At 37.7% G+C, this 144,179-nt stretch overlaps 1 protein-coding gene across 1 annotated transcript; it reads right to left on the reverse strand.

Annotated features, from left to right (window-relative positions):
- Positions 1 to 11,028: 11,028 nt before the first annotated feature.
- BEGAIN (brain enriched guanylate kinase associated) lies at positions 11,029 to 115,426 on the reverse strand. Its single transcript, XM_042813613.1, has 8 exons — positions 115,413 to 115,426; positions 78,662 to 78,751; positions 65,727 to 65,888; positions 61,038 to 61,104; positions 19,985 to 20,092; positions 15,562 to 15,645; positions 12,522 to 12,569; positions 11,029 to 12,402 (listed from the first exon to the last, which is right to left on the reverse strand). Exons 1-8 carry the CDS (start codon positions 115,424 to 115,426, stop codon positions 11,029 to 11,031), a joined length of 1,947 nt encoding a protein of 648 aa, XP_042669547.1.
- Positions 115,427 to 144,179: the final 28,753 nt, after the last annotated feature.

Genomic DNA, 144,179 nt, shown 5'->3' on the forward strand with positions numbered 1-144,179 from the left:
GTTAAACATTTAGCACATGCTCATGTGCACTTGCAGAGCTCAGTCTTGGTGGCAGTGGTAATCCCCACTGGTAATGCAGTGTGAGGGCTCCAAGGTGAGTACAGTCTGTGAGGTATTTACTAGCAGCATCTCTTCAGAGAGGCTGAGAGGCTGATCTTGGCACATCCAAGCCTGTGACAAAACTGTCCTTTGGCAAAAATGCTGGGGAACAGGAAAATGCAATGTTTGAGGAAGTACAGCAAGCTGCTATGGACTTCTGTCTTTTAGTAATATTTTCAGGATAGTATTTGTACTCGTCAGTGCAATACATAAAAAATTTAGAGCAAACAGGTTGCCTGGCACCCTTATTATGAAGAGAAAAATAATCAGTAGACTCCAGGAGGCCAAAAAATGTATCTCTAGCTTTTATAATACAGCTGATCTATTTCTCAGGTTTCACATCAAATTCTCTTGCTAGGGGGCTGAGACTCATCTGGATTATTAATATGAAGTTTCTAATAGTAAGAGAATTGTCATAATGAGTAATAACACATGTAAGTTAGCATGCATTATGGTAGAAAATATCTTCCTCATAATCAGGATGTAGATATACATGCAAATATAAATGATCAGCCCAGCAAAAATCTCTGCTAGTTTTCTAGGCAAACAATGTATTACAGCAGTCAAATGGAAATTCATTTGTTAAATAGAATTCAGAGCAGGTTGCTGTAGCTTCTGGAGGCTTATGCTGACAAGAATCAAGATGGGTAGTTCATCTTCAGTTTGTATTCTTATTTGTCTAAGTTCCTGAATAATTCTAATATGATTCAGATGTGTAAAGCAATTAAATGTGATGCTCCACAGTCAGTGCGGTCTGTGAATCACCAGTAGGTTTAAAGTGAGCCTCAAAGCCTTTATAAGATATGAGATGTCCCTAGGATGGCTAGAGGCATGAAATGAATGTACTATAAATAAACTATGCCAAAACTTTCACTAGTGCACAGAGAGGAGAAGAAATGCTGATGAATGTCAAAACGATAACATTTGAATGTAGTGGGAAAGTCCTGCCTTACTGTTGTAGGGCTGGAGCAGAGGAAAATCGATTAACTCATCCAGCACAAGAGAGAAAGAGAGAAACGTGATTCTGACAGCACCATTAATTAGGAAAAATGTAGAGAGGTAATTGAAGTTATGCTATGTGCCTTTTCACCTTTGTTCTATGTTTCCAAGTAGCTGCAGCCTCCATGTCCACTCCACAAGTGTGGAGCTACGACAGAAGAAGGCTCAGCAATTTTTGCAGGGTTTCCCTATGAGCTTGTGGAGAAATTCAGAACTGAATATTTCTAGTAATTCAGATCTGATCATCTCTCCTCCTTTTGGGTCTCTATTGTCTGGACAACAGGCAGCAAGTTCAGCAGTAAATCTAACCATAGTGTACAGCCTGAGGATGTGGCTCCCCAGGTTTGGCTGCTGTTTTCTTCCTTGTCTTTTGGATGTATCTCACTGTTGTGTTGTTTGTTATTATACAGTGATTAGGATTGTATACTCCAAGATATTGAATGTAAACATCCATTTTTCTCTCTTGTGCTCCTGCTATATTTTTTTACATATTTTCTTCAAGGAGCACTTTTTGCGATATGCAAAGCTGGGCAGCTCCTTGCAGTATGAAACATCAAAATGTGCCCAGACAGCCTACAGTGACTTTAAAACTGATAATAAAAACAATTGTTGTTGTATGGAGTATGAAAGTACTGCAGTATCTGTGTGGCAACTGAGAGCCTTAAGGGAATTATCCTAGATTTGTACAGTATAAATGCCATCAAAATGGAACAGCCGACAGCCTCAGATGTGCTACTGGGAAAGAGACTTTTCTTGTTGCTGTCTGCCAGCAGTGCTGCACTCTTGGGGCTGCCTCAAGACCCTCACAAATTGGCCATCTGCAGAACAAAGTGCTTTGCCACTGCTCTGCAATAAGTGGGGTGTCTCTGGAACGTCCTTCTCAGATGATGAATGTTTCCTTCTGGCCTTGGTAATAGCTGCACCACTCCAACAAACTGCACAGCCCTACCTCCTTGAAGCCTCCCTCTTTTTATTTTTTTTTTCTAGGACAATCCATTTTTTGTAAAGACTGTGAAGTGATACTCAATGTTAAAAGATTCTAAGCAATCCATTAGTATTGATGTTTAGCTCCTTTGGATGGCACTAACGGAAGAAGGTACAGATGTGTCAAGGTTGTTTGTGACAGGAGAGGTGTTTTTTTTTTTTTTTAATAGATCTCTTGTGTGGATTGATAAACAACTTTGGCTTACCAGCAAGTATGTATAAGCTGGAGAATGCTAAGAAACATGATGCGTACAGTACAGTACCTGTAGAAACTTGAGGTGGGACCCAGCAACTCTCTAGTAATTTCTGACTCATAGAATCATTAAGGTTGGATAAGATCGTTAAGATAATCTAGTTCAGTAGTATATGCTGACACATTTGCTCCACTAATGCATTGTTTCAGTGTGTGGGAGTTTTCTAGGAGAAACAAGCAGGAAGAGAAAGGAATGGCCAACGGCAATGCGTTTTCTACAGACACTGGAGAGCTGTCCAAATGCAATGCCATGCCCTCTGGCTCTGGGAGCTCTGGCTGAAAGTCTGCCATACTCACTCTTGATCTTGGCAGAGATAACGCGAACTGTCTGAACTTTGACCAATATGTGAGGTATGCATGGGCCTGGGGCAAGGTACCATAGCCTAAGGACTGGCCTATGAATAGAGCATTTCAGATTTCATATCCAAAAGGATAAAAAGCTAAGGGTAAGAAAACATTGGATAAAGTGTGCAGGTAAAGCAGTATGCATAGCCTATGCAATTACAGTCAACAGACTATGTGTCAAGTACTGTATAACCAAATAATAAGAGACAATCCACCCTTCATAGGCTTACAATATAAAAAGAATAACTTTTTCTAACTAAATAACTTTGAATAAATGATGCACAAGAGTTGGACAATAACTTTTTTGGTAGGGATTGAGAATTGTGTATTTTAATGAATTTGAAGTTAGGTTGTTTGAGTGGGAGCAATGTTTTCTCTCTGAACAAAACAGAAATGTAGAGCTCAAAACAGAATTGGCTTAGAAGTGAGAGACAAGTGGAATTATGAGGAGCTCAAGCAAGAAATCATGTTTAATTGGTGCTATCTGGAGTGCCAAAAAGTGCATTTCATCTTCATCATCAATAGGTTTTGAAAGAAAAATAAAAGACCGTCTAAATCTATTTCAAATAGAATATGTGTTCAGCTTGCTTGAAAAGTGTGACTTCACTGGATTTGCTGTGTTTCCCCATCTTGGCTTCCTGGGCTCTGAGATCTCAGTAATGAGGTGTTTACTAATGCTTTTTTCATTCAGATCTTTTCTTCTTGAGTAACAAGTGCACTTCTGTTGAACTAATTTAGTCTCTGGATTGTTTATCCGCACCAACACAAGTCAAATTGTTGTAGGCAGTCCTGGCAGTTCTAGCAAAAAAACCCTCCCATATCACTATATGACACATTATCTTTCCTTTAAAGGGAGAGGGGCAAAAAAAACAAAAATGAGAATGAAAGAAAATAGTCTGCAACTTTTTTCTTTGGGATTTTTTCATAATATACCCTAAGGACTGTGGGAGCGTCTTATATGTTGTGAATGGTAAGTCTGACAGCATTTTTTTGATGTTCAGATTCAGTTCTGCATTTAACTTCTTGCAGTTTTAGGTCTCATCTTCCTCACCTTCAGACTACTGTGGATTCTGAAAGCACAGCTAAGTGAATTTGTATCAGAAAACTATGGTTCAGTTCTTGTGCTAAGTACAGGGTGGAGAAATTAAACTTTCATTTGTTATTTCCCAAGTTATAACATAAATACCATAAATTAGACCAAGATCCTTACTGTCATCTAATATTAAATAGCTCCTGCCTACTTGTTCCCATCTCACCGGGTCAGTGGCAAAGTAAGGTCCTCATAGTGAGGGGCCACTTGCTGTCTGGTTGTCCAGTGCATGGCTTCCTCATTGTGCTGTGATACACAGCTGGTGCCCAGACTGAGAGGCTTTCTACTTTAGGAGCTGAATTAAGTGAGGGCTTCAGTGGGAACCTGCTGAAATTCATAACACATGTGCTGAAAATACTTTTATTCCTCCTAATCTGGTTTAGAATGTCACATATATAGAACTGGAATGGGAAAGGATGCTGACTGGGTTTGATATTACAACTTTAATTAATCTGAGACTTGCTGCTGTTTCACTTCTAAATCACAGAGCTGTCATTGCTCAGCTTTGTATAGTAAATATTGTGTGGCTCTGCAGCTCATGTGTGTATCTGCTCTGATTCATAAATTACAAAGGAAAAGTCTAGATGGGTGGATAAATTTAAATACGAATTCATTAGAGCTGACTTCAAAAATAAGAATTTCTCTGAAGAATCTTAGAATATTAGTGCATATCTGTCTGTGCTGAGCATGCTGCTGAGAAGGTATTTAACTCCCATCAGGGATCTTTTCCAGCAATTGCATTTTGTATCTATGCAGTTTTGCCCTTTTCAGATAAAGACATTCTCTGTACTCTGGGTTGTAATAATTGTCTGCAGGAATGCTCTCTCCTCTTGGAGGCCAGAGGGACATTGTCACTCCCCACAGAAGTAGGAAGGGGGGTCCATATGCATTGTGGAGCAGCTCGTATCTGGCAGAACGTAGAGTGCACTTCTCTGCAAGGTTGGTGATGCAGAAACTCATGGAAGAGAAATCTCAGGATGCTCCAAACAGCAACTTTCCAAAGCCTGTATGGCAGTACAACATTAAGCCCTTCATGGTGATGACTGATGCCTTAAACACCAAGCTGATGCTCAAGCAGATCTGGTGCGATAAAATTTCAGCTGCTTGTGCAGTTAAAACTCAACATCTTTGTATTTCCAATGGTAAAGTCTGGCATGAAAATGATTAGTAGCTATCCACTAGGGACAGCATACTTACACTTAACTAGTTTGTGAAGGATTATAGGATATGGCTCATATTTAGGCAAATTCTCATGGCAAATAATGGGTCTACAGATAATGAAATATCCTCTCAAGAAGGGCAAGATTGATCCTCGGTTGAAGGGCAGCCACTGCACAGTTATCAAATCTTTAGTTACATGAAAAATTAAGTTATTCTTTTTAGCTTCAGCTGGACCAAAAACTGTAACTAAGAACAGCTTTTCCAATGTAGTCATGGAAAATACAAAGAGAAAACAACAGTAGAGGAATGAGTGACGTTATTAAGAATGATGAAATTGGTAACGTTGCTTAATAACAATGAGACTTTTAAAAAAAGTTATGGAAGAAAAACTGAGACAACAATGAATTTCTCCTGATAACATTGATATAACACCATGTAAACAGGATCATGCCAAGATTTAATCTAAGCAGATCATCCTGCCTAGCTCATGGTCACCAGGAGTTAGTGCTTATGTTGAAAACTGGTAGATCCTGGGCACATTTGAAAGTACCTTAGCTCTTTCCTAAAAATTGACTTAGAATTTTAAGGCTGAAAATTAAACTGTGATAGGTGACTATCACAGCTATTCAAGCTACGGCAGGGGAGATTCAGGCTGGACATGAGGAAGTATTACTTTTCAGATAGGGTGGTCAGGCACTGGAATGGACTGCCAAGGGAGGTGGTGGAGTCACCGAGCCTGGGGGTGTTCAAGGAAAGGCTGGATGTTGTGTTGAGAGACATGGTTTAGTGGGAGCTATTGTGAATAGGTGAACAGTTGGACTGGATGATCTTTTAGGTCTTTTCCAACCTTGGTGATTCTATGATTCTATGACTCACAGGCACAGAAAATTTGGTGCTAAGGCACTTCAGATCTGTTGACTGTAAGAGGGATACTGGAGTCTGACAAACCTGCAATTGAAACCATATAAAGCTTGAAAACACACAAATTGAAGTGAGTATTGCTGAAAATAGTTTCTCAATCCTGCCAGGATTGAGAAGAATGAAAGAAGGAGAATAAAAACAGATTCCACTCGACTCAAGTCTATCATAAGAAAACCCAATGCTCTTTAGGATCATCCAGCATGCTTCTGTGCAAGTGCTGAAAAACTACCTTAGTCACAAAAGGGAAGTATAGGAGAAATACTTTCTTTTCAATGCACTCATTTTCAGGAAACAAGGTTCTACTCTAGAAACATGGCCAGACTCACTCTTCATCAAAATGCAAACTTGCATTTTGGCCACGTGAAAAATAAATTTTATTTTAGTGAGAAAATTTCTGTCCAACTACCTGTTGTTATTGAGAATATCAGCTCTGGGAAAAAAGATCCAGTCACTCTGATCTGCATATTTCTCTTCTTTCTTTCTTTGTTCACTGGGTTTGAATCCAATGTTTGACCCAGCTCAGTGTTCATATTAAAACACTCCAGTTGTAGAAAACTGAAAAGGATGCTTCTTGAAAAGAATTTAAATGAAGTAGAGATCTGAATGTCTTCCAAAGAAAAATGACTGGACTACACCTACACAATTTAAGCAGTATTTAAGGAGAGATATCATAACGGTCTGTAAGAATTACAAGGTTGTAAATGTGAGTGGGGAAGAATAATTCTATAAGAAAGTCCAAAGGATGTAAATTAGTACGTTAAAATTAAAGAAGAAGAAATCAATTTTAGCAGCTGTATAATCATGTCCCGTGACAGATTTTTAGTGGAAATTCTTTTTAATTAAAAGTGCTGGAAAGGGCAAAGATTAACATGATGCATTTTCTAGTTTGGGAGTAGAATTTAGAAACTGTTGAATTGAAAACTACGTATTTTGGGGTTTGCCATGATTTAAACATTAAAAATGCAGCTATTTATAGGGTTCTAAAAAGTTTAAAAGGAAGAGATATTTGTGATTCACATTTATTGAGAATTTGATTCATTTTAACCTTAATTTGGAGTGAGAAAAATATTCTCACATCTTAAAAAATGCATTTGCGCCTTTTAATTTCATAGCACTTATATAACATTGTTTCCTAGTGAACTGTACCCTATTTCCCTCTTTTGAATTCTTATCTGTTTTTGTGATGTGATTTGCTATTCCTCACTCTGATCTTTCAACCTCAGTTGTGTTTCTGTGAGCAGTGTCCTGTGTCGTGTACTCTTTGGTATTGCATTGCTTTCATTAAAATGATGTTTCATATCTTCTGCTTCACTGCACTTTTGAGTAGTTGCCACTTATTTTCCTCACCTTCTCTGCTTTTACTCATGGCAAATGTAATAATCGAACAAAGCAAAAATCCTGTTCTGGATAACTACAAGCCCCGCATATAGAATTTGAATGCTTTGTCATCACTGTTAAAAGTGAGGTTTTGATGTAACATGGAGATACTTTAGCAGTTTTATAATGCTTGAGAGAAAATCAGACTTTCATATCCTTTGGACAAGCTATTTTGAGGTAAATTATCATCCACAGGAATCGGGGATTTTTCTTTTCTTTAAATGAAGATCAGTTGTTTTGTTTTTCTGGAGTTACAGTCAGAGCAGTATTGAGTTCATCAGACTAGACTTGCTTAAATGAGAAATGGAAGTAAGGTGTTCTGAGAACAATGTTTTGGATGTTGCTTTTCATCATAAAAGTCCTATAGAATGTAAGTTCTTTGAAAACACTGCTTTAATCATGTACTTTCTTCCAAGTGGAATGGACAAGTCCTTCTGAACAAGACATTATTGATTTGCTCTCCTATCTCTTCTGTTCTTAACCAGAGTTAGGCTCCTAAATCTTCAGTGATTTTTAAATCCATGCTTGAGATTTTGCCTGGTGCTAGAAGAGCCATTCTAAAGCCACAGGGAACCATGTGAGGGAAGAACTTCGTTTGGAGAGAACACATACAGAAATCCAAGTAGCCAGTCTTAAATATCTCTGACTATATATTCCTGTAATCGGCTCCATGACAGGATTTTTGAATGACTCGCTCTCAATGTAAAAACTGAAAGTAGGCATAGAATTAAAGCATTCCATACAGGAAATTGAAATTGCTTGTGGAATGCTTTGTACCTTCCTAGCCTCCCACCTCTGGTCTCTGTAGTTGTCTCAAGAAATCAAAGCAGAATGTACCAAAATAAAGACAGAATCCTTTAATATAATCTTTGAAAATTTCTTGGGTAGAGGAAAAAAAACCCAACAACACAAAATTAACCATTTTCAAACCAGTAAATCTGAGAAAAATTATTTCATTTTTTATTTTTTTTTCTTGTGTTCATTAAAAATATGCAAACTGACTGTCAGTTGTTCTGATTTAAAGGAGTTTTTAAAATAATCAGTGCCTTAAAGTTGGGTAACTAGCTATTTTGATCCCTTCGATTGAAATTCATTCCAGGGTTGCAGATTGTTCTGTACTGTAAAAATGTTAAAGGGTTTTAGGCTATTTTATAAGAAAAACTCTGTACTAATTGGCTGAAAAGTCTGCTTTGAATTTGCATATTAATCCACATAATCTGAGAAAGAGAATGAAGTGAAGCGTAGAAACAGGCTTTGAAACTGCAACAGAAGAAAAGATAACAGCATATTAAATAATCAGATCTGTAATACCTAGAAAAAGTTTTGTACATTTAACAAAATAGCAGTTTAATATCAGATGATTAATTATATTGTAGAAAGGATCAGTCTGATAGTGTGATTCTGTTCATAAATATCAGGAGTTATTTTTCCATAGCTTATATATTTTTAAGGTGAGATAAAAGTTAATTTTCACCCTTGCTTACAGATCCTTATATTCATTGACCAAAGAAATGAATATCTTGCCTTAGACTGCCTAAACTTTAGGAACCTGAGTGAGTCAACATTGAGTGTTTTGAAGGGGAGGTAGCAGATTCTCTGGATCTTCATTTTCTATTTAGTGCAGGTCAGATTCTACTGTAGAAATAGTTGGTATTTGGGAAATAATATGGTGCTCTATATATTTTTCCCTATTGATTTCAGTGGCTTTATGTGTGGTGCAACCTGCCCCAAAAGCTGTGTGAGAGCATAAAAGAGCAAGGTGCATAATAGCTTTCTTACAGAAATAAGCCTGACTTCAACCTTGTGTTGTGGCTTACCTGTGTGATATTATTAACTACCATTGTTCTCCTCAGCAGTGGTACAGGTCTCTGAGGAACTGTGAGAACTTAGTGCCTGATCTTCCAAATAGCACAGAACGTACTTGCCTGTATAAATAGTGGTCACGTTTTTATGTTACTCATGAAGAACGTGAGTAACTGTATGTGAAACAGTGGGAAATATTGATGCCAAATGAATTGAAACTCCGTCTTCGTGAGTTAAGACATTTATGTAAAAGTGAGCAGTTTTAGTGTCCTGGTTCATAGTAACTTGACAAGTGGCTATATTCAGAGAATTGGCAGAGAACAGAGGTTTTTTTTTTTCCTAATATATAATGAATGATAACATCATTTTAGCTTTATAGGTACTAGATTTTCAGATTTCCACAGTGATTTTACTGATTTACTACCACATATTGCACTATGTAAGATCCTTCTCCACACCAGTACCTGTCAGAGTCAATATTTCAAGTACAGGATACATGTTTAATGAATATGACTTATAGGAATGATTTAGCATTTACTGCTGTATTCTGCCTCTTACCAGGCAGCTGCACTGAAGCCATAAAAGAAGTCCACAGGATTTTTCCTTCCATCTTTCTGTTTTTCTTTCCTCTTTTTTTTCTCTCCCTTCTGTGACTGCTCAAGTTGTACGCTCCCTAGTGATGGAATGATGAGGAACAGGAAACTGTGGAGGGAACACAAAAACTACAGGTAGAAGTATGGCTTCTCAGTGTTGAGGTTGAAATTGCTGTGGGCTGCAGAAGGTCAGACTTTACTTAAATCTTAGAAAAATGTCTGTGTTTGAAATATGCATGAAAAAGGACAGTTGTGGAAAATAACAGTTCTAAAGACCTGAAGAGTTGTGCCAACTACATACATAATAGAGAAGGAGGTTTAGTCACAACTTTTGTCACAACTTTTACACAGTTTTCAAGTTTTTTTATGAAGTTCTTATATGGAGAGCCTTTCCCAGTGAATTTAAAGCTATTGACAACTGGTTTGTTTTCTTTGTTTACCTTCCAAGGCTGATGAGAAGCAGTCCTTACAATTCCAGGAGCCAAAGGCTGAGAACCATTGCTCTGTGGTTTAGACAGATCCTTTGGAGAGCAACGTAAGTAGGAGCTTTTTTCATCAACGTTTACTGGACTGTTAATATCCAGAACACACTGTTGTCCAGGGTATGTTTTAACAAAGGATAAAGAACCCAACAAAATATCTCCACTGGTGTCTTTTATTAAGTAATGCAAAATACAGTATTAATTATGACACTGCATGCATTTTAGACAATATAAATGCAAGCCTACAGAAAACGTGACAAAGAAACCCTCAATTACTTTTGAGGTAGTATACAAGGAAAAATAGGAAAGCAGAAACACAGTGGATTAAAAGAACAAAATATTGGTATCACTTTGTGCATACATTAGTCACTCATAAATACATTTGTATGAAATAATTCAAGATACAATTCCATTCTTTTTAAAAAATATACTTTTTCAAATTCACCATTCTTTTCAGTTTTGCTTTTTTTTTTTTTTTTCAAATGAAGTTTTTGGTATTTTTTAAGGTGGATTGATTTTTTTTTTTTTTTTTTTTTTTTTTTTTTTCACTTCCGTCATCATGATTTTACCCTTTTCCTCCAGGAGTTTAGGCACAGATGGCCTCATGCACAAAAATAAATAAGAAACTTGCTTGAAGGGAAAAGAATTCTGCTCAAATATCTTAGGATAGTCTAATAAATACCATTTTGTTTATAAAAATATTTCAGGTTTATAAAAGAGGGGAGGGAACGGTCTCCCATGTGGAAAGGATGTTAAGTGAAAAGTGCTGTATAACATTTTTGGAGAGATTTCATTTCAAACATATAGTACCATTATGAATATATATTTTATAATCCATTTCTTAAACCTTACGCTCACAAGAAGTATCAAACGTGGTTTGCTTTCCTTTGCTTGTGGTCTTATTGCAGTTCTGGAAGATGCCTAATTCAGAAGGGTTCCATATAGTTGTGCTTTTGTAAGGCTGTCCTTCCGGCTCAAACCAGTACTCCCAGTCCGCTGAAACTGCTGCTGTTTGCTGTGAATACTTGAATGGCTTCCTTGCTCCATGGAAGACTGGTGGATTTCTGAAGCCTCTATCGAACTGTGATTGAGGGACTCTGCAGAGCTGTTGGGGCTCACGTCCACATATTCTCTTTTCAACACAGGGCTATTTTCGATGTTTTTGCTACTGCATAACTGGACAGTGATCCTTTCATTTTTTTGGTCTCTTAATTCTTTTGTTTTGTAAGTGGGCAGCTTGTCCTGTTTACAGCTAGTGCTGATGTCAATGTTCAGGCCACTGTCTGTTCTCAGGAAGCAAGAATCCACAAGTCTGCTTTGGCAGATATCATCTCCCTCTGAGCAGCTATCTGCTTTGTAACTAGCATAGATGGGACTTGTTCGACTGTCTCCTGTTTTCATAGGGCTGCTGTAATACTGCTCTGAAAAGCTGCAGGGTGATAGCCTGCCAGTGTTCCTGTAAGAGTATGCACCAATGTCCTCCACACTCAACTGCCTCCATCGCCCAGGTAAGTCTTCTTCTGAAAGGTTGGTGCTTCTGCACTCATTCCTCATTTTTTGATTTGCTAAAGCCTGCTGTGGTGTTATGGCTGAGAAATGAAAAGGTTCGTTTGCATAAGGAGGCAGAGTCCGAGTAAACGTGGGGGAGTTCTCATTGTCATCAGCAAGCTCCATGTGCTGTGCAGGTTTTGACTTGGCAAACCTTGGGCTTCCCTGATGCTCGTAACCTGCAGGTGACTTTCTTTCGAACAGTTCATCTCGGTTGCTCATGTAGATTGCTTGCTGGGAGGCTGTCATAGTGTTGGCTTGGGCGTTCTCCTTCTCTTCAGATGTGACGCTGAAGCTAGAATAGGAGCTGGAGGTTGGCAAAGAGGTAATGTACTCTGGGAAGGCTTCGTGAGAGAAGCTGGAATGGAAGCCATCTTCTTCAACAGTACTGTCTGTAGAGTTCTGGGACCGCAGGAACCCCACGTCTTTCACTTGTGTGTCCACACTCGGTCTCCTCTCCCTTCTCCTCTCCTCGGGGCAGTACAGAGCGGTGTCGCTGCAGTAGATGTCTGACTTGTACTGAGGCCTCTGCCCGAGTTTTCCAGCAGAGTCCTGAAAATTGAGATCCCTTGTAGAGGGGCTTGACAAGTGTGAAGACAAGCTGTTTGGATCTGGTTTCTCCAGTACTTTGGCGATGACACAGGTGGGTATGGTATCAGCGTAAGATGTGCGGCACAAGGGGACAGAAAGGCTGCACCCATGTTTTTCCAGATGGATGCTGACTCTTTCCTGAAAGTCAGATGGCAACTGTAACATAAAGAGATAGCAGAGGGGATAGGAGAAAAGGATGCATATCAGTACTGGTATCTGTTTGGGTTTATGCAGCATTGACATATGAGTGCAGTTTATGATATTATGTAGCTCACCAGATATGGTTCTTTGACTAATGTGAAGGCCACAGTCTCTGTGCATTTCTGAAAACAAATGTAATCAGATGAATTTCATTTATTTACTTAGCATTTAGAAGTGTTTATCTGCTTCTCTTATGAAACTGAGATGATTCCTTCCAAATTAATTCTAGCTGGATCAAAACAATCTAAACAACATAGTAAACAACCACCTTAAAAAGGCACGTAGGGAATTAGAGCCTACAGCAACACTTTCCAGACAGTCTGTCAATGTGTGTGATTTGAATATGGGGTGTGGAGGTCTCTGCTGAGATGAGGAAAGAAGAAGAGATTATATATATTGTGTTCTTATGGCCTTCTTCGCACTCCTCTTGCCTCCAGCCCACTGCCAAATTGGCTCCTGCACTTCGTATCACATTTTATAAGTGACGTTATTTGAAGAGATGGGAAAGTTGGTTTCACTGAAAGCAATGGTACTTCTTGCTATGACAAGAGTGTTTCTGTGCTGGGAAAAGAAGCGAATGAACAGCTACCTTGTCCCAGCAATCGGACCACTACTTGTCAGATCGACAAACCTTATAAACCTCCTCTGCCAGAGCTGCTGTTGGCTTCTTTTTGGGTTTCTTACTACACCAGCTAAAATAAGAGCTATGACCCAAAGATGCATTATGACTCCTTTGGCGAATGACTCAAAATTATTCAACAAATCTCCTGTGCATCAAAGACTGACCATTTCTGGAGAAATGTTCTGGGACAGAACACTTTGTAGGGTGTATCTCAAAAAACCCAGCAGGTAAATCCTACACAGCCAAGCATTGTACAGGCTGTGTACAATAATAATGTAATATTTAAATTATAAATATTTAAATGTAATACAGGCATATATATATATGTAATACAGGCATAACATATATATATTTGGCCTTGCTCATTTAAAATCTGCACCGCTGATCCTTCATAAAGAGGGCTGCACAACAGCTGACACAGTTCTTCTTGCTGAATGTCCATGGAGCTCATGTTTGAGCTAAGTTTGTATCTGGGTTAGTAACTTTTTGGGTTAGCTACTTCGATATCTATATTGGTTTATGCCACTTAAGAAAATAGCCCCTGAATTGTTGATTGGAATCTCCTCAGATCTAACTTTTTCTTTTATGTAGAAATCAAGTTTCTCTTTACCAAATAACCAGTGGTTACACTTTTAGCCACAACTTTCAAACACACTCCTTAACTTTGTTTCTTTAGAGGAGACAGCCCTAAAAATATTGAGATGGTTGCCCTCTGCGCCTCTCTTTAGGCAAGAAGAATTCAAGTTGTCTACCGCTTCTAGTGATCTTACATGGTATATAAGGTATGGGGTTTCTATTTTAACTAAATGCTTGAAGATATTTTAATGCCCCAAATTCAGTGTATTCGGAATATGATATATTGTGAAATGACATTCTTGTTACTGCGGAGTAGGATGAGTGTTTTTTTCTATGATATATTGGATTAATCATTATGTTGATAATTAGCTCATACATCTTCCACTGGAAATAAAGAGTATAAGATTGCCAATCTGCTGGCAAACAGAAATATTAGTCATAGTAAGTACAGATGCAAAAAAATTGAATAAACAGTAAATAAATAAGGCTGCTGTAAATAGCCATGAAAGCGAGGAGAAGAAATATAGTTCATTTAATGTGAAATTGCTGTATATGGCAGCTAATATTTAGTTTCCTTTAACACAACTATTGGGTCTATTGTGTATACATTATTTATACTTGGAAAATTATTAAAATAAATAATATTTTTCTTAATGTAGTGGAATCTAGAAATACAAAAACTATATTGCTGTCATTAATATTTTGTTCAGTAGTTCAGGGTTCCTGGTAACATGCAACACGTTTTGTGGCAATATTTGTGCTTGTGAGGAATTTATTGACTGTGACAATGTTTACACTCAGTATATTGATAAATACTCTGAGTTGAGAGTGAAGACTGCCCATTTCATTAAGTGTATAATAGTCTGTGAAACTGTGGGGAGATTCCAGTTTGTGATGGCTCTCTGTGACAGAGCTGCTAAATACCTTTGTGATCCTAATTCTTACTAACAGGTAGGAGGCTTTTGGTATGAGTAATGTAATGATGACTCCTAGATATGAAATGTTAAATGAAGTCAGCCATTAGGAAAAAGAATGGGATCGGAATATTGGTAAATTTGGAAGTTTTGCTTCAGATAGAGGACATCTTTGTCCATGTGATGAAAGAATGTTGATCAGTCCTTGTCAGATTTGTCTAGTTATTCAGTCTAGTGGCTTAGAAATGGCTGACATTTGGTTTTGCATTATTCTGTCACAGAATTGCACAAAAGGGGCCATTCTTGGGGATGAGTTACCTGATGAGAGTGATCAAGGGAAGGTTTTTCCTCTGTGACCTTCAACAAACCAATATACATGAGGAAGGTGTTATTGCTTTGAGGAGGATCCTGCATCTCCAAAGACTGCCTTGTTGATTGACACATTTGCCTCCCCTTTAAGGAGTCTCTTTCTCATGTCAGTTTCCTTGGAAGTCAAGAATATTAATTAAAGTTTATACCTTGGAATTCAATTAGCAGTGCTATGGTTGCTTTAGAAAAGATGTTTGCCAGTCTGTTTTAAGATTCAGGTTTAGAATTAACTGGACTGGAAAATAACTTGACGAAGAAAATTGATTGTATCCTACTATGTCCCCACTCCTTCCACAAACCCCAATATTTTGCAGCCTAGATTTCTCACCACTTTGGTTTTGTGAAGGCCTTTACTATTTAACACGTTCAGCAGAGAAGCATTGTATTGGATAGCAGAGAATATCTTCAAGTTCCATTACTGACTGATTTTGTCAGCACCTCCCCAGCTACACAGAATAGCAGCAGGTGCACAAAACCCCCAGGGCTGCTTAAAGGGTGAAAAAAAAAAAAAAAAAAAAAAAAAAAGAAATAAATCAAAGCCTAAGGGGCAAACAAATTCTGGAAGTGATAAAACAGCCAGTTTTCCATACAATATTTATTTCTTCAAATATTCATCAGGTTTAGTCACATTACCTCAGAAAGTTTATGTGCCCTCTCGTAATTCTTGCTGCACTGGAGCAATTGAGCAGCTAAATTGCAGTCCTTCCTATAGAGCTCCTGGAGAAACACACACACACACACAAAATAGGAAAAAAAAAAAAAAAAAAATGCCCTTTTTTTTTTTTTTTTTTTTTTTTTTTTTCAAGTTTGCAAACTTGTGGCTTTCACCCATGCCTGATAAATGTTTCAGAGTAGGACTCTGGGGAAGTTTGGAGCATACTTCAACTTCTAAACACATTAAGACTCTGTATTTCTTGTGTGATGTTGAGAAGTTTGTTCCTTTGCTCTGTTTCTTGTGTGATGTTGAGAAGTTTGTTCCTTTGCTCTGTGAGGGTTGATAAATTACCAAAAATTAAACACTGTAGCTATGCAGCAGCTATCAGCATTTCAGAAGATGAATACTTACTATTAGGATCTTGGCTTTGTACTTTTAACATGCATGGAACTATGAGGGTGAAAATAAACATAATATTTTAAGCAGAAAGAAAATTGAAGAGCAGATGACTTTTACTGAGTGTTATGCAGATCAGCACTGAGATACTACTTTAGAAAAACTGCTGAAAAAGTCTTAAGAGACTGTGGGAGAAATTCATATTCATACATATTGCTTTTTGGTTTTTTTTGTTTTAAATATCCTTTGTCTCCTCATGAAATTTTCTTGCTGGTTCTTGGCTCTCCACTTATCTTCTAGAATATGACTTAAATTTCACTACAAACATACTGTGCTACAGAACATCATTTTTTTTTATCGGATCAGAAACTATCGTGAGAATTTCAGAAAGAGAAAAAGCAAATTTAAACATGATGCTTGAACTAATTTGTATTGAATGGTTCCCACAGCGTGTTTAATGGGAAAATGGGAGGGCTGGGCTTGGGTGAACCTAATGAGGTTCAACACGGCAAAGTGCAAGGTTTTGCATTTGGGCCGGAAGAACCCCAGGCACCCGTACAGGCTGGGAGGAGTGGTCCTTGAGAGCAGCTCAGCAGAGAAGGACCTGGGGGTCCTGATGGACGAGAGACTGAACATGAGCCAGCAGTGCGCTCTGGCAGCTCGAAAGGCAAATGGGATCCTGGGCTCCATCAGGAGAGGGGTGGTCAGCAGGGAGAGGGAGGTGATTGTCCCTCTCTACTCGGCTCTTGTGAGGCCCCATCTGGAGTACTGTGTCCAGGTGTGGAGCCCTCAGTACGAGAAAGACATAGAGATTTTGGAAAGGGTCCAGAGGAGGGCGACTAAGATGATCAGGGGGCTGGAGCACCTCCCCTATGAGGACAGGTTGAGGGAGTTGGGCTTGTTCAGCCTGGAGAAGAGAAGGCTACGTGGTGACCTCATTGCAGCCTATCAATACCTGAAGGGAACCTACACCCACGAGGGGAGTAAACTCTTCAAAAGGGCTGACAACAGCAGGACTAGGGGAAATGGATCCAAGTTGAGGGAGGGAAGATTTAGGTTGGATGTTAGGGGGAAGTTCTTTACAAGGAGAGTGGTTAGGCCCTGGAATGGGCTGCCCAGGGAGGTTGTGGATGCCCCGTCCTTGGATGTGTTTAAGGCCAGGTTGGACGGGGTCCTGGGCAACCTGATCTGAATGTGTATGTTTGGTGGCCCTGCTAGGTAGGGGGGGTTGGAACTACATGATCCTTGAGGTCCCTTCCAACCCGGGTGATTCTGTGATTCTGTAAGAGATGTGCCCTCAGCTCATTTTTCATGTTAATTTAGTTTAAGACATATGATTGTAACTGTATCCTTCAACCATTATCTTTGGGTCCTTGTAGGTAAGAATTAAATGTTGCTTTGGCTCAAGGTGCCATTAAAAAGTAAGCTGACTTCCAAATCGACTTCATGTGTGGCAATTAGACAAACGAAAAAACATTGACCACTTCGGCCACTATTATTAATCTGTGAAAACAAGAACAGATTTGTAAGGAAAAAATGTTGAATATTGAAATTATTTGAGTTTCTTCTGCTGCTAATCTTATATCGACACACGCAGAGTTTTACCGTTCCACTTGTTTCTGTAAAAACTGATAGGTTTCTGTTAAAAGGAAAAGTGGAAATTCCCTCTGTTTAAAGGTATTCTGTAATAAGGTGTTCAACAAGGTGTTGCTGGGAGTCCATGAGGCGTGTGGCCAGTAAAAGTACTTTATCTGTGATCATTAGTTGATTTATACCTTTTTCTTTAAGGGTCCTTAGATACTTTTATATAGGTGTCTGTGCATCTGTGTCTGTGTGAGCTTTGTACATGATGTTTTCTGCCTTAAATTTACAAAGGAGATAGATTTCATTTATGTAAGTCTTACATTTCATGTTGGTACACGCTATCTTTATTCCTGAAAACAGATGCAAATACTAGGAATCCAAGAATTTAATTTGGAAGCAAAATCTGTTGCATGTGTGCTTGGTTCTGATGTGTTACAGGCACATTAAGCACATACAGTTTTGCTGTACAATGTATAGCATAGACAAGTCCTCCACACGATAATGAAGTCATTCCAGAATTGAATCCTTTCTTTGAAAGCAGTGAGGCTCTGTTTCTGTGAAGTGGTTGCCATGGAGTACGAAAAGCATTTCTGATTCTACTTTTAGCTACTTCAAAAATTACTACAAAAAATTTCTTACTAGTTGGATGTGCCACATCCAACTAGTTCTCCGTATTGTGTTCTCAGTATGCAGTGACATGCTGTGTGGCTGGAGTGACTTTATGCCTATTTACCTAGGTGGTGATGAGCCACATCTATGGCATCTAGAACAGTAATCAACACTAAATTCCAAAAGCTTTTTCATGATCCAAAATATATTTTTTCATCAAAAAGTGTAATTTTACATGTCCATCAAAGGGACAGGGGGAAGTACGGTTGGAGGAAGCTGGAGGAGGAAGAAATATTGGCAAGAAAAATGCATGTTCTCCTCAGAATGGAGTATTCACTTTGTCACAGTCTATTCTTGCATGATTTTAAATGACTGTTTTGTAGTTCTTTATTTTGAACACTGGAATTTTACTTTCACTAATGATGCTGCATATCGAAGGGCAGAATTTTTTGCTGTGAATTGAGATGAATTGTGAAGAAGTAGTACTGTTTTTTTTATGTTCCTGGGCTGTAAAATAATAATCACTGTGTTTCACAATAATTCTGAGGAAGAGTACACTCTATTCTGGATCAGTCTGAGCTACCTTTTAAAAACTATCAATATTGAAAATTCTTCAAATGTAGACATAAGTCTGACTTCATGAAGTAATAGTAAATGCATTAATAGATATTGGGAAAGCTTCCCTGTTTCTTTCCATTTTTCTTTCCATTCTTTCCATCTTTCCATTTTTTTTTTCTTTCCATTTCCAAATTTGAAATAACTCTACTGATTTCAGCTGGAATTAGCCCAGACTTAAATTCGTGCTTCTTGAACCTAAAGTTAGCCCATTGCATTTATCAGGTTCACTTAGCTATATATATTAGAGTTATGAAGCAAAGGCTGTTTCAACACAGTTTCTGTAAAAGGAGATCAGATTGTGAACTCTGTTTCCACCTGGAAAGTGGTTAATGGATTTATCATAATTCACATCAACAATTAATGGGATCAGATGCCTTCTGCTATGATTAGGAGTTTCATACGAAATATGGGAAGAGAGTATGTAGTATGTTGAAGAATGAGCAATAACAAAAACATCTTCTGTAGGTGATTTTTCTGTTTTTTTTTTTTTTTTTTTTTTTTACTGAGTGTCTAAGAATGACAAAATAATGAACTAAATGTTTCTTTACTGACTTTGTTAGGTTTGGTCATGGAAGGATTTTAATGAGTTTTGTTGCCAATTGCAGAGCACATGCATGATTCCTGTAATGTTTACTGAGATGCAAGATGATAATCACAAAGTATTTAATTTCACACAGAGAAAGGGAAAGTGTGAACCATAGCTGGGGAAAACCTGACTATCTGAGTAACCAGGCTGCATCAGTCCTACCTATGAATTGTAGAGCTCTCTTATTCTGGGCATTCCATGTCAATGAGCAAAGACTAAAAGATCACAGAATCTGTGGGAAATGGAGGATTCTATCCTGTGCCTACAGGCTTTGTGAAGAATCTGTGATGAAGACACGTCCACACTTCATGTCTGAAGATGCTTCTACCAGTCTGCTATATTGGAATCTATGGTAAACTAATTTATTCTTGGAATAAATTTCTCATCAGTTTTAGGATAGACAAGGGAAAAATAATCAGTGAAGTTTCTGTAACCAGAGAACAGTCACAATTACAAAATGGCAGGAGCATCAGATAAGGATTTTAACTACAGAGGTGGCAGTTACATTTAATCTAAGCAATAAGAAATTCCTATAATTGCATAGGAAGTGTGTAGCGTAATTTATTAGTGAGCATAGTCTCAATATATATTCATAATTAAATACTTACATTGTCTTCTGACAACTTATCTATTGTCACCTTGGCCTCAATTAAGTGATTATTAAGTGCAATTATTTCATGGCTCAAAGCCCGCTTTTCTTCTTCGTAATGTTGACCCTGTGTAGAAAATGGAGTAGTCAGTATTTTTTCCACTGTTAAAATATTTCAAACACTCAAATCTTGATCTCATTCTCAAACTTAAGGAAAAGTGCAACACATCAGTACATCTTTATTTCTACTTTTTTGCTATGTTCTGTTAATCTCACACTAAGCAGAGCCATGGAACGCTTTAGCTAGCCTATGAAAAAGGATTCAGTTGAGATTCAGCCATTCCTCATTCACTACACTCCAGTTTCTTACCTCAAAGGGGCTTGGGCTGCTCTTGGCTTTTGCTTCAAGAATGTTTAAGTTATGCCATTAGCTCCCATACTCAGTGACATGGAAGAAAAGTATTTAAAAAGGAAAGTAGCTGTGTCTGAGCCAATTCTTTTTTCTCTTGACTATCCTGACTGTTTTAGAAGTCCTGTGTGTTCATTTCTTGAGGTGAATGTTTGACTGATTCCAGGGTTAGAGCATGTGCTAGCGGAAGGTGACCCACTGTGGGATAATAAGAATCTGATTCAAACTTTTTGCTGCTCACCAATTTAATCTTGTTACCAGTAGAATCTAACCTTTCATTATAAATGCAAAGAATTTGGCCCTCCCCTTCTGTCCCATCTTTGTATTGCTGTATTTATTATGCCACCTCATACCTAAAAAATATTTTATATATATTTCATATAGAAAATATAAAAATATTTTGTAATGATCATTTATTTATTGGCTATTAGGCTATTAGACTTACATTACTTTTAAAATGTATGGTAACTTCTGTGTGTCCTGCCTGGGATCAAGGCAACTGCGGTGCAAGACCACAATAAAAGGTTTGCCAGTTTTCTAGAGGATTGTTTTAGAAAGGAGCAGTACGATGAGAACAGAAATTAGGTAAACTTCAATGTACATCTGTTTCGTTCTAGGAAATCACTCCAGTGACAAATTTGCAGTCACAATTTCCATTCTCAAATCGTTGGAGTAACTTATGAAAGCTTTTCTCCAGCAGGCTGATTATATTAGCTACTGAAATTTCCAAAATGCAATATTGCCAGGGTCACATGAAGGTCTTCTATCAGTGCATGCTCTGTCTTGTCAGACAGTTGACAGCAAAAGGAGTTTGTGCCTCGAAGTCACCAAATGAATATCAAAGTTAATTATCTAGATGCAAAGCACCAAGATACATTAAAGAAGAGTGATTAAATTAGAAGTGGCAACTCATCTTAAGCTGCTGTTTAAAGAAAAATGTGTTCTAAAATGGTCTAAGTCAGCCCATAGCTTGCTATAAACAGTGGAGATATGACTGATGTGTTGTTGTGAAGGTCTGGCCTAACTTATTTTAATATCATTTTTAATGTCACCCTATTTTAATGCTTCCATTTTCTAGGGACAATCTGCGCCTGGAGGCTGATTCAGGCTCAAATCTCTCCTGTTGCCAAGCTCTCTGACCACCTCACCAGTGCTCCTGCAGGTTGTCTGGGGACTGTCACTGAAAACTAAAGCATAGCTTGGAGAACTCGCAGGAGCTCCAGCCTCACTGGTTTGAACAAGGTGCATGATGTTTTAGATGCTAATTTTTTAATTAGGCAGATAGATGTGGTTTTACATGAAGCCCTAACTATCACTGGCTTTAATGAGAACTAAATAGCTAGGCACTTTGTAAACCTCCTAGACATCTGTGCACCTCTAAAACTTTGAGAGTGACTGGAGATTACAGTTACAAATGTATTTAGCTGTGTTATGAGGTAGATAAGAGCTATACTGGCACCTCCAGGTACCTAAATACTTTGGAAAAAGATGTCTGTTCTGTTTTCTGAGTTGTTTCATGCTTTTAAGGGATCCAGGTCCACTGAGTATGGAGTTAATCTTCCAAATAACTCTTTGTATTGAAGATTTTATCAATCCTTGAATTAAAAGTTGTTGTCAGTGCCAGGGCAGATGGTCTGTAGGGCCTCCTTTTGCTCTAGGTCTGATTTCAATGAGTGTTGCTCTTATCTAACCAAACCAAACTTTACTTGGCTTAATATACTTTACTATTCAGGCAAGATTGTCTATTTGAGGATTTAAAGGCTCCAGTACAGACAGAAATCATAAAAAGGCAGCAGATTCAGGCTTTGGAAACAGTGTTTTTTCACTGCACTACATAATACTGAATTGACTGAATTATGGTTTCATTTTATTTCAGTTTCTGAAGCTTTCGGGCTAACTTCTTCCAGAATTTATACCTGACTGAATATCATTTAAAAAAAAAAAAGTGTATGTATACATGTATATGTATGTGTGTGTGTGTGTGTGTGTGTGTGTATATATATATATATATACATATATTTGTTGAATTCATCTCTGTTCAAATGTATATTCTCTGTGTCAGGAGATAGACACCAAATCACAGCTAGCTCAGTAGTGCTGTGGAGGAGGGGGATGAGAAAGAATGGCTGCTCCAGTGCTCTCCACCAGTGTATGTTAGCAACTTTCTCTTAAAAGTGCTGTTGACATAAGCAAGGAGTACACCATACTGCAGCAAAATGAGGTAGCTTAATGATGAACAGAACCCTGAAAGGCTTTGGCACATTGACCACATACTTTGTGTCCTGGTGTCCCCAACTTTGAAAGTTCAGGGCTTCATCCAGTGTGGTTACAGTGGTGCACCTGAGACAGCAATGACACAGAGGCTTAACCCTGAGATCACCAACCTGAGATTCCCCAAACACAGTGCAGCTGGCAGATATGGCATGGTAGTGTTGGATCACTGCATTGAAAGAGCTACTGGGAGCTGCAACTTAGAGCTTTTCATTTACAGCCTGGCAGTCATTTTTCCAGCAATGTGGATAAGTGATGGAGTGGGATGGAAGGAGGATGGGAATCATGATATCAATGCTATGATTATGTGTTACAAATGGAGATGCTTATTTTACTTATAACCACATTCTGCAGACCTTTGTGCCTGGCAGCTGTTAGATGCTTGCTGTTGGATGCTAGCTGTTAGATGCTGCGGTGCTGGTGACCTCTCCTCTCTGTTTTGGCACTGCTCTCTATTCTGCAGGTGCTAGGAACCTGCCTCCTAAAACTCAGGAACAGATCAAGTTAATGGGGTTATCGAGATGCCAATAGCTTGCAGCTGGGCTGAGGACTCCTGAAGTGTGATCCAAAATGCTTTGGGTCTTTGTTCAGAAATTTTTGTTGAGTCAGCTCGGTGCATCTTGCCCTGGCCTTCTCCCCAGCACAGAGCCAGCGTAAGAGAATACAGTGCACAGTGACTAACACCAGAACTGCAATCATGCGCCTACGTCTGAGTCAGACCAAATTTATACTGCTGGGTGGCTCCAGCAGTGCACAGCTCTGATATTGATGTCGGGGAATCAAAAGCTCATGGCTTTTGCTCCTAACCTGTGTTTAGCATGAGCTTTGCTGCCTCCTGCTCAGATCCTTCTTGAGGTACTTGCTTTTTCCAAAAGGATCAAATGATATAACTATAAACTGTTCTGAGGTGGAAGGGGCACATAAGGATCATTGAGTCCAACCCCTGGCTCCACGCAGCACCATCCCAAATCCAAACCATATGTCTGAGTGCACTGTCAGAATGCTTCTTAAACTCCAGCTGCTCGGTGCCATGCCCACTACCCTGAGCAGACTGTTCCCTGTCCACCATCTTCTGAGGCAGAGCTTTTCCCCAATCCCCACCTGACATAACCACCAGTGAGGCCACACAGCACTGAGCAGAGTGGGACAACCCCTCCTCTCACCCAGTGGCAGCACTGAGGGTATGGTTGGCCCTTTGGGCTGCCAGGGGGCACACTGCTGGCTCAGATAAAACTTGCTATCAGCCAGAAACCCAGATCCCTTTCTGCAGAGCTGCCCTTCAACCCCTTGTTATTCAGTCTGCGTGGATAGCTAGGGTTGTCCAAGGGGTAGAATCTGGCACTTGCTCTTGTTAAATTTCATGTGATTGTTAATTGCCCATCCCACAATTTACAAAGATCTCCCAAAACTTTGTTTTTCCTTTAGTTTGTATATATCAGAGTTGAAATACCCCTCATATAAACAGTGATCCGGAAAAATGTAAGGTGTGACTTTAAAAACCCTTACTGTCTGGTCTCTGTATCTGTTATCAATGGTGTAAGTGGGGTGAAAGGAGTTTTGATAGGACAAAAGAACATGAAATACTTAATAGATAATCATATTCTGGACAAATTGAAGGATTTCCCTGTGGCTTTTTTTTTTTTTTTTTTTTTTTGGTGTGTGTGTGTGTGTGTATTACCAGATCTGGAAAGCAAAAGCTCCAGCTGCAGTCCTTTAGCACAAATGGATAAGATGCAATAAAACTGGTTGTCTCATTGGTAGTGTTTTAGTATCCCTTCAGTGCTTTCCTGTATTTCAGTGGCAGAATGTTTTGCAGTATAGTGATGTCAGCCTCTTGACTAGGGCCAGGATATTTGCTGTCTCCTTTGCTGTTCCTTTGGGAGCTTTGGTATGTGTACAGACCTTTAGAAATCAGTCTCAGTTTTGCAAATGAGCAGTACTGCTCTATGGACATGTCAGCCTTTTCAAACATGGCAAAGTAAATCTGTTCTTGGTGTTCCTGTAAAGAACATTTCATTGGATAGCATTTCAGTGCTATCCTGAGAATAAGTAGTCAAAGCAGTGATCAAATAAGAAGGCTGGCCAGCAGCATTCCTTCAGAAATGCCTCTTAATAAGTAACACCTGAATGACAGAGGCAGAGACATGTTCTGTTACAAATACCACTAAAGTGGCACAGTTATCCTATCCCTAGGGTCTTGCCATTGAAGGATGGATGTTTCCTGCAAGGTTTTTATGTGGAATACAGGCAGAACTTTTTTCTCTCCCTTTCACTCTCCCCTTCCATTCTTTTCCCTTATACATTGGAAATTTCCCACCTTCTTAGACCAGAGTAACATTGTTTTCTCGGTGTTTTTTCACCAAGCACCAGTCATGATCTTTTTGATACAAAAATTTTATTTTATAACCACACTCTATAATCCCATTGGAATCATTCTATAAAAACAAAACACCCACAAAACATAAAACAACACCAACAGTGACAAAAAAACAACCAGCAGCTTGTGAGGCATAGAACTGTTAGGAGAGGCTGATACCCCAGAGGACTGTTTTGCCATCCAGTTGGGAAAAATGGGCTCATGAAGTCCAACAAAGCAAAGTATATGAGGGAGGAACAATAATAGGTATCAGGACATGGTGGAGGGGATCCCAGCTGGAAGCAGCTCTGCAGAAAGGACCTGGGTTTCTTGTAGGCATCAAGCTGAACATGGATCCACAATGTGCCCTTGCTGCAAAAAACGGCTAGTGTTATCCTGGGTTGTGAGCAAATCAAAAAGGTGATCCTTCCCTCTGCTCAGCACAGATCATGCCAGCTGTGTCCAGTTATGGGTCCTCAGTCCAGGAGAGCCCTGGCGCCCCTGGAGGGAACCTAGCTAAGGGCTACAAAGATGATTAAGGACCTGGAGTACCTCATATGTGAGGAAAGGCTGAGTGCTGGGCCTGTTCAACCTGCAGATGCCTCAGGAGGGAATTCATCTTTATGCATAAATATACAAGGAGATCCAAGCTCTTTTCAGCTGTGCCCAGAAATAGGACGAGATGCAATAGGGACAAATTGAAACATTGGAGTTTCTATCTGAAACATCAGGAAGCACTTATTTATTTTACTGTAAATAATGTACTTACTTACTGACAGTGCTGGCACAGGCTGCCTGGAGAGAAAGAAGAATCTCCCCCTTGGAGACCTCCAAAAACCACCAGGTATTCCTGGGCACCCTGCTGTGGGTATCCCTGCTTGAGAAGGGGCTGGAGAAGATGGACCAAGAGGTCCTTTCTGATCTTGGCCATTCTGTGATTTCTGTGAGATTTGTGAGAAATTATGGCCACCATGCCTCATATGACTGACGTGATAGAAAAAAGAATTTGCTCTTTTAAGATATTTGATATTTTCATATTCTGTTATTAGTAAATTATGACATCTGCCATAGAAGCAAATGCTTTTATTATGCAAAGAGGATTTAATATGCAGTTAATACATCCCTAGGTCCTAATAAAATAGCGAATATGTATGTGTTGAATATGTCAAGATTTCAAAGAGACCTCAGGTTAGTCTTGGTGCATATGAACGCATGTCTTCTGGAGTCAGTGCAGCAGCATCTAATAATCACTAATAATTACACTAATAATGAGGGATGTGAAATGAGAATGTGTTATTTGTCACAAAGAAAGGGCACTCAGATGCTCTGTGCATTCTCAGTGATTATTCAGTGGCAGTATTTCAGTAATGAGGGAGGATGAATTTGATTTATAGAATCTGCCAGTGCATCTCTTATGTTGTGGTGAGACAGAAAAGCACTCATCCCATTGAGAACTGCAGGCTGGAAGAGCACGCAGTAGTCTGTCCCACCAGAGGTGGAAGCTTTTCATAGCTGCAGAGGGTGCTTAGTGTGCTTAGCTCAAGCTTATCTGAATTCTTCCTCCCATCCAGGTTTATCATAGTTCCTGTTAGTCAAGGCACAACTTTAAAATTAAGTGTATGAAACAAGGGACCTCTTAGCCTGCTGGCAGAATCTAAAATGGAAACTGGGATGTTGGTGTGGTGATTACTTCAGAGGCACATCCAAGAAAGTAAGTGAAACAAGAATGAGGAATAATCATGAAAAAACCTTTTTTTTTTTTTTTTCTTATTCTTACTCTTAAAGTTAACATCTGTTCTATTTACAAAGTTTCTCCATAGACCATATGCATAACATATGTTTTATCAATTGACTCATAAAAAAGCAAAATATGGCTTAGATTTGCAGACATGATTGGATATTCTCTGCAGCAATTCATGTTCTTAAGCTTTGCTGCATGCTAGTTTCTGCTCTGCAGATCTTCTTGTTATGACAGATAACGGGTTTGTGTGTGTGTGCATTTATGAATGCTTTGGAGCTGTGTGGTTTTACATATGAGCTCAGAGCCTAGCTACAGATATCGCTACTCACACTCACTTGCACTCATGGGCAGAAACTGTAATAAAAGTCCTGAGCTGACAACACAAGAACAAGAAATAAGAATGGTCACAGAGTTTTCAATAAACGAGGAAACTGTGCTAGCTGAAGCCAGTTATGACAAGAACCTTGGGGAATGGATTTCAATACTGAATATTGTTGGAACAGGCTTCATAGGGAGGTGGTGAAATCACCATCCCTGGAGGCTTTCAAGAAAAGGATAACCATGGCACTGGGAGACATGTTATTGGGTGCGGTGGGGATGGGTTGAAAGTTGGACTAGATGACCTCAGAGGTCTTTTCCAATCTTAATGATTCTATGACTTTTTTATAGCTCATTTGATGCCTCTCTCTGGCATTTTCCATTTTACTTTTTTGCATAACAATCTTGTTTTAACACAAAAATAAGTATCCAAAAGAGTTGTTCACCTATAGACTCACTGAAACCAAAGTTTAAGAATGTACATTGTTACAAACTACTAGAGAAAAAGATTCAAATGTTTTGCTAATTTATTATGTAGTTTTTGCCAAGTTACAACCGAAGTGACAGGAGACTGTCGGGACTTAAGCAGTCTGTGGCAGCATCCAGACTACACTTCAGAATGTGACTCCGCCTCATCTTTGCTTCCCACCACAGTAATCCCCAGGACATTCATTCTTGTCTTAAATCCTCTTCAGACTGGCTTTTAGGAATGCTGTTATATTATGGTAAAGAGTAATGACTAATTCATTATATTTATTCTATGGTATAGTAGATAATTATTGAAAGTGATTTTCTGTATTTATGCTGCCAAGGGCACAGGCAAGGTTGTATTCTTCAGAGATGAATTGATAGATATTAAGGATTTTAATATTCTCACTTTCCTGGGGAGGTCAGAGAAAGTATGTTGATGATGAATCCTGTCCCTGAGGCCTTACCTATTGCAAAAAATCAATGTCATGCTGGAGTTCTTCCGCTCAGAGAAGATAGTGGCAACAAGATCATTCCAACGCAACAGGCCCTTCTTATGATGAACACATAGTAAAAAGGAAGCAACAACTGCACAAGGCCAGGTTTTCCTCAGAAAAGGTCTAGATTTTCTGCTATCATAGTTTAGCTTTTTATTTTATTGTTATTTTGTAATTTTATCTAGCAGATTATAAAAATAATTATATAATTATTGTATAATCAGTTTCAGCTGAGCTATTAGTGATAAAAATAAAATAACATCTTGCAAAGAAAAAAAAAATATTACGTGAACTGATATAAAATGAGGAGTACCATTACTTCAGACTGTGCTTGGTAAAGTTCACCTTTGTCACTCTACTGACTGACTGTTTAGCACTCAAATTTCTAGCCACACAAATTCATCTGTGGCAACGGAGGAATTGCTGGAAACAGGTTGCTGCTTGGGCTCTACTTAAATGGACCAGAAAGAAAAAAATGCATTAATTTCTCCAAGTAAAGAAGTAAAATGGCCTAGGAAAGCAAATGGGGAATTCTGGATTTGGAATCTTGTATTCATTTGTATTTGTTGCTAATAATTTTAGTATGCAAATACATTCCAGTTGGAATTAACTACCTAAGCAGCGACAATTTCCCAGCCAAATAAAAGTAAGGTTAGACTATTAATGATACTTTGCTCTTCCATACTTTGTTCTGCTCTAGGAATTTTTAAATTCAAATTTCCTGTCACCTTTTGATATTTTTTTTCTGATTAATTAGATAGCTAAAAGAAAAATGAATGTAATTACAGTGTTAAAATAACTGTTTAGCTAAATGCTCTCTTTTGGGAATTAACATATTTCCCTGTCACAAAAGCTTGCTCTGACTGATTGCACTACTCTAGCAAGATTGAATTTTCTTCTGTAGTTTTCTACTAGAGTTCAGTTGCTCAAGACCTATTCTTGTGTGGAGCCAGGTGTTAGACTCAATGATCTTTATGGGTCTCTTCCAACTTGATTTTTCTATGATTCTATGAGGCTTGTGCAGACTCAGCTTTGCACTCAAGCACTACTATTTGATAGCTGGCTGGCACAGATCAGGGTGTTGTGGGCTGCTCTGCCTTCCCTGCAGTGCTTGTCCTCTCTGAGCAGACTTCAGGGTAATCAGGATATTGGTCTTACTCCTGCTGTTAGCATCTAGGCTTCTGGCTTCTTTCTCTTGAATATCCCAGTTCACATTTAGAGCTCTTGTTCTTATTGAAATGGAAAATTGATTTGTTAAGCTGGGCAAAAAATTGTGAGTACAGTACAGGGAAAAACCATAATGTACTTGAGTATTTTCTGTGTGAATCAGCTCATCCATTTTTATTAAAAATATCTTTGCTATTTACTATGCAAAATATCACATTGGATAAAGCAATTTAATTATTTTTTTCCCAATCAATCTCAGCTCCTTAATAACACTGTGAGAAAATCCCCGTAATCTCTTTTCAAGGCAGAGCAAGGGAAATTGAAGTAAGATGCTCTGTTCAAATATCCAACCTCACACCCTGCTAAACTGTGCCTTTTTGGCACAAGTCCAATTCAAGCTGCCAAAACCAAGCGTAATGACTATATTAAATAACTAGTTTGAAAAAAGTCAGTCTGAAAGAGAAAAAAGTCATTATGTAACTCTAGCAAAGACAGAATTTTGCTTCCAACCCGGCTAATGTGTTATTCAAGTCTCATCTGCTTCCTGATGCAGCCTTCTGCACAAACCACCGCAGTTTTGGTGGTGGTTTTTGTAGCGCTTTTTGAAATGAGTTTATTGTTGGCTTTTCAGAATTGCTGATAAACCTTGCAGGCTTGTGCAGGAGCAGCAGGCTGAAGCTTGCTGCATGGTGTGGCCACACAAGGTTTTGCTGGTTATAGTCACGTTTGGTCATCACAGCAGGGCTGCTGTTTTTGCTGCTGAGTGTTTCAGGAACAAGCTGTACTTATATAAAGAGAGGCTGCAGACTGGATCACTCAGATCACTCAGTATACAGATTAAGCTTTACCATTGAGGAAGTGCAACATTTCCTCCCCGTGTAAGCGCTGGGATTAAATCCAAAGAAAATAAAATAAGGATACATCTTTATGAAAGGATCTGCTCCTACAAGCAGACAGGAAACTCACTACTCTATGTGTTTTGCATTGCTAGTCAGGGTGGTCCTTCAAACAATTGTCTTCAGAGATTGTATAGATGAGAAAAGCTCTACTTTTCAGTCAAAAGAAATGTCACATCTTTTTTTCATGTCGTGAGTGGATTTCCACATGGCTCTAATGTCTGACTTGAACTGGCTTTACTGTTCTCTCTGCTAGTTCAGAGCTATGCTAGAATTTCATAGAATTTCATAAGGAGGCTAGAATTGCCTCCTTAACTATTTTGCATTATACTGTAACTCCACAGTCCTCACTGATAAAATCCTTCTTTATCAGATCTATCCAGCTGTGCTGAGAAAACTTTATTTCCATACTACAAGACAGACTGATGAAAAAGAAGCACTTAAAACAGTGAAAAAAGACAACCTTTGTTTCAGAAGAGAGGTTATAAGCATTATTTGCCATTAAGAAAAGAGTACATGGAGAGTTAGTATCTTCAGTATTTCCATGTGGCATCCAGAAATTTAGCTCACAGTCTGAGTATTTTCCTGTATTATCTCAAGATTAAGCTTTCTTTCACTATAGTGCTTTGCAAAAATTTGAACACCGTGATTTTTCAATAGCATTTATCATAGCTATTCACATGGTTCCTAATAATATTAAGCCTCTAAGGTATTATTTTCACAGCAGCTAACAAATAATAGTTTACTCTTCAGGAGCGGCTAAGGCAGGCCTTCCCTTATTTGTAAGTCCAAGCACAAGCTAGTCACCTGCCTGGCTTCCATCAGTGAGCTCAGAGATTTCTTCAAAGCATGAGTGAGTTCCTCATTGTATACTGATTATTTTGAGGATGGCCAGAGAATTGCTCTCCGAAGGTGCCTGTTTCTGGCTGTTGGAGTTTGCTGAGGGTAAAAATGATTCAGATGTTTACTTGCTAAATAGACATCCAATTTAAAGACACATGAAACTAGCCATACAAATCCCATTTAGCAGAGATGAGAGTTGGATCCAAATTTCCCAATAGTTCATGACTGGAGCAATTCTCTGGATCTGTAACTGCCCCAGGGAAGAGCCATGTGAAGGGATTATGTGCCTAGCATGAATTGAGCTGAGACATAAAACTGATGGGACCTGTTGCCATATAAGTTTTGATGAGAAAACCTCTACAAATTAAGCACGTGCTACTTCCAGGGAAAACAGCAGATCTGTGCCCCTTGTGCAGATGCCTGTCTCCCTCCCATTAGAAGAGGTCTCGTTCCCAAGTGTTCCCGTTATTGTTGTTTTGTCTGATTAAAATCGGTCTGATACTTAGTATTTCCTTCTTGTGAAGACAGTGATACAAATCAGTGTTTCTTTATCACGCTAAACAAGTGGGCTCCTCCAGTATCTTGCTGAACAAGCCTCTTTGCTTCTCAGTCTTAAGCTGTCAGTCAACTTGAATGACTTTCAACACCCTATAAAAGATTTATATATCTGAAATTCATTCAGTGAAGCTGGATTTCCCCTTGTCTGATGTGGAAAAACCATCATTCTACTCAGTGCACTATTTCTGTGATGATGCAAATGCTATGTTTGTCACCTTTGTCATGGCATGCTGCTGGAAGCTGGTGTTGAAGTTTTTAACCAGTCTGACTTACAGTCACTGTCTTTTCCTGTTACTGCTTTCCATAGTGAGGCTCTTCCTTCCACCTTCCCTCTTGTTTGGATATGAACATCTCCAAAGAATGTACACTTCTTGCTTTTAATGGGAAATATATTTTGACTGAATAGATACAACTTATGAATGGTACCAGTTATTCTGAATGATCTACTTATCGCTATTTAACAATGTTGCAAATCTTTCTTAATTCATTTTACCAACAATAATTACATGTTTATTTTTAGGACTCAGCTGGAACATTGATTAATCCTAAGAACTGTACTGAGCTGTCCTGATGACTCTGAACATACTTATTTTTATAACAAAAATACCCTGGTGCCTGCTAATTCTTTGAGGTGGCTTCCAATCATTTTGCAGCTGACCTACTGACTGTTTTTGATATCGCATCATGCAGTATCAATATTGCACACTGCATGTGCATCATTTTTTAATGAGAATCATATAAGTGGTACTTGCACTTTCTTACTGAAGTCTGAATATATCTATATAACTGACTTTGCTAAAGAAAGTATGCTGTTTTTTTTAAACATTTTTTTTTTCCATAAAAACATGCTAGATTCCATTATGTATATTCCTGTGATTTAATTTTCCAGTAGCTGAAACTCGTAAATAATCACTTTCTGCTTTGTATGATCTCCATTTACCCTATTCTACCCTTGGCATGGCTCAGCCAATGGTTTTAGGACTCTTATGTGGAAGATAGCTGCTGAATTTTTAAAAAGTGCATTTTTGTGAGAATACTCCCTAAGACACATGGCTGACCATTGTAGTTTCCATTGGGTTTGGAAGTTAGATGGCAATCAACTTAAAGTAAAAATTCTTCTGAATCAGAGACAGAAACTCTGCCTGTAATGAGCTTTTAGTCTCACCTTAATAAACCAGATATCTTTTTTAAACTGTGATGTTTGTCTGGTAAGCTTCTATATGAAAGATATCGACAGCTTTTAACTCATTATTTTACTTTCACACACATCTCTCTAGAAAAAATAAAGGAAGAAAAAGCAATCAACTCTTCAATTGATCCTTGATGGCTCCTGAGATTATCTGTTCCATAACTTTCCCTGGCATCAAGGTGAGATTGACGGGTCTGTAGCTACCAGGATCATCTTTCTGTCCCTTTTTGAAATGTCCTCTGTTTCTCCTATGGCTTTCCTTCCTGTTTCTTTCACCTTCCATTTCATGTGTTGGTCATAATTATTTCTAGAGTCATAATTTTAAAACTGGGAAAACTTTTCATCTAATTAATCTAGCTTTGTCCTTAACTCATGGTTTGTAACTATTGGCTTTTTTTTTCTTTATAATTTTCACGTTGTTCTATTTGAAGGACGGACACATCATCTACACAAGTGATATACTGCATATACTACTTCAGTATTGACATCTAATTTACATGTCAACAGATAAAAGTTAAAAGTAGAGATAAAATTTCTTTTTCAGCTACCAAGATCTCTTCACTGAGAGAAATGTACTAATGTAGAAGGTGAATGAAGAACTCTGCTGCTTCTCACCAGTGATAGTCAACTTGTATCAATGTTTTAGACAAAATTGTCAGAAAAGCTCTTCTGTCTTATTTTTTAGCTTTAGGTTTGAATCTCAACAAACATCCTGCTCCACCCTGCCACTGCAAAATAAAAGGGTGAACACTGTCCTGTGCATGAATGTATCTGAAGTAAACAAGAAGCCAACCTCCAGGTAAGTGGATAGCTAGGCAGAAAAGCTGGGCTCTACACTAGCCCCAAGGTTCAGCAGAAGTCATAGGAGTGACTCAAAGGTGAGGAGGTCAAGTTCTGGACCAAAGCCTGTGTAAATCCCCTTCTCTAACCTGCTATGATAGGGAAACTCTTGTTGAGCCCCAGAGTCCAGCTCCAGAAAAAGGCTCGAGGTGTTCAGCAAAACTACAGTGTGGTTCTGTCTCAGTTTACTTGCTCTAGCTGTAAGAAAAAAAGCAACTTAATATAGGCTTTTGAAATATTTTGAGGTATAATTTAATACTGGTAAATAGGAGAAAAATTTTCATTGCAGACAGTGGAATACCTATTTAAACTTCCTGACAGTCTCTGTTGCTTGTGGTGATAAAGCTGGGCACTATGGGGAGGTACAGGAATGTTTCCTACCATCCCAACATGTTCTCAAAGTTCATTACTTTCCAGCAGACTTAACACAGGAGATGGATTCTAAGCAATGTCTTAGTTGCCATTTGATAGCTAACCAAAATGCAAATTAAGAGATGGCATGAGGTGCCATGTCAGATTTTATGCCCTTTAGATCTATTGTGTTAAAATCCAAGCATACATAAATAATTTAGCCGACCTAGTCAAAGCAATATGTTTTTTCAGTAGGTTTTACATACCAGCAAGAAGACCACTGTGATTCACCCAGCTGATCCACCTAACTCATGCTATAAGCATTGCAATCAGTAATTCCTGTGTTTAAAGAATGGTTATTACTTCTATTGCTGACTGCCCAAGGATGTTACAGAAAATCTCTTCAAGCTCTAAAGGGCAATGTGAGCCTGCCTGTTTTTTCTTGGGAAAGTGACAAGGGTCAGTTCACAACAGTTGTGGTGAGAAGAAAGGCTATCAGTGAGTGGACCTAATGTCAGGTCACTGGCATGAGGATGAAAGGACACATGAGAAATGGAAATGACAAATGGAAGTCAAATGGTGAGATGTTTAAACTGTACAACATGTTAATTGTCACTATTTATCACTGTCGAGTGACTACAGACCCGTTAGAAGTTTAAAACTGAAAGCCTTAATGTGTTCTTTATAGGAACAAAAGCTCCTGAAATATGCAGCAGGCTAAAATGTTCCTACGACAGGTGACTCAGCTTCTCTATGCATAATTTAGAGTCCTGTGACATCAGTCTGCTGCTGTGTAACTGCAATTTATGTTGCCCTTTTTCACTAGGATTTCTTACAAACTCCTACTTCTAACTGTAATCACTGAAAACAGTTCTACTAATGGACTTCTGCAGAATGCATTCATCTTCGTTTAAGTTTGTGGCTGTCTCCAGCAGTATTTTAAATGTACAACTCAGTTGATGATGATGTTTCTAATCTTGGAGAACGGAAGTAGGAATTGTATTTGCATTTCTAATCTGAGAAAAGACATTTCAAGAGTATGTAATCTCTATTCCAAGAGATTGTCTGGAAGCTGTGGAGCAGCATCAGAACAGGAGATTCTGTTCTGTTCAACTGTTCTGTGAATAGGAAGGAGACGAAAGCAGCGCATTGCAAGTGGTTAAGCTAACTTCAGAGTCCCATACCCTGGTCCCAATTGCAATTTTAATGATAATGTGAAACAAATGCAGAAAAAGAACTAAGTTAAGGCTTTTCTTCAGGCTTCAATTAGAAAACCAGTGACCAAAAAAAATAGGTGTCACCCAGCTCCCCCATAAGAAAGATGTGTATTTCTTTCATTGCTATTGTAGTGTCGCTTAAGTATAGTGGCTCAAATATTTAATAATATAAACAGATTCTGTCTCTGGTTAATTCTCCATTATTTATGTATTGCCAAAATATTTTTCTCAAATCAGTAGTATAAAAATTATCTCCTGTATTTCAAAGGGCAGTGGACAAAACTGGGTTTTAAAATACAATTGTCTTTCTAAGTTTAAAACTGACAAACATGAGTTCCCAACATGAATGAGATGCACAACATTTCTTTTAAAAGAGGATTAAAATCCAATAATCTCTTGGAAAATATTCTGGCATCAAACCAGTGGAGACGAGAGAACCATTGTATTATCACACCTCGTGAGGATAAACAGGAAATTCCAACCAGAAAGTTAAGTCTGTGTATGTTTGTGCTAAACAGTAAAATCCAACCAGCCCCAAACTTTCTGTAACAGTGATTTTAACTTCCGCTTCTAAAATTACTGTCCAATTCTCCTGCAAGGGGCAAAAAAAAGATTAGTTGTTTCTAGAGGGATTGCAGTGGCTGCCGCCTCCCGACTGCTGGCATGTACTGCTGGATAGAAGTCAGAATGTAAAACTGAATTCAAACAGAATATTTATTTTTTTTCAGCCACTTAACTACATGCAGCAGAACTATCAGGTCTGATTCTAAAAGATACTCTAAGTTACTCTGTATATTAGCCTTGTGCAGGATTCTGCACTTTTTTTTAGCACTCTTGACTAGCAAAAGCAAAGCCTATTCCCTCAGGTTGAGTGCAATGTATCAATTTTAGTGATAAAATCTAAAAAAGAAATGATCTGAATTTTGGAGAGCTGCTCATTGCAGCGCCTACCTATACAGTGCCTACCGAGGTCGGGATAAGGGAAATGTATTTTGCTCTTCAGGAAAAATTAAAAGTAATGTCAATTACGACAGTAAAAGTGGAAGTCAAAATACAGGTGCATATGGTGTTAGGCAGATAAAAGCACTGCAAGGATGATTGCTCACTGAAAGTATTAGAAATGTATCACTGAGGTGTTACTGCATTCCCTAATGCTGCAGTAGCACCTTTAAGACTTATTCACAGAGCAGGACCACATATTGGAAAAAAAAAATAAAAAAAATAATAAAAAAAAAAATTGAATGGATCCCAACATCAGAGGGATCACTGTGGTCCTCAGTGCCTTAAGTATATCTGCACTAAATCCTATATTCTTGTAGGAGATTGCCCGGTTTTGTTACAGAGCACGTCTGGAATTGTGCTGCTACATTCTTCATCACCTCTTTGGATTTATTCTTAAAGAGGACTGTTACCAAAGACTCAATTCTCAGACCACTTCTGCTGGTGGGATGTTTGGCAGGTTTCTCATATGTTGTTATATATATTCACCTACTATGAACAATACTGAAAGTGAATGAAAAAAAGGCAGAGGGATAATTTGAAGCTTGGTTGATGACTGGGGGCTGGTGCCTTGGACTGGAATACTATCATGGAGATGCTGATGTTAACCTAAAAATATGGTTATGTGGTGATATTCAGAAAAGGAGAAATTCCCATTCATGCTTTGTTTTATGCTCTGATTTTTTGGTATATATATTTTTTGCCTTTATCCAGGTATAATGATTCTGTATCAAAACTGAATATGTTGATAACTCCTAATGTGCTCTCTCAGCCTTTGCCATTGCTTTGCTTTCCACCACCTGCCCTGCTTTTAGTGAGCAACCAGCCTGTGATGCTTCTACCTTAGCCAGACTGAGCCTGGCTATATGGTGAGGAAAAAAAAGAAAAAAAATCTTAGTCTACTGAAGGGTGAGCACACACAGGAGAGTGTATCCAAAGAGACAACAGCCCTGTGGCTGTAGGCCACTTCTGAACATTTGGCTTTTCCCTCTGCAAGACATGAAGATCTTTGAAAACCTGGCACAATGCATTGAATACACAATGCTGAGCAAAGGCTCAGCTCACAAAGAGAAGTTCCTGAGGCCAGAGGTGCGTTGATCAAGAAAGGACCCTGTGAGTTAATAAGCCCCACTCCTTGCTACTTCAGGCACCAGTCCTGCAAGTCCTAATGGAAAACTGAGCATGCTTCAGCATAAACACAAATGAGCACTGGAGTTGCCCCTAATAAAAGTTGATCTAGACCTCTGGAGGTTTGCAAGCTTTGTCTAATATTTAAGATAAATTTATTAATGGCTAACCATTTGTCATTGCAACAGTACTGTCTTCTAGTTTAGATAGCTTTTAGCCTCTGCTGTTATATCATGGTGAGTTTATAGAAAGCAATCAGAATCTCCACAACCTTAAGCTCTCTCAGGCTAAGTAAGCCAGCAACTTTTAATCTCATTTTGGAAGATAAATTCTTAATTTCTTTGATTATTGTTGTACTATTACAGACTGAATTAATCTTCCTTGCATCTGGGTACCCAGAACCACATATTGTGTTCCAGATGGCCTCATCATGGTCTTGCTCCCTAAAAATGCCTCATGAGAGACATCTCAACCCAAATGGCTTTTCCAGCAATCGTTAACTAATCAACCCAGAATTTTCTCCCTTTATGCAGCACACACTGGGTGATCCCTAACTCATAACAGATTTTTGTCATTAGCCTGAGGGTAATACAGGTTTGTGCTGCCCGTGGGCATGTACATATCTGAGCACAGTGTCAGAGCACAGGGCCCTTGCTATTTGTTTGGATTGTGTAACACAGCTAGTCTTTCCAGGACACTGCCTCGTGTTTTTTACTGATGCTGGAAGTGCCCATCTTTCCATGTTGACTACAAAAGAACAGAAATATTATGTTCTTACATTGGTTTGCTTGGTTAGGTGAGATGTGTCTGGCCAAAGGGACACTTTACATCTTGTTTCTATGACTTGGGAGCATCCATTCTCCCCCATGCTACCCAATTCACATCACAATAGCATGATTGCTAGAACTGTTCTGGAACAAGTGGTTGCTGATCATAGAGAGAATTTATATAGTTTATTCTCTGACCATTAAACCACATCCTTGAAATGAAATTACAAGGTGTGTAGCAGAACTTGATGGAGTGACGGCATTAGTGGACAAAGGGAAGGCAACCAATGTCATTTACCTGGACTTGAGCAAGGCCTTTGACATGGTCCTTCATGACATCCTTATCTCCAAATTGGAGGAATGTGGATTTGATGGGTGGACCACTTGATTGGATAAGAAATTGTTGAAAGACCACAGACAGAGGGTGGTGATTAATGATTCTATTTGGAGTACTGCATCCAGGTTTATGTCCCCTCAGTACAAGAAAGACAGAGAGCTGTTGGAGAGGGTCCAGAGGAGAGCCACAAAGATGATCAGGGGACTGGAGCACTTTCCCTACAAAGACAGGCCGAGGGAGCTGGGCTTGTTCAGCCTGGAGAAAAGAAGGCTGTGGGGTGACTTCATTGCAGCCTTTCAGTACCTAAAGGGAGCCTATAAACAAGAGGGGAGTCAACATTTTGAAAGGGTAGATAAAAGCAGGACAAGGAATAATGATTTTAAGTTGAGGGAGCGAAGATTTGGGTTGGATGTCAGGGGAAAGTTCTTCACAGAGAGAGTGGTGAGGTGCTGGAACAGGCTGCCCAGAGAGGCTGTGGATGCCCCGTCCCTGGAGGTATTCAAGGACAGGTTGGATGGGGCCCTGGGCAGCGTGGTCTAGTATTAAATGGTCTAGCATGTGGCAGGGGGGTTGGAGATGCATGATCCTTGAGGTCCCTTCCAACCCTGGCCATTCTGTGATTCTGTGTTTCTGTGAACTTAGAAAATGCAGAGATTCGCTTATTAGATTTACAGCATTATCCACAGCAAATGACTATTTTCTACTTTTTCCTACCGATTCTTACCTAGTTAAATCCATACTCCAGCAAGTCTTGAGCTAAAAATACTCTTGTACAGAGAAGTTCTGGTGTCCTGGTGACATACAGCCCATTCTGGCTGCTGGGTTTCAAGTACTGTTTCAGAATAGGACACAGGCTAAGGATTTTTGTTGGCAACATATTTGCCTGAAAGTTTAATTGTTGTGTTATATCTATTCTCTCTCTCCTCTCCCTTTTTCTTTCCCCTCTCCTTTCCCTTCTCCTCTCCTCTGATGTTAAAGTTAGCACCTTGGAGATCTGTATTTAATCACCCTCCCAAACTTCAGTGAAATGTGTTTGATTTCTTTTATTTATGCCTTGGGATATTTGGCTGAAGGTAATTTTAGCTGCTTGAACAGTACTAAAGGAGGGCTGAGATATTAACTAGCCTTGCAGGACCTAATTAATAGGTCATAAACATGTCACAGAAGCAAATGTTTACTCTTAATTTTCAAAAGAAGGTAAATTAGGAGAATTTCTTACATCCTCATAGGAGGAAAACAATCTACTGCAACACCAGTTCCACGTACCTCTTAATTAGGTTATTTAATCACAATGCTTTTGATCTGAACATTATTGTTCTGTATTACAGTCTAGAGGGATGGATCAGTGTGAGATTCAGCTTCTCGGAGATAACGAGCAACATTACACTGCAAAGCAGGATGACCTCTTAAAATACCTGGAAAATTCTCTTAAGAGTTGCCTTAGGACTTGGGGATTAATCTTGGCTATATATTTCAGCTCCACTTCAATTCTTTAACTGTTTGTACACTGGAAAAGGAAATAATAAGCATTTCTGGGCATTCTGAAAGGCTTTTAGTTCTTTTGCAGACATCTGTGCATTTCAAGCACATTGAAACTTGTGTAGAATACAAGCTAGTGATTTAAATAGACTTGTGGGAATAGTGCTGGGAAAGGCTGAACAAATAAAATGGAACTAGTTCATTCATCATTTTAATGGCATTTAGGTTGCCTCATAAAGGAAGTGGCAGCTTTTATTGCTCTTACAAGGACTTATGCCACTATTAAAGAGCAACATTTCAGCTGCTTCTGCTCTGAACTGCAGAGTGTGACAAACCCCAGTGGACTCAATTCTATTTACTACTTAGTACCTTAATACTAACTAATAAAGCAAAATGAAAGGAAGATGTTTGGAAACAAAAATTGCAATATTTAAAATCTAACGGCTGGGAGAAGAGTAATACCTTAAATAAACATGTTTTCTTTGGCATGTTGAGCTCCTAAATACATCTACATTCAAATCTGTTGACTTTTATGACTACATGTTGCATTTAAACACCAAACTGTGATAGGATCAAAGCTTCATCAAAACATGGCTTTAGATCTAAAAAAATCTTGCTAGATATGCTCCTAATTCTTCTTAAGCCTGCCACTGTTTTTCACCAAATCTTTTTTTGCAACCAAAGTTTTTAAATAAAAGTATAGCAGCACAGGCAAGCCATTTAGGCAATGGTTTTAGATGGAAAGAGAGTGAAGATTTAGATCAGACATAAAGAAGAAATGCCTTACTATGAGGGTGGAGAAACACAGGATCAGGCTGCCCAGAGAAGTTATGGAAGACCAGGTTGTATAGGGCTTAGAGCAATCTGGGCCAGTGGAAGGTGTATCTACCCATAGTTTGAACTGGAGAGTCTTTAAGTTTCCTTCCAGCTTAAAACATTCTATGATTCTAAAAATGAAGGATGTGGGAGAGAAGTTAAATCCTTGTTTGTACCCAAAAATGTAATTTCGTGTTACCCCCAGAAAGAGGCAGTATGGGTAGCCTGTGTATGCTTCTGATTTATAAAATGGGATCCCTGGATTGCTGATGTGTTCTATAGTGTCGTTTTACTCTGAATCTCTGCTGTGCCTCCTGGGAATGGTTGTTCATTCAGAACAGATGGTGCAGAGAAGTCGTCAAGACAAGGACCCAAAAGACAAATCCCTGTGACACTTTGGTGCCATTTCTGAGACAGAGAGTTCACTGAGTTTGTGGTTACAGCACAGAAGCTTTTCCATTCTTTCCAAGATTAAAAGATGAAGTTTGTCCTTAAAAATTTATCTGGGAAGAAAAATAATCCAATATTATAATTTTAGTCTTCAAAAATCAGACTAGGTAATTTTGCAATGACAGTTAGAACAAAACCTTTCTACCAGTCTCATAAAAGCCTGAAAGACTCCCCTTCTTTTTTTCTACTATACTATAATTATCTATTCCTGCAGAGAGCATTCTTAGCCTCTGTCCTGGACTTTCTTAAATCGTAGACTAGCTCTGATCAATTTTGTATTTTGTGCTTTTGTATTTCCCTCTGCAAATTATTGGGAATAGATGCTGAGTGCTGAACCACTGTGGTTATAATTTTGGATAGCAGTTTACTCGTAGGTTAGAAAAGGATGGAGCAGGAAAAACAATTGAGAAGTGAATATAAAAAAAAATCCTTGTAAGGCATAAAACCATGAATGAATGAAAGTTGTTCCTCTCTCGGATTTATTTTGTTTTCAGGATTCACTCTGACCTATAGCTTGTGTCAGCTTATGCTTTCCAAAATGAGACCAATACTGAGACTTGCTGCCCATAGCTTTTGAGATATCTTGTGATTCTTCTCTCTGCCATTTCCTCTACTAAATGAAGAGTCCTATCTGTGTGTTTGCACTTTACGTGAGATGTACTCCACATTTACTCTCATCATTTCCATTTGCTGTACTTATTTCTGTCTCTCCTGTATCATTTTTGAAATGGAGAAACCTAAGATGCTTACAATAGTGAGCTTACAGAATCACCATTGGCTTGTACTATTGCATAACGATGTTCCTATTTTGTTCTTTAATCCTTCATAATATATAAAATAGTCTTAAGCTGGCATTTTCTTTGGAGTATCTGTTATAACTCAGAACACTGAGAGGTGATAGCTAGTTCTGAATTTCTTGGTGAGTGTAGAGCTGGATTCTAAAATGCTATTGGTCACTCTCCTTTAAAATCCTATGGTGGACTGCCACAATATCCTCAGCCCCATGTTCCTGAGCTTCTTACTGATATCAGTGAATGCTCTCATCACATTGCTCCTCTGCTTTTTACAGGTCATTTTTAAATGTACACATGTCTGAGAACATTTTTTGTCATTCACAAATGGGCCATTTGTACTTACTTTTCCTTCCTCACCTTTTAATAACTCTCAGTAATGGTAAAATAGGAATTTGTAATCAGTGTAGTCTTTTATAACGTAATTCAAGTTTAACACCTCAACTCCTCTGCACATCTTCTACACAAAAATTATGTTTTTGGTTCATCAAGGTTTTAACAAGAGCACATTAAATGCCTTTATTCTGGTTACGAGTAAGCATTAGCAGGGATATATCTTGACTTCTACGTAACCTATTTCTAGGCGCAGGCACTTGGAAATAATGAGTATGAAGATTTGTATCTCAAGTTTGCTGGATTGCTTAGACATATAATTCAATTCCTCTTACTGTACAAAACAAGTGTTTCTTTTTGTTTGTTTGTTTAGGTGAAGTTTTTTCTTTAGCTGTAAACAACATCTTGGAAAACAAAGCCCATGACACTGGTCCTGGATCCATCATCTGCTTGACATCCCATTCTTATCAAGGATGGTAATGGTCAACTTGAAGGCTTTAGTTTTCATGTTTTACTTATTGTTTGGTTGGAGAAGAAGTAGGAAAAATTGGCTTTAGTAATAGACAGTTCATGTCTGCTAAAGAAAACTAACACATCTATAGGCTCACTTCCTTCTGTTGTTCGTGCTGACTGCTTCATTCAAACTTGGTTTGCAGGGAAAGCTTATCTCTGGGTTCTAGCTATGAGCGGGAAAGTAAATAAACCTAAACAATTACAGCAATGTGCGCACAGATGCAAATATCCTGTAGAAAGCCCTATTTGCTCTTGACTTCTAAAGCCACTTTAATCATCATCGTGGAGCTTAAGTTATACATGAGGATTTTGTGTGGTGCATATCTCACAAAGACTGTTCTAGTACTTCAGTTACACAGCAGAAATCATCAGTCCTGAAGACATATCTATCAGACACCAAAATAACTCTAAGCATCTACTCAGTCCTTGATGAGCCACTTAAGTAGTGAGTGGACATGCTGTAGAGTCTCCAAGGTCATTCCAAGATTCATAGTACTGCTCAGGAGTACTGTAAAAAATAAAGAAATTCTGATCTGCATAATTCCACAGACAATAGATAAATGCAGCAGTGTGAAGTATTTGGAATCAAAGACCTTTGAAAAACATCAGCAGTAACCTGCTAATCATCTTCTCATCTAATGAAGTGTGAACCCCCATGGAAATCAGTGTACTACTGAGATTGTTTTTACCATAACTTAATATTTTTTATAATTCTATTTTCTTCGATATTAGAATCTCCTTTCATTTGGTTTCCCTACTGCCAAGATAAAATTAAGCAGTTAAAACTGTATTGAAAAGATTTTCTAAAAAAACCACCCTTATATTCATGTTGGTGAAATTCACAATAACTGCTTATTTCTTTCTCTTGTTGTGAATCCTGAAATACCAAAGCACGAAGTGAGTGATTTATCTATTTAGGTTTATATTAGTGGTGGCCTGAGGGGATAATTTCAGGCAGAAATTCTACAATGTTTTTTGCAGCAAAGCTTCTGCTTTAGGGGCAGAAAAATCGCAAGATGGTTCAACTGATGCTTCTATTCTCTGGTAGACTACAACAAAAGAGCAATTTCAGCCCATTTGTTAAGAAAAACTTCAAGTATAAGCAAATATTTGAGCAATGTGTACTTTATTTTTGGATGAAGGATATGAAAAACTGACTGAACCATAGATTTCAGGGTTTGAAGATAATGTTGTCAGCTAAAATGATCTCATCTTTAAAATAATTGATTTAATTCATCTTGAACTAAGACAAATAATATTTCTTGGCTGAAGAACATATGTAATATATGCACATTTCCTTGTACCTCCTATCAAAGTAAGCCTTGTTTTTCTCTGCTTTTTTTTTTCCTTTTTCCGTTTCTCTCTTTCTTTCTCTTTCTTTTTCTTTCTCTTTCCTTTCTCTTTCTCTCTTTTTTTTTTTCTTTTTCTTTCTTCACCACCTGGAAATCTGATTCTTTTATCACCACTCCTTGTCAGTCATCAGAATTTGCCCCATCTTCTCCAACTCCCATCAATTTTATTCTCCTGTGCATATTAACTCCACATCTTTTTTCTTGTGCTATCTTTTCCTAGGCTGACTGGATGCTACACAGAGAAGAGGAAAGAACACCATTAAAAACAAAATCTTCAGAAATAAGAGAGAAAAGCCACTATCAAAATCTGTTTTTTTAATTCACTTTTTCCCACTGGGAATTGAAGGTGTGTCCCATCTCTGGGTGACAGAACTTGTCAAAGCGTGTCACTGAGGTAGGTCAAATTAAATGTTCCAGCAGTAGTATGAATTCCTATCAAAGAGAAGTGCTGGAGGAGCAATCTGAAAGAGGTTATTGACATTCTGAAGCTGTTTGAGAGTCAGAAATGGAGTGTAGTCTGTCTCTGATTAAGGGATGATTTGGCAAAGAGCATTAGGATTTGGGAAGACTAGATAAAAGAGTAGAAATAGCCAGGAAGTTTTCCAGGAAGTGTCCACACAAGGATCTTGGGCCTTCTTTTCTGGACTTTCTGGAAGGAGAATCTTTTTACTGAAAGCACTCTTTTTACTGAATATTTTGCTCCGAAGACTACTGAATAAATGATATATATATATATAAGAGTTTAATGGATACTGGGAAAGGTGGAAAAAGACTGGGAGGAATGAGTCTGTTGGCAGTAGGAAAGCTACTCATGGGAACTGGTGAGTGAGGGTGTGATTATTCTGATCCAGTTAAGAACTTTGATGTTTAATATCCACACTGTGAAATATCAAGAAGTGTTTAGAAAACTAGCATCTCCTGAAGACAAATCCCTTTTCTGCAATGAAATCTGTAGCCCTTATTTATAGGGAAAGTGCTGCTGAAGTCACACGTGCAGAAGTCTCAGATTGAATTTAAGTGAAATAATGTTAAAACCCCCATGAAGTGCAAATTAATTGGAAAGAGCTTAATTGGGATCACCAGTTTATTGGGATATCTCCCAGGGAGCAGATTTAGTCTAATGAGAATGGATGGCAGTATCTGCTGATTAACTGGGAGTGTGTTATCATATGTTGAACTTAATGAGGAGGGCTCCACCAAGTTTCAGAGTGTGTTCAAGGCTTTTTCCCTACCTCGAAATAGTAAAGTTTGATATGTATTTCTGTTTTCAGAGATTTTATTTAGTAATGGGTCTCATCCAGCCTGTTTTGTATATAAATTCTTCCTTCCACTAGTATGTTCTCCTACTGTGATGTAATGAGGGATATTTATATTTCTGAAAAGTCAGACCATCTGTCTTCCTGCAATAAATACATTTAGAGGTAACTATAAGGTAACTAAGCATAAAGAAGAAAGGCAATTCTGCTGTCAATGGGCAGACCAGACAAGGCAGGATTGAAAGATACTTGTAATATTTTAACAGGTATACTCCTAGACTTCCTGCTCTCTGCCTTGTTTGAGTGCTAAAAATGATTCCTACCCTTATCTTCAGGGGATTTACTATTATCTTAAGCAAGTATGCTTAGCTGAAACACCAGTTAGATTATATATGAAATTTTGCCTCCAAAGGTCCTTCAAGGGCCATGTCTAAGAATCGTCTCCAGTCTCTTTGTTTATAGGGGCTTTTCAGGACATTTTCCTGTAAAAAATTATGTTTCTCTACAATTTCTGGCACACATAGTAATATATTTCATAATTTCCTACATAATGAATGCTGTGATAAATTATGTCTCCGTATCTAGTGATATAAGATTTGGTCATCCTTAATTGCTTGTAAAATTTTTTTTTAGATTAAGAGCTTTTACTCTGAGTTTAAAAACTCTCTTCTGTACAATAATGTCCTGCTGAGAAGGTTTTGATTTAAGACCTCCCTCTGTTTTATCCTAGTTCATATTTAAATACTTATCCTGCTGAATTTTAAATCTTTGTAATGTACCCAGGGAATCAGGAGACAAAATATGTAGTTCAACAGTAATAAGAATGATTGATTCAGGTTGTACTAAAGTTGCCAGACTTGCTAATCTGTATATTTTCAATATAACTGTTTTCTATAAAATTGTCAATTAACCTGTTACAGTAATAAATAATTTTGGCTGCCACAGCCCATCTGTGCACAAGTCAGCTCTACAGTTACTAAACACAAAGTAGAGGATAGCAAGAAAAAGCTTTTTGCCTTCCCCCAGCACCTTTCACTTACTGCTGGTGTTTGATTGTATTTTATGAGTTCTAGCAGAAAACCCACAGAAACAGGTTAATCTCCAGAGTCCTATCTTACTATAAAGACAAAAGTTATAACACGGTTGTGCATAAGAGTTTAGCTATTCAATTTTACAGATGTAAGGTTATGCTTAAAAGCAGCTATTTCATTTAAACTATGAAGAACACAATAATAGTTTTAAACCTGAACTTTATCACTCTACAGGTAAATAATTACTTGATAATAGGTTGATAATGTAAGGGTACAAACAGAAAGTTTTAAGGAAATCGTTTAGAGGACAGACTTAAGAATCTTGGTTGGTCTCTCCTAATCATGTGAGCAAATTTTGACTTAGTGAGCATGAACTTCCTATCCTGAAGTACTGGAAATCTCTGCAGAAATACTTTTGGCATCTGCTGTTGATGTAGAAGGAAGGGAGATGTAGTCTGAGTAGGATGGGAAAAGATGTGTGGATATTCTGCAACCACATCACACAGTTTGGGACTCCAGAAAAAAAAAAAACCAATGAGCAGGATTATTGAACACAATGCTGAGCAGGCATTTGGCAGAATTTGGCAGAAGGAGGAGGATTGCAAGCAAAAAATGGGAGCAAGTAGAGAGGTTTAGAATATTTGTAAAAGAAGCACTGTAGAGATGACCTTCCTCTAGGACTTCCTCCAACAGCAGAAACCTTACGAGGAAATAATATAAGCCCTTAGAGCATCAGATTTTTGTTTACAACTCCCCTGTTACAGGGACGCTCTTCAGGTTGTGCAAATCCTTTGTTCATTCTAAATCTAATCTGTCTTTTATAATGAATTAAAACTTTTATGGCCCTTAGGCCTGTGTAAAAGGAACTGTTTTGTTTTAAAAACTACTGTTGAAATTAAAAAGTAAAACCAGAAAAGAGCAATATATGAGATTTTGTAATCTGCTATGGATGTGTTTTAAGTTTTTTGAAAATCCAGTAAGTTGACAGTGAGGTTCACTAACATCTTCATTAACAGTCTTGATGAGGGGATTGAGTGTACCCTCAGTAAATTTGCAGATGACACCAAGTTGGGATGAAGTGTTGATCTGCCAGAGGGGAGAAGGGCACTACAGGTGGGCCTCGATAGGCTGGATCGATGGGACAAGTGTGAGTTTCAGTAAGTGTCAGTTTCAAGTGTCAGGTCCTGCATTTTGGTCACAACAACCCCAGGTAACCCTATGGGCTTGGGGAGGAGTGGCTGGAAATCTGCTTGATGGAAAGGGACCTTGGTGTACTGGTGGACAGACAGCCGAATATGAGCCAGCAGTGTGCCCAGATGGCCAAGAAGGCCAATGGCATTCTGGCTTGTGTCAGGATTGGAGTGGTGAGCAGAACTAGAGAAGTAATCCTGCCCCTGTACTCAGCATTGGTGAGGCCTCACCTCAAGTACTGTGTTCAGTTTTGGTCACCTCAGTACAGAAAGGACATTGAGGTGCTGGAGCAGGTCCAAAGAACTGCAACAAGGCTTGTATAGGGCTTGGAGAATATGGCCTATGAGGAGAGACTGAAGGAACTGGGGATGTTCAGTCTGGGGAAAAAGGAGGCTGAGGGGAGACGTTACTGCTCTCTTCCAATATCTGAAAGGTGTTACAGTGAGAGTGGGGTTGGTCTCTTCTCACTGGTGACAGGTGACAGGAAATGGCCTCAAGTTACACCAAGGTAATTTTAGGTTGGATATCAGGAAACACTTCTTTATAGAGAAAGGGTTGTTAAGCAATGGAATAGCCTCCCCAGGGAGGTGGTTGAGTCATCAATCCTGATGCTCAGGGACATGATTTAGCAAAGAGCTATTAGAGTTAGGATCTGGTTAGGTTGTGGTTGGACTCAGTGATCTTTAAGGTCTTTTCCAAAATGAGTGATTCTATGATTTGTAGAAAAAAAAAGGAATCCTGAAGACCTCAATTTAATTATTATTATTATTTTTAATATACAATGATATATGTTTTATTCCAATCTGGTGATTCTTGGTGATCCTCAGATTTCTTACTAATATATTTTAAAACCTCAAAATTTTATTTGCTGTGGTTGTCTTTAACGTGAAAATATGATTATGAAAAGTTGTTAAAACTATCCATTTTCAGAATAGGTGTTTAATATTGTCCTTGGTTACTTAGAAAATACATAGTACTTCATTGTCTCGTGTGTTCTCCTGAACACACAAACACACACAAGTCATTGTGTTTTCCTTCATAACTGTACTAAAGCCAAGGCCATGCCTAGCAGATAAAATACCAAACCCATTTTGGTATTTCTTCTAGTTACATGCACTTCAGATGCATCATTGTATGTAAGAAGTTACAAAATCTTCTTCTGTATCTTTTTGCTTTGTTTATCTATTCCCTGTATTTCAGGACTTGTAATTGGTATTGACTGCCATGAGTTCGACAGAGCACTTGCTACTTGTACAATTTCCTTTTTACTTAGCAATTCTTTCTTCAAGGCTTTTAATCATAACTTTCTTTTCTTTCATTCCTAAGAGTTAGATCTGCTTTTTAGCAAAATAACATGAATGATGATTAGCAAATGTTTAAAATATTTTCAGTCAGTTAGTTTGGCTCAAAGTAATTATCAGTTTTGTGAGATTCACTCTTTTTTTTTCTTTTCTTTTCTTTTTGCGTTGAATACATACACTGTTAGTTTGGATTTTATTTTGAATAGAAATATCAAATGCAATAGATTTGATCTCTTACATTTAAGCACCAATTCTCTTCAGTTCAAAGATAATTCTTTCTGTTAATCATAATACAAGCAAAGGGAGAATTATGTTTAATGTAGAAATCATGTTTTCATAACTGGGAGATTTTCATTATAAATTTTTTCAATGTGTTCCAAAGAACTCTATACTGACTGTAAATGACTGTCAGCATAGGTTGTTAAAGCTAAAGATGACAGCATTATTTCTTCTTGTGTGCTACCAGTAGCAATGTTTAGAGATGCTGCTCATCTCCTCCTCTGTTGCAGTGTGGTTGTCTGTAGGAACACAGACATAGATGTGCTCTGCCGCTACCTCATATGAATAATTCAAAAATTATTTCTATAATCTATTTATTTTCAAGTCTAATTATATTTGAGGTGCTAGGCACAGTATAGCATGCCAGCACCAGACTCTGGAGTCCATTGATCTCTCTTAAACAAGCTTATTTAAGCATTTCAGTCACACAAATCTTTTATGTGAGCTTCAGTCATACTGTCTGATACTAATGCACATGCATCCCATGAAATCTCCCAAATTTCTGGGTTACCCCTGGATTGCTACCACTGGCATATGGGCAAATCCAGACCATCTTTTCATACCTCTTGACAACTTGAAAAGTTTTATCTTTGATATCTTCATTTCAACAATGAATGTGAATATTTCTACCTTTCAATTCTTTTTTTGTTTTGTTGTTATTTAAGTTGATGCCCAGCTGATATAACTGTCCACTTCCATATACGGTCCCTTCCTATTTGCTTTGGCAGATACAGCCAAACCAGGCAGCTTGTCTTTCTAATAAGAACTAGATCAATACTACTAGAAGCCCAGTTCTCCTATGTGTCCAGCCATGTGCCTAGTTTTCAACTATCTTCCCTGTCATCCTGCTTTCCATCCTGCTTTATTTGTAGGAGAAACACACATCTGACCAGGAATTACATGGATTTCTCATATCTTTCAGCTGTCTACTGGGTACTCTTGAAAACAAAAATCTAGTTGGCTTTAGTCTCTGTGAAGAAATTGATAGTAAACGGCCTCATTCTGATTCCTGGGGCCTTTAAAATTGTGTTACATCAGTGTAAAAAAGAGAATTTGTATATAAAACATCTGAAGAAGTGGGTAGAATCCGTGCTCCATCAGCACTATTTCCAAGAAGGCTTCTGGCCTGTAATTCCTCTTCCTTGTGGAATATGTCACTCTTTATTTTTCACTTCTGGTTATTTACCAGAAGACAAATTCCTGGAAGCTGAGCAATGGAAAATTGGGCAAGACCATACAGTGAGGGTTTATCAAAATCACATTGCAGCAGATCAAGCCAATTTTGTGAGTTACCATGAAGGAAAATGAGTCTTGTTCAAATAAATTTTCATCCCCTGATGTTATATTTACTGAGCTCCTGCATCGCTGTAACTGGGAACACTGAGAAATATTAATGTAAACAGTATGAAAATTCTCAACAGAGCACAGTAGGTACTGGGGAGGCTTGACATGGTAATCTTAGTGCAGGCTGACATGGTCATATTTTGGACTCCACATTTTCTTAGCAGGATGTTTTGGAAGATCAGACAACACCATATACCTCACTGAGACACCTCTCAGCATCTTGAGTTGGGCATTGGTGACTCTCTATTAGTAGAAATAAAATCGATCTTTGCTTGATGCTCAGATGTCTCTGATGACCTTTAATTTTTTTTTTCCTGGCACCTTACATAGAAATTAAAGGTTTTAATATATGAATGCACTATATTCTTTAATAATTGTTCGTATTTTCAGTAGAAACCTGAAGGAAAAGATTGCTAAAATACTTACATATGAAGGAAACTTTGAAAGAAAATTTAAAGTGTCAGTTACATAAACTTGACAAACTGTTTTGGTCAGTGTATGGAAACTCGAAAGACCACATTTTGTGATGGAATTGAATTGGTTACTTTGACATCACCCAAGACTGTTACAAATTCCATTGAACTTACTACAGCTGGTGCACAAAATCCATTCAGTAAATTTTACTTGAAATCAAGCATTGAGTGACTTGGGCTAATTTTATTAGAGGTTGTAATTGTATCCTCTTTCTAGTAGTTGGGTAACTGTAAAAGAACTACTTGTTAATTTAAAGCTCAAGCATCTGACTGATGGGTGCATGCTAATGAATTTTAGATTTAATAATCACATCTTCTTTAATTGAATTGTATTTGCCCAGACAGAGCATATAATTAAATCAAGTATTTTCTAATTCTTCTCATGCCAGATTACAGCATGGTGCATTGGGGAAAAATAGTCAAAAGTATGACTTTAGTTCATTTACGCCCATTGAAAACATCTTCATCGTGAATGTTTGGAATATTAATCATTTCCCAAAATAAGAGGATGTATTTTTCCATATATATCTCTTACAATGATTAATAAGGGTAAAGAGGCAGCAAGGCTGAAAAGTATGGCTAGGACAGAAATAGTTTTAAGAAAATTCATCAGATTTATACAGAAGACAGTGAAAATTCATAATGTGTGACCACCAAGATATTTCTGATTCTCAGATGCCTTTATGGAGAAGGAGAGAGTCCCATTGTTTAGGGATGTTCACTTGTTTTTACCTGTTTGATAATGCAGAATTAAACTAGGCTCTCAGACAGAAGACACATGAAACAAAGCCAAGAAATAGTTACGAGCTGACAGAAAAGAACAATGAGGACATACTTATTTGGAAACTTTGATGTGCTTGTGTATACTGTGTTGTGTGTTCCCAGGATGCAAATTGAAGACTGAGGAGATTTCAAGACATAAAGTAAAAAAGAATCCTGACTTAAATAAGGGGGGAAAAGGTCTTTTAAGTTGGAAAGGGATTTCAGGAGTACAAACAAAGGGAAAGAACAAGCAAGTAAGGAATTTGTAAGAAAAGAGACCACAGTGAAATTTTTACAATCTACTTTGCCCCTTTATGAGAATTGCTGCCTGAGGAGGAGGGCAGAATTTAGGCATGATGTTTAGTCTTCAAGCTTATTTTTTTCTGATTGCTTTGGTGGATTAAAAATACAGCAGTAGAATTTATAGTGGGATGTTCAAGTTTGTCAGTTTCTTTATTTCATGATAAATAAAAAAAAAAATAGATAGGTGTTCCCAATGCATCTTCCGTGTCCATAACGATTTAAATAGTTCATTCTGCAAAATAGAGCTATGAAATGAAGCAGCATGTTTTTTTCTCTGATAAAGAATGTAATCTTGTAAGTCTAAATTACTGATCTGCCTTAATTTGGCCATCAGAGTTAAATTATAGAATTTATGTTTTTTTAATAAACATCACTGGATGCTGATTAAAAAATGACCTGGGGCAGAATCTGATTTCTCTTTCTGATTTCCAAAGAGAATATTGTTATCAAAGACTATTTTGTAGGGCTATAGCAGTCTGAGGTTCTAGATCTCATGATGTATGATGTTTCACTTGAAGAATGATTTGCTCTTAATATTACATTCAACTTTGTTCTAGGGAAGATCTTATAAAGATTTGTTTCCTTGACTACCCCATGTCACAGTCTTGAAATGTAATTCCATGAAAGAAAAGAACATAACTATCACTAGTGTATAATTAATAATGTATCACAGAAATAAATATGGCTAGAGTAATGCTGTCAAGTGCTGCATCTGAAACAAAGGCATTTTCATTGCAAGTTTTTTTTAGAAAATACGTGAGATGAGTATTTATCTTCCCACTCTAAAAAAGTCTAGCACTAGTCTGGAAAATTTCTTCGTGGGGTAAGTATGTCTTGACAGAAGTCAATAGTAATATAGCCATTCTGAACAGGGGACACTAGTTCATACCAGTTATCATTAATGGCTGTATAGATTTGTTCCCTCTTGGAAATATGATTGACCTGTACCACATAGGAACTGCTTGTATCTATACCTCCAGCTAGAGGTCATCATGTATTTGGTCTCGAGACTTTCACCTCAATGCATGTCCTATGTCTCACTTGAGCTCATGGTAAAGACACTTGTTTCTTATACAGGTCATTTGGAATGGAAATATGAACAGAAAAGCCATTATAAACAAGGATACTTTGTTTATCTGAATTAAATGAATGTAAACAAACCTTGTCTGGGTAAGGAATCCCATCATTCTCTGCTTGGGTTCTGCTTAGATATACTAAAATATGGATCTATGCTGCACTTGCTGATTGCTTCCCCAGTCATGAACCAGTGGGCTGGCTGCTCAGTGGCGCCTGTTTTACAATTACTCTGCAAGGTAAGAGTCTCTGCACAAGGGGCTGAAGTTAAGAGCATCATATCTGTACCCTGTAGCCCTGCCATTCCACCGCACCTTTTTCATTTGGTTAGGACATTGTTCCAGACACTAGACTGTGGTAAAAGGATCCTTTCCTGTTCATAGCTGTTGGGTCAGGTCAGCTCAGGGTCAGCTGGTTATAATCAAACACAATCAACTCATTGCCTGACCCTGCTGATAATGTAGGCAACTTGTTGGAAGAGGGAGGTGAGGTCTTACTTGCTATTATCTTCCCCAGCACTGCAGTTATGCTTGAAAAGATATACCCATCTGTTTATGGTGTAAGCCTTTCTAAGCTGACTACTCTGGGCTCTTTCTGCTTTTTCTGCTAGCAATTCAGATGGAGCTGACAAAATGTGCTTATAGTCTCTCTGTGTGTCTCTCACATTTCATATCAGTGGCAAGTCTTGTTAGGATGGAGTCCTGCTGGATAATAAAATGCTAGATAAATTACAGTTGGAAGGACAAGAGATGGCATGATGAAGCAAATGTAGTAGTACCTTACAATGCCGTGTTAGTGAAAGTAGATTGAAAGAAGAGATGTGTGTTTCTGTAGAAAAACAAAGCTTATATCTCTACTGAGCAAAGAGGACTCAGCTAGAGACAGAGCCATGTGTGGTAAGAAAATGTATGGAAGATCCCATAGTGTTGATGATCCTACGTGCTCAAAGCACAGTTCTGTGAGCATGAGGGATCCAAACAGAACAAGACAAGGTATAAATCAGACTCCCTCCCTCTTTCTTTTAATTTTCTCTTGAAAAATGTCATTATCTTCTTATCTGAGTTAATGTAACATTCCCTCCAGTACATTCAAGGTTCTTGAATTCTGTTGCTGCTGTACTATTTCCAAAAGGTAATTTACTTTATTTAGAAATAAACTAGATTATGAAAGCAGATGACAGAAACCTCCTATGCCGATCTGGTCTAAATGGGACAATACTTTTCTTAAGTAAGTATCTCAATTTGTTGTTGTTGGGTTTTTCTTTGTGTTTTTTTTTTTTTTTTTTTTTTTTTTTTTTTTTTTTTTTAAATACCCTGCCAAATCTTTTAATTTCTTACTTAATTTCTTTTTAAGTTCTTATTGGGATATAAGTCACTGGTATAAGAAATGAGGGTGAGGAGAACCTAAGACATGTTTTGATTTTTGTTGTAGACGTTGGATTTGTATAGAGAAGATCTGAGAATTTTTTGGAAATTAGCTCTTTGCTGAATAATTTTCCTTGCTGATGACTTTGGCCAAGGCTTTTCAATCTTCTGTGCTTTGTCTTCCGCATTCATTATTGCTCTCATGAAAGGCTTTGAGATGTGGAGTGCCTGGCATACAAAATATTTTCAGGCTTATTTGTTCTCTTTCCTTTTCCTTGTGTTGAATTGGCAGATAATTGTGTATATGGAAGGATGAGATGCAGAGCTCCACAGCACAATCATCATTCAACAGAGAAGACACTGGAGATAAGGAGTGTCTTTGTCACTGTACGCCTTCCCAAGGTTGCTGGTACTTGTAGAGGAAGCTCTTCCAAGAGGGAAAAACAGAGCAGAGGAATAACTCTATGGCTCTGGAAAAGTCTTCACTAACTAGGATGAAGCTGGACTGCTTCATAGGAAGTGAATCTCCTTTCAAAGAGGGAAGAAGAAAGGACCAAAGAAGAAAGCACTGCTTTGCTTTTGTGAGGCAGTTTTGTGCCCTCCAGCTTATGCAGGGCTACCAATCTGATGTATCTACTTAGTCTGAGCCTGTGTTACAGGCTGTGCTATGGAAGTTAAACTGTGGTATTCGAGAAGGTTAGTTTTATATCCTCTTTGGCAACACATTTTCTTATCTTGGAAATTAGTATTAAAAAAATCAGTTAGAGGTGGAAAAGATCTTTAATATAAAATGCCTGTAAACATAAAAATATGATACCTAAAAGCCTCTTAGAAATGCATTTTTAACCACTATTTTTATAATTATATGTTTCTGTGCCATGCATGGTCATTTCCTTCCTTAGAAATGTTTTGCAGTTGCTTTAGTCAAGGAGGCATACAGTTTCTCTGGATTTTGCCTCAGATAACCAACTAATATAAATTTATCTTGAACTTCACAGCTGTCTTCACTGAATGTGGGCAAATGAGCCTGCCAGGTTGAGCTGACTCTAAACTTTTTTTGTCTTTGGGATGCAAATTATTTTAAGTATAATTAGGTCATCTCTAGTTTTCATCTTTCAGTTTTGATTTGAACCATTTTGGAAGGTAACCAATAGCTTTCATGGGACTCTCAGATGCAGGCTAGTGGTGATCTTAAATTCTGAGGCTGAACTCACTTTGGTACTCAGGTGATTTTAATGCCTAACTGGATTTGTTCATCAAAATCCTTACACCATTCCATATTCTCTACCTTTGTTGTCTGGAAATCCAGAAATATATTTCCTTTAAAATGATAATCCCGTAACACAAATCTTCTGAGCACATCTGAAAATTGCTCAGCTCTTATTTAATTCCTCTTTGGATTTCTACAGCTAGAGATGCTTGGGTATATTACGGCCAACAGACTGAAAGTCCCTAGGTATTCAAGAGTAGGATAAATAATTACTTATAAAATAGAGCGCAAAGTATTTGCTGAACACCTCTAAATCATACGTAGAGGACGAAACCAGATAAAAATTAGTGCAGTGCTCAGATAATACAGCATTTCAGACCTGATAGTCCTAACACAAATCCCCCTGTACTGATAGTTTATATAATAATTTCTTCCAACTCTATGGCTGATTCACACCTCCCAGCTTGCCTTAATGTAAATTAAAAATCAGGCATTAATGTGTTGCAACAGCTTTCATCTTGACAGATATGATAAAATACATAATCACTGTGTATGGAGGGAGAATATTGCTTTGCATGGGGAGGGACTGATGTCCTGGTGGCTGAGGGTGGTGGAGATGGAGTCCAGCAGTTCCTATGGAGCTAAACATAGGAGTCTGATCATGTTCCTGATGTCTGACAGCACAGAGTATTGCCTACAGTGCTGAGAGGTCCTGAACCAGCACTGAGAGGGAAATAACCAATGTTTTTCTTTCCTTAAAAACATCAACCTAATCCAACAGACTGGGGGAGAACCTGCTGATATTCTTTGAAGCAGAATGTTAAGGTTTTGGTTTGGTGGCAGTCTTCTGACAGATGGACTGGCAGACCAAGGAGTACTGGGTGTGATGGTTTACAGAGCACATACACTGATTTATCAGCTAGCTCCCAGGTCACCAGAGGGCTTTGCCCCTTCCCACAGGACTGCCACCCTCACTATCCGTCTCTAATGCTATCTGTGTTTATTTCGCTATCCATCTCTAATGCTATCTGTGTTTATCTGTAGGAGATACAAATGGCATGATTTTGAGATGAAACAGGAGCTTAAATTTTGCCTTCTTAAAGGACTTTACATGTGTAAGAGATTATTCTTTTTCATCATTGCCTTAAAGCTTGCTGGGGACACAAATGAACAAGTCCAAGCAAGTCCTGGGCAAGGGTTGAGAAATCCTTTGTCTGGAGAACACTAATGGACAAGTCCTGGGCAAGGGTTGTGAAATCCTTTGTCTGAGGGACACAGATGGACAAGGCCAGGGGCAAGAGAAGCTGCAGATTAATGGCCAGGAAGCAGTCTTTTGTGTGGGTTTATCTTGAGGAAGATGGCCATCTCAGGAGGTGCTGCACATGACTCTTACCTAAGCACCCAGGAATGCCATGAAGGCAGAAGGATAAAAAAAGGGACCTACAACCATGAAGTTAGGTTTTCTGGTAACAGGTTCCTCATGAAGAAGAAGAGGTTTCTGACATGAGAAGCCTCACAACCTGCCTCTCTCCCTCCTGAACTTGCTCTGCGCTCTACCTGGATGCTGAAGAAGAACAAAGGTGTCTGCCATCAGATTCCTCACTATGGAATTCCTGCATGTTGACAAACTCTCCTGTGTTTGCTACCTGAGTCCTGCTGCTTCCTCCTGGATTGGGTCTGTGAAACTTCTTCCTGCTACCTGCTTGCTGCCCAAGGCTGGCCATGCTGCTGCTGCTCTCCTTCTGCTGCTTTTGCTTCGGACCTTTGAAACGTCATGCAGCAGGACCGCTGCTGGATCACGGTGGTGACTATCCCCACTTTATGTGATTCTTGCTTATTTCCTATCTTTCCTATCGCCCTCCTTCCCTTCCTGGTCACCCTAATCTGTAGTAGTAGTTGTCCTTCCCTTCCCCGTCTCCCTGATCAGGATTTGTAACAAACTGGTCGGACCAACATTTGAACCGTTGTTTCTTAATCTCACGCCAGGTATGAATATATTAAAAGAACCTCCTCTCCCTCCTATAAATTGGAGCGAGACAGCATGAGAAGTTGCTTATATCACAGATGATGCCAAGCTTACTTTCTACTTACAGAATAGATACTTCAGACTCTTTCTGGGGAATAAGGTATGAAATCAGATTTTATGGTACATTCAAAATGCAGGAGTGAAATGGGTACAATTTTCATTATAATTTAGATTTATTAAGAACTATTACTGGGTATCTGTCAATTCTTCCCAAATGTAGATACTATTAATAATTTGTTTTATGTCTTTAAAGGAAAATGCAGAACTAACTGCAACAGAAAGCCTTAAAGCTTCAGAAACTTTTTAAAGTAAGTGAGGATCATATGCAAAATATCATTGAATTAAGTTGATGAAAAGGTTATATTAACACATGGTTGAGAAGACTTTTATAATCAACTTGCATCTGCAGTTTGTGTGACTAGCAGGACTGTGGCCAAGAATCTGCAGGAAACTCAGACCAGTCAGTGCAAGTGAAGTATGCTGGTAACAGGAATTAGATATGAAAATACATTCTTTGATTCAACAGCCCCAAGATAGACTCATAGTAAAAAATTTAATGACTTTGCTTAGTACTTTCCTGCAGCTTAATGGAAAAAAAATAGTTATGAGGCTTAATTATTTAAGAAGACAGTTTGCATATTCCCTTGATTCACCGGTGCTTAAAGGAGCAAACAAATCTTCTTCATTTGAAGACCATGGTAATGGAAGGAACAGAAATTTATTTAAGTAATAACAGCAGGATCTTAGCTCTGTGCTGCATCTGCTGGAACAGTGTCATGTACTTAAATTTGACCTCTTTAATATACAAAACTCTCCACTGATTTCAGGTTTCAGCCCTTAGCCATCACAGACACTCTGGTTTATATTTTCATTTGGAGTTCTGATGTAACAGAGGATTCAATTGGATGTCATTTTTTGTGATCAGGACTTTCAAACAGTTTTAAATATTTTATAGCCTAGCACTCAAAAGGAAGCAGAGCCTAAGAGAAAAATAACTGCTACTTCAGCTTCTTTCCTGTGCCTGCTAATGAATTAATGATTGTTTTTTACATCCTTTCAGAAGACTTTAACATTCAGGATACTCAAACATCAACAGAAGAAGGAGGCCAGAGTGAAGTCCCAGAATAGTCATGATGAGCTGGGACATCTTAGTGGAAAAAGAAGAGATATAGGTAGCCTGTAAAGGCAGGGAGAAAGGTTCTTCTGGAGGCAGCCCAGATCACCACAGGAAGGGAGAATACAAAATTTCTCCCCTTAATACTTTTGGACACATTAAATGGTCAGAATTTGCGTACAAATTTCTGTATGTATGTGTGCATATATGCACATGTATGTCAGAATAGAAAAAAAGGGAAGGAGAGAGGGAGAAGGTAAACACAGCTTATATATTTGGTAAAGGTAGAGAAATCAAAGGCTTTTGATTTTATAATGGCAACCTGAATAAATTAAACTGGAAAATAAACACAGCTGTTTCTCCTAAAGAGGAAAGGGAGGGAAAGGTGTCCAAGAGCACAGCCCACCATGACCTGTTGACTAAGCAGACCAGCTGTTATTTAATTCAGCTTTCTTTGAAGTATTAAGTGTTTTGAGATGTTCTGAAAATCAGATGATTTGGTACTTTTTTTTTTCCCCAATATGTCACTATTTTCCTCTTTTTTTTTTTTTTAATGGAATTTCTATCAGATTTTTTTTGTTTGGTTGGTTTTGATTCACGTCTCCAGTTTCAGTGTTTCAGAAGGCAAATCAGTCTGGATTTAAGTGGTGTGCAAAGCCTGGCTGATCTTCTTCGAGTCTCTGAAGCTTCCTTCAATGACTGTCAAATTAGTGGGATAAAAAGAGGTACAGTGCACCATGGATGGAATCTTCCTTCTTTCTGAGATATGCTCTGAAATCTTTGCTTTATGTTTTAAGAGGATGCATCAGTTTAAAAATTCTTTGCTTTGATCTGAAATACTTGCTGAAAAAGCAAGGGTTTTCTGGAGTCCTTCCTTTTATATATATTTTTTGAATATCTTTTACCATTCAGAATGCCTGAAAGTTATTTCTGTTTTGTAGCATGTAATAAATATTAGGTTAAAGATGAAGATAAAATCCTGAAGTGATTTAGATAAAAGGAAAAAGAATGTAATAAAGGAAAAATGGAGAAAAAGCCACCATGAGATCAAATGCATTTTATGATTGTGTATAAACAAATATCAGCTCTAACTCAGCTGTAACTTTGCCCTGTTTCCAGCCAGTTAAAAATGCATCAATACTTCATTCATTGTCATCTATTTTAATGGAGATAAGAACAAAATCATTTTCAGAAATTTGTCTCTGATTTCTTTGTAAAGGATGATGTCACTCGAGTATGCTGCCAAAGTCCCTACCTATTTTCAAAGAAAAATAAATCCTTCCCTTCACTCTAACCAGTCCATTCATAGAAATGTTATCTATGAGACCTTGCAAGATATTGGCTTATCCTGGCTTCCTTATAGCGATATGTCAGGCCTCTGCCTGGACATCTGTCTGCTGTGTACGCTGTGCTTGCTTGGGACTTGCTAGGTGTAGGGCCAGGCAGGGAAAAGAGCAAGGACTGACCAATCACACTGATCTGGGAGAGAAGGAAGGGCAGGCTGTGCACAAGATCTTGGCCTGAAGATCTTTTGAAGATCAAAACAGTTGTGTGGTTTTTCTTTTTCTATTTTTTTCTCTTGAAACATTACCATTAGATTTCTCTCTGGCTTTTCTCCTAGCAGCGAGGATGATGACCCAGTGGCATTAGCAATGAGCCAGCATGCTCAGGACGTTGCCATTTCTTTCAAACATTTTCAAACCTTTTTGAATGAGTGGTGCTGTAATTTTTGTCCTAGATGGAGACCGTAAGTGGTGCAGTGATTTCCTTACTCAGTAATTGACCTGTGACACTGACTTCGACATTGTGATTGCAGATGCATGCAGATCATAAATTTATATGCTGATATTTATAGTGTAGGCAGCGTACAAAAATCAGGCTGTTCAAGCTCTATTAAATTAACTAATAAAAGTTAAGTGAAAGTATCTAAAAAGCTTGAAAAAACCTTAGGTTACTCTATTTAAATTGGTTAATTAATGAAAATGTAAATATTTAAAACCCATGAAGTTATTAACTAAATTAGTGAGAATTATCTTAAAGTTACAATTTACTCAATCAGATCATCAGCCAATGCAATCTCTATTTAAATTAATGGAGATACACCATTTTACACAGCTTGGGCTTTAGATCATGACAATGATAAACCCGTAGATCTTTTTCAAGCATACTACACTTGGAGCAAATATGTTTGTCATAGGATTTAAGAACCATAAAAGCACATTTAATATTAAAAAAAAAAAAAATCACTTATAACTTACCATTCTGTAAAGTTTATCTTCCAGATCCTGATTAATTCTTTGTAAGGCTAGGTAATTGTTTTGTATCCTAAAACAAAGATGATATCATGTAATTGAATGTATTTTTTTTGTGTTATTTTTACCTGAAATTTTCACATCAGTACAAAACCTTGGCTTGCACTACTTGAAATCTATTTGCTTACCACTCCTGTTGCCAGTCAGTGGTTTCCTTTGAAATGCAATTACCACCTACTTCCTAAGCAAACTTCTATGTCATATTTGTTTACTATATTTAGCAGCAAATTCTGTCAGGAAGTAAAAATGTGTTTGCTGTTCTGTGCTTATGTGCAGACATGCTTCACAGCATGAGAACTTGCACAAAGGGATTGTAGCTGTGCATCAGGCTCACAAATTATATGTCAGGGAGGAGGCTTGAGCTTTCTGCTTAGACACTACAGGAAGAGATTTAGCAGACTCTCCTAATGTGGAGAATTGCAGCAGAAACCCAATGACTGCAGTAGAAAAAATGACTTAGAAGGGAATATTCCCCTTTTGACAGAAGTTCAAAGGAATTGCACATCCTTGAACCTCAGCAACACATTCTCTTTCTTCAGCAAATAAATCTAGATATCTCACACTGAAAATGTGGGTGTTTATTTTTATTAGAATTCAGGAATGGGTTCAAAAGTATCTGCATAAATTTATGAAGGAAGGAATAGTGCAAAACAAAATATTTTTTCAGTGCTTTTCTAGCTCGATTTCTCTGTACCTGAGTCTTTTCTGCAGTACAGAGCTACGTGGAGTGCATCTTACAAGGTTTGAAGATTTCTTTCCCCTGTATTTAAAAACATGAACAAAACTAACAGCAATTGCAGCCAGATAACCTATATATCCATCTTATTACAATGGCAATGCACCAGTGGTTTTAGTCCTAAGATTCTACAGACAATATTTTTCTCTCACTACAGATCACTGGAAGATCAGTTATCGCTAATATAATGGCTTTCAAATGGCAGTGTTTCCATGCAGTAGACAGTAGTTGGTTTTTGCAGTAACAATATGCTTCTCGGCTTGTATCAAGTCTTTATCACATTTTCCTGTGTTATATGTTTATCAGAAAATATTCCACAGACAGTTTTTGCATTGAAAAAACTGACCACCTCCCAGCAAATAAAATCCAAACAATAAATCTAAACAAAAAATAAACAGTACATAGCAAGCTGAGCTTCAAAGAGCATTTCTGTTGAGAAAGGTATGCAAAGATAGTAAAAATAAGCATAAATGTGCACACAAATATAAGCACGTATCCAAATAAAACCCAAATTTAAATCCACTGCTCCAAAAGAAGTGGCAGAAAATGTGGATTGAATGGGGAGAAACAGACTTAGCAACAAATAAAAGAAAGTGTTAAAGGGATACAAGACAAACACGGCAATTACTGTGAAATAAAAAAGAAGGAAAAATTATTCAAATTCAAAATGATCAGAGGAGTAAATGGTAACTTAACTCTGTGTAGAAAAAAAATATACACATAATCTGAGTCTTGTGCAGTAAGAAATATTTTTGTCATAAATTTGGATTCTCTAAATAAATGAATCAAAGAGCAGGTCATCTTCATTAGTCTCTGAAACCAGTTTAAGGAGAAAATCTTTCCATGTGAATTGATAAAAAATTATTATCGTTTTGATGGCTTTTGATGGCTTTTTGTTGTTAAATTAATAGGGTTATATGATACCCACATACATACATGTGTATGCAATAAATGCATGTTTAGATTCCTCAGTAAATTGGACTCTTATGAAAAGTATTCTGACCACACTGAATGCCAAGTATCAGAACTCTAACCAAGCAGACAATACATTTTTCTCAAAGACTGCAAAGAGAAAGCCTGCAAAATCTCTATTTCAAAGCCCTCACATGGCTCTGAAATATCTGATGTAAAACACAGGCTTGGGTTAGCCTTCTGCAAAGAAGAGAATTTCACCCTGAGTTCAGCTTAGCTTTGAAAGATGACTTAAAATAGTAACCTTGTTCAAAAATCTTTTTCTGTTAACACGAGTTACACTGGTTTTCTTACAGAAACAAAATACTTTTCCTCTGTTTATTCTAAAGCTAACACAGCTACCAAGTTTCTGATCTGAAAACCCCTTTAGCCCATGATGTGTCTAGCTTTTGGTGAAACAATTAAGTGCGGGGGCTAATCTTAGCACTAAAAATATGCTTGTATGGATTCATTCCTTGTGTTTTAAGATATCTCTGCTCTCTGAAAAATGCCAGGAAGACCTTGAGCAGCTGGTTCCCAGGGTGCAGTCTCAAGCAGGAAAACCAGTGTGACCTTAGGAGAAACTTTTGAGTTTCCATATTAATATTTGAATATTCTGAAAATGTAATCTTTAAAAAGCCATGCTGTTCACTCTAGATAGGGGAATCACTGTGAGGAATGTGAAATTCCCAACATCTTTTCAGTCACTTTTCGAAGCCCTACTTTACGGTTAATATTTTGAAACACTCTCAGCATTGCTTCCAGTGGGTCAAAAAAGAAAGATGGAGGTCAAAAGCCTTGAATGCAGTGTCACATAGATGACTTTCTTGCTTAGGTTAAACAGTTAATTCTGGACAAATTAAGAGGTCAAAAGCTTTCAAAAGGAGCAGAAAAAGATGGCTGTTCAGATTCTCAGAAAAAATTCTGTGCACAATGCTAATGGAATTTTAATAACAGAAATGATCTCTAGTATGCAAGTGGGATCATTGTACACGTGGCTTATTTGTTATAGGGGCTGAATTTTTCTCCCCATGTTGTGAATAAAGAAAGAAACATATTATTGAAACTAATTCTGATTCCTTGTTTTTCTCATGCTGGTTTTCTGATACTGGTGACATACTGCTGACATGCTTTTGGATTTCCAACAGTTTCCTTTTCCAGGCTGGGAAATCTATTTGTTTAACTTGTGGTATGCCTCGCTATTCTCAGTAGTAACATCTTTAAAGCTTGTAAAATATTTTGGGTCTCCAATGTCTCTACCTGCCTGAAACATAATTTTTCAATATAAATTTTCTTCATAATATAATACAATGCTCAGAGTACAGGAAAGTCAGTTCTACTAATCTGGTGTTTAGGTACTATTTCTAGACTTTGCCATGAGCAAAATGAAGAATGACTGGCCTGAATTTTGAAGAGTACTTAAACTGTCAGTGTCTGGTGATGTTGACATAGGTTATTTTTTTACTTAAGGAAAACTGTATATTGTCCCTTTCTTTTAACAAAAGTGGGATGGCCAGTCCTTCAGATAAGGATCATTCAAGAATTATGACAGCTGTGTCTAAAACAATATTTTGGGAAAAAACGTTGCCAATGTTCCCTGCCCTTAGAGCTGTAATATAGCAGAACAAAACTACATCAAGTGTAATGTAATTTTCAGTACACATTATCTTAATGAAATGATGGAAAATAAATACCAATGGCAGAAAAACAATATGGAAAGCCTCTGCAGAGCTCTTGATAGATAAGTATAGATTTTGCAGTCATGACTCCTATAATCCATCTGCTCATTTTGGTCTTGTTTTAAGAAGCCTCGGAGATAGGAAAGAACCTAAGTTATAAGAACACACTAGTTGTTTCTTAATTTAAGATCTTACAGCCTAATTATTTTTTTTAATTTACATAGAATTATTTGGTTGACTCAGGTTTTCTTTCTTTTTTTTTTTTTTAATTTATTTTATTTTGTTTTTCTGGCTTTGTTGTACTTCAGTTTTTGCCTTCTGCAAAGAATGATTTCTTTGGGTGTAGCCCTGGAACAGTTTGTTCTGAATTTTTTTTTTTGACTCATCCAGTGAATTAAATCAAATAGTTCAATTATCTGTGTACTTTTCAGCAAAGTCTTCACAAAAAATGCAGATACATTCCTACATAAATGGATAATAGTAGGTTCCAAATTGTTGTAAGCAAATGGAAAAAATTAATACTGAGAATCACTGCTAAGTTTAGTGCCAGATTACAGACCATTTTCATCATTACCAAAAATGTCAGGAGTGCATGCTTATGATAATTTGTCATTAACATTAACTGGGCCCTTGATTTGCAATAGCACTGTACCACAGCTTCAGTAATTTTAAGTAATAGATTTTTGGTATCAGTCATTCTATCTGGGGCTGGAAACTGAATGATGTAATGTATCATGACATAAAATGTCATAATATTGTTTATATTGATCTTAGTTTCAGCTTTGAGACAAATACTCTTTTCTTGTATCAGTACAGTGGAGAGTAACAACTGAAAATTTGCAGACAAATTGATTAATCATAGAATCATACGAAGGAGAATTAAAAATAGAATTAAAATGTTTTCTGTATATATATATATATATGAGATGTGTATGTATTTATGATACTTTCATATGTATAATTTAACTAAGTACTAACCAACACATGATTACACATAAACAATATCATATACCTACCTATATACATGTTTCTATTTGCGTGTTTACTTTCAATACAAAATATGTTGTGTATGATAAATACAGTTTCATATGCAGTATGTAATACATATTCATATATGTGAAATACGTATATTCAGCATGAACATAGAATGTTTAATCAATAAATAATAAATATTTGAGATATGTATTTATATTTTTACTTACATATGTCTTTAATACAGCCTTTTGTAAATTCCTCAAATCTGCTCAATTCAAAAAGTTAGTTACTAACCTTCTCAGTTTTTCAGTTACTTTCTCAAGTTCCTCCTGAGCACGTCTCAATTCTATTTCAAGATACTGACGTGTAGAATCAAATTCCGTTTCAAGCATTTCCAGTTTATGGGTAGTGTATGATAGACGTTTTCGTAATTCCCCCTTCTGTTCTTGCAAAGTACTAGAAAAGCAAAAGATCACAGCTGTAGAATTTAGCTGCTCCTGAAAAGCTTTTCATGATGCATTCTCTGACCAATTCTCTACGGTATTTAATGGCACGGAGCCAGTGAATTGTGCTTAATAATTTGTTTACTGCACTTTGAAAATCTTCTGATTTAGACAGCTGACTGTCTTCCCATCTGTCCTAGTGCATTCACTGTTAATATCTCATTAGCCACAATGGAACATTTTGTGGAAGAACCCTCATTAAAAACAAAACGCAGTCTAGCGTTTGGTTTAACACAGGAACTTTCATTTAGAGTTACCCTAAAATATAGTGACTGAAGTAGCAGATATTTATAGAGCAATGAATGTATATAAACTATGCAAAACTGTTTCCTTGCCAATAGCCAAGGTTATAACATTTTCTAGAGAAATAAGTCTTTGTCTCCTTTCATTCAGTTTGCTCCTTAGTCCCACAGAGCTGCTAATGATTCTATACTTAGAGTTTCGTCATGAGAATTGAAGTCTTAATAATCAATTATTACTATGTTTCTCCATTTTCCTACCTACTGGGGAATAAATCCATGCTATTTACAAGTGTGACCCCGAATTTTTCACAGTACCTTCACTAAGAAAGAATGTATGTCCTGCTTGTAAGCTAGATGCTTTTACACTCCTTGAGAAAGCAGTGAATTTTTTCAGAGAGGTTTTTCACTTTTCGTTTTATTTCAGAGACAATTTAAGATAGTCTAGGTCCAGGAGATAAAAGCACCACTTTTACTGTGAAGGTCAAAATGCCATCTTCCCAAACCATGCACCTGAATTTGCAGTGATGACCCTGGTGATATTTTCCCCATCTGTGTGTTTTCAAGAGAGCCAGTCCTCTCTTGCTTCCTTATCTGCATGATGGAGCTCTTTCGTCCTAGTCTACTTGGTGGTAAGTTCCTCAATCTTCTAACACATTTTCCAAGTGAATAGGAAGCTGGGGCTCCAGCTGGAACTGGTATCTCTAGAGGTGACTGCACCTCGTTTCAAATTACTGCTATCTCTGCTAATATTGAGCTGATCTCTCAGCTTTGGGTGGGAGCTCTGAGGCACCACAGAGCTGTAGTCTTCCACCACCTAGAGACAAGAGGGCTAACAAATGATGTGTTCTGAATTGCCTTAGTTTTTCTAAACATAAGATAAAAAATAATTTTTCATAAAAGAATGGCAAATCTTGATGCCCTCTGATGTCAAATCTGTACTGCCATCAGCATAGGTGTACTAGTATTTTGGATCTTTAATAAGAAAAAGGTGATGGGAATAGCAAGCGATTCCTCAAGGAAAATTTATCTGAGCTGGCTTCAGTGGGATGATCTTCTCCTTTACCAACTACTATAGGATCTTCAGTAAGTTAATGCAAAAGCTTTACAACTGATGCTTACTTGATCCATGCAACCTATGCTTAGGAAACAGCCTAGTGTTTTGCCTGCATAGTGCTCTATTTCAATTACAGGTGTTGTGTGGTTACAGTCATTTTTGGATTACCACTTGTGGTTATTTTTTTTTTTAATAATATATTCTAATTCAGACATTTAATGTAGCTTTTCAGTCATTTAGTTTTTATATTTCACTTGGTGAATATATCTGCCTTGTTATCTGGGAAATAAGAATCTGCACCCATGTTGCTCATATCTGTACATCTTCATTCATGAGGTTGCCACATCACATCACTTTTCACTTGCTCTTGTTCTGACTTATTGTTCTTTATATTTTTCTGCTCATTTCAAAAGAGAAGTCAGTTTTCCTTCCTGTAACTTGGCAACTTGGATTTTCTATGAAGTGTGAATTAAGGTATGAACTTATGGTTGGGTCTCCCTCCCTCCTTGGTGATATTCAAAAGCTACTTGGTCAGGGTCGTGGGCATCCTTCTCTGGGTGTACCTTCTTGTGAAGAGGTTGGGCCAGACAGATTCTGAGGTTCCTTCCCACCTCCATCATTCCAGGATTTTATGAAAACTAGAGTGGAAGAGATTTAATCTTAAATCATCTGTCAAAATCTAAGGTTTGTACAAAAACAGGAGCTTTTCCGGCTATGGTTTTGAATGTTCAGGGTGCTGCTTTATGTCAGGCAAATTCAGTTAATGCAACTTTGGTGAGGTCAGGTGTAGGTACAACCTGATCCTGCTATAGAAGGAAGTTTTTCCACAGGAAGAGTTTGACCTTTGGGTTTATTGAAGGTGTAAAGAGAATGCCTGGAGTATTTAAGTCAGTGACAATCAAGTACATTCTAATGAACTAAGAAAACAGTCTACATAGATGCACTCTTCACATAATGCATTCATATACTACTGAAACATATAGCCACTTGTATGGAATAAAATAAAGAAATAGGGATAGAATAAAAAAAGAAAGAAAACCCTCAAACTGGGAAAGTTATTAAATATTTATTTCCTTTTTAGCCTTACTGAATTAAGCAAGTTCTGAAAAGATATTTAACTTGCTATAGGCAGGGACACCTCCCTCTAGACCAGGTTGCTCAGAGTCCCATCCAGCCTGGCTTTGAATATTTCTAGGGAGGGGGCATCCACAACCTTACTGGGCAACCTGCTCCAGTGTCTCACCACACTCACAGTAAAGAATTTCTTCCTAATATCTAGTCTAAATCTGCCCTCTTCCAGTTAGAAGCCATTTCCCCTCATCCTGTTGCTATATGCCCTTATAAAAAAATTGCTGAGTACTGAGTATTGTAGAAAGAGGAAGAACATACAATGTTACAAATTTAATATATCTAATAACAGAACTAGAGTCAGAGTCTCAATTTTTATTTTATAAAAATCAAAACTATTTTATGCTGGTTTTTTTCTTCCCCTTCCCCCCCCAGTTTGTTATGAAATATGCTTTCTCTGAAAAAAAAGAGAAAGCATGTTCCCTTTACTCCCACTGTTAGCTTCAAGTTTTATCAGTTTATGCAGTGCCTGAATCACATTTCTTTGTGCTGTGTTACTTGCTTTCTTATTCTAAAAGACTGGGCTTTTCACAATCAATACTTTTGTTGTGTACCAGTGTAAACTTTTGTAGTGGTAATTTAGACATATTTGAAAAAAGGAAAAAATTAAGAAGTCAAAATGCGGTTGAATAAGTTAATCACTTTTCCTGTTTCTCCAAGACAACATAATCCACAAACTAGCCATGTTGTTTTGATTCTCTTTGTCATATAAGAGTTCATTAGAAAAGTTCACTGCACAATTTTTTTGATGCTGGTAAATCAATATATCTCAATTAGTCATTATCTTCTGTGGTTAGTCAACTCTTTTTTAATTATAGATATAATGAAGAATGCATATATTTTCAGGAAATATATTCAGAAAACGGATTTTAAATAAATATTCGGATATATGTTCCTCAGTTAAAAAGTAAGAAAATAATTCAATCAGAAATAATACAACCAGGAGAAGAGAGAATTAATTTTCAAAGAATAAACTGGGAATAGAGTGGTGCTATGCCTTAGGGAACTCTGATTGTATATTCCATGGATTTACTGAAACACAGGCAGCTGGGGAAGTAAGGAATTACAGGACAGGCCCCAGATTCCTGCACAGTAGGACCGTTTGTATGAATGGTTCCCTTTCTTCTACTGATCTCTAAAGCTCTGCTCCTGTTTCAACAAGTAGTTTACAAGTCATTGCCTATTTTACTTCATTAAAGTATTTCTCTGAATACAAGGACAGTTAGTACAATATTAAATACTGTACTTGAATGGTCAATGTAAATCTCTCAAGGGGGGGCTACTTAAAAGGTGATTAAAAATGTGTCTTCAGTCTTCCCAAATAAATACTTTCAACAATTATCTATGCTTATTCTCATTAAAAAAATTATAAAATAGAAAAGAGAACATATTGGCAAACAGGTTCTTGTCCAGAAACATCGTAAAATAGCCAGTAATTGCCAGGTTTGAGTTCTGCAATTGTTGCCTGAAAGGGAATTTGAAGCCTTCTTCCCTTGAGCAGAACTCTTACAGGTAGACGCTGTTGAATTTGATTGCTGGATCTTGTCCTCAGCTGCAGTGTAGGGGAAATCTAATCATATGGGAGGTAGTGCTACTCAGACTACATTTAGTGAAAAGAAGTCTGTTCTATACAAGATAGACTGGAAGGCTACACATGCAAATCCAAGTACTACCGAAATACAAGTACTTTCCTGGTGTGAAGAATTACCATCCCTATGTGATCAAGAGAAAAACAAAAAATGTTCTTGCATCCCTAATGTTACCTCTCACCTTCCTTATTTTTTTTTTTTTTGTGCACACAAGGTGATGAGTGGTCAAAATAATTTTTTTTTTCCTAGAAGTGCCCCCCCAAGCCCTTGCTTCAAGCTGAGTACTGGAACAACTGCACAGCCCAATGGTGACAGAAAACATGCCTATCTCAGCTTCAGCTGGTTGGTATTCATCTGCAGTGCTGTCCAGATGAGCTGTATTTATTTCACTGGAGCATTTCAGTCCAAGAAAAGATGCCATGTGGTGGTAGCTCTATTCTGAGAAAGGTGTAGTTGGAAAAAACAGATTTTCATTGTACCTGTGTGATCTCCTGCCAGCTCATCTGCCTGGCAGATGGCCCAATGGCAAAGGAGTGCTGATGTGTAAAGTTGGAGCTGCTCAGCTGTGTGGAGGCCAGAGGATTTCTTGAGATTTTTACCCTCAGGCAGACCACAAAGATAATGATCCCTGGGCTTTTTCTCCCTGAGAGCTGATGTTTGTGGGCCTGCCCCATAGTTAGAGTATTCTGGAAATCCCAATTTCCCACCTGAAAAGTCAATATACATTGGCAGCACTTTCATGCTTCTTGCCATCTCAGGGCTTTGCCTTGCAGGTGGTTCTGCAATGTTGTTTTAAACTGGTGCAAAAACATAGTTTCAAATAGGAAATTCTCCCTGAGTTAATGGATGACATTAATGACACAGCTCTAGTAGCAGCTAAAACAAAATTTGCTTAACATTATTAGGACAGAAATAAACGGTGAAATAATGCAAAATGTGAACAAAATGGTGGCCTATGCAAAATATACTGAAAAACAAGGAATCTGAGTTCCTACCCTCTGGGTTTTGAGGCTCTGAGTATTGTACATTACCTTGAACACGTGGCTGATATTATATTGGACAAGTGAGTTAAGGCAGTACAGGCCTGACGCAAATGTTAATGCGTCTGTTCAGCTGTGGCTCCCATTTTGAGTTTGCAGAACTGGATAGACAATATCAGGATGAGAGTAAGATGACCTATTTTAGAAGCCTTCTTTTAAAGGAGGTGACGTAAATCTGGAAGTACCCATTCCTTTCCATTAATTACAAGGGGAATCTAGTCAAGTAGCTCAGACGTAAATAACCACATCTTGTCAGATAACTCCCCCTCTTCCTGACTCAGTTCTCTGTGTATGAAGTGAGGTAATAATATTTCCTTTCTTATCTATTCAGATTGCATGGAGGCCCACAAAAGAAGGCGACTAAACACTTTAAAAGTGTTTATCACATCTATTTTATGTCAGTGATGTGTCACATTCTAAAAAAGGACTACATAGGATTGGAAATTTATGAGCACTGACAGAAATTTTAAAAATATGTTCTGGAAAAGGACTGAAAAAAGCATCTTTTCTTTCTTTCTCCTTTTTATTTTATAAAATTTTATTTTATTTAGAGAACATCAAAATTGATCAGTTCTATCTAGGTGCTTGCTCTGAAAGGATCTATATAATAGAAGAGATAAGGTACTGGGAAGAGCCCAAGGGCCATCTGTGAGCCCAGATTTGCTGTGCTGATTTATACAACTCAAGATACCTAAAAGCAGTGATGTGGGCAGCCAGAAGGCCTTGGCTCAAGTTTGTGCACTCACTCTTGTGGAAATGCTTTCTCAATAGCATGAGACTTCAGGGGAATTATGAGAAGGGATGTCCTCTTTGGCTCAAGGAGAGCCAAAAGCCACATTCCCGTTTTCATTTCTGATCTTTGAATAGAGTTTATATGCAAGTCTGATGCGAATCTAAATATCTTGGAGACATTCAAGGTCAGGCTCTGAGCGCCTGGTGGAGCTGTAGGTGTCCCTAGTCACGGCAGGGGAGTTGGGCTACATTACTCTTGAAGGTCTCCTCCGACTAAAACAATTCTATGGTTCTATCAGTAGAGAGATGAAGGCAGTTAGCTGGGCAGGACTCTGGTGGATTCTTCCCAGTAAGTGGCTAGTGAGGAGCAAGCTGGTGGCAGAGAGCTCTGGAGATTTGCACAGGTAGCAGAGATGTCAGTGGATCCTCCATGCCACTCAATTCCTACTGACTTGAACTGGCCTGCATAGGCAACTTGATCTTGGAGTTATCGGGCTTCAGCAGCAGCAGCATCCATGTACATTGATCTGGATTGCCTAGGATTCCTCCTTCAAGCACAGCTCTGCTGTGTATAAGTATATCATGGGTCACATTGGATCTGCATGCTGCCCAGGCTAGTCATGCTGCAAAAGAAGAAAGCTTGGCCTAGGAGGATTTGCTCTGGGATAATAGTTGTGTTACTGAATCTGTGTCACCAGCAATGGTTTTTACATTTATAGATGGGAAATGAAGTCCAAACATTTAGCAATGGTTTTCTAGATGAATGAAAGATATTTAATGAAGCAGTAATCAGATTTTTATGTTAATCAAGTTTTTGTTATGTGTGACATGATCAGGATCACAAATTTGAGAGTAATGTTAAAGCAATCTTTCTTGTCTGCTGTTTTTTTGTGGCTAACTTGGCTTTTGCTCTATCTGATTAGAGAAATGGAATCATATCACAAAGTCTAAATCCAGATATGTTGTTATCCAGATATGGATTTGAAATTCATTTTGTTGAGGTTACAGATTACATTGCTAAACCTTGGTGAGCTCAGTCCACAAATAGTGGCTCTCCTGCTTTTAGTTCAGCAGCTTCATTTAGACCCTGACAAATACATCAACCAATTTGTATTTAACTTGTACAAAAGGTCCTGGGAAGAATGTAAACCAGAAAAGAGGGATAGTTTATCAGAAAATTAGAAAATACTTTGGAAGGAAAGTGGGGAGAAAAAAAGATGTTTAGCAGTTGAAGTCCAAAGTGCTATGGGAGAGATTGTTAGCATGAGAGTTCATTTACAGTGCGTGGAGTGCTGACATAATATTGCTGGACTTTGGAAGGTAGCTTTTTTAAAATTTAGGATGTGAGTATCCGCTGAATAATTCAATTTAAAACTCATACCTGACCAAAGATATGATACCACAGATGGTGAGTGTGTCTAACCTGTGCTAGATTTATAGGTAAGAGGTAGAAAAGAGCAATCTTTCTTATGAATCAAACGGATATTCATTTTGGTTACACTGACTTGACAGACTCATTGCAGAAGAGATGTCTTCTATATCAACTATATGAAGCCCACAGACATATGTATCCAATAGAAACATTCACTATTAACTGTAATATGAAGTGATTAAGTAATGAAGATTCAGTTACATGTTGATATTAGGAAAACCTTAGAGGGCCAGCTGTCAGCACTGAGTTGTTTTAAGTGAATACTGTTATTGTCAATGGAACGTTGTTAGATTTTTGATATTTTCTCATAATAAAGATATGCAAATTGTCCTTTATTTAAAGTTACTGTCCATAACCTAAGGCTCTGAAGGGATTGCATAGAAATACAATGAATAAAATTACAGCTTTCAGAAATAGACGCTATAGGTGTTTTGATTATTTTAAGGGAAGCTTCCTCAGCAGGCAATTGCCATTCCCCTAGCGTGATGAAAACACTAAAGGGCAAATGAAAATGAGCAGTGAGAACCCAACCTGCATCCAAGGAGCACATCATTATGAACAGCACTGGGGAATGATGAGGAAAGAATGTGAATTTAAGATTGGGATTGCCCAGCATTGTTCTCCAATGCAAGGAGATTGAATAGCTGACTGCCTCCTAGAGGACTGATTTAAAATATCTGTTAACTTGATTTGGATCTGGAATTTTCAGAATATATTCCACTTCCTATTAACGAGATGGCCAATTTTGCCTATGAGACCATTGCAATTGTAAAGACCAGAATGTGGTCAGACTGGCTGATTATAAAAAATGAATGTGGTGCAATGAAAAGAGGGAAGGAAATGTGTGCCCAAATTCAAAGGTGACTGATGCACAGAGACACGATTGATGTAATAGAAATAGTTATGATCTTTGTCTTCTTCCAGGCTGCCTTATAGTTCATCTGTTAGGTTCTTTCTAAAGCCTGTGAGATCTCACTGATTTCAACTTTGGATTCTTAGAGTCAGTGACTTTTATGTGCAAACTGTTGGGTTGGGTAAGTGATCCTCGTTGCTAGAAAATGAAAGGATGAACTAGTGAGGAAAAAGAGATTTTGCAAGAGACAAAAAAGCTCATACATTTTGATACATTTGATACATTTTCTGGATCATTATCTGGTAGTAGAAAGAATATGTTTGTTTTCTCTTGTGAATGGAGGATTCTACAGATATTCATTCCTTACTCCAGAGTATACACGTTGTCCAAACATTGCCTTGTGTTAGATCATGATTCATCTGAAATGAATCCATCATGTGAACACGGGACAGAAGTTGCATTCTGGCATGGCAAATTTCATTCCACGTTCACCTAAGATATCAGAGACGTTGCCACTCTGACTATTCCCACAGCTGAAGGGATCTTCACAGTTCTTGCTGACTGGACACTGCTCTTGACATGACTATGGAAGAAGGTTAATTTTGGTAAGTGCTTCTATTTTTTTATTTTTATTTTTTTCCAGAGGCCAGTTGGTTTGCATAAAATGTTCAGATAGAAGAAATGATGAGTTATGTAGCTTTGCAAGATACAAAAGAATAAAAAAAGCAGGAGGAAGAGAGGAAGAGATGACTGCAACAAATAGTTTTTGTTGTAACAAAAGATATATGGGGGGCTTCCTCACATAGAAGGTATCTTGAAGCTGCTGAACCATTTCCTGCCTTTTAACATTTGGTCCTTGCAGGCTGCACTGCATCTCACTAGGGAATCCAGAGTACTAAGCAGTGATGAGAAAGGAGAGAAAAAAAAGGAAGATATTGAGGAATGGAGACAGCACAATTAAAGGCAAACTTCAAAGAAAGCTCTCCAGGTGACTAAGTAAGCTGCATCTGCTAGCAGCAGCTTTCCTTACAGCTCTGAGTGGCCATTTTCTAGATTGCTTTGGTTTATGGTCAAGGATAAGCACTCCCTCTGGAAATTACTGAATGCAGCATGCTACATAATCTCACAAGTTTATAAAGTTATATTTTAATTATGTTATTAAAGCTTTCTCATTTTTGTTTTTATCTGTTTACCTTTCTGATTCGTCTGGATCACACTGTGCTGGAACAGAAATGTTGTTCCTTTTGACTTGTGTTGTATGTTCATGTTTGGATGGGTAATAAGAATGAATGAAGCCTACTGTCCAGAAGCAAATTGAAATTTATATCATTCTTTCTTCCAAAGAATTGAGGTTGGAATGGGATCAGGTGAGTACCCTATAAATGTTTTTAGTAGTAGGGAAAGAATGTCAACTTGGTTCATTTTGCATTAAGCACCCAGACATAAGTTGGTGTGCAGAGGTTATAATCTCTGCTCTCACCTTGGCACGTTCCTTCCATTCACAGTTTTCTCTTTCTTCTGATTTGAAATTCATCTGTGTCTGTCTCAAGGGACTCATTTTGGTAGGCTGCTTAGCACTTACCATGTGAGAAGTTATGCTAAATATTTGGAAAAAAATAAACTCTTTTGACTCCAGGAGAAGTCAGACACAATTACTACTGATTCTGGGGGAAGGAATAACTACATGTGCTACTGTATTTTATGGTGGTTTTTTTTTTTTTTTTTTTTTTTTTTATAAGCACTATATATTATCTGCTCTGAGTAAATTTCTGATATGTCTTTTTATTATATTTGGTCACAGTTGGTATCTCTAACTGAAATCCGTAAGTGTCCACCTTTAAAAAATGTTAATGTTATTGTTACCAAAGAGTACAGGAGGTTGTGCTGCTAGTGCTTAGAGTGAGATGTAGTGCATGACACTTTCAGCCATTGGTGCAGTTTTGCTGCAGTCCCCATTCCTTATCATTTACTTCCCACATCACACGTGGCTGCATGACAATAGTGCAGTGACAAAGCACGAAGGTGAGCTGTAGGGATTTGTGAGAAGGCTTTTCTCTGACAGTAGAATAGATAATTGTTTGACTAACAAAAACAAACTGCAGAGGTGATTAAATAATGCACCTTCACCTGGTCAGACCCAAATTCTCAGCAGTGCGGATTTAATTTGTATTCTGAGGGCAACTGTTACTATATATAGACTCATGCACAAGGTTTTAAGAAAAGAGAACTACTGGTTGTTGTCTGTTATCTATTTTGTGTGACTGTTTCAAGATATTTTTAGTTTTTCCTACAATAATAAATGATCCTCAGAGCTTTGATCAACCTGATAGTACAGCGAAAAAAGAAGAGAAGAAAGAAAGGAGAAAAAAATGCCATCTGTCATCTTTGGCTGATTATTTTGAGCCCTACCTTGTTTTATACATTGCAGCCCACTATTTTAGGAGTTAACTGTGAAGTATTCTATTCCGCAAGAGTATAAATCAGTTCACCTCTACGAAGTTCATCACTGCTCAGCATGTTGAGCCGTCGCTTTATACAAACATCTTTCCAACATAATTTCAGGATTTATTAGTTCAGTCATGTCGATTTTATCCTGCTTCCTCAGCTGAACTGGTTTGTCAGTGTAAGACTCTGCTTTGTGGTCTTTTTTTTTGTGAGTATATGCCAAAGGAGAGGGAATAGGGCTTCACTCCTTTTAACAGGAACATGTGGCACTGAAGGACATGGTTAGTGGGCATGGTTGATGATTGAAGTAGATGATCTTAGTGGTCTTTTCTAGCCTTAATGATTCAATGAGCACTCCTATCTCTCTGTTTTTGGCAAAAGCTCTCCTGTATTTTTTTGAGTGAGGCAGTAAGTGAAGCTCTCTACAAGTGCCAAAACCTCAAATGAGGCAGCAGACATTCATCTGAACAAATGCTTGCATTATACACGTGAAAAGAAATACACAGTGTGCTTGTTCAGGGGTAACCCAAGACCTTCAACCTACCCTCAGATATAGCACCCCCCAAAAAAACACATATTGATGAAGTAGTGTCTTCCTGGGAAAGGCCCTCAAAGAGATGCTATGTTTGCTCTGTATTCAGAGATGAAGATTATCTAAACACAGCTGCAATATTTTGCCTTATACCTGAACAACTTTAGTATTCTATTTGAAATTTTTATTGCTTCGTAATTATTTTTTGAAGATTAAGGTGCATCAGGGCAGATAAAATAGAATCTATCCTAATTCTGTAAGTGCTGAAGTTGTCATATTCGTTACTTTTCATTTTCACGATAAAAAAAAAAAGAAAGAAACACAGTGTTTTTGTTTCTCCAACAAGCTGATGTTTTCAATACAATTGGATAACAAGATTCCAGATAATTTTTTTAAGTCTAGGTTTGTTAAAACAATATGATTAAAATTTGGATTAATAAACATGAAAGAAACAAGCAGAGATTCAGGAAATTATTAAAATTAGATCCTTTTATGCTTTTTAAAAAGTGGAGGAATAAATGAAAATGGTCTTTCAGCATCTATATATCGTATGAAATATCTAAATAGCCCGAGATATAATCTTGGGTTTGCGCACTTAAAACTTTGGAATGCTTGGAGAAAAACTTTTATATTGTCCTCTAGAATATAAAACTTACACGCATCTGAAAGGAAGAATTACAGATAGGCTTCACTCTTCATCTCCTGGTTTTAACAAGAACGTGTATCAGAACAAAGCTACTTTTACAACAGACTAAAACCCAGGTAAGAATAGAGCATACATGCAGAGCCCCAAGGGGATGAAAAATAGGAATTTAAAGCACTTTTCCAGGATTATTGGTTTTCACTTCACAGAGTGTACCTTGTGCCAAAAAATACTGATCGAATCCTATTTATCTCTCCTATGCTAGCAGCACTCTTAGCATGAAAAGTCATGACCATTACTCAAATACATTAATTAGAATGCAAGAAGGGAATATAAAGTTCACTTCTTTATTTTTTATCTAATTAATTTCTGATTTCAATTTTGAATATTTCAGATTTCATTGAAAACCAGAGGATTAGTGAATAACATTTCTACTACATACCTGCTACTTGTAATAATGTCAAGAAGCAAAGAGCAAAGTGTGAATTCACGAGAGAAGTAGAAGAAAATCTAAGCAAAATATGTCTAAATGAGTCATTATTTAAACTTCTGTTATTTGCTGCATAGGAATATAAACTAGAACCAATCATAACTCCTTCATCTTGTCACATCCTCTATAACACTGAAAAAAAAATAGTTCAGGAGACTGAAGATTGACGTAAACCTAACAAAGGGAAGATAATATTTAAACACTGGCAATTAAAATTGGAATTGGAATTAAATTATTATGGCCAGATTATTATGGCATCACATGAGAATACAATGTGCCTTTATTATAGGAACTCCATCAGAAAAACTATTAACTGTGGATCTTAAACCTTCAGTTTTTATATATGCTAATAGTCATTATAACAGGCTTGGCTGAGGCAAGCATCTAGTGTACTATAATAAACAGCTGTCATTCCCCTAGTTCAGAAAATATAGCACAACTGAACAATGAGAGACTGGAGACTGACATGAAGAAATGCAACATTTTTACGGACATCAAAAGGTTAGAAAGAAAGCATAACTTCACAAAACATCACTTGTTCATTACCTGTCCCAGAGAGTAGGTGAAGATTTTGCGAGCCTGCCCTGGAGAATTCTAGGTTGCCATAGGCAGGTTGGCACCCAGGAATTTCGTACCCTGCAGCATGAATAGAGGATAAACCATGGCTAGGTATGGCTCATAAGACATACGAGTGATAACCTAGCTAGATTTGCTGCATATCGATAGGCTATGGAGAAATTTGGCAATATCTTACTTTAAAACAGTGTTAAGTCTACAAAACAAGGTAGTGTTCTGGTGCACACATTGATTGATTTTCTGGTAGAATGTATATTGTAGGTCAGAATAGGCATTTAGGATTGACTTTATCATGGCTGTAAATGGGTACTACTCCACCTACTTTTATCGAGGAGTATTTGCTCTTAAGATTTTGAATTGCAAAAACTCAGATTAAGGAAATTTATGCTTCATCGAAAGAGGGTCTCCAAAATTCCTTCTGAGCACCACAGTGAGAATATGTTTAATAGCTTTAATTAAATCTGGGCTGAGGTTCAAGTTCCACATACCAGGTTCCATGCACATCTACTGGCAGAAGAAACAATAGCTGCAAAATATTTGCTGGAAGTGAAAAGCACAAAAGGAAGCAATCTGAACAGCCACAAATAACACACAGCAAAAGCAGATCCTGAGCCCAAGAAAAGGCCAACAGGACAAGCAAATTAGCAATGAGATCTGTTGTCCAACTTTAACATCAAGCAATGCTGGTAAGATTCAAAATGCTCTGTTCAGTCCTCAGTCAAGCAAATTGTCACTCAAGTGAAAGATTGTTTTTCCTGAGTAAAATCTGAGTAAGAACAACAGTATTAGACCACACAGAATATGCCAAATGGTATTGTTTTATTGCTTTGCAATATTAGAAATGCACATTAAATGCCTTGAAGGATAAACAAAATAAAAGGTAAGGTTTTCCTAACTCAAGCACATTCATATTTATGAAACAGAATTTTTGCATTAATTTTCCCTATGGTCAGTGATCACTGTACATGCAGAAAATCCTACCTTGCAGTCAATTAGTGGTGACCTTTCGGATGTCCCTATGAGCACATCTTTACAGACAGGGATACATTTCAGGACCAATAGCTGTGAAACAGAGAGCAGCAGAGAAGCTCCATGGTTATGAATAGAGAGAACTCTGCTACTTCTGTAAGTCCACGTGGGAATGGGTTCACCTTAAGAACTACCAGCAGCAAGACCTTTTAGGGTACTCAGAGGAAAAGAACTATGTGAATTCCAGTACATCAATCTAGTTGTACCACCGTACCACTGAGTTATTCATTGAGGAATGAAGGACTATTCCAAATATCTTTTAACTTCTGTGCTAGACTTGGATTAAATACATGAAGAATCAAAGGGAATACAGGGAAATAATAGATGGCTTGAAGTTTAAGTGCTGTTGTCACATAAACTTACAGCAATATTAATTTAATTCAAAGTAGAGCTGAGGACAAATGTCTGAAATCTGCACTGTTTCAGCATCATCGATTCTTCAGTGAGTTGTTTGTATTATTTTGCATTATGTATCTCTAACAGCTTTCCTGATGTTCTCACATGAACTATAAATCTCATAATCGATGGGTATCAACTTACTTAATACATATCAGTGCTGTAGTACTACTCTATATATTCATTTTCAACTGAGTGGCAGGAAAACTGTCCATGGTAAGAATGGATATTTAAAAATGGTCTCTATCTGGCCATCTACTTTGTATCTGCATATGGAATTGTAAACTACTCCTAAAAATCAAATCTTAATTTTGAACAAGAATGGGGAATTCAACCACAGGTTTTTCCAGAATCAATGGAGATTTTTGAAACCATTGCATTTTGCACATTTCTCCCTAGCTCACAGAGAAATCCTCCATACTAATTTCCTAACTTCCAAATTTTGAAATAGTTTTGTCTGGTTTTCAAATCCACAGAATTAATTAATGTGCTGTTCTTGAACAAAAAAAATTATCTCAGCATGGACAAATCTCTGTAGTCTTCACATCCATTACCTGCTTTATCCCACGTAGAGGTTGTTGAACTAACCTCTCTCATATCTTTTACTGATACACAGCAAATAGCTTTGGTGTAGGAAATCCTGATAGAATATTTTAAGTCTATGAAGTTGACATGATTTGATAGAGTGGAGGAGTGTAAATTCCACTTTAGTTGTTTGCTCAATGTTTTTCTTGACATTTTCAAACAGCAAGTCCTGTGTAATTGCTCCATAAATGAGATAATGTCGTTAAGAAAAGCTCTGCTTGAAATGTGGTGGGTCTTATAGAAGCTCTCCAAAGTGACTTAATAACATCCTGTCTTCAACAATCAGTGTCTGTGGTAGTGAGTGTAATCACATTTTCATGTGCAAGGTTTAAAAATAATTAGTAGCTGTAAGGTTTATTTATTTGCCAGATATTCAAAAACAAAACTTGATTTCTCAGCTTTTGCAGTTTACACGGGATATTGTTTTACCACTGGCAAATTAGAAATCAGCAAAAGTATGCATATGCATATATTTGTCTAAGGAAACTATGAATTTTAAAGGAAAAATAAAGGAAAATTTTCCCACATCTGTCACTGTCACTCAAACAACAGTTGTAAGAAAGTTGTAACTACTGAAAAATAAAAAAAACTTATTAATTTTGTATGATTTTTATAGTCACAGAACAAAACCAGCAGTTTGCTAAGGGAAAAATATCTGGCCAACAAACATGATAAAGCATTTCAGATTACCAAACATTAAAATGACTTTTCATTGCACTGTAACATAGTGAAGTTACTTATTTTCCTTTCCTTTCTATAGAGCTTCCTTTATCTCTCACTGATGTGATTAAGGCAGACTCCTGTGACATGTGAGGCTTGAGCTTGGACATTCTGTTGTAGTAGTCTGTTTCCTTGTCTTGTCCTAGAACATTCAGTATGTTACTTCACATATTGTCTGTGGCTTATCTGACAATAATCACAAATGATAGCTGCATATATATAGCCAATTTGGAAAAATAAAAAATTGGATTTCTCAGTGAAATATGATCAACACTTTATTTCTCTGCCCAGAGAGGAGCAACTACCAATTCATTTGGATGGGTGGCAGAAGGCCAAAACTTTCCCCTGTGAAAACTCAGGCGGATTTTCTGTAGATGGGAAAAAATATGTCCTGGTCTGATCTTAGTTTAAACTCAATGGGTGACCTGAGAGAGTTTTGAACGCCACCCTTAAACTGGGTTGTGCTATTATGATTCCTGTTCTTGCCCAACTTAGCCCAATTTTGACCCAGTATGAAAGATCCTAAGCAGAAGAATAGCTATTTTTGCTATTATTAACACCATGTAGCTATTTCAGGGACATGCTTTTGTAAACACTAATAACCATTGACAGAAAAAGCTGGAAGAGCTGCAGGGACACCTTGGAACATACTGTCACGACTCTACCTCCATATTCCGTCCTCATTGAAGGAGCACGTGGTGGTTGTGCTGATTTAGCATCACAGACTTGTGAGGTGCTGTCAGCTGCACTCACTACCTACTTTTCTACCAGCCTTGCCAAAGTAGGTAACTGGCTGTCATCTTCATGGAACAAAGGCTGGAGCTGATAAAAATGTCAAACAATCCATTCTTTGTGAGGGGGTGGCAATTCTATTTCTGGAGTTACCTAGAACTATCTATGACCACAGCATTAAATAATGTAAAAGTGCTTCAGGAACTTTAACAATATATCTTCATGAATATTTTAAATACAATTTCCTAATTGAGAAACAGGCTCCTATGGAATCATATATCCCCCGGTTGAGCTTATGGTCTGGTACCAAAATGACATTCTCCCTCATTCTCATCTTTCTTTCTTTCTACTCCACTCTTCTAACAAGCTACTGTCATGACTTCTCTTCATCTCCAGCTTCACCCACTTTTTTTTCCCTTTCTCGCCAGTTACTGCAATCCTTATTCAATTCACTTCTGGTATGGCCATGCTGCTCTTGGTACTTCAGCATTAGCTTCAGCATTAAAGCTCATCCCTTTATCTACTCTTGGGAAGCCAGATGTTATAAAAAGGTTCAACTGCCACAAAGAGTCAGGGAAGAAGTTTTGCTTGGTCTCAAAAACTCTTAGCTGGAGCATGCTTAGCTGAGCTCGATCTACACAGAAGTTAGTTACCAAGCTTACATATCTCTGTTAATGACATACCTATTTTTTCAGATACTTTTAAAATGTGCAGTTCTGAGTGTTGGTAAATATGTTATTCCTAGCACCTTATAAGGCTTCCTTTGCATATTTTAGGTCTTTACTCCAACTCAAACAGCTATGAAGACTTTTTTAATGAAGAAAATCATAGTCTATTTTTTATCTATGATTAAAACAACTGTTTTTCTTTTCAGTAGTTATATTTTTGGAAATACCTAAGCCATTTGAACATACAAATATGGCACACAGCAATCTAATTAATACAGTTAAATTTTGCAAAGTGTTAAGCATTCTCTTACTGGAAAATTGAGTGAACTCTGCTATCTGTGATACCAGGTATTCAAAACTAACATACCTACCTATTTATCTATATTTACAAAACTGTATGGCATTTCTCTGTGAAGTGTGCATATGTACGTACAGATGTGTATATATGTATGCATACGTATGCAATTTAAATCCACTATCTTTAGAAAATATGTGTTGCTAAGTAGTATATAAACCCTTAGGGTTAAATGTTCATGCTTAGACTATAAAAACCCAAATGAATAATCATCTCTGTATTAGGCATGTCAATAGAATGGTTGTGGTGTGTTTGAAGCTACCTGCAATGTTTTATTTTGTTTGTTGATGCCTTCAGCTATATGTGTAACTAAAAAAGAAATTATGTTCCATTCAAACACCAGGCAATAGGTTCAGTACAGCTGTTCCAAAAAGATGCAAGGACTTATGACTAAATGAATTAGCGAGCTTTGTGTTCTTAAAGTGTGAACATTTCATACCCTTTGTGAACAATTCCACAGGAGAAGACATGAGTTAATCGGTTTTACATAAATTTCTTATAATTAGAAACTGATTTAAGCTCTCAAAGAATCCCTGGAAGCACTTTATTTCCAAAGTTTTTACTGATTTTAGCAACTGTTACTTTACTTTGCGTATGAATATCTATCACTGTCTTCAATCTAGTTAGGCATTACAGCACAATCCAAGATTATCTGAATCTTTGTAAGGTTGGCAATAACTTCTCTTCGTATCAATGTTGCATTTTATTGCAGCTATATGACTTCATATTCTGTCAGTCTTTAAACAGATGAAATATACGAACAGAACCGAAATTCAACAGCTGGCTGAGTGCAATTTTACTGATTATTAGATTTGGGAAAAGAGAAACAGGTGCAAAAACACTCCCTCCTGCAACTAGGGAAAAATATGATAGGAATTATTCATTCAGTATCTGCATGGAAATAACAATAAATTGTTAATAATATTTCATTTTGAATTTCCTACTTGAGAAGCTGATATCTGCATACTGTGAAAAGCATAAGCTAGCTTGCTGCCTTGCAGTTTAAAATATATTGCTATAGAAGAAAAGCAGTCACATTTTTCAAGGTTATAGATCATCTTTGCAGCGCAATTCAGTGACAGTTGATAGTTTGTACACTGCTTAAATACATTCTGTTATTTCTTAAGGGAATCGAGAACCATAAATATACTGTATAGATGCCAAAAATATATCCATTATAGGTAGATATTTCTCATCAGAACTATACTTGCTTACGTGTTTTATTTGTTCCATGGAGTTTTAGTTTTAGTAATGGCTCTCCAGTGATAAGATGGCTGTCAGTGATAAGAGCCAATGACTTCACTGGGGCATTTATTTTGAGGGTGAGTTTTTGTGTGATGTCAGAATCGAGCTCTCATGAGGAATGTTTGTCCATGTGTACAAAGCAAGTATCAGACTGTCCTAAGGGCTGTTCTTCCTTACATTTCTACTTGGCTCTCATCTTTGACTGGTTGAATAAGTACTTTTCATGTAATTAGGCCATCATTAACCACTTTAGCCTAATTTATTCCTATCATAAAAGTTTTCCTCCAGCACCTCAGCAGCAGCTCTAAGTCTAACTCCTTTCTACGGTTTGACTTAAAGCAGCAAAAATGCTGCTTTAGTAGCCCTCTAAGAGGACCGTTAACAAAACCATGTTTTTTCATCATGGAAAACCCCATTTTGGGGTTGCTGGTAGTAGGTATCTGGACAAGAAGACTTCTAGAAGTGAATTTTTATGTCTTAATAAGAAAAATGCTCAGAACATCAGCTGCATAAAACCATAGCACATTAAAAGCTACCTTCAAAGTGCTTTATTATCAGCTTAAATTGCCCCTTTTGTTGGGTGTGTTGTTGTTTTTGTTTTTTTTTGTTTTTTTTTGTTTTTTCTATCTTTTTTTTTTTCCCAGTATCTAAGCCTCTAAGTTTGGGAACCTTAGATCATCACTGACTCATGTTGTACTCCAGAAAATGGACTACATAAGAAGTATTTTCTAAATATATGAAAGTATTTACTGCAGACATCAGCTGTGCTTGTATGTATATTTCATACCTTTCCAAAATCCAAGATGACATTTTTAAGTAGGCATAGGAATGTGTGAATAAAATCATACTGAATAAAGAACAGGATTAACTTTACTGAGAATAGCAGCTCCTTTGTGGAAAGACTTCGTTCTGCACTTGCACAGATCCAGCAGTCTGTGACTGATGCCTCCACAGAAACCGAAAGAACTAATAATTACGAGACATCTTTTTAAAATAGCACTTGCCTTAAGTGATAAGTACAATAAAGCCAACATTTCAGAATATAATATTTTAATTGCTTCACCTTGGATGCCCTAAATTAAATCTGACAGATCAATAACTTTCATTTTCACACTGAATACACAGGCTAAAGATCTGTTTTCTGAGCAGTTCCAATAAACTATTGGGTGAGGTGTTTCAGCAAAAGAGGGAAGTGCTGTCTCTCTGGGAATACTGTCACAGTCACATGCTTTCAAGACAGGAATTCATTCTGGAAAAGACATAGGAAAAAGCATTTTTAGGAGACTTTAGAGGTATGTGAAAGAAAAAAACTCAAAACAAAGGGGCTTTAGGTCAGTTCACAAAAAGGAAGACAGAGAGGATTTGTCCACACTTTTAAAGACAAGAGGGAGGAGAAATAATTATTTCTTCTAAAGAAAAGTGTTGGCTTAAGAACAAGAGAGCAGAACTGTCCGTGATTACACTTTCGTTTGGAAATCAGAAATTTTCTAATGATGGAACTACATGATTTTGGCACAGCTTTGCAATAAGATTACCTGACAAAAAAAAAAAAAAAACAAAAAAAAAAACAAAAAAAACAAGCCCAACACTTAGAAGATAGAGTATGCTGTTGCCTGTAACTGCAGATAACTGTTTCAAAATGTCCATGCTCTTAAATGCTTTTTTCCTAAATTGCTTTTTTCACAAAATGGTTATTGTCAACAGATTTATTCTAACAATAGATCTCAGCCCTTCCAGATCTTACTCCCTTCAGCCAAGTAAATCGGTACTTGTGGGAGACCAGAACCAAGCACCAGCTCAGAGCTGCCAATGGCAGGATTCATAAAGAGGGGAAGCCCTACAGAGAAGGCGCATTTCATTCTACATTTCAGAAACTGATGCAGCTAATTAATTTGTCATCTGATTTCAGCTAGCAAACCATTTGTCAGTCCAACACTTTCACTCGTATACAATACGAATGCAGTGAAACAGAGCGGTTGTATTTTGAATTGAGCATACTATGATTGAGCATTAAAAAGATAATATCTAGAGAAACATTCCGAGGTTGCTTCCAGGCAGCTTAAAATCAATAGAAATGCTGCGTATTCTACATCTCTTCAGATTTTACTTCGCTTTGTCTACACAACCCTTATCTTTTACCCCTGAAGAGAATAGGTGCATTCCCTGTGGATACATTTCAATATCCCTTTTGCTGAGAAAATTAAGCACGGAATGATCCACTTCAGAAATCTGCTCTCTGGAGAGCTGATAAATATGCATGTAAACAACAGCCCTAAAGTATCTGAAATATTTCTATGTTGTACTTTAGAGGTTAGGTGAAGGAATTTAAAAAAAAAAAAGAGAAAGTAGATTTCACTCCAGAAATTGTTTTTCTTCTTCTGACTGGTAGGAAAGCAGTCAGGTCCTCCTCCCCTATCTGCCACCATAGTTTTAGATTCTTTATGTAAACTCAGTTCTTAGAGAAGTTATTCGTCTCTGACGGTACCTCTGATGAAATAATTCAGTGGAATTTCCTGGGTCGGTTGGCATGGAGTTTATCTCTTGTATATCCATAGAGGTTATTTTAGTCCATCTAATACTCAGTGGGGCTATTTGCAATTGTTTCTTTCTAGTTTTACGTGTCTTCCATTATTTTCGGTTTCTTAGGGTTTGCAATTCAATTTAAAGGCACTTATCCATGCCATGCACTGCTACGTTGGACTCTTGGGTATGTCAAATAAACAATTTGGCTCCCTACGTAGAGAAAATCACTTCTATCATTTGAACAAGTCTCCTACCCATTCCTTTTCTCGTCTATTTAAGGTATTAGTTCATTGAGGGAGGTGCAGTCTCGTAGGATTTGGGTGAAACAGCACACAGTGCAACGACTCTTTATCCCAGTATGGGACTCCAAGAGACAACAGAAAATTTGAAAAAGATTCTAGGAGGGTCATTAGAGTTGAGAATCTTTTGCAAAATCAAGAAAAAGGAAGGAAAAGACAATATCTGCAAGATGCAGAATTTGAGGTATGTTGAAAACAGCCCAATACTCTTGGATTTGTCTGGGGTTGAATTTCAGACTAAGTAATGCGAAGACTTGAAAATTGTTGTATTACCCTGAATACCATTTAAAGCCTCAAAAATATCAATTAAAATGTAGAATCTGGAATATACAGTAGCCAGACCAAGCTCAGAACTAAAGGCAATGAAGATTTTCACCTCCCCATGGATGAATGCTGCCAGAAGAAGGGGCAGTGCTGGGATGGAGAAACAGGCATGGTGCCAGGGCCGGGGCAACAACTGCTGCTTCTGCAAAGAGATTAACAATAGTTTTCAGCCTACTTCCAGCAGCTTTTTCCTTGGCAATAGCAGTGGCAGGTTTCTGGCAGAGGCAAATCAGACACATGCTCCTGCAACTGCATACTTTGTCTATGTCTAGAGCTGGCTCTGCAAATCCCATTCTATTTATTTTAGAGCTTGAAACATATAGTATACCTGGCACAAGGTCCATTCTATGCTTAGAATGTGCTTTGGGGAGAAAAAGTAGCAGTGCAAAATTGCCAGGTGTGAGCAATCAGAACACAATTACATTTGTTATGAATTGAATGAATTATCTCCTTAAAAAAAACATATTAAGTGTTATAGAACATGTCTCATTTAGCAATTTAAAAATGTGTATGTTCAGGTGAATCTACTCACTACTTGGCTAACTCCTGCCATACTTTTTACACTTCCTTTTGAATGTCAGAACTGAGTCTGCTGCACAAAGCAGACTCAGTCTTTATGCAGAGTCATAGGCACGGGACTGTTTTATTCAGTACTGACAATGTCAGAGTAAGATAACAAACTAATGTATACTTTTAAAGCTGCAGAGATGTAAATGCAGATTGTGGAATGGTGAGAATTCAAAGATACAGAAAAGACCTCTCATATTCAGAGCATCAAACTTTAAAGGTGAGACAGGCTCTGAAGTAGTACTTGGCTGAAGTTCAGGTGCCTGCCTTCAATGGAGGAATATAGAAGGGTTGTTCTCTCCAATCAGTCCTACAGTTGCCTACATTTGGGATTTTGGAACTCAGTGGGAGTCTGGGAAGATACAGAACTGCATGGCAAAGATGTACCCAGAGACGACTTCTGCTTGTTGCAAGATTGTACTGAGAGTGGTGATCAATGGCTCAATGTTTGGTTAAGGACATCGGGTAGTGAGATACTGGCACAGGTTTCCAGAGAGATGCCCTGTCCCTGGAGACAATCAAGGTTAGTCTGAACAAGGCTCTAAGCACCCTGGTCTAACTGTAGATGTTCCTGTTCATTGTAGGAGAGTTGGGCCAGATAGCCTTCAAATGTCCCTTCCAATTCAAACAATTGTATGACTCTATGACACTTGAGGAAATTAAGTGACTGTGTTTTGTACCCAGAATATGATTTGGGTCAAATATCAGAAGAGCAAGAATGTGCGACTTTAGGTATAGTAAGCTTATGTTATCCAGGTATATTGTGTTTTGGATTTGGCTGCCAAGTGCAACTGATAGCTAATTGGACCCCAGATTTGTAACATATTAACTTCTTACACTACAGACATAGAAACAAAAAGGTCTGATCTGGTAGCTGATCCCCTTCAATGAAACAAGAACACTTACAGGAAGACATTAAGGCAAAAATTACTGTAAGATAGAAGGCCAAGACACCTGGAAATCTGGTTCTTACATTTGCAAGGTTTAATGACTCTAAGTGATTAGAATCAAATTCCCATCTCAGCCAAAAGTTAGCACTGTAATACTCCCCAGTGTAGACTGAAGTTCTGCACAAGTGTTAAGGGAGTTGGAAAGTATCTTGTAGCCCATATAATCAATTTTCTAGGGATGCAGAGGTCAAGTGTTGAGGTGAGCTATTAAAAGGTGAACCCATAAATACAAGGTTGTACTCTATTCAGTCTCACATAATTATAGACACTTTTAACTTTCCCACAAACCCTGCTAAAAGGTATCTCTTTTGCCAGAAATGTGCTACTACTTAGTAGCTGAGTAATGCCTTTTGTCTCTTTGCAAAGCCCCAGGCTGCTGCCTGTTTCAGACCAAAGCTGCAGCCTCTTGGCTCCCACACACATAGAAAGCAATGGTTTAAACCAGAGTAGATCAAAGACTTGTATCTAGCTAAAGGAACTGTTTGAGTTTTTATATGGGGAAGGCACCCTGTCTAATAAACAGACACCACAGTTCAGCTCAGCTGATAAAAATTTCAGGGACTGGGCAACATTTGGTCAACAAGTAGGCGTTTCCCCTCCAATTATCTGGCAGTGTCCTAAGCGGTGCTTGCAGAAGCTGGTGACTACTTATTAATGTTATTACTGTCTGCAAGAGACTCCTGGGAATAGGAGATAAGAGAAGAGAAAGAAGCACTAAGCAGAAAGATGTTATGGACATGATTAAGTTAGCTCAGATATGTAAACAGTGAGTCCTATATTATGAGATAGGTTATCCATAACAATTTGGGTTGTTTCCTTTTCATTGTGGCATGTTTGCTTTCTGCAAAGAGAATTTATAGAGCTGAAGGCTTACTGCTTTCCAGCTTCATTTAGTGTTACTCGTACATTGTTCATCCATCCTAACATCTCTGTGATCTCCTCTGCATAATTAGAGCTATGCGCACAAAATCAAGAAAGGTTTAACTTTCCCATGCTTTTGTATTTCTTAAATACAGTGCAAGGTCACAGAAAGGACTGCAATTCATGTTCTGCCTATGTAGTAGCTATTCTGAAGAAAGGGTTGCAATCTTGACTATCACCAGGGGCTGCTTTGACTCGTAGCTAACCACGGCACAACTGATAACATCTGAGCTTGGTATTAGAATTCAGATGTTTTTCTAATGTATTCTTCTAATTTTCTGCCTCTGAGTATATTTATACATTGCATCTTGTTAGATATTTCAGCAGCTACTATTCACTTCAATCTATCAGTATTTAGGAAAGAAACTGCACTCTTCCATTGAAGAGAAATGAAAGGGTGAGGCTTTCTTCATGAAAGGGTGAGGCTGAATCTTGGCAGGTGTTCTACACCCTCAGATCCTTCAAATGGTCTATCGTAACTATTCATAAGAGTATCCAGTTAATGTCATTATAGGTTGTTCTAACAGACCTTTTTCTTCCTGACTCTCTTCCTCTTTTGCAAAGTGTGTTTTAGCATCATTTCCAAACTTCCTACTGGCAACTCTCTCCTTGCTGAAAAGTGACATCCTTTCACGGTCTAACGCCCAGTGCCTTGTTCCTGTCTTGTTTTTGTATGTTTAACAGCTTCAGACATCTTGGCAGGAGGACCAGAACATGCTCACTATCTGTATTTCTTGGCCTCTTTCTGATAAGACTGAGAGTTCCTTTGCTCTCTGTGGACCTTTGAGTGAACAAAGCAGAAGGGGAATGCAAAATCTTGCTCTCTTCCCTTACTGTGATCAAGTGCAACAACAATGGCAGTTCCTGTACTTTTGAGAACAGACATACTGAATTGTTCAAACAGCAAGCAGGGCATGAGTCCAGGCCTAACATTTGCTTGCAGTGCTGCTCAACATCTAGGAAAGATCCATGGAGAGTCTTTGGATGATTAAAATTTAGGATGAACTCCAGTTTTGGTGAATTTAGCCAGTAGGAATTTTGCCATGTGTTTCTTCTGATTTATTGTGATTTCTTTGAACTATGGGCCACTTCTATACTCAAAGTGTTAGGGTTAGTGTTAGGGTTAGGGCTTTGGTTTTATCCCCTGCAGAGACATGAACTACTACTTTCTACTGAGTTAGCAAAAAAAAACAAAAGTTAACAAAATAAACCCAACAAACTAATCAAAACCAGTTAAAGTGCTCTGATATTACACTTTTTCATTGTTTTTCTTTCTCAGAAGCTCTTCTCTTTCACCATTTGTTTCAGGGAATTAAACTCAGATGAGGCTACAGAAGTGAGGACTGAGAGAGAAAAAGGAAAACTTTAAAATTGACTAGTGATGAGTTCAGTAAACTCTGCACATTTCTGTTTTATAGCATGAGTTAAAAAGAATTAGTACACTGAGTGTCAGTAGTAAGCACGGGAATAGCTTGTTAAAACAAATGTGTTTTTTATACTCCCTGTCAAAAGTTGTGTGACCATTTCAACTGATGTTAAATACTTCGTTAAAGATTATGGAGGTTGAATGATTCCAGTACAAGTGGGAAAAAAGATTTTAAAAGAGCAGAAGTCTCTCTGGATTTCTATAAATGCAGGGTTTATTTTGTGATGTTTGGCAGCAATTTTTTTTGTATGAATTTCAACACTTTCCTATTCATTTGGACCTCACAAGGTAAATCAATACTAAAAGTGAAACAGGAAAGGTGGAATACAAATAAAATCCAGTTACTGGATTTATTGAGACCACTTGATAGTGCTGAAATATTTTTTGATTATTTTTATGGCTATTCATTCTGTTCAGGTTTTGTAGTATATGACAAATACCACATAGGTGAATAAAGAAGCAAATCTTTCTTGTGTGTTAGTGGAAATGACATACCCTAAAATTAACTTGTCTAACATGGCACAGAAATATATATACTGGGAACAACTGGTCCCCTTCTCTGGAAATTGAATTTAAATACAAATGAAATATGACAGCTCTTAGTTAAAATGGACAGTCCCATTGATTAGAAGGTGGAAATACAAGAACATCCCAACTAAAGACAAACAAGGAGCAGGAAGTTGAATCACCATCAGTGCTGGGGAGGTATCACAAGTGAAAGCATTCTGAGATACATTCCCAGCAGTGCCCACTCTGAAGGCAGCAATGAGTTTTAGGAGGGTTTTGCTAGTACTCCTTGACCTGCAGGTCAGTGCAGGTGGGCTGTGAGCACTGAGCTCTACCCTTGTATTTGTTGAGTTCTATCTGAATCACGCATCAGAGACACCAATGGCACTAGGAGGATGAAGAAAGAGGTGCTTGATATAGCTCCTTAGAAGGTAATTGGAAGTGTACAGCATGTGCTTCTCCAGATAACTTGTGATGGAAAAAGTTCTGAGGAATTTACATTTAAAGAGGCTGGACTAGAACACAAAGGTTAAAGAATGTTTGACACAGTATGGAAACAGAAGAGCGCACCTGTTCCTCTCTTCACCAGTTTTCTAGGCAGTTGAGCCTCCTCACACACTACAGCTATTTGTTGTCTGGGGCAGCCACAGACTCCACCTGAGGCTCGTTTGCCCTCTGCACCATGGGAAACCAGCAGCTGAGTGAACTCCATTTATCACTCTCACCCTCCTAAAAAAGAAATCTATTTCCCCATAGAGCTTGCCAGAACGAATAAAATCTAAAACCAAATTTCTGTACAGACAGACTTCAGGCTAAATCTTCAACTTGTGGGATTAACTTTGTTGAACCTACAGCGATTGTACTAGGTAAGCTTTTGACTAATGATGTTTCATGCTATGTTAAAAATAAGGATTTTGTTATGTCCTGGGGTATTGTTCTTCATTCTGTTTGTTTAGAGTTACTATGAGTACTTGGAAAAATATGAGCTTGAAATATTTTAACTATCTGCATGCTTAGAAAAACAGAGTGAGGCTTCATTTTTGTGAAATAATCTATTATGCTACTTTAAATGAAAAGTGTTGGTTAAATTTGGGTGCTTAAGTGTAGGGGTATATGTAGAATTGTGGATAAAAGCTATGTTGTTGGATGAAAAATACTTTTCTCTTGGTAAATGACAACCATGAAGTCTTTGATCAAGTAATATGCTTTGGACCATTATATTTCAGTTGATATGGTCTTTCTTACCCTTTATTGAATCTCTTTTTGTGTTGCATAGTAAGAAATCCTTCTGGTTAATAAGAGAGGTGGAGTAGCAGTGTTTTTCTGTTGTAGCCCTGAAGTGCTTTGTGTATATGCTAATCCTAAATAAGCAACCTGGAGTGCTTTCAGATAGTTGTTGTGGTGAATTGCTTGTAAATATTCTTTGCGCCAAACCACCACTGGTGCTTTGGCCAGTGGATGAGTACATTGCTGCTATAAAATGAATACTGTATGGTGTATTTCCTTTTTTATTTTTCTTTTTTTCTTTTTTCTTTTTTTTTTTTCTTCTCTCTCAAACAAATAAGTGTTTCATAATTGCTAAGTAGCAGGTGAATGGGTGTTTTTGCATTATAATATGGAAAAGTGGGTTTTATTCTTGTAATTCAGGTGACAGCTGTGATATCACAGGTGATATTTGCAGAATGCAAGTAAGGTGCTCTGCTTTTCTAGTTTCCAGTATTCTGTTGAATGTAAGGCTGTGGAATATAGAACCACTGTAAGGAAGGCAGACTTTAGGTTTCTAAAATATGGGCATCTTCTGACTCACTGTTATGCATGGATGAGGCATGGCAACAAAATTGTAATGGACGCTCACTATTAAATTGTATGGGTTCTGCTGCAAGTCATAAAGGTTAATGGCTTATTGCCCTCATTTCCTTCCTTCCTACTGTTCAGTGGTAGAGAAAGATCATGCTTGAAGAAGTATTGGATGTCCCTTTTAACGTGCAATGTGAATAGACTATGGGCTATACATATGTATAATTTATCTTCTACAGTAGATTGTCTGCCCTCCTGTACCTTATATATATATATATATATATATATATATATATATATATATCTTTCAGTTTTTCAACTAGCCTTAAAATCTATGAAGATGAAATCTAAACAGAAAATGAGGCACAAAGAAACACAAAGTTTCACAAATTTTAAAGTAGTAATAGACTGAAATAAGTATTATAGGCCCCAAGAACTTGTTCCATGCTTTCATGCTTTATAATCATTTAATCAATTGATCAGGATTTTTCCTAAAACAAATTGCATTTCAGACTTTAGCCCTACTTCCATAGTTATGATTGCAAGACTAAACATATGCCTTTTCAGTTCATGCTTGCTTCTTTTTATGCCTGTGCTGTACCTTAGTTTCAAGTGTTTCTTTGCTTGTTTGTCTGTAATTTCTTGCCTACTTACATATGACAAAACAGGGGTGGGTGAGAGAAGGCAACCAGAAAAACAGGATGGGGATAAACAAGACCTAGCAAGAAATCTCCTGGTGGTGGAGGTTTTTTCAGGCTTTGGAATCTGACCTTATCTTGTTTGTTCTAATGCTAATAGTATTGCTGTGTCTACTGATTCATGAGATTTGGTTCCAGGAATGGCAGAAGTTCAGCTGAGGGAAATGTTAGAGAACCCTAACACCTAGTAGGGGTTGTATGTGACTGAGCACATCTGGATTGTTTGCCCAGGATACATGTGAGATAAAGGGAACTTTTGCTCTGTTACTACCCTGAAGACTGTTCCTTATCTGTTTGAACTCTGGATTATTGTTTTTACTCTTAAGCAGGTTTTAGATAGGTTATATATTACATATAGACATATATTATATGTCTATAATGTCATAATTATTTTAGCAGTTTTTAATGTTTTGGTTGCCAGCACCCCTCTCTTGTGCTGTACAAATGAAATGATGAGGTGTTTGTCTACTGCTCCCAACTTCAGAGTGCTTTCATCACTGCAGTAACAAGACAATTAGGTTTTAAAATGCACCGTATCTCCTGCTGAGGATGAGAGAACTGAACCAAAGGGATTTCAAGTCCAGTGCCAGACCCTGGTGGGAGATGGACTCTTCTTGGTTGCCTGTGTGCTGTTGGTGTGCCCTTTTCCCTAGGTGTGTGGTTTTGCCATGCTCTGCAGGTGGGCCTTTGGGGCTGTCAGTAAAAAAAAAAAAATTGGAAATCATTCCCCTTAAGCAGAAATACATTTCTTGAAAAGCAAGGCTGTGTGTGTGCTGCCCTCAGAGGTGTCCCTCCCTTGGTTTAAATTGAGGCCCTTCCAAGCAAGAGGCCTGTGCTATAGCAGAAACATATTTATGTTAAACATTAAATCACCAGAAAACATGTTTCATTTATAGTATAGGATGCAACTATTTTTTTTTTTTTTCCAAGTAATATATCTCAGCTGAGAAGCTGACAAAGGAATCTGAGATTCGTAATTTCTTTTCTGTCTTGAAGGTACTTTCTGTATGACTTAATCTCTTCCAGTCCTATGAAAAAGCTTTGATCTTGTGATGTATTCTTATGAGCTGCCCAAAATAAAATAAATTTTTAGAGCTGTGACTTTTGTTAGTGTGAAGCCCTCTGGCTTCAGTGGTCGAGTGAGGTCTTCCAGGGCAGATTCAAAACTCTGGCAGCCTTTGGCTGTACTTTTTCACTTTGAGGGTCCTATTGACAGCTGGACTCAGTTACGACACTCCCCTTCAGTACCAATTATTTTCAGGCTACTCTCTGAAATTCACTATCGCTTGTTTTCAGCATCATGCTCAGAGCTCTTCCAGGTTTACGGAGCCACAACCAAGTAACCTTCTTTCCTCTTGTAGTATAAATCCAGCACAAGGATGTTCAGTCAGAAAACATTTAGTTTGCACATGGGGAATGGTATTTTTGGATTTTGTGAGGTCAGAGAGAACAGGGAAAGTTCAGGAGAAAAAATTCAAACTAAAGACTTGTTTCAGGCTGTGTTGCAAGTGTGCTGACTGGAGTTATGTAGACAAGTGAATGGGGATTTTTAAGATGTTCTCACAAAAACAAATCAACATACGCTACTGTGAGATTTTTTTTTTTTTTTTTAGGAGGAGTTTGGAGCCTCTGACTTCCTGAAATGGTGCTCTTATATGCAGAAATATATTTGTGAATAACGTAGGGTACGAAGAAGCAGTGACGGAAATGCTGATTACACTAACAGAAAGACCTGTTGACAGTGCATCCAGTTTTGCATGTTTAATTATTTTCTATTTTGTTCAGCCTGCTTTATAGCCTTGACTTGAAATGATTCTTGCTTGCACATGTGGACAATGAAGTAAAAGTGAAGCTCACTGAACAATTACTGACTCAAAGAAATACCATATACTACTGTTAATAATCTTCTGGGTGTATAGCTTGATAGGTTATTATTATTTTTTTTTTAATCATTTTGTTTTGCAGCATCGGGTACTTAGAAACTATACCATGAACCATACTATTTGTGTGCCTGTTGTTGACAGTCTTCTCTCTATTATTAGTAATGACAGTGCCTTAACAGTGGTAGCAGAAGTAATTGGAAAAGCTGTCTGTGTTGGAATGAAGAATGTCAAAGCTCAGTTCCAAGCAAAAAAAAATGATTTTATACAACTGCAAGCCAGACTTCAATTAATTTTCTCTTTAGCTTTAAGCTGTAGCTAATCTATACGCTTGCAGCATACCCATTACAGCAACATTTAGACAATTTCAGATTTGCTGCTTAGAAGTGTTTAATATTTATTTAACTAATTGGAGAAAATACAGGCTACCCACTTCCATAAATGAAAGGGCAGAAATTAATCGAGGAGTAACTACATTCTGAAGTACTAGATCAACCAAGTTAAAATGGAGTTTTGCACTAAGATTAATTATGCTCTCTGCTTCCTGTTCAGTAATTATATTCAATAAAAATCATTCCATGCAATTCAGTGCAAGCTACCATTTCAGTGAGTATTTAATGGCATGTAACGGACTGAGATGTATAAAAATAAATCAGGGTATACAAGTAACTTCTACAAGTCTGTTCCATTTGCTGACTGAGAAGCGGCTTGTTTGTGATAAAAGTGGGGCCTAGCTTCTTTTGGGGGGGGGAGGAAAAAAAAAAGTACAAGAAAGTGCAGCAGTTTGCTGGCAGCTGTGAAATAACTCTCAAATGGAATCCCTTTCTATCCCAAGTGACCACATCCTGAGGAAATAAGTGTTCCAAGGATGGGATGGCTTGTTGGGAACGGACTGGGGGAGATGATAGCATCAAGAAAGAGATGGAACATGCTGGTGAGCAGGAGTAAGGGGAACTGAGACAGTGGCCCTTCTTTTGGGTAAAATAATATACTCCATTACTCTGGGTAAATGCTGACCTGTAATCCTCTAGTAGTTCTGAGCACTTTCCTTAAGTTTAGTTGTTGTCCCTTTGCAATTTTTGTCTAGTGTTCTGGTGATATCAAGAAGAGTTTAGAAATATTTAGAACATCTTTATGAATCTTAACACCAGATAAGACCAACTAAGGAAAATAAGTATATATGCGCTCCCCCTTCCCAACTTGGTTTCCTATGGTTCTGGAGAAGACTTCTTTGATACTTCTGATAATATTTCATCATTTAGTTTGTCATAGATATGGATGCTGTCTTGGTATCAGCAAAGTCTTTTGCTGAGCCCTCCTGCTGTAAGTGGATGTTGCCCAAAGTATCCACTGGACCTTCCTATTCCTGATTGCTCTTAACAACTGGGGAGAGAGAAAACTGGCCAGAAGTTGTTTGCTTACCCCACAAATCTTCCATGGTGCTCCTCACTCAGCACCATGCTAACTGAATTGCTAGATGTTCTGCGGAATTACACCCAAAGAGTGGTCCAATTTGTTGTTACTCAACACATCTGATTTTTGTTAAGCAACCCATATTCTGATATTTTCTGTAGAGAAAACTTTTTTTATAGGTGTTCTGATACTTACTTATCAGGTTCATACACTGGTTCTTAAATTCATTCTTGCATAAGACCTAACGCTGGTGTATTCAAGGACGAAGGTTTCAAAACCTCTCTAGGCAATCTGCATCACCCTTCCTCTCCTCTATGATCTAGTTTCCTACCATTGTCAAAGGTGGTGGAACTAAACCAGACTGAAATACACATGAAGAAAAATGCTACATAGTAATATATTTGCTTAAAAAAGACACCAAAATAAAGAGACCCTCACAAAAATTAATGATTCTACAATATAAGTTTTCACTCATGCTGTTCTTAACAAGTAAAGGGAGAACAGGATGACAGTGAAACACAGAACATGTTACAGAATGGCAGACTGCAGGACTCCTTTGCAATTTCTAGTGGAAAGTTTTGTTAAACTTCAATTCTTGATTATCCTTGAGAGCTAGATGTGCCCACCTGATGACTCACTGAGCAGATCCATCCTTTTAGAACAACTTATGTGGCTTTTAGCTTGTCTTGTTTTTTTCCTTTGTCAATCTGCCAGGCCTGATGCTTCTTTCATTCACAGGGGGTTGAATGGCTGACTCTTCTGTCATGGGATTCCATGCACATTGTTCCATTTTGTGATAGAAGAACAGCTGCTGGGATACAGCAGCAAAGATATTGATGAGAGCACCACTGGAAAGGGAACTGAAAAGAAATTCCTGCATGCTTGTCTGTTCAGTGCCTTGAAGAGAATTTGACTGATACGTGGTAAAAGGCTGACTGCTTCCATTTTTCTAGATTAATGGAAAATTTCTTCATAGCTTTTGAAATAAATACATTGGTAAGGAAAAAGTACATCACAGAGCCATAGATTTGCCAAGCTTGGAAAACCTCCAAGATCATTCAGTCCAGCCACACACCAACATTTCCCCACTAAACCATGTCCCTTAGTACAATATCTACATGTTCCTTGAATGCTTCCAGGGGCAGTGACTACATTACCTCCCTGGACAACACTTTCCAGCGCTCGACCACTCTTATGGAGAGGGAATTTTTCCTGACATCCAACCTGAATCTCCCTTGGTGCAACTTCAGGCTGCTCCCTCTAGTCCTATCACTAGTTACACAGCAGCAGAGGCTGACTCCCACCTCGCCACAACTTCCTTTCAGGTAATTGTAGAGAGTGATAAAGTGACCCCTGAGTGTCCTCCAAACTGAACAATCCCACTTCCCTCAGGTGCTCCTTGTAAGACTTGTGCTCCACACCCAGCAGTAAAAGCCTAACATGCTGTTACAGCACTGACATGGCTATGGCTTCAGGAATGGTCAAGACAACAATATTTCTCCCAGCTGTGTGCTTTTTAGCTAACTCATTTCAGGGCAGCTGCAGCATATAGTCGTTCTCATTCCAATCTTGTCTTCCTCAATATTTTTTAATTGGATGCATGACACCTTCTCAGCTAAAGCAGCGTGCCACAAGCAAACAAGGTTCTCAGTTGTGAGGAAAAGCAGCCTGATCTTTCAACCCCACATAGCTAGAGTGTGGTGTTTTTTCTATTTGTTTTGATTTTGTGTTGTTTCTTTTTGTTTCTTTCTCAAGTGAAAAAATAAGTCTTTCTGGCTTAGCATAATTTTTAGGGAGAACTTTTAAAAGTACATTTTAGAATCTAAATGGTGGTTGGAAATGGCAGCCTATATAAGCATATGCACATATTTGTAATGCACCTCAGCCCGTGCTCAGTGCTGAATAGGTGCAGCATTAGGACTGTTTCCTTCAGAGAAACCACAAGAAGCTATAGAGAAAGGTGGGCATCTAATAAATGTGAAAATGAAGAAAAGAAACCAGGAGTGCAGGATTCCTGTTGTTGAACTCCAAATCTGTTATGCCTGTGGGCTGCCTGATAACTATGAGCTTGGAGTTGTCCTCCATAAGCTCTTTGATCCTGGGCTAGGGTTGCTGCAGTTGCTGAGCTTATTCATGTAAGCGCTGAATGTTTTGTTTTAAATTACACGCTTAAAATGTCCATTTGTTCCCACTTGAATATACTCCATTCAAACTTGCCAAGATGTATGTTCTAAAATGGGAACTGATGTCCCATTCTTTACAATCACTGTATTATCACTCAAATAGTCTTCCTACCCAGCTGGAGAGTCTTTTGAACAATCATAGTACCTAAATATGGGAATTCCATATTGAGAATGCAGTATACAATGTAGAAATTCAAGTTCAAACAATACTCCTGAGAATGGGGGCGAAAGATACAGAGATGAAAAAAAAGTTGAAGTAAAACAAGGCTTCTTTCTGAATCACAGAAAACAACGTAATACCATATTGATCTAAAAAAATGTGCTAGCTTTTAATGACGTAGCATCAAATAGCAAATATTAACTCATTACGCAATGACTGTTCTGCCCATCTGAGTTTTCATCTGGTATAGAACTAATCAATAAACTCCAGGGTCTCACCTTCACCTGCTCTGTTTGAGTTATATAACCACTGTATGAAGGAGCCTGACAGCTCTCTCTATGCTTAATTCATGTTGCCCTTTAAATTGGGGAAAGTGATTGGTCATCTCCTTTTTTTCAGATGGGTCTGTCTCAAAAATTTTAAAGGTTAGATACATACAGTCATTCTGACCTCGAATCCCCTCTGCAGGATCTGTTTGCATTTCTGTGGTTTTGAGAAGTGAAATCAATTTCTAAAACTTGCACATTTCCAAGGGTTTTGTTTTAAATATGCCTCCAGCCTGTGTACAAAATTCCTTTTTACTAAACAGCCCCCTTGTTTTCTTTCACCTTAACTGTTCTGATCTGCAAGGAGTTGGGATGTTGCACTCTACAACATCAACAAACACCCATTGCTGAACTCCTGCTGCCTGGATACAGCACACCTCACTGTCATCATCTGGGCAAGAGAAATGCCATAATTTTTCCCTCATTGTAGGAATTTCTTTTGCTTTGTTACATCCTTACAAATTCTATCCTTTAGTAGTTGGTACCAGAAGAAAAGGATCTGAAATTCTTTGATATCTCAATCTTTCTTTTTTTTTTCTTTGGCTGCCTAGCTTCTGTCACTGATATTTTGCTTCTGAATGTAATGAATAAGGTTCCAAGCAGTCAATCTTCTCCTTTAACTACAACTTCTTTCAATATATTAATGACTGAAAAGTTACGTTTTCATTTAATGTGAATTTGCACAGCCCTCAGATAATGAGTATCTCTAATGTTCTGACATAACTAAAGCTATTAGAAAAATAGATAAAAAGAAAATTCTCCTGATGCTGCCCATACAGGGTGGAAAGTTTTAGGGTGCAGGTCCTAATGCTGTGATGATACAAAACAACAATTGTCATAAGATGAAAAGAGCATAGAAATGGTAGTTTACTCTGTAAAACTGCCAGAGGAGGGGAACAACATTGTTGAAGTTGTAGTCCTGTTAATTGCCTTTATCTTGTACCATTTTATATTCTTTAGTGCTTTTTATTATTATTATTATTATTATTATAAATAGGGAAACATCAGAATAATTGAAGACATTACCTCTAGAAACTGCAATAACTGTTTTGATCTGAATGCAGTCAAGCCTGCTCATGCTAGCAGATGTAGCTCTTTTAAAAACCATTGGTTATACTTTGCTAGCAATAACATATACACTGATGCTTATACAATGTCCAAGAGTCATATTAAGAGCCTTTACCTGTGTAGTGAGTAGCACCAATTTTTGCGGGGTTTATTTTTACTCAGGGCCAGAATAAGGACTAGACTACATCTCTGGATCCTTCCTTGTAAATAGGTCTATGCTACCATGCTGTTGAGAAGAAATAGTGGCGAGGAGAAAGGATTTGTGATAGAATCTTGTTGAAATCCTGTGTCAGGCAGCAAAGAAGTGAGCAGTGCCATGAGAGACTCGATTTGGCTGAGGGGTGTTTACTTTGGATCTTGCCCTCCTCAACCAAATGGAACTACTCATTTCAGACACGGGTATTTTGCTCCTGGGGCAAAGATTTTGTTCTCTGCCCTCTCTGTCTTAAGGGACTTAACTTGCATGCAATCTCCTGGCTTTGACAGGAGCTCCTCAAAGATCTTACAGAAGTCACTTAAACGTTAAAAGTCTTGTCTTAAAATATAGTGCTTGCTGGAGCCATGGAATTGAGGAGGGTTTAGTTGACAACTAGAAATTGAAAATGTTTTCTTGCTGAACAAACAAACCTACACAGTGCAGAGACAGAAGGTAATGATTTCAGATTTCTCTGAAATTTCCCTGGTGCTTCTTTTCTTTGTTCACTGAGGGGTGGGCAAGGAAGGCAAGCTTCATATTTCTTATGCGTTACAACTCCAATACAACATGGAACAGCTTTGTCTTGCATCTTCTTTTTCTCCCATTTATATGTCTAATGCTTTGCATGCTGGCCCAGTATTGTTTTTTGTTGTTCTTGTTGTTTTGTTCTGTGTGAATATTTAAGTAGCTATAACCTACATGCCTTGTTATGCAGTTAAGCAATGTCCCTACTGTTCAGTGCAGATAATGCTGTACAGTTGATGAGGCTCCAGAATAACTGTTAGCAGCTTGACCTTCCTGCCTGATTTGTACTTATAAATCTAATAATAAATAATAACATGTGGAAAAGTCAATAGAGAAATAATGCAGCACACTTCTTTTAGTACACTAATTCAGCAAAATAAGCCATGAGAAGTATTTCAGTAATTTACTATAGTAAGTGCTCTCAGCAGCTTCTGTGTTTCAGTTGTTTGGTGCTCCAGCATGAAGGTAATTAGCTTGGTAATTAGTTATATTGTTATTTAATAGTCCCCAGACAATGTTCTGTTTTTCAAAGGAAAAGGCCTTTCTTTCTATTCTACTTTTACCTGTTTAAAAATAAATAAATAAATCTAAAAATCTTTCCCTTTGCCGAATATTTTTGTCTTCCTTGTGTACTACTTTCACTAAGAAGGGTCAAAAAGACAGCTTCTGCCCCAGCCTACAGTGCAGCTGCTAAACCACAGAACTGTCCTTTAAATGCTAGATTTTTTTTTTCTTTTTGACCCTTTTAGGGAAACAGACAAAGTGAAAAGATTGGTGAAATGGGCTGGGATTGAAGAGAATGGTCTCTTAAGTTTGAAAATGAATTTTTGTTAAACATCATGAGTGTAGGCAGGAAGTTTTCATCTGTTCCTGAAGTTAGGATGGTGAGAAACAACAGTTAGAGGGTAGAAATTAGGATGAAGAAGAATGAACTACTTCCTGGGAGGAGTTGATATTTGGTAGTTAAATAGGATATTAATCTCCTTACAGTTGCTGGGTGGGAAATGTACTTAGCTGACAGTCTGCAGATCTAAGCCGCCATTTGGGGAGGAGGAGGGGTGGTCCTCCTGATGGAGGACCAGAAGGATCCCTCCAGAAGGTGAAGGGGAGGCAAATGCTGCGAGAAAGGCGTAAGGCCAGAGAGAGGTGTGGAGGCGAAAAGCTGAAAACTTTCAAACTTGTGTAGGTGGTCATGACCTCAATAAAAAGAAACTTCTTCTAGTGTCACCCTCAAGCTTGAAGTGATTCTTAGTCCCATTTAAAAGGAACAGACTGTCATCTTTTTTTTCTTTCTGTCTTCCGCTGTTGCCTTTGTGGTACTATTCCTCTCAGAGTTAGCAGGAAATAGCTGGCTTGCATACACTTCTTATAATAGTTTAGCTTCTAGTTTAATACATCCAGATTTCATGTTTCCTGAGTAGTGGCCTTGTTGCAGTCATCCTTTCAAACAGCTTCAGTTTTAAGAAGACAGGCTCTTCTCAGCAGGATTGTGACTGTAACAAAGATGGACTTTTTTTTTCTTTAAATTACTTAGTGACTCAAACTCCACAAAGTATCATTCCTACTTCTCGCCAGCTGGTGGTCCATATGTTGCTGTATCTTTACTTTTGTAAATACAAGTTTGAAGTCATGCTCGCAGATCAGATTTTTGGTGGTTAATACAGAAGTATGGTAAAATGTCAAATGATGCAGAAAGTGTAAAGACATGGAAGGCAAAAGGGAAAAGCAGCGGTCTGTATTTATAAAACTTTATTTTTAAGGTGCTCCCAGAGGTTTGCAGACATCAATGGATTTCTGCAAGTCGGGGATCAGCACAGGACCTGACCCTGTAGATTTGGGATCCACAGCATCTTGAGATAAGCATTTCTAGCTCCCAGCTCTTCAGTGTTGTCTACCAACATGTTTAAGCTCTAAATTAGGAATGAAAAACACAATTTGGCATATTGCCCATGAAGGATTGCCAGTTTCCTGCTGAAACTCTTCATTACTCTAGAAAGGATGGTAAGTGTTCCCCTGGGGAGATGAAAGTTTTGTTTTGTGATTTATGTGGAGTTTTTGAAAATAAATAAATAAAAATCCTTGGAACACTGACAGTGCTCCAGAGAGAATCCTAATGGCTGTGGCTGTTACATGTGTCTGCCGAACAAGAATGTCAGATCCTTCAACACCTTGCACCTTGCTCCATATTTTCAATACAGTAGTGGCAATGAATGCCTCCACCACCTGAATTTCAGCAGATGCACAATTCTGACCTGTTGTATTTCCTTTTTCCATTACATAATTGTCCTTAATTTCAGCAAGCAGGGCATGACTCTGCAAGCCAATGCCCTAATTTCTAATGCTGAAAAAATATTCAGGGTAAGAATAGAAAATGCAGCTAATAGCTTTGTGTGAAAGAACTGCCACTTGTAAAGGGATAATGGCTTTTGTTGATTTTCCTGATTCTACACTTAATGTTTTGTGGAAGTTGCTAACTAGTCTACAGTTCAGTGGTTCATAATAAAAAGGTAAGGTGTTTCCTTTGTAGTTAGATTTGGAAGACGTTATATAGTTTAAGAGCTCTGCGCAGTGAATCCGTGCTGCAGGTGTATGCCAATGGTTGTTCCAATTCATAGAGACTTCTATCAGGCAGCATCGGAGAGATGAATGACATCATGTGAGCTCTTTGTTATTCATGTGAATGTGAAAAATGTACAGATAACACAGCTTTTTGATGAGAGAATATGTTTCTTTCATGACTTTCTTTCAATAACCTTTCTGCAAAACTAGTTTTCAGTGACTGTGTGGTCTGTGCAAACCAATAACATAATGTAACTAATCTGTGCATAATGGGGTAGATAACACTCAAAAAGAAGTTGTAGTTCTGGGAAAAATTGGAATCCTCCAAGGATGCAGTAATGGATTCATCCAGTTACTTAGAATTCAGCGAACAACCATCTCCATGTCTATTTATATCTTAAGATGCTTTCCCAATGTTGTGTATATAGAGATGATGAATAAAGAGATGGGATACTCTACAAATCTAGGCAGGCAATTTAAGCAGAACTGTCAGCTCTGTATGCCATGATAATTAGTAGTTCAGTACTATAGGAACATTAAAATGAAAATCCTGGTAAACTTTGTATTTACCGTGCGATAGCAATTGGAGAGCTCTTTGGGGTATGGAGATGAGAATGCAAAGCAACAGCAAGGTGTCAGGAGAGCAGCCCAATCTGCATGGTATTACAAGTAATGCATTAATTAGAATTTTACTGTTTACCGTTACTGTAACTGGAACCTTCCTTAAATCGAGATAACATGCAGCTTTTGTCACTTGTTTGCTACGCGTTCCTAGGTTGCAATGAACACTCCTGAAAGTAATGCCTCCTACTTTAAGATGTCTCACAATGCTGGAGCTGGATGTTGGCAGTAGAGGTGGAACCTTCCTGCCAGTATATTATTACATTTTATATTACAGGTAACAGCAGAGGGGCAGTCTGACAAAATGATGTCTGACATGGAAAAGAGTATGAAGCAAAAGTTTGTCACTGAATTCTTCCATGTGGAAAATTACACCCACTGACATTCTTTGGTGTTTGCTGAATGTTTATGGAGACAAAACAGTGGATGTAGCATAGTTAGGTGGTAAACAGCGCGTTTCAGCAATGGTGTCAGCGATGTGAAAAACAAGCCACGTTCTGATTGACCACAGGATTGTTACTTGCAGGCTTTTGTCCATTGCTGGTGAAAATGTAATGCTAATGGTAGTGACTGCATTGGAAAAAAAAAGAGTGTTTTGTAGGTGAGAATCTGCTCTATCAATAAGTGTTACTGTACTATTTATTGTAGTTTCCATAGAAATAAATAAGAGGTACTACTTTCAGAGTGAACAACACGAGTTGTTTTTATACAGTGGACCATGAGAAGGCTTTCACTCACTAAGAAAATGCTTTTAGACTAGAGTAGATGTCTTCAAAGCAAAACATACCAGGAAAAAAATGTGTTAGCACTGTTTATCTCAAATGTTTCTAAGTGTACCATGGAATTAGCAGGACATCTGAAAGGTGGTGGTGGTTGTTGTTGTTGTTTGTTTTCTTTAATCTAGATGATATTCAGTCCTGGTTTGCAAAGGAGAACTTCTAATAGATCTTAGCATGTGAAACTAATCAGTTCTTGTCACTGAATCTACTGAGGCTGTGTCAAATCATAAAGTGTAACACAACTAATGGAAAGCAAGTTCAAGACTAGTGTTGCTGTAAAAATCTGCATCAAAATTTTGTCAAGATGGAAAAAATGTCAACCATTATCTAGGAAACTTAGGTCATCTGCAATAAACAAGACAGTTTTCTCTCCTGAAGTGATATCTGTTAGCAGACTACCTGCTTAGTGCTATAATTACATAAACTTTTAATTTTTCAGAAAAAAGCTTCTCACAAGTTTTAGGTTGAGGTTTTCTCTTGTAGGCTGACGAAGGAATAGGAAAAGGGGGATTACTATGTTGCCAAGCTGTATAGGTCAACTAAATTTGGCCCAAAGAAGCTCATGTCATTCTTTTCTTTGTATGACTCATTTCCTTCCTTTCCTGCCCATATGCTCTGTTGCCAGAGCTACCTCTTCAGTTATACAAAAGGCTGATTAACTTTTCTCTTGAAAAAATCTGGACTGTTGATTTTGGCCATCCCTTCACATGGGACTGGGGAGGTCTGTGCATCTCCTAAAATAGCTAGAAATTTTCTGCTGTTGGTTCCTCCAGTAGTGAAAGCTCAGTGGTGTGCAGTTGATATGGGGGACAAACAGACTGCATCTTGTGAATAAATAAAACAGGATCTGTGTTTTCTTATTTTCTCCTGAGTTATTATGAGATGATTATATTTTAATGTGTGTTAAGTTATACCATTCCTCTCCAAGAAGCTTATTTAAATTTCATTGCTGCTCTGGCTTTCTCCACTCTACTCCTGTTGCTTTAGACTAATTTTCTGGATGTCTCTTATTCACTCAGCATATATGACTCTCACTTGATCTTTCAATTTTTAATTGTTGGTCTTGCACCAACAGGAATCAAAATGTAGATGTGTTATTTCTATACACAAGCTGAGAGTCAAAACTAAGCATACAATTTATTCTGAATTCAAATATAACTATTCCATTGCTATAGATCATATGTCTGTAGTCTAAAAGCTGTGTTTCTTTACAGAAAACAGCACTTTGAGCATCATAAAGAATATGACTCTGCCCGTGAATGTACTTTTTTACTAGCTCCCTGTTGAGGTGCTATGAATAGTGAGCCAGACTACAAAATGTATATTTCAGCACTCATGGATCTGAATTAAATCTTGGAATGCATTTGGTACAATCAGCCTGAACTGCTCCCAGTTAACTTCTTGGTAACACTACTTCCTTATTACAGGATAGAGATAGGATTTGTACTATGAGGAAAGGACAGGTGACACAGGAAATACAAATTCAGTTAAATGTTTGAGCATAAAGTCATTTGTCATGCATTTGCTGTTACATGAGTGCTATTTCAAGCACCTGCATCTGTAGGACTTGGCCAAAAGACCAATTATGTAGCCATATAGACAATTTATTTTTCTATTTGTAGTCTAGTCTCTACAGGCAGACCACTGAAATCCATGTCACTTTGTGCAGTACCTTGGCTAAGCCAGCATCTTGGAGCAAATGACAACACAAAGAGTTAGCATTTAAAAAGAAATGCACGGCGGGAGTTCTGTTTGCTTAGCTCTTCAAATTGTCTACCGTAAGAATGAGCTGTAAGGAGATGGCTGAGAAAAAAAAAAAATTGCCATTCACTGCTGGAAATTCCAGTATGACTCTCAGAAGGCCTTAATAATGGAGCAACTCCTTAAACTGATCTCCCTGTCTAAATGGCAGTTAAAGCTAACAGAACACATAACATAAGAACATCTCTTTGACTTGATTAGGATGGACTCTTCAGAATTAAAGTCCTTTGCCTTGATACAGAAAGGAAACTTAGTCTTTCCTAAGAGGATGACTCTTTGGAGTCATGAAAGCTTCTTGTGAATGTGAGAGTCTTTTCAGTGCAATGAAGAACTCCATGAGGAGTTCAGTGACTTCCAGAAAAAGTTTGAAGCTCCTCTTTTCTTCTTGGAGATAGTCCTCCTTCTCTGCCTACTCTCTCTTTCAAAGATATGTGAAATTGACATGAGGAAGTCAAAACTTGCATTTTGCTCCACTTAGCCTAAATGTAATTTGTGTACGATGTCCTGGTATGTCACACAACTAAATTAGCTACTGCAATGTTCCCCTGTTCCTCTGTACTACTCTGTAGTGATGTTTGCATTCCTAGATGCTAGTCTGCTGTGTGAGTTGTGTGTGTTTTCTCTTACAAGTTAGGGTTTTGCAAATGTGGTGGTGGCTGGGCAAGTTCAGGAAGTCAGCTAGATATCTCTGTGCCCCTCAGATTTGTGAATGCATGCAGAATTATGCTATGAGAGACAATATACACACATGCATTGTTTCTGACTCTGTCTATAAACATTAATAAAATGAACTAATGAGCAGAGACCATGCACTTTTCAATGAGACATATCTTGTTCCTTTAAGAGCTGAATAAGGGGAGTTGTGTGGTTCACACAAGTAGTAGGATGGTCACACATGAGAGAATCTAGCAAGGACCTACAGCCACTAATGATTCGTCTACCCCACTTGAGAGTTCTGTAAACTATACAACCCTCTTATTCATTAATTTCTAGAAGTACAACTACTGCTCACTGTCTATGTTTAAGCGCACTGTAATTCTAGCTAAGGTCATCATTAAGGCAATTCAGACCCTTAGATTTTTACTTTAACTTTAATATGATAAGCGCAGCATTTTCGTGTATTTCAGATAATATTCTTTAAAAATCAAAATTGAATTATGTCTACTGACATTATTTGAATGTATTTGCAAATCACTTGTGTGTAAATGAAGAAGTGATTGGTAAACAAAATTGCCTGAGTCATGCCAGCAGCAACAGCAGTTGCAAAAGCCTGTATAGAAGTGTTACAAACAAGTTACTCTCCTTCCTCAAAGAAGTGTGCATTCAAGTTGTACTTGATTTCACCACAGTCAATTGTGGTTCACAAACTATGCTGATCTTGAACACTTTTTGGTTTGCAGCTTGGAAGCCTTTATACTCTTAAGCTTGTAAGATTGTTTTGTTACTGAGGCAGTCATTGTCTCTACTAGCTACGTTCTGCTTTCGCTATTTAGCCCACTTTCCTGGTAGCTTTGGTCCAAGTGCTTACATAACTGGTCTAGTTGCTATTAGCAATAAAAAGAATGTGAAGAGCATCCAATTCCCCACCTTTTTTTCCTTTTTTTTTTTTTTTTTTTTTTTTTTCTGACAATCAAGTATCGTTGCATTTTTGAGAAAATATGTTCTGGAAGCTTTAATCCCTGTGTCACAAAATTTGAATTAATTGTGAACACTATAATAAGCAGACATTTTTCATTAATGTTGTCAAATTATCCTATCTTTTTTTCATTTTCCTGAGTACTCGTAGTATTGCTCAGTGCTGCACTTCACCTTACAGGAAAAGGGTAGGCAAAGCATTATTTGTAAGCCTCGTATCGCCTAGGTCCAGCCTCTCCCCCATGACTCACTGCAGTTCCCAGTTTGATGGCGTGGCTCATCTCCTCCTACCTACTTCCTCAGTCTCTTCTGATGTTTGCTCAGCTCCCACTTGTCCCTGCAGGCCACTCTTCTGTGCTGTACCTGGTTTCCTTCAGTTTGAATCTATTCTGTTCTCATTTCTTGTCATGTTTCTTGTTTGCTGGACACTTCCACTCTACTGACTATTTACCTAGAGCTAGTAGATGTAATGCAACACTTGTTACAGCATGTGACTGGAGATTATTCCTTCCATACAGAAACTCCTGTCTTTTTATCTTTTTTTCTAAGGAACAGTTAGAGGTTTAGGGCATGGGGTGTAGGGCAACAAAACTCAACTGTGTTGAAGTTGTAATGGTTTGACTGACTAGTACTTATAACAGCAGTTGTGAAAACGGATTGGACTCATATATTAACTACAGAAGTATATTGTGCCCATGACAGTGTCAATAAAACTCCTTGAACTGATGGCTCTGTGTTCCAGCTAATCCCCGCTCCAGCTTTATGGTCTCTTGAGTATCCATTGCTCCTAGTTCTGTGGTTGGCAGTCACCAAACTTAAAGCTAGTTGTGGTCTCTGAGGGTGAGAGATTCGCAATTCAGCTGTGCTGCAGTTACTGTCTTGGATGACAGGGTGAGCAAAGCAGGTATGCTGCAAACAACCCTGAAGGACTGTCACTGCTTTTGGGATTGTCTGGGCAATGGAAGTAGCTTGCTGAGCAGAGACTTGTTTGACTGCAAGTAGTCTGCTCTCTAACTATGGTTTTTCCTTCTGTATACACTTAGCTATATGACTCTTCTACCATAACCTCTAATGACCCCAAACTCGAGGTCTTTTCATGCCAGCGTTTTCCTACGCTCTATTTCTCCTGAGCTTTCCCCGTGCCATCTCTTTTCCCACATCCTCAGCTGGAGTTCCAAGCCCCAGCATAGGACACTGCTGAGCAGATGCTGGAGCTGCTATTTGCACAGCTTTACTGTCGTGCAGGCAGAGGCTCTCATCAGAGCAGCTCTGGACGCAAAGGCAAGACCTAGTATAAATCAAAGTGTTTCTTGAATAAAAAAAATCCCCTTCCCTGTGTTTAAGTAACCGGTAAAATTAACATAGATACAGACTAAAGAAGGGAGGACAAGGTGGGAATTGCAGGAAATTGCGATGTGTTCATTAGCATATGAAGAGGGCTTTATTTATACCAAGTGGCAGCATGATCTAGTGGGCATTAAAAGAGGTATTCACTTACCCACTCAACTACCATAGAAACTTTTCCTCACGGCTGCACGTGCCTTTGATGTTCCTTTTAAAGAGTGATTTTTTTCCTTTCTTACCACAGATGAACTCAGACATGCTTGAAAAAAGTCTTAGGTCTGAAAATTCAAGAGACTTGGATTGAGTTCCTGACTTACTACCAGCTGTGTGTGTGAAACAGATTCCTCTCACACGCTCTGAAACAAGGGCTATAATGAAATAAAGATGTTACCTCACCAGTCCCTTGTGAGGTTTGAATCACTTTGATCAGAGATCCATGGATAATGAGTGGAGTGTCACTACTGGTGCTGGTAAAATAATCCTCAGCTGGAAGATAACACAGCTACACTGCAGTCTGGGATGCAGAAAGTCCATCTTCTTGTAGGCACGAATTATGTGTATCTAACAGTTCACAGTAGTGATACGTACTGTCCTATGTACCTTTAGTTGTACAGTTCAGTGTATTGTGAATCTTGAAAAATTAGACAAGATTATTGATTTATAGAGTTTCTGATTTGTCACTTACATTTTAGGAACATCTTCATAAAAAGAAAAACTTTTATTGAACAATATCTACAATTTTAATTGGTATCTCCTATGGAGTGCAAAAAATACTGAATCTGACCAGAAATTGTGTATGAAAATGTCAGGAGATCTCTTACATCAAGCTTCACAACCTTTCACTTGAAAGGCTGAATGTATTTCATTCAAGCAGGATTAAATGGAAACAGTGAAAGAATGACTGAGTGAGTTTGTACTGGAATTGCTGTGGAACTGGTAGACATCTTCCTTTTGCATGTCTATCCATGCTAGGGAATAAATTTGACTTGAAGGAGTGGTTTCCTGAGCATTTATAATTTAGTGAGCTGGCCACTGCTAATTGTCTGCAAGGCCCAAGGCTTGGGAGGTATGTGCTCCTCTTGGAGAGAGACACACGAAACGGCACAGTGCTGAGTGAAAGAGACTGTAGTCATAAGTAATGTTTAAAATGATCACTTAACCATACAGCCAAAATACAGCACAGATCTTCAAGGGATTTGTGATTAGTAGTTAGACTTAATTCCTGCGTCATATATTGGTATGTTGAGATGTTATAAACATTATGCAATGCTAAGAACTATTCTGTGTGAAGACTTCGTTGTAGCTACTTATCCTCCTGATCAAGCTTTCAGTACAAAAAAGCATTATTTTCAATGTCTTTCCCATATCAGGCTAGATATTGATAACTGCCCACTTCTGCTTCCTACTGTTCCTTCCACCTGTCATGCTGTTGGATTCAGCCACATTCCACCTGGCTGAAAAAGACGTGACATAATGTTGCATGCTGCAGGGATCCCTTAGCTTACAAGGGGAATTACCACTGTTTAATATGAGATGAATTTCATCTTTCCAACCAGACTCTGTGTGAAGGAGCAGAATGCTGAATTGTGTGTCTTAACTCACAGCACCACTGTTGTGCTGCCGTGGCTCAGCAAATTTGTTGTTGGTGATCAGTAGATCAGTTTTGCAGCCTTCTGTGTCTGACTGTCTCATGGGCCTGGCCACCTCCAGTCTCTGCATCTGGAGTGTCCCAGATGCACTGGGCAGCAAAAGGAGCACAGCTTGCCTGACCGCAGAGCTGCTGTAACATGTCTGAATCTATGGGTCAAGGGCTACAAGCATGGAGCAGCTCCTTTCAGAAGTTCTGCACCTGTTCTTTATGCTTAAAAGGTTTCCTTCTCCCGAAGCGTGCTGTGGACTCCAAACCCAGGTTTCTCTAACCCTGGGAATTTTCACCCTGCATGATTCCTGCAGATGTAGTTTGGGGAGTTTTGTTTGTTTTTTTATCTTTTTGCTGATTCCAGGCCTCTTTCCTGTTCCCTCCTTCCACGTGTACCTTCTCCATGCCTGATTTATGCCTGGCTGCTGCAGGATGGAACATCCTCAGCTGGCTGCAGAGCATAGAAAAGGAGCTAGGCCTAGTAGGATGTCTTCAAGGATTTTTTGTCAGTGGCTTTTCCTGTGTTGTAATACTGGTTTCTACATCTTACCCATAACAAACAAACAAAAAAGCCACCACCTCTTTCCTTTCCTTCCCTCATTATAATTCTTTTCCTTCCCTGATTTCAGGCTCTCTCTCCTCATGGCCTCTCTGAGCCTACTGTGCCAAAGAGATGAGCCAATTTGCCTTAATCTGGGTGTCAGGCTTGGAGGAAAGGCTTAGGAAAAATGAAATTCTCTCAGGTCTGTGAGTTCAGCAGGCATTTAAAATAATGACTCCAGTCTTTATTTCCATTGCCCTGTCAGTTTGCCCCAGGACAGTAACTGTGGACACTAGCCCAGCAAAGTTTGGATTGGAAACAGCACAACTTCTGCAGTCAAAGAATCAGAGAAAATGCTGAGTTGATAGGAACCCATAAAGATCATTGAACCTAACTCCTGGTTCTACACAGGACCACCCAGAAATCAGACCATATGTACTAGAGCAGGTCCTGGTGTAGCTTCTCCATCTCATCTTGCTGCTATCTTTGGGCAGCAGCTTGAGTGATAGGAACCAACTTCAGTCAGAAGCAGTTTTTATACACAAGAAGTCTAAGCAGAAAACTTCATTAACAACTGCTGACACAGCCTGACCCTTCTCTTGTTTGAGTTTAGCTATTAACTCCCACCTTCTTCAGTGGAGCACTGTGAGATTTCTATCTGTACAAGTGCTCAGGAAATACTGAGGTAAGGACTGCTGCATGTCTGACAGCTGTAAAACTAGGTTGCAAGGCAGATGGAGCTTTATGACAATTTACTCTTCTCATAGAAAACTCTCTCCTTTTCATTAATTTCCTGAGCTTATTCTCCTGGACTCTGCTGCCTGTTATTGCAAATGTGGCAAGAGCAGAAGCCAAAGCATGTTCAGAGAAGTATTAGCATGTGTTTGTGCACACATGCTTATCAAGTGAACACGTATCTACATGTTTGCTTACATCTGCTAACAGAGTAATTCATGACATGAATGTGCATATACCGTCTGAGATCCTGTTTAGAATTTTTAGTAAATGCAGAACCACATACTGAGGTGTTATCTCAGTCCTTACTCAGGAAACAAACAAACAAACAAACAAACAAAAAAAAACAACTCACAACAGTAATATATAGTTCCAATTTACATGCAAAACCACAATATGTTGCACAGGATTTTTTCTTTCAGTTCAGAAGTTACTCTTTCAGTGACATGAAAAAGTACAAAAATGTACAGCTGAAGTACGTATTGACATTAGAAACTTTCAGTTGTGCATCTTCAAGTCCACTGTGAGAGAGAACCTCCTTGTTTTTCTCAAAAGAAAAACAGAATTTTGTTTCCAGCCCAGGATTCATTAAACATCTATTTTTTTTCTTTTTTTCTTTTTTTTCTCCACGATTGCCATTTTTTATTTTAGTTATTTCCAGAATTCTAAAACTTCTTTGTGTTTCCAAAAACTCAGAGTAGTCATTCCAACCTCAAGGGATCTAAAAAGTTGTGCTTGAACAGTAGTTGCCATTAGCCTAACTCAGTTACCAGGCTTGAGGAAGGAATTTAGACTTGTCCAATAAAACCAAATAAGAGCAGGGCGAGTATTTTGGGTTATCAAAATGAGCTTCAGAACATATTTAAGGATAAAATAAAAAGCTCAACTTTTTATTTTGATAATAGTATAATTTTGATAATACTTGATTTAATGAATAGACAGAATTTGATTTGAAATTATTTTTAAAGGGCTAGAATGCTTTCTTTTTTTTCTTTCTTAATAGCATACACAAAAGCAATATCCCCCAAAGCAGACTTGCATTCAGATGTGAGATGAGAAACTTGTATTTATAAAAGCCATCTCTTTTTGCTTTAAGCAGTGAGATGTGCTGAGAAACTGGTACAGTATGACAACATTTTAAACACGGAGGAGATGAGATTTGTCTGTCTGGTATACAATATAAAACAAAAATCGAACACCAATTTTACCACATTATACTGAAACAAACCACAGTAATTAGATGCTTTGAAGTCAAGCCTATATTTTCTTCAGCTTTTTCATGAATTATTGATCCACTTTCCTCACTGAATGGATTGGTAAGCTCTTGCAGTAAATGGACAAGTGACTACAACATTTATATAATCGTATATCCTCTGCATCTGGCAATAAAACGTGTTTGTGTATAAAACACCCCTTCTGAATTGACATGTCTGCAAAACAGATTTACTACTGTAACCACATTCCTTTTCTTTTGTCTCTAAAACACAGCTTTTCTTACATCGTCATGCAATCCAGTATTTTACTCTGGTCATATTAAGCAACATATTTTCAAAGAGCCTGTATTGTCCTTTGTGCAGCAGAAATAATGAGATGTAAATAAACTGTCTCACTTACCTTATTTTCTCCATCTCTGCCGCAGCGGCCTACAAGAAATCAAATAATAGGAGCAAGTGAATGAAAGGAAACATTCACTCTGCAGATTTATGCATAGTTAAGCTTTCCAAATGGTTTTCGACAAGTGTCTACAAAGCGACGGTAGGCAAACCCCACATCTGCATTACCGAAAATAACACTGAGAGATTAACTCAGGAATAATGCAGCACGCTGCAGGAGTGCTGTGTATACCCACGAGCCATGGGCAACAGAATGACTCAGTTGTAGCACTGAGGCAGAAAATGGTGTGAGAAAGAGGAGGGAAAAAAAAAAAAAAAAAAAAAAAAAAGAAGAAAGCAGCAGCAAGTAACAGGTTACTGTGCCTCCTGGATTTCAGATGAAAAGTTGAAATGCAGTGCTACCCTCTGCGCAGTGGGCATGGCAGCAGGGCTCGGCTGGCTGGGAAATTAAAGTGACTTCATCACATGTGAATTTGGATTTGGAGTTCAATTCGCCGTGTTTCACAGAGCCTGACTGATGGAGTGGACACAGGCTGGCATCCTTCGTGGGAGTTTCAAATAGTCAAATTACTTTCCTCAAGTAATACGCTATCTTGACAATTAGCATCTCAATGCGTATGGGCTTTTTGTTAACCCTTTCACTGCTACTCATCTGCAACTCCAGTACCTACCCAGTTCCCTCTGCTTGCTATGTAAGCTGGGCTCTCATTAACCCTTCAGCAGCTTCACAGCACTTCTGTAGCCTTGACTCATTACATGCTGGTTCAGCAGTAGGTGGTAATTTCATTAATCTGCTTCATTTCTTTTTTACCATGGAGATGCTGTGAATCCTACTTATCTGCAGCACAGAGACTCGTTAATCTCTGCCAGTACTTATATGAAAAGCAGACTCCTGTTAACCCTTTGGATCTTTTTTCGTCATTATCTTCTGCAGGTCCTTAATAGCTGCTTCCATTTTATCTAATCATCCCACTGGCACAGAATCTCATCAATTCTCCTGGTCCTGTTTTATTGAATCTAAGGGATGAACACTTGGAGCAACCCTGCAAGCTTTAGAGCCAGATAAATCCCAACGTCTCAGAAACTCTTATTTATACTAAAAGCATTGCCCATTAATCATGAACACTTTAAACCCTATTGATTAATGAGTGACGATCATATTTGAGTATGAAATAAATTAAAGATTAAAAATAGGGAAATTCTAATCAGTTATGCAGCAGGAAATTTGTCAAACTGCCTAATAAAACATGCCAAATGACAAATTGTTGGTTCCTCATCATGTCACTCTTCCCCCCCCCCCCCCCCCTTTTCATTTATTTTTGATTTGTCTATTAGATAAGTTGTCAGTCAGAACAATGTTTGCATGATAATTTCTGATGATATGTATTAAAGATGGTAGGCATTCACCAGAACTTGGTATGTAAGAAGCCAGCTGTGGAAAAACCCTTCCTCATTTTCCCCAGGAGAAGATGTGATCTACATTATGCGCTCTCTGCTTACCTACTGGGAGCATGGGGGTTGCCTGTTGTAAATTCTGGATTTTAAGATTAAAGATCTCACATAGGGACCTCTCATTACTTTCTCTTATTTCTATCTCTCCGTTGAATCCATGAACATTCTAGAGTGTATAGGAAATGATTTAAGCATTATTGATTGGAAAATGAACCTTGTGGGCTTTTTCTAGGTATAGGAAGGCACTGGCAGCCCCATGGGGCTTACCACTTTGGTTTTCCTCAAGTATACTTAAAAAAAATTTGCCATAATCATCGTGTTCCTGTCATTCTGAAGCTAGGTATAACTTTCACTGGAGCTGTTGCATTGTCTTGAACTGCAGGAGCCACCTGAGAAGACTGGGTACTTATTAGTGCTTTTGTTATGGCAACAATATAAGGGGAAGCTATCTTAACCTTGTTTTTGCTTAATGCTTTAAACGTTGCTGTACTCATGGTGTCAGGGTGAAGGTTGTTGCAAACAATTTAAATGCAGGATGGAGAAGAGAATCTGTAGGATGGCTTTTTGGCTGTACTGTTGACCTCATCTATGAATGCAGGTGAGTCATTGCCTGCCAATCTGTACTGGAAATTCATAGGAAAAAAAAAGCACAGAAAAAGCTTACACCAAAACAAACCAGAAAACTACACCAAGTTGCAATTTCATCAGTCTGATTATTATTATTATTGATATTATTATTGCAACTCTTTTATTTCCTTTCCTCACAGTAAAATTTGTTTTCTTTGTGCATGAGGGGGCCAATTATCCATTGGACCTCTGGGGCTGTTATCCTCTGCCTTTCTTTGACTGTGAGGTCAAAGTGTAGAGTGCTCCTTGTCTCTTTGACTGATGATAGGAGCAGTGGTTTCAGCTTAGCCCTCCTCAAGGAGGATGCCCTGACCTAGGTCAGAGCCTTTCTAGGCCACAGCACTACAATGCTGTGTCTCTTCTTTTAATGGGGACCTACTCTCAGTAAATAAATAATAGCAGATGAGAGGACTAAATCTCATATGTTCATCACATGGATGGCCTAGCTTACATGCTAGAGAGCCAAACAAACATGTAGGAGTGTTTGCTGGTGAAAATAAAGATAAGATTGTCCATATAGTTTTCATATGAAGCAGTTTGTCTCAGGTAACTATGTTCCTTTGGAAGATCTTTTTTACCCTTTTCTCCTTTCTGACTTCCTTTTCTTCTTATTTCTTTTTTTCTTTTTTGTTTCTTCTCTTTTTTCTTTTCCCCTCTTTCTATCTCTTTCCGAAAACCTTAGAAATTCAAAATGATTTTAAAAGTTTGGTTTTCTGAAACAGATCTTTTCTCAGAAGGTGGCAATTTTGCTGAGGCAAAATTGTTTCCTAGCCAGTTCCCTGCCATTGCTATAGCCTGTGGAAATCTTAGAGTCTATATCATCCTTAGACAGCTCCCTATGAAGGCTCCCACCTGAAATGTCCTAACAAATTGAGTTTAAAACATATTCTAAATGGCTCTCAATTACTCAATTGAAGGGAATCTTATGGGATTTATCTCAAGTTCAAAGACTGAGGTTAATGTTGGTATGAGGATGTCCTTCATGATGTATCATTTATGAGTTGCTGCTTACTATGGGGTTGGTCTATTGTAAGTGCTTCATGATGCCTGAACTGAGCGCTATGATTGCAACCTTGTGTGATTTTTTTTTAATAACATTTTTAATTAAGATCAGTAATTACCTTTAATTATAAAAATATCAGATGTAATTTAATTACCTTTTTTTTAAAAAAATAATATCAAGGCAGCATGTCTAAAGCATTTTAAATGTCTAAAAAAAGCAAGTTTTCTCTTAAAGGGAATCATCAGCTTTGATAATTTAATGTCCTATATTTCCATATACAGACTTCTACATAAAATGTGGAGACTGGCTTGAAAATTTTCCTTTCTGTGGAAGTGTTTGGTACAGTTACTTTGCTTATGAGCACTACCAGGCAAAGTCTAATAGTACTAGCAGACAAATCTCTGTTTCCAAGTATCTGAAGAATGCAAATATGACACAGAACAACTGACAAGACCTTTGTTCTGATAGCTGAAAGCACCTGAATATATATTTTGGGACAAGTATTCTAAGGCTAAGGTTTTTTGTTGCTGTTTTTGTTTTTGTTTCCTTTTTTGTTTTATTTTCTTACACTTATTCTGAATGACTTTTTGATATTCTTCATTATTCTTCAAGAATAAAATCTCTCACCCAACTGAAAGCGAGAATGCTGTTAATGAAAACTCCAGGATATATTACTGTGGATTGTTGGTTTTTTTTTTCCTCATTTAGTATATTGTTACTGCCTTTTAGTCAGCATGACAAACTCAATTGTTTTCAAGTCAGTAGAGCAAACAAAAACCACTGTGATTTTCTTTCTTTCTTTTTTTTTTTTTTTTTTAAATCTCCCTGTGTTTAATTACAGAGTTAAGCAATCACAAGACAATGGGAGAATATTTTTAATCATTTTTGTACTTAAACTATGTCTGTTGTCTGAATTCTTTGATTTTTCTTTCTTCTTACACGACTGGAGTTTATAATGTAGATTTTTTTTTTTTTTCTGAACAAAAATATCTTTTAATAAGGTAGAAAGTTATGCTGACAGTCTATCTATCATTCTATGAAATTCACATGGTGACAGCATTGGTAAAATATTGGTTCTCTTCCTTTTTTCTATTAGCATTTTCTGAAGGATAAGAAATCATGAGATTTCAAGCCTCTCAGCTATGTAATGAAATTTCCTTTCTGTAACATCTTGAGGTCAATTTTTACAGATACAGATGTATATATGAAAGAGGAAGTGCAACTTCTTCTCATTTTTGTTTATTTGTTGGAAAGAGGTACTTCATTTTAGGACAATCAGCCTCAAATTTTAGCTTAGTACTCACCAGTCATCCCTCTGAGTTTAGTGGACTTTGAGTTAGAATGCTGTCTAGCTGTGAGCAAATGTATAAGACAAGAAATGGCAACAGGAAGTTACTGCCTCTCATTTAGTCTGACTCTTCTTATTCTGACTTAATCAGTATTGTGGGAGGTAATTTTACTTCTGTGTTGTGGAGAGCTGTAAATGAGAGTTAATCCATAGATAAGGGCTTCTGAGTTCCTAGAACACTCGTAAGCTGCCACATTTTCAATTACAATAGTTTCACTTGTGCGTTTCTTTTGTACTTGCAGTATTGCTAAAGTTTGAGAGGAACCAGTGTAACCATATTCCTTGTCTTTTCTGTAATGTAAAAGATTTGGTTTATGGACTACATAATTTGATAGAGTCAGTCTTTAACTTAGGCTCTTAATCCCTTTTTAAAGTATAAGCTTCAATATACTACTAAAATGATGTTTGAAAAAAAGCAAAAATTTAAACTACAGGAAATTTCATGGAGGTGGAGGAAGCATCTTGCTGCATTTGATTTGGCTTCATGTGTTCAAAGGATCTGTTGTTTGGTAGGTTTTTTTTTTCTTTGACAAAGAAGAATAACATTTTTGTAAAACTCTTGCATGTAATTGTCATGGAAATGCAAAGAAAATTCAGTCCACTTCACCATGGTTGATTATGGAATAGATATTTTGCTCAGAATAACCCTCCTCCATGTACACCTCTGCACCACAGGCCATGGAATACCTCCGCTATTCTCAGGCAGTCCACAGGTGGTACATAAAATTTGAAGGGGCACATTAATTCACTGAGGGGAGAAGGCAAAAGTAGTCAAGTCCTTTCATTCTTGCAGTACTAAGGAACATGTTGAGATTATTGAATATTTTCCCTTGGAAAGAGGAACATCATGTATACTACAAAGAATGCAAATATTTCATTAAACTATAAGGTTTTGGAAGTCTGACACGAGGGAAAGTGTCTAGCATTTAATTTAGACGTGAGTAACCATGGCTAAGACATGCCAATTCTCTCTGTACCACCAAGACCAGTATGATTGTATCCTCCTGGCATACCCTCCCTATCTGACACCAACATCTGATGTTTCATATGGTGAAGAAAGAAACCCTCCAGCACCAAGTTAGATAATAAATAGAAGCTCAGCCCTTTGGAACTAATGGCATACAGCAAAGATATTCTATGAAGAAAACCACCTCAGTAAAGAAGTAGATGTTTTCCTCTTAACTCTTAGAGGTGAGAACTAAGTTCAACATCCAAAATCTTCACATCACACCTGAATGTACATCTCCAAATTACTACTACTCTGTCATGCAATATCTATCAGCCTTCTACACTCCATTTGGAATGATTTTTTGGTACTTTTTTTGCCCTGTGTGTTACTGAGTGCTTCCAAACAGATGGAAATCAGAGGGTGATTCCAATCATGCTGTATTTGGTATGGCCGGTTTATCTATGTTTAATCCTGTAACAGTTTTATGTTTAAATTTTTAAGGCAAGCAACTCCCACCTGTTTTTAAATTCTGATAAGCATTTATGGAGAGATGTCTTATCTGAGAGGGAAAACAAGACTGATTCTTTGACTGCTCTCAGAAGATTAAACTTCCTTCTGTCATTTCAGTGTTATTCCAAATTATCATAATCTCAATTGAAAGCAGGCAATCAGAGCTTTTCATCATGTCAAGATCTCACCTGTATCTTGTATAATAATAAGAATGCTTTAGTACCTTCAAGGAGAATATACAAAGGCTGCTCCAGAATTAATGCCTCCTATTTTATTATGTTGGTTTGAGGTGGATGTTGGTAGTATGGCAGTAAAGGTTGAACTTTCCTACCAATATTTCATTATATTTTGTTGCTGTGTGATAGATGACAGCAGAAAGGCAGTTTGATAAAATGGTATTTGACATACAAGTGTGCATGAAGCAAAGATGTGCCATTGAATTTCTCTGTTGGAAAGAATGGCACTCACTGATATTCTCGGATGTTTTCTGAACATTTATGGAGACCAAACAGTAGATGTGAGCACAGTGAGGTAGTGGGTGGTGCATTTCAGCAATGGAGACAGCAAAGTGAAAGACAAGCCACATTCCTGATGACCATGCAGATATTTGTGAGCAGGACATGAAGGCTCTTGTTCATTGATGGTGAAAATCATAGTTGTGGTGACTATGTTGAAAAGTAGTGTTTGTAGCTGAGAATGTGCTCTATCCAATAGCATTCGTGTGCTCCTCATATCTGTTAGTTTCCATGGGAAAAAAATCATGAGGCATTACTTTCAGAGCAGCTTGCATATCTGCAGTACATCTTATGGTTGTCTCAGATTTCCAATATTTCTGCTGAATGGGAGCCTTATATGTATTTTAGTCTAAAAATACACCTAGATCTCTATTAAATCACTTTTAAACAACAATTCTCAGCTGAGCATTTTATGTATTGCTTCATGCAGATCTAGGTAGATCAGGACATATTACATGAGTAACAAATCAGTTCTTTAGGCAATTTTAGCAAAAATATCTTTTTGTGTTTTTTGTTACTTCTCTGCATCCTTGCCTGCTCATTTTAATTGGTAGTGGAAGCTTTCACCTTCCTTAGAGTTACATTTTCTCTTTACAGTTAGAGTACAACATATGAACCAATGCACCTAATGAAAAGCTTTTGCATCTAGACTTGCTACTTCATGTACCAATCAATCAAAATATTGGGTTTGGGATTACATCCTTGTATCAGCACAGTTAATGGCTCAACTTGCTCTCATTACCTATTTTAGTTACTGTCATGCATTCTTCTTTCTTAATCAGATTTCCTAAAATTGTTCCCGCATTCATAATCTCTAATCTGAAAGATTAGAAAAAGTACCCCTTTAATATTTGAACCTCTTCTAAATTACCCTGAGCCTCTCTCTGACCTTCAATATACACTGGATTTTCCTTTTCCTTTTTTTTTTTTTTTTTTTTTTTTTCCCTTCATTTTCTCTTTCTATTTTTATGTTGAAGATATTCTTAGAACTATTGTTGGAAAAATCTTTAGCAAGGACTATTTTCTGTGAAGTTATGTCTGAAAGAGACTGGGAAATATCTGCAGTAAGAATAAGATAGAAAAATTGGGTAGTTTTCTCAGTATAGGCCTTAGAGTCCTCTGTAGCGTGTACTGCATGTGTGAGCATGTATCAAATAACCACAAATTAAAATGAAAATATTACCTACAGGCTTCTCTTTTGCATGCTTGGGAAAATGTAACATTGTCAAGCTGGTTTATTTCCTAATATTTTAGGAATTTTTTTTTTATTCCTTAGTTTTATTTTCATTCTGTGAAGTCTCAGAGCCAGCTTCCTAAAATGGGTAAATTAGCAGAGCTCTGGTGAAGTCAAGCCTTGCTGACTGATACACTAGAGGCTCTGCTCTTAAATGGCTGTTCTGGTGAGTCAAGCTGATTTCTGTCATGCCTAATATTCTCAGCTGCCATGAAATGCTGTAGTCCTTCTCAAAAAACAGTCCCTAAAGAACTTGCACCTGTTCTCTGTGTCGCTTGGCAAACCATCCAGTGCAACCTGAACAAAAAAAAACTGAAATAAATTAGGCTGCTCTGCCTTAAAATGGTAGTTAGGACTCCAATTGCTCAGTATGTTCTTCTATACTTTTTCTCCATTAAATGATCTGAATCTGTGCGCTTTGTTAATGTGATTAAAGTAGTTACTTGTACTGTAGATATCAGAAGAGACGAGTGCTAGGAGCTGTGCAGTACATACTCATATGAAGAGGAAAGCCTTTCTATGATAATCTGAGTGGATGAAAAAAAAAAAAGTAGATCTGTGCATTTTTTTTTTTTTTTTTTTTTTTTTTTTTTTTTTTTTAATGATTCTAAGATACAGCAGCTCTTCTGTTCTGTGAGAATAGCACTATATTTTCATAACTAACAGTTCTTTGGCATTATATGATGCCATATAATTACAAAATGTTAGAAGAAAGAGGTGAAGCCAAGCTGTCTGTCCAGCTGAACTTCTGTATCTTTTACTTCCAGTAAGCTTGACTCCAGTGTGACCCCATTAGGTACTGTACATCAGCAAATACTGTAGGTGAGTGGAGGCTGAGGAACCAATATAATATGTAATCTTACTAAGTGAAATCTGTCTCAGACTAATACATGGCAGTACCTACTGAACAATGCCACTGCTTTTATTGATGTGTCTATGTTACAGACAAAGCTAACTGTAAGGGTAGACATTACATGAAGTATTTAACCACTGCATTTGCCATTTAAAAAGCTTCCATTTATCAATAGAGAATATAAAGCATTATCTGATGCACGGACTTCTGTCCTGGTAAGGGTGGCCTTGTATTGAGTGGGACTAAAGCTTGGGTCATCTCATCAGGAGACCTTACGGACTACAAATTCTAACACAGTTGACACAACTTTACACCTCTGCATGTGTCTCTGCATACTGGAGATATTTTCTTTGTGAATGTTGGCGATGGAAAATGGGAGAGAAAGATGGGAGGGGGAGCAGAACTGCAAAATTCCAACATCCTACACACATAGAGTTTTATGTTGTTACAAAACATGCATTTTCTGCTCTAACTACATCTACTTCTACCTAGGTGATGGAAGCTATAATACGTGGGCCTGTTATATGAGGTTTTAACATTTAATTTTTCTTATTGTACTCACTATCTCTGTGCCCTTCTTTCAGCATCATCCATCCCTAAAGGGGAGGACTCAGTGTAAGACAACAAAATTGCTAAGAGAAGTGGAAAGCTACTAGCCAGAGCAATATTGATTAAGATAGCTGTTTTCAAACAAGAGAAAGTTATCAATAAAGAAAAAGGGAGTGAACCATTTTCTCTAACCACTATGGACTGAGTAGAAAACAATAGTTTGGAAGCATTTAGGTACAACTTGTATTTTATAGGGCATTTTGTAACTTATGAACTAATCTGTGTGCAGAGAAGTTTAAGATAAGCAAGATGCAGTGATGCACCCAGACAGTATCACAGATATTTCCTTAAAAAGAAAGCCAGACTTCAAAGATTTCACTTCTTCTGTTACACAGCGCTGGTGGAAAAAAAATATCTGTTTATTGATTTACCTTCCTTTTTAATCCCACTTCCATCCGATGTGTGTGGTGTTTCAAAGTCGTAACAGGGGGGCTGTATCTATTCCTGGAACAATGGGTGTTCCAAGTGAATAAAAAGCCATGGCCTATGATAGATCATTTGGATTTATGTCTGTAATTGTTTAAGAAAGGAACTTTACTTGAGCAATAAAAGAATGAGGCCAGAGAATAATATTAAGAATATCTTTGATCTTCCTTTTTCAAGCCAGTCTCCCTTCACCAAAGGAATTGGATCTTCAAATAGTATTATGGATGAGATAAAAAAAAGAAAAATGTCCCCAAATCCACATTGATTCTACTTGACTGAAAATAACTGGTTCTAGCCACCAGTTAACTTATGTTTAAGGAAAATATAAAATATAAAATAGTGAAGAAAAGAGCTGGTCATATTCATTAGAGTGCTGTTGGCTGACACTAGATTACTTTATACCACAAAAAGCTGTACAACATCTCTTCTGTACACTTGAGCTCCCAATGATGGTAGGGTGCATGAAAACCATCTCTAAAATCAGCATAAAAGTTGCGTCTCAGTCTCTTGCTATTAAAGTTATAAATTTTCTTCTGCTATTTACCTGGAGGTCGAGAGACTATGGGAGAGCAATACATATTTATAACAGATATGTAGACATTTTTCTGAGTCTCAAGATACTTGGATATTAATTATCATTATAGTATCTTCAAAGTATGCTGGGGCTTATAGAGGTATCTGTTTCATAGAGAATTTGAACTCCTTAAGGGAGTCCCGACATGATACGTTGATGTCATAAGGTAAAAGAAACTTGAACCTTACGCTCCCAAGTCTCTAGCTAATTTGATAACTACTTAAACTATGCCTTTCTTCATCCCTTTTTTGGCAGGGTATAAAGATGAGAAAAGCTTCTTTTGTCTGCTTCTCTCTGCAATCCAGCATAATAAAGCAGATACAACATCGTCTAAGTAAATAAGGCAAAATACTTCCTAAGCTGCAGTGATTTGGATTTCTGCAGAGCTACAGCATTAGTAGTCTGTGTCAGTGCTGCTGATTCCAGTTGTGTCATTGTAGTGATTTGAAGTATAAGTTGACTTCTGTGAAGGAACTAGATAGTGTTTTAATTGCTATAGGGTCATAAGAGGTCTTTTCTTTTTATATTCCCTGAGATCTGCATTAACGTTCTTCTCAAGGGTTCTTTTCTGCAAGTTTAAAGACGTCTGTTCTTCCTCCTACACAAAATGTGGAATTGTTAGGCTTTACTGTGGAGACATTAAATCAGACTCTGGAGATTCCTTTGTAGAAAAGGAAGTTGTATTGTTAAAATTACATCTGGCTTTTGCACGTGTCATATTTCACAGGAGCACTGAGCCCATATTATCTAGTGGCTTTGCTTGCAGTCTTTTTTCATACAGTGCTAATTTTAGATTTTCATCCTGTTGAAATTCAATAGTCTAGTTGTCAAGGCAAATAAAAGAAGATGCCTAAGGATAAATTTGTCAATGATTCAGCCACGTTTGTTGCTACTATTACTATGTAAGTGTACCATAGTGGGGGACAAATGCCACATTAAGGATATAAAATTGCATGGAACTGTAGGCTTTTAGGCTGAAATTATCAAATGTTTATAATTACAAACTGTGTTTGAATCATTACAAAGTAGAAGACTGCCAGAAGATTCTGGGGGAATTTGTAGTTTTCTTGAAAGTAATGTCCCCCTTGCTTTGGTGTCTGCTGGTATTTTACCATTTTTCCCTCCCCTTTTCTCCTTATCTCTCCATGGACACTGTCTTTCATATACCTTTAGTGTCATTTGAAGGAGAAAAGAGATTGGCTGTGATGTCAGATGAGGACAGTGAAGGATCCAATCAGAACATTATCTTACCCAGGTGCAGGATAAGAAATGGAACATCTGCAGTTAGAGGGAATCAGGGTCAAAATCCATGAGAAAGCTAATTCTAGTGTAGTACAGATTATGATTTAATAGTGACTTTACACAGAGCAACTGAAAAGTCCTGAGTGAGAAAACAAGCTCAGTTCTTAATAGGTGAATACTTTTGTAGCATATACCTTTTTAAACAGTACTAATGGCAAACAATCAGAAAAGCACACAACCCATTTGCTGTGCACAGTGGTAGTTCACTGAAAACGGTGTGTTCTTGTGTTTAGCATATCTCCTGAGTCACAAAGAAGAAAGAAATTTAAAGACCATCAAATTATAGCCCTTGGTGATGTCTAAGATTCTTACTGTGCGTTCTCAAACATTGTGATGCTGGTTTAGAAGAAAGAGGGTATTTCTTTCAGTGAAGTTAAAATTTGGAAATGCTGTCACAACCTCCATGAGGACACTCCTGTTACTGTGTGTGCATATCTTGAGATTTTTATGTGCCCAGGAGTCAGCTGCAATCTTCTTGCTGTAGCTGCAACATGGGAGGCCAGAAAGGTACAGGGAGATGTAGGAGATGAAGGTGCTGGTTTTAGGCTTCTCAGGTCATGTTCTGCCCATGTAGGAATGGAGACAGCAGGACGGGGGGTAGTAAACCTCTTGCTTTGAACTGTCTGAAAGGAGCTCAGCACTTCATACACTGTCTGAAATCTGCCAGGACACTGGGACTAAGTTTCAAGGTACTGGGTGCCCAATGTATTGATTAAAGAAGGAGTTAAGGATAGTATATCATATAAACAAGATAAAATAGCTGCTTCCAGAAATGCAAAAGCTCTTAAATTTTCATGTTTTACAAAGTTATGTCTAGATAAATATTAAACAATAAGCCATAAACTCCAGTTTTTTTAGTATTATCTGGCAAGAAAACCTTATTATTGCCAGTTTGCTCTTTGCAGTGTGGAAGATTTGCAGGACTGAAGTACTAGTCTCCTAGCAACCAGAGATTCTTGAAGAATCTTCTGTTTGATAGTCCCTAAAATATGTTAATGCCACTAGATACTGCAAAATAAACCACTGGGACCCACACCTAATGAGATAAGGAATTTTGATTTATATCTTCAGTCCAGAATAACAACACCACTGCAAACAGTCTCAAACTATAGCACAGTTTTGTTGATGACTAAACGTGGTTTGGATTGCTAACCATTTCTGGTTTGCTTTATTAGATTCTCATTACCAAATCCCACCAGTGCAAGTGGTTATACTATAACTGTGTACATAAGCAGTCCTGGTGAATTTGGTGTGACTATTTATATGTTTAATTACTTGCTGGACTGAAGATTTACTGTCTGATTTTCAGCAGGCAGTATTTTAAAAGTAGTGCTCTTTTCCCCTGCTTATCTACATGCATCTGATCAGGAGATTGTTTTCTGACAATCTGCTACACATATGCTGAGAAATAGAGAATTTAAATCTTGAAAGCAAAGTTCAAAGCTCATGTTCTCATGGGATATTTTGATTCAGCAATTATGTTGTCCTCCGGGCATCCACAGAGTACCTCACTCTCTGGAGTGCAGTAAATCTTTCAAGGTACAACCCTGAGAGCAGGAGGGGAATAAAAAAGGAGCGAGCATGTTAATCAATTCAAATGCCTACTACAAGGGACAGCTGCAATGGTGTGCCAAGAGACATCAAAAAAGCTACGCAATTGTAAGTCAGCCCAGGATGCAGAAGTCTGCATTTAATGTCGAATCCCAAAGGGTATATTCATGTTGCTGCATTGCTATTTTTAATGAATGAAGCAGGAAGGACTGTTGTGCCAGGCAGAAATTGTTGGTAAGGACAGAACTTACAGATTTCTGAAAAATATGTAGGAGAGTTCACAAATTTTTCCTTTTTAAAAAAAAAAAAAAAAAAATCTGCTTCAACAACTACTTTATGAAGAGATGAAAGGAGTTCAAAGAAAAATAAACTGTACAAATTAGATTCTTACACTTTTTGGAATTAGCAAAAATGGATAACCCCCAATGGAACTGTGCTATAAAGAATGGTCTCTGAGCAAGGCCTCTGTAGGGCAGTTGTAGTAATTACACAAAGGATAACGTTTCTCATCTGCTTCTACTGATTATTGTTTAAGTGCCATAGAATCTCATTAGTTTGATCTTTATTACATTCATTATAGAGGCTTCACCATGTAGAAAAAGGCTTCCCTGTACTGCTAAACATAGGCAAAGGACAAGTGACTCTTTGTGGTCAGGATATCTGATTGGCTTCTTTTAGAGTGAAAAGAGAGATGATAGGATGAAGATGAAGGAAGTGTCTGAGAGGCAGTGTCACATCTGCCTCCTCTAGAGCAATATTTTCAGAGCTCTGTGAGTGCAACAGGGAAGGGAACTTTCATTCTATTTAAAGAGCATCTATTTGCAGTAAGCTAAAAACAAAACAAAATCCTGTCACTAATTTTGATGTGCATAATCAGTAAGCAAATCTACAGTAGCATCAGAGGGGGTCTTCAGGTAATGAAGTCCACTGTAATTGAGGACATAAATGGACTTAAAATGTTTCTGTACTTTTATTCTACAGTTTAACCAGCAGAAATTATGATAAAATTTCATGACTGAAAATAACGTCTTTTTCCTCTGTTAAACATGATTATTTCTTTCTTAATGCTTGCATCAATATTTAAGGCAACAAAAAATACTTGTCCCCACAGCAGGGAAGTTTTTTGATTTCTTCTTGTTTGGCAGATACTTAATACAGACTCTCCTCTTTTGTGACTTCTGATGATTTCTGAGCCACAGACCATACGTGAAGCAGCGCTATTGACTGAGGTCTGACTTCTGTTTGCATCTCAGGTGGCTGCCAGAGAGACAAGAAAAGGGGAATGAAACATAAGGAGATCCTGCTGAAAGGCTATAGAGAAGGAAAGAATGGGAGGTATCAAATAATGATAGCCTACACCTGCAAAAATGCTGTGTTGCAATAATGAAATTTGTGAAGGAAGCATTATTGCCTTAATAATGCATCATCCAGTGCTTTGCTGGGCTAATGGTTTTATGATGAGCAAGGACAGGTCAGGAATAGAAAGGCTCTGGCCTTCCCGGAGGAACGGAGCATCTGAGCCATTAGAGAACTGCTCTCTTTCACCTGACATAACAGAGAATCACTGTCAGAATTGCTATTCTGAGGGTGTTTTTCTTGGTGATTATAATTTCAGAAGCACCCGTAGAACTCTGTTATACCTATTACTACTAGGAAAATGGCAGGTTTGAGCATTGGAAGGGCAAATGTGTGAATATAAACAAAGACAGCCACTTGTGGAGACTCAAGGGTATTGCATTGGTTTGGAAATACTAGGAATGTCTCAGTGGGACTAATGAGTTAAACAATTTTCTATAAATAGTGTCACCACATGCTGGCTTTCCAGTCAAGGTTAAAATAAGAGAAAAAATTTCCAAGAAGTCAGATGAAAGGGGAGAGTTAGTGTTTGAAACAGTAGAGGGGATGATGGCCTCAATACCTTCATCTAATTTACATTTCTTCTCTGATTTTCAGGAAGCCTTTTGCACTCTGCTATACTGTTACTACTATACTATACTGTTACTATAAAAATATCATACTCATGTTTGGGAGCTTGAAGCCTAAACCTCAATCCATCCTATAGCTTACAGTGCACCTGTGCTATAAATGTTCTTGTTTCTTCTTTGATATTTATGTAGCATACAATGACAATTGCAAACCTAATCCTATTTCAGTTAGGAAAACTATACTACTACTGCAGTGATTTGATGAAAAAAGACAGGAAAAAATAAGTGACAAAAATTCAGATTGCTGAACTCTATAGACTGATGTATATTTAGCATCTGTTCAAAGTTTTCCATTTAAATTGATATATATATATTTTAATTATCAAAGAGGGAAGATGTTGCTATGGTTCAAGACTCCTTTTCACCTAGCTTTTCAAATGTTCCTTTTCAACTAATTCTTTATGTGTCAAGGAGACTAGCTGGAAGATGAATTCGTGTTTTAGTCCCTTTGTGAAGAGGCTTTCTCAAACGATGGTTGTAAACAGCCCTGCCCAGTATTGCAAATATACAAAGAGAAGAAAAGAACCAATGACTGTGAAATCTTCAGAGACAAAAGGAGGTGAACTCAGTGAAATATTTAGAGTGAGTGTCATATTTGTAAAACACTTATGTTTGACTGTGGCAATGAAACAGGGCATTAAATTAGGTATAAACTAAGCTGAATGCACTTGAATATTTGTAGGGATCTTTGGTGTGAGAACACAGTTGTGAATAACAAGAATAAATAAACAAAGGAAAGCTATGCATTTACCAAATGCTTACAGCAAAGTAGATGGAATTTTAGTGCTGAAAATCTGTTTGAGAAATTAGTCAGCCAGATAAAATGGGGGACATGGAGACCAATGAGCAGCAAAGCATGTAACCAACTACTTAGCATATAAGGGTATTTTCTTAAAATAACTTTCTGGATTTGCAAAAAAGATTCACGATGAGAATCTGAATCCCAAGTTAGGGTACTAGCTCTTATAAGGGTGTACATTTCTTCTTTTAACAGTGTAAATGGGAGGCACTGAGGAAAGAAAATCAGGAAAGATATCTTGTCATCAGTATGATAAAGAATCCATTGAACCAAAAAAATCATATGAAACATAAAAGGGAGTTAGATTGCTCAAATAGGAAAGGGGTTAGAAAGTGAGTATGTAGAAAACCTAAATATGTGCTCAGCAGTCAAAATAAAATTTTGAATTTGTAATATTAGCATCACCACATAATTACAATCAACATGAAGTAAACCTTTTATTGTTCATGTATGCTACAGGAAAATGCCAGAGCCAGTCAGAGGATGACCATCCTGATGTCCTTTTTCAGCCAGGGAAAGATCTAAATTTAATCAAAAAAAATTCTGGCTCTACTGATCTGTGTGTGATTTTTGACATTTGATTCAACAGCTTCCAGAGTTTCATCCAACAGTCATATTCCTTTGGGGTAGAGAATTCATTTCAACTTCCAGTACTTATCAGGGAGAGGATGACATCACTCTCCTCTCTATTAAACCAAAAAGGATAACAAGGATTTGCCAGTAAACCTGTACTTCAGACATCACTAGAAAGGGCTGCTAGGATCAGCTTCCCTCTATGCTGCAGTGAGGTCAGTCTGGCAGCTTGGCTTATGAGTACAGAGCCAAATGAGCCCTCAGAAAGAAATATTTCTTACTGTCAGGTCATTCTTTCACAAAATGAAGCTTTAGAGCAATAACTGGCAGATATAGAAAGAGATAGTCTAGTTTTATAGGAAGAATTAATATATTTTATTACACCAGTTGGTACGTTCTGAGAAGCAAACAGAAAATCCATGCTGTTGCTGAAACTTTATTTGGAAGAAACAAAGTTCTTAACACATAAAGAGGCTGCTTTTGTTGTTGATTTCTTTCCCCAGCTGCATTTTTTGTTCCATTAGAAACTCTCTTACCCTCAGAACATTGTCTGTTTATAATATTATTAAAGCTAGAATTGTCCTGCCAAAATGTGCAGTATACCAATGTATAGTGCCCTCTTTGGACTAGTGATGACCTAAACACTCTACTAATCTTTCATGTCAGTGATCTCCAGAGATGCGTTTTGAAATTTATGGCTCCTAGATACAGGGCATCACTCCTTTTCACAAGAAAATGGATTAAAGAACTTACTGAATAATTATGAAATTGTCTGTAAGTCGGAACTAATTTTCTAACCCCTGTCAAGCAGGACTTGGTTCATACTTTGTTGTCTGAGGATCTATATGCCTTCAGATATATGTCTATCTTTAATCTGATTCCTACTGATCTTTTAGACCTTGATTGTTTTGCGACAATGAGCTCCCTATACAATTTACTCTGTGTTTAAAAATCACTTCTTTGATCATTTTTTGAATTTGTTGCCTTTGTGTGTCATGTGAGTCCTTCATTCTTTAGTTATGAAGGTAGAAAGTGGAACAGCTGAAAATCAATTTTACTACTCCTGCTTTTTATATGCTTCTTCTAAACTTAATCCATTCTTTCGCTGCTAACTCTTTCTAAAGAAGATATCTATCTTTTGTTCCTTTTCTAAATGTTTTCTGTTTCTGTCTGGTGTTGGTGAAATGAAGATCAGTTTACTAGGCTGGAATGATGTAGTCACAAAAGTTACAGTTTCTCTTCTTTCTCTCTGTTTTTTTTTTTTTTTGTTTGTTTGTTTGTTTGTTTTGTTTTTGTTTTATTACCTCCTCTTTCTCCCCTTCTTCCCTGGCTGTAAATTTAGACTTCTTGCCACCAAGCACACTTGGATTTGTCAGCACGGAATTTAGTCTTGCTGTACCTTCACCCAGCTCTGCTAGTTCACTTTCAAATCTATCATCTCCTGATTTTTCCCAAATAATTGTGTTATCCTTTTATTGTTGATAATACATATATTTTTTTTCCAAAAATTGAGATCATTTTGCTCTCATTATAATATTTGCTGCACTATCAACTTTTATGTTATCCATGAATTAATAATTGCTTTAAAAGTTTACTGCGCGCTCACCAATGAAAAGGTTTAATATTTTAGGCTTAATTTTTGAGAATCTTTTAAGGTGATTTCCTTAGAAACTTCCCTTTTGAAAGCTGTTGTTCTGGTCTGCATTCAATGAAAAGTTGTTTTATGGCTGTTGCATTGTATAGCTTCATACTTCTTTAAAAGGAAAGCATCGTGTCATATTAAATCAAGTACCTTTCAAAGGCTGTTACAGTTGCTCTCTTAAACTCATCCTTGGGGGAACATTGGCTAAAGAACAAAGCTTGTATTATGAATAGGGATATAAACTGCACAGCATTTATGTTTGTAGAATTTTTGAAAACAATACTTCCAATTCCTCCTCCCAGTCTGCTATAACTATGCAAGACCCAGACTGAGCAACCATGAGTGTGTCCTTTAGTTCTGGTCCCTCTTTGTTTAGACTGGGGCCATAAGTATAGCATCCCATGATTTTTTTCTGGAACGGACAATCTTTCCTCTCGTATAAAAAATGGCAAGGCAGTGGTAGCAGACAGAATGCAACTTGAAATCTTGCAGGGCGTAGAATCATAGAATCACCAAGGTTGGAAAAGACCTCCAAGATCATCCAGTCCAACCAACCACCTACCACCAGTACTTCCCCAGTAATGATGTCTCTTAGTACAACATCTAAACATTTCTTGAACACCTCCAAGGTTGGTGACTGAACCATCTCCATGGGTAGCCTCCTTCCACACATGACCACTCTTTTGGAAACAAAATTTTCCCTAATATGCAACCTGATATCTGGATTCCTGGAGACTTATATGTAGGCACAGGAGAATGGAAATTTGACTGAAATTAGTATCAGGCAAAGTAGGACATCCATTTTTCCTACTTAAATATGTGGCTAACTTAGAAGGAAAAGCAGGGTTTGAGAGAAAATATTAAAATAAAACCTGAAAATGCGTAATCAGATAAACAGATTGAAGGCAAAAAGTATTAAGGAATAACTACCAAAATTCCAATTCAGAATACTTGAGAAAGTAATTCCATCTTAAAATAAACATGAAAGTAGAAACAGGATAAAGGCCTCAATAAAACAAAGAAACTATTTTTTTCCAGCAGAAGAAAATGGAATGAAATTGTGGCATTAAAAAAGAAAAGCAGCAAGGATTTTTGGAATATTTTTAAACCAGATATTCCAACTGATTATTAACTTACTCAGATGGATTTTTAAACAAGCTGTTGCTTTGAAGTCATTCTTACCTCTGTGCTAAGTAGTTTAGCTAAATAAATGATCAAATAATATAAGGCTTTGAAGTTATGAATGTTTATCAAGATGTTTTGAATCAGTGCTGTCCAAGATATTAATAAGCAATAGGAGCAAGTTATTTTTAACCAAAGGGAATTGTTAACATTCTTTATCATCGGGAATTAAATAATCTGTGTAGATTATTCTGAAAATAATGCCTCCTATTTATCAGTGCAGTGTTCATTGCAACATTGGTGCTGATGAAAAGAACAGGGAGTGCAAGTGTCTGATGGCAGGGGTTTGGGGCAATCTGCATGTGTTTTCATAAAAGAGTTGAATTTGTGAAGGTTGCTGCAGGCTTACCAGATTGCCAGGTGACCAGATCTTTGCCTTTGACTTCACATCTGAGTAATGAAAAGTTCCATTGTGGACATGGTGTGTTATATATTGCTAATAACCACAGGAGAATTATTAGTCTTTTCTTCTTACAATATCTGTCACAATCCTCAAAGCATATTTTTCCAAAAATAAGTTAATCACTGAAAGCCCAGTGATAGGTAATTTCAGGCTTTTATGCCAAAAGTCTATGAAATGCTGTAACTTTTTTTTTTTCCTTTTTTTTTTTTTTTTTTTTTTTTTTTTTTTGTGCATTTGGTGGTTTTTAGTTTTTTGTTTTTTTCCATGTTCATTCTGTTTTGAGAGGCAAGCTGTTAACATAATGAACAAACAGGGCAGTTGCTTAAGTTTTAATGTATTCATTAACTGGGGGTAATGGAAATAATAAAAGAGAATTTGAAGTACTGTACTCCACTGTAGCAGCTGTAAATATACAGAATAGAGCAAAAACCAGAGCTGTGAACATGTCAACTAGATCCACTATTTTTTGAAAATTCAGAAGAAAAGTGGAAAATATTTTTATGGTGCGTTTCATGGAAACAACATAATCAGTAAGTAGATTTATTTCTGACAGTAGTAAGGTCTGCTGCACTTGTTCTGAAGTTAATAGTTCCCAGTTAATCCAGACATAGTAATTTAACTGTAAAACTGTATTACAGAGGGTTGAATGCTGTACTTGACATAAAAACACAAGATATTTTTAACTTTGAGCTATAAAAGGAAAGTGCAAATATAGCGTTTGAGCTCTGTCTGAACTTCGTCAGCCTTCAGTTCAGAGAAGCTGGTGAGTTGGGTTTTGCTGGAGCAAAAGTCACCAGCTGCTGGAAGATTTAGGACAAACCTTAGATAAGATGTCTAAATTTGCCATGTCATGAAAGTCATTGCACATAGGACAAGGTTTTCGGGGGTTGACAGTGCACTCACATGTAGATATTGCTGAGAATTCAAAATGTTGAAGGAAACAAGAATAAGGATAAACTGAATCAGGCAAGGGTGGTGTTGAATTAATCTAATGTAAAGATAATTACATAAATCATAGAGTATTTTGCAAATTCTTTGGGAGAATCTGAAAGCATTAAGTTATTTATGTCCTTGAAAAACAGGATGGTAACAGAGGCCAAATGAGTGACACTGCAGTAGAAGACAGATCAATAACTAGGAGGCAAAGAAAACAAGGCTATTTTAAGTTTGATGTCAGATTATGAGCTTTTGCTGCTCAGAAACATTGTTATCAAGACATTTACAAACAATGGAAGACAAACAGTTAAAGACAGAGGTGATGCATCTAGGTACCCCATAAAAAGGAAGCTGATGTTCTGTTGAGCCAGGCTACCGTATTCCATTATCATGTAAAACATGGTGAGTCATTTGCTTTGTGGAAGAATTGTTAAATGGATGAAAAAGGACAAAGATTCAAGACAAGTGAGGAAGTGTTTGAGGATGATTGCTGGGTGGCAGGGAAGTTCAAAACAGCACACAGAGAAATATCCAACTAGTCTGCCATTCACGTGCCTGGGAAAAACCATAATGTGTCAATATACATGTCCAAGGAAGACCTAGATGTTCTAAGAATCAAGAATGGTTGAAGGAAATTTGACAGCTCATTATTGATGAGAAAATGGCTTGATTTAATTTTGGATACCTGCAGACCACTCTGGAATTATGACACATGCTCTAAAAGTAATGCTTCTTATTTTATTCTGTTGGCCCATGATATCAGAAGCAGATGGTGGTATGGCGGTAGAGATTGAACCTTCTCATCAAAGGCCATAGTATCAGAGGATGATCTTAGAACAAACCTGTTGGAGTTCAAGAAGCATTTAGACAATTAGTTCTAATTTTACAGTTGGTGAAAGGGATACAGTTTCAAGTTCACGAAAGTTATACAATAAACCAATGCAGACAATTGTATGAAAAACATTATGATGCCCTCTCTTGCTTTACCATCTCAGAAAAGTTTTTGCTGATCTCACATATGCTAGCAAACCCTATAAATACATGACCAGTTTTACCTATATTTTGCAACAATACATGTCTAGAAAAAAAGCTGTTCATATGCAAAGCAACATTCAGCACTGGAAAAGCTGTGGTCTTAAATGTTCAACAGAAAATAAGGATTTAAAATACATATGTCGGGTAGCTCTTCCTGACATATTAAAGGTGCACATACACCTCTGTAAAATTCCACTACAGCGATGAGGACACATGCTAGTATTTATTATAGCTATTAGGCTTCATATCTTTGAGAACTGCAAGAATCAAACTATTGATCTGTGGCACTAAAATAACCGAATTACTAGAAGAGCTCCTGTTGTTTTTCTTCTGATGATAGAAGTCCAATAAGAGTGGAAAATACATAATGCCTAGATGTCATGATGTTTAGCTAATTATTACATTATTAAATAGTGACTCAGCCAGAAGGGCGCATTTGTTTCTTCCTTCTGAAAGAACTGGAAATTTATGCATTGAGGAAATGAAACCTGAAAGTTTCTTCTCAGCATCCTGTTCTTTGTCACTAACATTTCCCAACATGGGGGAGAGATTTATGTCCTTCAAGGAAGGAAGGAACATTTAAGATGTGAATGAATACAAGAAAAGCAGGAAACCAACTGCAGCTGTCAACACACAATTTATAGAGATGTAACACTGCTGTGGTAATATCAGACAGAGACACAATAAACTGTATAAATGAATCCTGCAGACTTGAGCTCAGGAATGAAACTAGCTATGTTAGTGCCCAGCATCCGTTCTGAAGGCCTGGTGCTTGAGGAACAAAGCCTCTTTCCTTCCAGGCTTCTTCCTGCAATGCTAGTGTTACACTCCAGGATGGCTATACGAAAGGTACAAATAAGCAGCCAGCTGCTTGAGAAGGGATTAGTCTTGGTCCTTTCTGCATTTGCCTAATCCCCAAAGAAATAAACAGATAAATAACTATTTGCCAACAGCTTCCCTGCATCTATAAAGGAAGCTGTTGGCAAATAATTATTTCATATTTTGTTGGAATAATTAAAAGACTTCAAGTTATTTTCTACCCCCATAGGCTTCTTTCCTGCTTAGTGTTTGAAACTGCTTGGACCATCTCCCAGCATGCTGGTGCTGGGAACTGAGTGGCAGATTGATGCTGGGAAAGATAGTAGAGCAAGAGGAAGTTGGGGTGTGGGACTTTTGCACTTACATGGTAGGTAGCATTGGAAGGAGAACTGATAGTTCTGTCAAGTTTGCTGTTATTGCTATGAATGAAGTAAAAAGTCATTTTATTTTTAATTGGGGACTGAGTTTGGCTCAGAAGGAGCCAAACTAATTTTGTTTTAATTATTTATTGTGTTCCACCTCTCATCACCATTTCTCTTTTGACTATATTTTTAATTAACTGCATTGATTGCAATGGACTGAACCCTCACATCATGTAACTTTGCTGACTGACTTAGCATCCATTTTATGTTTCCTGGAAAATTCAAATAAGAAGCGAGAGAAAACCTCAAAATATTGAAAAGTGGAGAAAGAAAACATATGTAAGGCAAATTACGAGACTTTTCGATGTTTTAATGTTAACTACAAGCATCCATGAAGACAGTTTAGCAATTTGTTTTTCCATTTAAAATCCCAATAATGACTGGGTAACCCTGGTTTTGTTCTCTTTGCAATATCGTAATTCTGTTTCATAGAATCATTTCAGTTGATAGTCTTTAAAGGTCATCTAGTCCAACTATGTCCTGCAATTAACAGGGACATCTACAGTTCCTCCTTGTGACAACCTCATGTGTACTGGGCAGTATTTTACCTTCTGTTGCTGTTCAGAGATCAGCTCAGCATGAGTGGCAGCATGAGTAAAGTGTCTCCATCCATCCTGGGTTTCCCTGCCCTGTTGCTGTCAGGTTACTGGAGTTTCTGGATATTCCAGGAGACTGTGATGACTCTCTGAGTGGCTCTGGCAGGCAGCACGTGTCCCAGCACCCCATCAAGGAGCAGAGCATCCAGTGAGCACTAGGACAGCCCCAGCACTGTGCACCTACCTTCTTAGGAACAGGGCTGGGCTGAATAGTAGGCCTGGCTCAGCAGGGCCCATTGCTAGGCACGGCGCAGCCATGAGGAGATGGAGACAAGCCCTGTTGCAGCCTCACTATGGTAATGGCTGCTTCCTAGCAGCTAGGAAGTTTTCCACTGCTGTGCCCCTGGTATCCAGGACCATTATAGTCTATGAATGCCTCTCAGTCCCAAATAGTATTTACTTCTTCCTCCCAAGCCTAAGCTCTGCTGGCCATTGCTATCTTGATTCTTGCTGATGTCACAGGCAGTCCCAGTTTTCTCACTGCAAGACTATGATTCAGGTCTGAGTCTCCAAGAATAGGATGTGCCTAGTACTTTCTGTGAGTTTGCAACACCGAGCTCAGCAAAGAAAGTGGTATGAAGGTCTGGCTGGCTCCTGTAGAAACAAATGTTTGTAAACGAGTTTTTGAATACTCAGCAACTGCTCATTTTAACCATGTTCATGTAGCTAGGTTTTGTTACTACTGTTAACTAGGGAATAGATTTTCTTTAGGACAATATCTCTTTATTCCTAGCATAAAAATTGTTGCTATATGAACAAGCCAAGTATTTATTCCTCATTTTCATTTGTTTTAAATGTTCTCATTATCTGAGCAGGAGGCAGATACTGCTATATCACCAATCATTCTTGCCTAGATAGCATCAAACATTAGTGCTTATAAGCTCAACTCATGCAGTTGTTTTTTAGAATAAGTTAGTTTATCCTTGCAGGTATTGAATTTACTGTCAGAAAATAGGAGCTGGTGGCCAACAGTGTCTTAACAGAAGGCTACACAGCCTGGAGTCCACATGCTAGCTGTTCAGCAACAGATAATCCAGCTTACTTGAACATTTCCATCATTAAGCTCTCAAGAAATTGTGGAATATCATTTTAGTAATGGAAAAAAGAAATTGCTTTCGATACAATGGTAACATGAGGAGGGGTGTCACAGTGAGATGTAGATGAAAAAAACTTCTGTTCACTCTGCGTATTGAATAAGTTTGGTACAACATAGGAAAAAAAAAAGACTTGAAGGCTTTTCCAACAAGGCTGAAAATGGGAAAGTTTCTTTTGAACACATGAAGTGGCTGCTTATTGTCTGGAATTTGCTTTCTAGAAATTTCACAAGCATCTTCTCAAGATCATTACACAAGAGTACAAGTGCAGTAATGTACTTTCAAATCAGACAAATGAGCAGAATTGCATGTGTTACCTACTCTCTGTATATCAATGATAGTGATATCTCAAATAAATTCATTTTCCTGCTAATATCAAATACTGCTAGTCCCACTGAGGCCCCACTCACAACTGAATATTATTAATGACCTCTCCAAGAGGTCTTTCTAATCATTTTTGAATCTACCTTTTAGTATTTTTACTAAAAATTGCGTTGGGAGACTTTCAAAGCAAGATTTATGGCATCTACTACTTTTTCTTATCTTCAAGACATGTTTTCCTGTTATCTAGTACTCCTTACACTGAATTTCATTTCATTTGATAAGGTCAAATTAAAGCTTCTTTGCAAAGAGGAAAAAATCAACTTTTGTAGAGCTTCTTGAAAAGGTATATATTCTACAAATATAAAGCATCTTCCCAAATGGAGGGTACCTGAGGTCAGTGCATGCATTTCACAGTATTCTGAGTCGTGAGTGCACAGTGCTACGGCAGGCAGGTTTCATTTCACTGAGAATGGACCACATCTAACATAAAACAATCCATCCTTTAACTTATAAAAAGTATCTGTTCTTGAAATTTGTCATTCTCATTGTATGTAAAAAATACAGAGTACCAAGACCTACAGAGAAAACAGGGTTTTTCAATTGCATCTATGGTAGACAACAATATTGAATCCCTGTATTCTGTCCCCAAAATGCGTGCTGTGCAAGGTTCATATTAAGGATTTTTGTTTTACTCAGGTAATGTTATGAGCATGGTAGGGGGAAGAGCAAGGTTCTATCTGTGTTTCCATTAACTGCAGTATGTCAGTGATTAAAATTTTATCAAAACTGAAAACCACTGAACAAATGGGGCAAAACCATAAATTACAAGTGAAAAATATATCAGAGCAACTTTTCAGCAGCCTTGCACTTGAACGTTCTCTTGGGAGTATCCACAGATTTTCACTATGGTCACAAGACAAAATGTTTGTGTTAATTACTGCATGTGCCTGTGAGATATACTGGTCTGCTGAGGTCTTTTGCTTCTGTGATATACTAAAGCTATGTTATGGCAGGGTGAAAAATCTGTTCATAAACAGGATAATCACCTACTTATCTTTGAAGGAAGCAATGAAAAGTGATTTGAAATACCTTCAAAGCTCATTGTCACAAATTACACATAAAGGTTGCTAGACAAAACCTGGGCCAGAGGAAAAAAAAAATATTTTTTCTGCTTCTTACTCTTCTACCTTCTCTTGTCTGGCTTTGCAGTTTTCAGGAATCTCTGCTAATGGTTAATTGTTATGAGCCTGTTGTAATTTCCATTACTCTGAAAGTACTACTTCTTTCTAGAAGGACCCAAAGATAGAGTGTGCAATTGAGAAGTGATTTTCAAACTCAAAGGAAGAGGAAAAGTCATATTAACACAAATTTCTGGAAAATGAACACTAAACATCTTGATTGCCAGTGCTGCTTTCCTGTGGCTAGTGCCAAGAGATATAAAATCAATGTGAAATGCATATGCTCAGCATTTTTCCCTAACTGAGTAGCCACTCCAATTATGGCAATTAGTACATTTGGGTGAAGAATGATTTTATGTTCTGGATGGAGCCCTGATTACTGTGCAGAAATTCACAGAATCATAGAATGGCTTGGGTTGGAAGGGACCTTAAAAATTATCTGATTCCAGCCCCCTACCATGGGCAGGGTTGCCACCTGCTAGTTCAAGTTGCCCAGGACTCCATTCAATCTGCTCTTGAATGCCTTCAAGTATGGGAATCCACACCTCTGGACAACTTGTTCCAATGTCTTACCACATTTCTGATGAATAATTTTTTCCTTGTATCTAATCTAAACTCACCATCTTTTAGCTTAAAGTGATCCCCTTTATCCTAGTGCTATTAAACAACATAAAAATTTTGTTTCCTTTGTACTTATAATTTTGGCCAGTTCATAATGTCTCCCTGGAGCCTTCTCTTCTCCAAGCTAAACAGTCCTAGCTCCCTCAGCCTTTCTTCACAGAAGAGGGGCTCCAGTCCTCTGATCATTTTTGTGTCCTCTTCTGGACCAGCTCCAACAGCTCCATATCTTTCTTGCACTGGGGACCCCAGGCCTGGATGCAGAACTGCTCATGAGGCTTCCCAAGGAAAGAGCAAAAAGGGTCAATTTCTTCCCTTTCTCTACTGGCCACCCCTCTGTTTTTGCAGCCTAGAATACAGATGGCCTTATAATCTGCAAGTGCATGCTGCTGGATTGCATCCAGCTCTTGTTCACCAGAACCTTCACATTCTACTCCTTAGGGCTGCTCTCAGTGAGTTCTTTCCCCAGTCTGTACACGCATCTGGGATTGTCCCAACTCAAGTGCAGTACCTCGTAATAATACCTGTTCATTTATTGAGCTCCCTCTGTGTCACATGCTGCTTTCCTTCTCTTAAAATGGATGGTGGTGGTGGTGGAGAAACCAAGTGCAAACCCTAACTTCAAAAATTTTAATTGTTTTTAGAGAAATATTTAATTTCATTGAAAGCATATAGTTTTTATTGTTAAGTAGTTCAAACTTTTTATTCTTTCCTGTCTTGAATACATAGCTTACTTTATTGAGTACTGACCTGTAGATGTCTATGCTTTGTAAAGAAGATTTTGATCTAATTTGTATTTGATGAGCTGAGAAGCTGTAAATGACCATATGCGTCATTTTGGGAACATTATAGCTTTATGTACTGTGTTCAACTAGACGAAGGATCCATTAGTGACCCAATGGAGGTGTTTTAGAGCAGGCAAGGAGAACTCTCTAAACACCATCTGCTCATACTGTTGCTTGTAAAACAATGTCACATCTGCTGCTCTAAAAACATTATGCTGATCTCTCCTACAGTACAAGGCTGCTGCATTCCTCCTAGAAGGCGGGGAAAAGAGTCAGTGCTACATTACCGGGACAAGAAGTATTAAGTTAGCTATAGGTGAAGCCACACATGGCGTTCTTGGCTTCTGACATCTTGAGAGTGTGCCATAAATGTCAAAAATAAAATGAAGAGGATTCAGCACTCTAACTAATGAAACTGGATAAATACTTGGACTGCCATTCTTTGCTGAGCTCAATCTTGTCCTAGCTTGGCTGCTACTGGTGCAAGTAATACTATTATGTTCCTTAAAACTGAAATAACCTCTCAGAGATTGAAAGGATATTTAAGATAACTGAATCAGTGGAAAATTAATTTTGTCTTTGGTTTCAGACTAGCTCAGGGTGAGAGAGAACTGCTGTTTGCTTTGGTCATTAGATCTTGTAGCTTAGAGTATTTGACTGCCTATCTCTTATGAGATATTTAAAAGCTACTTTACCAATCCTGGAAGATCCAAGAATATGTATCTGCATACGTTTGCAATGTTACTTACTACTGTTGCAGCCTAAATGACAATTTCACAATAGTTGTGCACAGAATTAGAAAAACAGTCAGTGTTGGTATCAGAAGGAGAGAGATTATAATGATGCAATCAAAGTCCTTGAATGTACTAAGCAAATACTGTCCTAACTGACTGAAGTCTTCAGTACTCAGCTTTCAGTGCTCACCTTCAATTATTTTGATCTGTGATTCTTCTACAATATTACTAAGCACACAGGCTCTTTTAGATAAAGAAACAATAACAGTTTGAAGTTGTTACGGTTTATTTAGCTAGGAATTCAATGGCTATATTTGCTTCACATGATAATGAGTATAAAGGAAAGAAATTTGAAAACTATTGTATTTACCTGATGCCTCCAAATGGTGAAGAGTAATGACCAATATCGTCTCTCAAATATTTGGCAAAGGAATTAAGCCATGTATTCTTATATCTGTTTTGACAAACAAAATCTGCTTTGAAACTACTGGCAGCCTGATGGTCATCTCCAATTTGCAAGGGAGAGGAGAGCATACTTCTAAGTAATGTTGTGTGAGAAAACACGGTGAGAGGGAGGCAGGGAAAGATGATCATGTGGCATTTCCAATGCCATATGTGACTCGTGTGCCCATTTTAGAAAAAATGTAGATTAAAAGATACAAGCCAGACATAGCTTGAATGTGAGGCAAA

Source organism: Centrocercus urophasianus, unplaced genomic scaffold, assembly GCF_019232065.1.
Source record: "Centrocercus urophasianus isolate 14NV4802_14NV808 unplaced genomic scaffold, USGS_Curo_1.0 seq_14, whole genome shotgun sequence".
NCBI classification, from domain to species: domain Eukaryota; kingdom Metazoa; phylum Chordata; class Aves; order Galliformes; family Phasianidae; genus Centrocercus; species Centrocercus urophasianus.

Bases quoted from the DNA above. Each gene is read 5' to 3' on its own strand.
- BEGAIN (XM_042813613.1), bottom strand. The intron at 65,889-78,661 runs GTAATGAACAAG...TTGCTTTTCTAG, and splicing joins TCACCTACTCTCTGGGACAG to TACTTTGCAAGAACAGAAGG. The intron at 15,646-19,984 runs GTAAGTATTTAA...GTGTTTCTCCAG, and splicing joins ATAAGTTGTCAGAAGACAAT to GAGCTCTATAGGAAGGACTG.